Source organism: Bufo gargarizans, chromosome 7 (genome assembly GCF_014858855.1).
Source record: "Bufo gargarizans isolate SCDJY-AF-19 chromosome 7, ASM1485885v1, whole genome shotgun sequence".
Taxonomy (NCBI): domain Eukaryota; kingdom Metazoa; phylum Chordata; class Amphibia; order Anura; family Bufonidae; genus Bufo; species Bufo gargarizans.
In genome coordinates, this window is record NC_058086.1 from 145,299,455 (window position 1) to 145,400,419 (window position 100,965).

The window sequence follows — 100,965 nt, forward strand, 5'->3', positions numbered from 1 at the left end:
GGGTACGCCTGGTGCTATCAGGGACCTCAGCCTCCTCGTCCGAACTTTGGGTCAGAGAGCCACTGCTTTCTACAGGTTCATATTCTGACCCGCTAGATTCGTCAGATGAGGGTTCCCATTCCTCATCCGACTGGGTCAGAAGCCTGTAGGCCTCTTCAGAAGAATACCCCCTGTTTGACATTTGGGCAACTAAATTTAGGGGTATTCCCTGAGACTACCCAAGAAAAAAAGCAAGCCTGTCTTGCAAATGGGAGGCTAGCGAAGTACCGGAGGCCGCTGAGATTGATAAAAAAAATCAAAACGGATTTTTTTTTATCGCCGCAGTGCGTGTAAAGTGAATGTGAAGTGATAAAAAAATATTTATTTTTTTATCACTGCGGCGGGGCGGGCGTGGGTGAACGCACGTGTGGGCGACCGATCAGGCCTGATAGGGCAAACACTGCGTTTTGGGTGGAGGGCGAGCTAAGGTGACACTAATACCATTATAGATCTGACTGTGATCAGTTTTGATCACTTACAGATACTATAAAAGTGCAAATGCTGATTAGCGATACGCTAATCAGCGAATCAGTGACTGCGGTGCGGTGGGCTGGGCGCTAACCGATTGCTAACTACCTAACCAAGGGGCCTAAACTATCCTAAAACCTAACAGTCAATACCAGTGAAAATAAAAAGTGACAGTTTACACTGATCACTTTTTTCCCTTTCACTAAGTGATTGACAGGGGCGATCAAGGAGTTAATTGGGGTGATGGGGGTGATCTGGGGGCTAAGTGAAGTGTTTGGTGTACTCACTGTGTACTGTGCTCCTCTGCTGAGACCAACCGACGAAAAGAATCAGCAGAGGAGCACAGCAGCCATTTAACACCTTAAATTTATAAATATAAGGTGTTAAATGGCCTGTGATTAGTTTTTTTTAAATCATCAGCCTGCCAGCGATGATCATTGGCTGGCAGGCTGATGATGCAACCCCCCTCGAACTTTTGCGCAGGCCGGCTGTGAGCGTCTTTTCGCGTCTCGCGAGATGAGCATCCCTGCGTGACTCTGCCTGAGACTGCCACCTCCGGACTGCGATCCTGCGTTAGGCGGTCCGAGGCGGTTAATACTGAAAAAAAAAAAAAAAACACTTTGGAAAAAAGAATTGTTCTCTTTTTATCATCATATTCGGACCCCTAATAAGTTTATAGTTGTGTCTACGGAGCTGTGAGAAGGCTCAGTTTTGTATGACTTTTTGGATTCCTTTTTATTCAGTTCAACTATTGGGGGAGGTAAAGCGCTGAAAATTTTTTAAATTAACAGGTTTTTTTTCTGTTACATCATTCCCTGTCATCCTAGGTGACTATAACAAATAATCATTACACTTCTTCTGCAATAGATTGCATTCAATTGGTAAAGCAATTCAATGCTCAACCTGTGGCCCTCCAGCTGTCGTAAAACTACAACTCCCACAATGCCCTGCTGTAGTCTGTCCAGGCATGCTGGGAGTTGAAGATTTGCAACAGCTGGAGGGCCACAGGTTGAGCATGCCTGAGTCTATTGCTATGTTCTTATGGAGCCCTGCCACCTGCAGGGCTCCATAGGAACTACAGTTCTGAAAGCCCTGGTTTCTTCAGCTGACCAGGGCTTTCAATTTCAACCAACAGCTCCCCCCATCTCTGCATGGAGGAGCCAACTAACCCTGGGAGCGAGCGCTCCTGGTTTTTCACCTCTCAGACGCCGTGGTCACGTTTGAACACAGCACTAAAGGGTTAAAAGTCTGATCGGCGTTGTTGGCCGATTGCAGACATTATCCCTAGGTGCCTGCTGTGTGAAACAGCAGGCAACCAGCAGTGATGGCACCGGATCCGCTCTGGTGTGGACACCATCTTTAAACTCCGTACTTTCAATATATATAGTCATGCGGCGGTAGGAAAAATATGCTACATTTTGTTACTTTTGTAACTGAGTGTAATTAAACATTTTATTATAATAACAATCTTTCTTTATATAGCGCCAACATATTCCGCAGCGCTTTACAAACCAGGGGTTCATGTACAAACAGTCTCATAAATGACATAGCAATAGACAAGTCAATAATTATAACAAGAGGAATGAGGGCCCTGCTCGCAAGAGCTTACAATCTGGGGAGATAGGGGTGGCACAAAAAGGTAAAAGAGCTCGTTTTGTACAATGGTCCGGCCATCTTGGGAAAATGGGGAAGTCAATATAAAGCTGTATGAGCCAGACACCAGCCGATACTTGTAGTGCTTTTGGGTGCATGGTTGTGGTGGAGCGTTTGAATTGGATTCTATACTGTATGGGCTACAAGTGCAATGACTGGCACAGGGTGAAGGCATTGGAGTAGGGGTTAGACTCTGGCTGCTGCATTAAAAGGGGTTATCCCATGATTAATGTAAAAAAAAAAAAAAAAAAAATCAGACATATACAGTCATGGCCAAAAGTTTTGAGAATGACACAAATATTAGTTTTCACAAAGTTTGCTGCTAAACTGCTTTTAGATCTTTGTTTCAGTGATGTAGTGAAATATAATTACACGCACTTCATACGTTTCAAAGGCAATTACATGACATTTATGCAAAGAGTCAGTATTTGCAGTGCTGGCCCTTCTTTTTCAGAACCTCTGCAATTCGACTGGGCATGCTCTCAATCAACTTCTGGGCCAATTCCTGACTGATAGCAACCCATTCTTTCATAATCACTTCTTGGAGTTTGTCAGAATTAGTGGGTTTTTGTTTGTCCACCCGCCTCTTGAGGATTGACCACAAGTTCTCAATGGGATTAAGATCTGGGGAGTTTCCAGGCCATGGACCCAAAAGGTCAACGTTTTGGTCCCCGAACCACTTAGTTATCACTTTTGCCTTATGGCACGCTGCTCCATAGTGCTGGAAAATGCATTGTTCTTCACCAAACTGTTGGATGAGCCCACTCTCTTGGATGAGAAGCAACCCCACACATGAATGGTCTCAGGATGCTTTACTGTTGGCATAACACAGGACTGATGGTAGCATTCACCTTTTCTTCTCCGGACAAGCCTTTTTCCTGATGCCCCAAAAAATCGGAAAGAGGCTTCATTTGAGAATATGACTTTGCCCCAGTCCTCAGCAGTCCATTCACCATATTTTCTGCAGAAGATCAATCTGTCCTTGATGTTTTTTTTGGAGAGAAGTGGCTTCTTTGCTACCCTTCTTGACACCAGGCCATCTTCCAAAAGTCTTTGCCTCACTGTGCGTGCAGATGCGCTCACACCTGCCTGCTGCCATTCCCGAGCAAGCTCTGCACTGGTGGCACTCCGATCGCGCAGCTGAATCCTCTTTAGGATACGATCCTGGAGCTTGCTGGACTTTCTTGGACGCCCTGAAGCCTTCTTAACAAGAATTGAACCCCTTTCCTTGAAGTTCTTGATGATCCTATAAATTGTTGATTGAGGTGCAATCTTAGTAGCCACAATATCCTTGCCTGTGAAGCCATTTTTATGCAACGCAATGATGGCTGCACGTATTTTTCTTTGCAGGTCACCATGATTAACAATGGAAGAACAATGATTTCAAGCATCACCCTCCTTTTAACAGGTCAAGTCTGCCATTTTAACCCAATCAGCCTGACATAATGATCTCCAGCCTTGTGCTCGTCAACATTCTCACCTGAGTTAACAAGACGGTTACTGAAATGATCTCAGCAGGTCCTTTAATGACAGCAATGAAATGCAGTGGAAAGGGTTTTGGGATTAAGTTAATTTTCATGGCAAAGAAGGACTATGCAATTCATCTGATCACTCTTCATAACATTCTGGAGTATATGCAAATTGCTATTATAAAAACTTAAGCAGCAACTTTTCCAATTTCCAGTATTTTTGTAATTCTCAAAACTTTTGGCCACGACTGTACAATTAAGAATTGTTGACTTGCATAAAGCTGGAAAGGGTTATAAAAGCATCTCCAAAAGCCTTGCTGTTCAGTCCACGGTAAGACAAATGGTCTATAAATGGAGAGAGTTCAGCACTGCTGCTACTCTTACTTGGAGTGGTTGTCCTGTAAAGATGACTGCAAGAGGACAGCGCAGAATTCTCAATGAGGTGAAGAAGAATGCTAGAGTGTCAGCCAAAGACTTACAAAAGTCTCTGGCATATGCTAACATCTCTGTTAGTGAATCTACGATACGTAAAAAACACTAAACAAGAATGGGCTTCATGGGAGGATACCACAGAGGAAGCCACTGCTGTCCAAAAAAAAACATTGCTGCATGTTTACAGTTTGCACAAGATCACCTGGATGTTCCACAGCAGTACTGGCAAAATATTCTGTGGACAGATGAAACCAAAGTTGAGTTTTTTGGAAGAAACACACACCACTATGTGTGGAGAAAAAGAGGCACAGCACACCAACATCAAAACCTCATCCCAACTGTGAAGTATGGTGGTGGGGGCATCATGGTTTGGGGCTGCTTTGCTGCGTCAGGGCCTGGACGGATTGCTATCAAAGGAAATATACATTCCCAAGTTTATCAAGACATTTTGCATGAGAACTTAAGGCCATCTGTCCACAAGCTGAAGCTCAACAGAAGATGGGTGTTGCAACAAGACAACGACCCAAAGCATAGAAGCAAATCAACAACAGAATGGCTTAAACAGAAGAAAATACGCCTTCTGGAGTGGCCCAGTGGGAGTCCTGACCTCAACCCAATTGACCTCAAGAAAGTGATTCACACCAGACATCCCAAGAATATTGCTGAACTGAAACAGTTCTGTAAAGAGGAATGGTCAAGAATTACTCCTGACCGTTGTGCACGTCTGATCTGCAACTACAGGAAACGTTTGGTTGAAGTTATTGCTGCCAAAGGAGGTTCAACCAGTTATTAAATCCAAGGGTTCGCATACTTTTTCCACCTGCACTGTGAATGTTTACATGGTGTGTTCAATAAAAACATGGTAATATTAAATTCTTTGTGTGTTATTAGTTTAAGCAGCAGACTGTGATTGTTGTCACTTAGATGAAGATCAGATCACGTTTTATGACCAATTTCTGCAGAAATCCATATCATTCCAAAGGATTCACATACTTTTTATTGCAACTGTACTTATCCAAGCCATTCTGAGATGGTTTTCTCGTGACACATTGTACTTCATGATAGTCATACATTTGAGTCAATACATTTCACCTTTATTTGTGAAAAAAATCCCAAATTTTAAAATGTAAATTTCTCTACTTTTATAATAGATAGTGATACCTCATATAGTTATTACCGGTACTTTGCATTTCCCATATGTCTACTTCATGTCAGGTCCATTTTGAAAATTACATTTTATTTTTCGGGGACGTTAGAAGGCTTAGAATTTTTCAGAAAATTTCAAAAAGCCACTTTTTAAAAGGAGCAGTTCAGGTCTGAAGTCACTTTGTAGGGCTTACATAATAGAAACCACCCAAAAATGACCCCATTTTAGAAACTACACCTCTCACGGTATTGAAAACTGATTTTTACAAACGTTGTTAACCCTTTAGGTATTCCATAAGAATTAATGGAAAATGGAGATGAAATTTCAGAATTTCACTTTTTTGGCAGATTTTATATTTTAAACCCGTTTTTCCAGTAGCAAAGCAGGGGTTAACAGCCAAAGAAAACTCAATATTTATTACCCTGATTCTGCGGTTTATAGAAACTCCCCACATGTGGTCGTAAACTGCTGTATGGCCACACGGCAGGGTACAGAATGAAAGTAACGCCATATGGTTTTTGGAAGGCAGATTTACCTGAACTGTTTTTTAGATGCCATGTCCCATTTGAAGCCCCCGTGATGCACCCCTACAGTAGAAACTCAAAAAAGTGACCACATTTTGGAAACTACAGGCTATGGAGCCAGTTTTATTGGTACTATTTTGAGGTACATATGATTTTTAATTGCTCTATATTACATTTTTTTGAGGCAGTGTAACAAAAAAAATGGATGTTTTGGCACAGGTTTTTATTTAAGTTACATTATGCGGTATTTTTATAGAGCAGGTTGTTATGGATGCAAGGATATTAAATATGCCTACTTTCTATGTTTGTTTCAGATTTACATAATAAAGATTTTTTGTTTTTCTGCCAATCATCTTGTGCAGGGACTTGTTTTTTGCAGGAAGAGTTAACGTTTTTTGCATTTTTGGGCACATATGATTTTTTTTTTATCATTCATAATTACACTTTATGGGGCAAGGTGAACCCAAAATTGGTTGTTTTGGCGCAGTTTTTATTTATTTATTTTTACAGCGTTTACCTAAAGGATTAGGTCATGTGACTTTTATAGAGAAAATTGTTGCGGATGTGGCGATACCTAATATGTCAACTTTTTCTTATTTATTTAAGTTTTACACAATAATAGAATTTTTGAAACCAAAATAATGATGTTTTAGTGTATTTTTCTTTATTTTTTGACCGGATGAGGTGACGGTTTGATTGGTACTATTTTGGGGGTATATGCCTTTTTGATCACTTGATGTTGCCTTTTTTGTGATGTAAGGTGACAAAAATGTTATTTCTTTTTTTACAAAGTTTTTTTTTTACGGTGTTCACATGATAGGTTAGGTCATGTGATATTTTTATAGAGCAGGTTGTTACGGACACGGCGATAGCTAATGTCAATTTTTTTATTTATTATTTCACTTTAACACAATAGCAGTTTTGAAGCAAAAAAAAAAAAAAAAAAATCATATTTTATTGTCTCCATTGTCTAAGAGTGATAGCTTTTTAATTTTTTTGACCGATTGTCTTAGGTAGGGTATAATTTTTTACGGGATGTGGTAACAATTTGATTGGTACTATTTTGGGGGGCAAAGGCCTTTTTGATTGCTTGCAGTTGCAATTTTTTTATGTAAGGTGACAAAAATTGCTTTTTTTTTTACACTTTATCTGTTCGTGTACTACAGTGAGTAGTACACTAACAGGTTGCCTAGGAGACCCAGCCTGAGGCCAAATCTCCTAGGCACCCGTAGAAGGCAGGTCCCGATGCCTTACAAGGCATCGGGCTGCTTTCTGACACAGAGTCCCCGCCACAGCAGCGCGGGGACTTGATGCGCTCCCTCACTCGACACAAACCCCTTCTATGTTGCGGTCAGCACGGACCACGGCATAGAAGGGGTTAATCCGCCAGCATTGCCTTTTACAGCTATGCCGGCGGATACAGCAGGGGCCTGGCTACTAGGGACTGCTGGGCCCCTGCAGTGATCGGGCGTGCACCGCTCCGATGCCTGCCCGATCACCATGACGTACTATTACGTCAAATTGCGGGAACGCAGTGGCTTCCATGACGTAATAGTATGCCATGTGTCGGGAAGGGGTTAATGCATTCTGAATGGATAAGGATCCGCGCAGAATGCATCAGTTTGCCTCCGATCAGTCTCAATTCAGCTTTGCAGGCAGACACCAAAACTCTGCTTGCAGAGTTTTGGTGTCCATCTGACGAAACTGAGCCAAACGGGGACGGATCCGTTTTCACTGACACAATATGGCAGAGAAATGTAATAGCTCCTTACAGCATAACTTAGCCCGGTACTAGTAAACCAATGAGGTATTTCCACACGTGAACACACCCACACTGTCACTTGAAGATACAGAAACCGATAACCAAATAAAGAACTCAAACACAAGATTAGATAAAAAATTTATTTACCGTAATTTCCCTCGTTTTAGTCTATACAATATAAGATGTTCCCTCTCGCAAAGACAGCGAGTCCTTCAAATATATACAAAACGCATCCAATGGTATTCTTCGGTCTCTTCAGTATAAAATGGTCATGGAGCTGCACCAATGTACTAATCTGAGGTCAGACGCAGGTGGGTAGACCAGCCCAGAAACCACCATATTACGTATCTCCAATAGAAGATACACAATATTATATACCTGATGAGGTGAGTTCTGTGCAGCATCCTGAAAACAAAACCCAATGCCTCCAAGTTCAAGTATTAGCAAAAAAAATATATAGCACTTTTCTGTTAAAATAAAATAAGAGTCCATCACTAGAAAGAGCAGCAGTGCTGTGACCTGCCGTCTCTTTGCTTTCAGCAGCATATGTGGCTAGATGTCTTTGCACAGCCCTGCTCGTTGCGGAAGCCGCAAGGGGGCGCTCCGCACAATAAATCACTGCATCCATTGCAGACTTCATGCTTTAATCGGGTTTACAGATGGTTTGGGGTCATAGCCGTAGAGGAAGGTGGCAGAAATAACAAATACTGCTCCCATGAAGAACACACTGATAAGAGAAGAAAGTTTTTTTTTTTTTTAAGTTATCTTGTAATAAAACAGACTGAAAATCTACATTCAACAGCAGTTTCCCCACTGTAGTGACATGGCAGCCATCTTGGTGCTCTCTGGTCCTTTTTACATCATATCCCTTCTCTCTGGTGTCAGACCCCCACCGATCAGATACTGATGATGTTACTTGAGGACAGGACATCAGTATAAAAAGTCTGGGAAAACCCCTTTAAGTAATTTATACATTTAAATCTCTGCTCTTCCCGAGCTTACTTGCCCAAGTTGGCCATTTTATCAGTGATTGTCAGCCTTCCTTGGATAAGTATGTATACATAGGTAAATGTAACTGTCAATCACTGATATGACCAACCACTTCATCAACTCAACAGAAATGAGCGAATCTATTTGTCGCACCAGCAAGAGTTCTTTGTGAGCTCAGTCGTAGAGATGAGCAAACCGGTTTGTAGGAATTGAATCATCTCATCAAGAGTTCTTCAGCTGTGAGTGGCTATTCCTGCTGCTGAAGAAATGCCCTCAAATCGCTTGACTGACGAGGCTGGACATCTCATCCAGCACTGACAATCTCGAATAGCAGTGCAAGTGCAAAGGCTCTGTTCCTGTTCTAGAGCCGAGAATGTGCACGCGCCGCTAACCTGTCACAGCTGAAGAACTCTTGCAGACGTGAGATAAATCAATTCGTACAAATGCTCATCTCTACAACTGAGCTCACAAAAAGATTTAAAGGTGTAAAATACAATTTTGGCTAAATTTCCCCCCCCCACAATATTAGATATTAATCTGCTCAGCTCCTCCTGCTCTATAACATGCTGCCTGCAGTTTGCACCATATTTCTTGGTGATAGGGTCTCTTTAAAAGGGATGGCCAGGAATTTTATAATGGTGGCCTATCCTCAGGACAAGCTATACATATCTGATCGGTGGGGATCCTACATCTTTCAACCTCACAGATCAGCTGTTCCCAAAATAGCCTGGGTGCCAGAACTACACATTCTATTCTGAGGATAGGCCATCAATATAAAAATCCTGGCCAACCACTTTAAATAAGATAATTTTTTTAATGTGAATATACAAGAAATGTCACTATACCTTGTAGGAACAAAGTCTTGCAGCCAAAAGTAGGAGATAAATGTTGACAGAATGATTGAAAGAGAAGTTGCAAATCCTTTCAAGATATTATCAGCATATTTGATCACAGCAGCAATCACCAATCCACCTAGAGCCTAAAAAAAAATAAAAAAATAAAAATAACCAGGGTGAAGTTCAAATGTTAAAAAGGGGCAGTAAGAGTACACGTAGAAGCTGCGGGGAGCAGCTGATTGTCGGGAAGGAAACGGTCATACATGGTTTTTAAAATATTTAATAAATAAAAGTTTGGAAAGTGTGGCATGCATTTGTAGGCAGCCCCCTGTACTCTGATATCCTTAATTAAAATACAGTGTAATTAACTGCCTTCAGAAGTTACCCAATTAGTAAATGTGTATAATTTATTCTCAGCATAATTACAGCAGTTCTGCCTCACAGGTTTGTCAGAGAACATTAGTGATCAAACAGCATCATGAAAACCAAGGAACACACCAGGCAGGTCAGGGATAAAGTTGTGTAAAGCAGGGCTAAGTTTAAAAAAAAAATAATATCTGAACATCTCACAGAGCACTGTTCAATGCATCATCTGAAAATGGAAGGAGTATGGCACAACTGCAAACCTACCAAGACATGGCCGTCCACCTTAACTGACAGCCCAGGGAAGGAGAGCACTAATTAGAGAAGCAGCCAAAAGCCCATGGTCACTCTGGAGGAGCTGCAGAAATCCACAGCTCAGGTGGGAGAATCTGTCCACAGGACAACTATTAGTCATGTATTCCACATATCTGTCCTTGATGGAAGAGTGGCAAGAAGAAAGTCATTTTTGAAAGCAAGCCATAAGAAGTCCTGTTTTCAGTTTGCCACAAGCCATGTAGGGGGCACAGCAAACGTGGAAGGTGTTCTGGTCAGATAAAAGTTAAAATGTTTGGCCTAAATGCAAAATGCCATGTGTGGCACATCACCCTGAACACACCACCCCCAACGTAAAACATGGTGGTGGTAGCATGATGCTGTAGGGGTGCTTTTCTTCAGCAGGGACAGTGAAGCTGTTCAGAGTTGATGGGAAGATGGATGGAGCTAAATACAGGGCAGTCCGAGAAGAAAAACCTGGTAGAGACTGTAAAAGACTTGAGACTGGGGCGGAGGTTCACCTTCCAGCAGGACAACTCTAAACATACAGCCAGAGCTACAATGGAATGGTTTATACTGACAAAATATGGTGCATTTGATAACGGATCCGTCCCCTATTGACTTTCAATGTAAGTCAGGACGGATCCGTTTTGCCTTTGCAAATACCAGACGGATCCGCATCAAGCGCAGGTGTGAAAGTAGCTTTATTTATTAAAAATTTGGAAAACCATGTATCATTTTCTCTTCACTTCACACATACTTGCTACCTTGAGTTGGTCTATCACATAAAATCCCAGTAAAATACATTTAGGTTTGTGGGTGTAATGTGAAAAAAAAAAACATGGAAAAGTTCAAGGGGTATGAATACTTTTTCAAGGCACTGTACATGCAACAATCACATCTACTAGTTCAAAAATATTAATGTATTGAAATATTTTCTCACCTCCATGCTGACCCCCACCAATAAACTAGAATCAGCAAAAACCTTTTGGTAAACAGTATGAATGTGCCTCAAAAACACTCCTGTGGTCTGCTGCCATTTCCCAAACACAACCACCGATAAAGGCTGTAGTAGTTATGTGCGGTCTTGTAGCACTATAGCCATTCAAAAATACTGTCAGGCCAAAGCTGGCATAAATTGACATGCTGAGGATTTAAAAATCTGTACCACAGGTCAAGATATGTATGGATTCAGTTCACCCAAACAGAAGATTCGGCACTTGCTAAAATCTCTCTCCTTTATTAAGATTTGGGACACATAAAAAAAAGTTTGAAGTCATCTAGTAACCCTAATATGGGGTATGAGGTTACCGGAAGGTTTTAAACTTTTGTATCGATCTCATGGCCTAGGTGCAGCTCAGTCCCATTCAAGTAAATAGGCCTGAGCTGCAATACAGAGAACGGCCGCTATCCATAGGATGGTGCTATGCTTGGTAAGCTTTGGGGAGGCCGCAGCACTCACCTGAGCGGGGATGCCAGGAACCAGATCCCAGCCGTATCCTGAGGAGAGGTCATCAATATCAAAATCCTGGATAACCCCGTTAATGATAACTAGTACCAATTCAGGAGTATGTGAAACTTCCATATTACCTGAAGAGCCACAACCGTCCAGGTCAGATTATTGTACCCTTGAAAGAATCCCTCTTTTGAGACCTGATCTCCATCATAAATAAAAACGCCCATCAAACCAAATATACCCCCGAAGAATCCTGCAAAGAAGACACAGAGACTGTCATTGGTTCTCAATTAGCAAGTAGTCACCACTACAGATTATTACATATGATAAGTTCAGAGCTCCTAATGTATCGCCATGGTTATAAATGTATTAGCAGTACATGTAATACATTTCAGAGCTATGCCGACGATGGTGAAGAAGTCTCCCAAAAAAGATTCATACTTAACTACGCCATACCACTCTGGTCCTCGGCAATGCCTCCGCTGTGTCCATGTCCCAGTCCCCAGCTTGTTTTCTTCTGGTGCTACATGGACATGGTCACAAGCTGCACTGCAGCCAAAGACAGGCTTCAGAGATGACATGGTCAGAAGCAGTATGTCACTGCTGGAGGCAGTCATTGGCAGCAGTGGAGCATATGACCATGCCCATTAAGTGCCCGAAGAAAACAAGCTGGGGACTGGAAGATAGACACAACAGAGGCATCGCAGAGGACCTGAGTGACGGGGAGTGGGTAAGTATAAATCTTCTGTTTACAGAAGAAAAAAAAAAAAAAGAGAGACACAAAAAACAAATAGCTTTATTTTTTGCCCTATAAGGCAGTACGTCTTATGGAGCGAATACTAATGAGCTTTTGGATTATGTGACCTCACGCTGTGCAACGTCAGGTCACAGCACACTGGATCTCAGGAGAGGCGGCGGCCGAAACAGGAGAGGTAAGAGGATTTTCTCATCTGAGGTTTGATTAACAATGGGGGTCTGGGCTGCAGTCAAATTCGCATTGGGAGCCTGATCTGAGGTCTGATTAATATTGGGGGTCTGTGAAATGAGGTCTAATGTAAAAAATTATAATTCTTTTTCTAGTTTTTCCTCCTCCAATACCTATGTATGAGCAAAAAATACTGTAGCCATTTTTATAATTTTTTCCCTTTATGATGCAATACAGATAAAGTCCGGGTGCAATGCGTTTTTCACAGATGGTTGCTAGATGTTTGTAAACCCAAAGCGTGAAAAACCCATTAAAACGGATTGCACCCGCGTAGAAAAAATTTATCTCAATCGCAGACAAAAATGACTTGCTTGCAAAATGATGCAAGTTTCACTGAAAACATCCTGACACAATCCGTATCGTTCGTGTGAAAGGGGCCTAAGAGGCATATGAACAACTCAAGCAGTGGTAAAGTATACCTCTATGTACATCTATAGGTATCAAAGACGTTAATTTTTAGGAACTGCTTCCACAGCATCTTGCTATTAGCCTTAAAGGGGTTATCCGAGTTATTTTTTTTGTTCTTTCTATGTTCCTAACTAGGCAAATGTAACATCTTTCCAATTCACTCACTTTATCTCCAGTGGCTGGTTTCTCCGATTTCACTGAGGGTCACATGACCTGTGATGTCAGCTTCTCTCCCTGCTCTGATAAAGGTCATTTACAAGCCTGTAAACGAGACGTCACTGTGCTGGCCACGCCCCCCTTCACTGCCGTCTACTCTCTGCTAGGATTCTTAACCCCTTCAGCTGCACAGCTCTGCAGGCAGTGAGGAGACAATGCTGGGCACTGGAGCTGACATACTTGAGAGAACATTGCACAAGAAGGTAGGGGGAAGATCCTGTGTGTATTAGCAGTGTCATTATACAGGTGGGACATTTAGTTATACACTTACAAGTTGCTGTTGATTCTCCCAGCACTCAGGGCAGCTCTTGTATCCACTCCCTTAGCAGTGTCATTATACAGCTGGGACTTGTAGTCCTACACATACAACATGCTGCAGAGTCTCCCAGCAGGCAGACATGATAGGTTTGTTCATGAGCAGCAACACAAACGGCTTGTAGAGAGCAAAAAATGGTGAATACGCAGCAGCTGGGCAGGGGATCGCAGATCCAAAGCGGTCCAATGGCATGTAGAAAGAATGGAGGGCCACAGCAGCGTCTCGCCAGAAAACTTCTTTATTCAGGAACACTCCTCATAACATGGCATATAAAATAGTTTGCAGCAACGTTTCGGCTAGAAGTAGCCTTTGTCAAGCATGTTAACAAGTTAAAATCACAGCCTATAAATAGCACATGATAAGCCCACCCACACCGCTAAGCAGCCAATGAGATTAAGATTTACGTATAACACACCTGTGTGGAAAATCAATGGGGACCAACATGCTGAAACAAATTAGCCAGCCGACACAAAAACTTCTTGCACCGCGCAAAAACGGGACTTATCCATGTTTATCTTGTTGTAATTGTGGTAACGTTCTCAAAAGGTGAATATTTCTCCCACCCTTATAGTGGGAAAAAATATAAAATCAAGGGCTATTACACCTGCAGGTCACGGGATGTGATTTATGCCATCCAGTGCCCCTGCAGCCTTATTTATGTGGGAGAGACCACCATGGAGATTAGAGAACGTATTAACAAACACAAGAGTACCATACGCAAGATGAACATGGATAAGCCCGTTGCGAAACATTTCGTGGAGGCGGGGCATTCTGTTAACCAGCTTCGTTTTAGAGTCATTGACAGTGTGGGCCCGTTACGGAGAGGGGGTGACAGGGATGCGATATTAAGGAAGAAGGAACTCAAATGGATCTACACACTGAAATCCTTACAGCCATTCGGTTTAAATCTAGAGTTTAATGTGGCTGGTATCAGCTAAATTCTGGATTTAATCAAGAAATATTCTCTATATGGCTGATTTCATATTTCTCTTCTGTTACAGTATTTTTTGCTTAGTTTTTTTTAATTATGTGCCCTAATCACACCGCTTCATAGCATCATGATGATTATTGTGGTTTTTTCCACACACACCTGTATATGGTATATCATTTATCAATGGGAACTTGTGCTTAGTGAGAACACTATCTGTTATTAACATCTAGTGATTCTTGTTCTTTCATTATGCCTGCTGTACCTATGTGATGCCTATACGTTTTTGCATATCTCCTTGTTCTTTCCTTGCGCTAGTAGTAAGGGCAGTGCGCTTCTTTATGCCTTATTGTTGTTATCTTTGGCGAGCGTTTTTGCACACTGTTCATTTGTCACAGTGGTGCGATCGCCCTCCATGTACAGCCCCATTTGCATCCTCATGCATATGCCAATCTGGAGCGCCAGGTGGGAGTGGCCTTGTGACGTTAGTCGGCCGCCGCCTGATGACGTAAGTGGTCCGGCGTGGACTATGCATCCGGATTCACTTGGGCACGTCATACGCACGCCGCCGTGTGGTGGCGCATGCGATGACGTATGCAGACATGCGCATTGCCGACTATGGGACGCTGGACGGACGGAGGAGCTCTGTACATGATGGCCCCACATAGGTATGTCTTGTTACAGCTGGCTAATTTGTTTCAGCATGTTGGTCCCCATTGATTTTCCACACAGGTGTGTTATACGTAAATCTTAATCTCATTGGCTGCTTAGCGGTGTGGGTGGGCTTATCATGTGCTATTTATAGGCTGTGATTTTAACTTGTTAACATGCTTGACAAAGGCTACTTCTAGCCGAAACGTTGCTGCAAACTATTTTATATGCCATGTTATGAGGAGTGTTCCTGAATAAAGAAGTTTTCTGGCGAGACGCTGCTGTGGCCCTCCATTCTTTCTACCAGCAGGCAGACATGTCACTCAGGGCAGCTCTTTCATTCACTCCCTTAGCAGTGTCATTATACAGCTGGGACTTGTAGTCCTACACATACAACATGCTGCAGAGTCTCCCAGCAGGCAGACATGTCACGCAGGGAAGCTCTTGTATTCACTCCCTTAGCAGTGTCATTATACAGCTGGGACTTGTAGTCCTACACATACAACATGCTGCAGAGTCTCCCAGCAGGCAGACATGTCACGCAGGGAAGCTCTTGTATTCACTCCCTTAGCAGTGTCATTATACAGCTGGGACTTGTAGTCCTACACATACAACATGCTGCAGAGTCTCCCAGCAGGCAGACATGTCACGCAGGGAAGCTCTTGTATTCACTCCCTTAGCAGTGTCATTATACAGCTGGGACTTGTAGTCCTACACATACAACATGCTGCAGAGTCTCCCAGCAGGCAGACATGTCACGCAGGGAAGCTCTTGTATTCACTCCCTTAGCAGTGTCATTATACAGCTGGGACTTGTAGTCCTACACATACAACATGCTGCAGAGTCTCCCAGCAGGCAGACATGTCACGCAGGGAAGCTCTTGTATTCACTCCCTTAGCAGTGTCATTATACAGCTGGGACTTGTAGTCCTACACATACAACATGCTGCAGAGTCTCCCAGCAGGCAGACATGTCACGCAGGGAAGCTCTTGTATTCACTCCCTTAGCAGTGCAGGGGGAGGGGCAGAGATGGTTTTTATTGCATGTAAATAAAAGGGCCAGAAAAGAACCAGGGAAATGAGGAAACATATATTTTTTTTGCATAAAACTTGCTTAGCTCAGTTATATATTAGATTTTCAGTGCTATATAATTTTTTTTCATAACTTGGACAACCCCTTTAAACCAGCAATAAAGAGTGGTGAGATGCCAGCTCTGAAAAGTTTATATACAAGCTAATACCTTGTGTCAAGCCTATCACAGAAATGTCAGCTCCTGCCATATAATGGATCATTAATATTTTTTATGTGTAGATAGCTGCTGGGCCTGCAACATTTACCATTCTGGACTATTTGTTATACTATTACCAACTATCTGGACAAGCATTAATTTTATATACTCCTGGATGTACTCACTATTTATAATTTACAGTCTTTCCTTTTGTTCTGTTGCCATCAGTTAAGCGAGTTCTCGGACTATATTTCATATATTGAACAACATCCAACATTTAACAAGTGAGCCATCTTTACTATATTTTTCATATATGATAATTGTGTAGTGCAGGTCCTGTCTGCACTGACATTGGTATCCCGCAATCTCATTTGTGGGGTGCTGATGGGTGACAGAGGGAGTCTGCTCCCTCTGTAACTGCTTACATGCCACCTGTGCTATTGCCCGCAGCATGTAAGGGGGTTAAACAGCCTGGATCGGCGCTCCTGCCGGTCCAGGCTGTTAGAGCAGGAGAACAGATAATATATGTTACATGGGAGGCAGTGGCCCAGTTGAAGGCCCCTTGGCGAGTGCTATAAAAAGGCGTACTGGTGGTCACTAAGAGTTACACGCACAAATGCTTCATATAATGGATGCTGCATCTGAAGGGTTAAATGACCGAGATAGCCGGATGTGCTCAGCTTGTAAGCCAGCTCTATACATTCCATGTGCACCAACGAAATACATCATGGTGTGCCTAAAGGTTAAGGTTGTGAAGGTAATGTTTATATTGCTGTGTACTCACCCAGCTGTATATTTCTAATCCACACAGACTGCTTGGTTTCTTTAAGAATTTTTTCAAAGTAGACACCAGCAAAGCCACTGGAGAAACACGCAGTGAGGACAGCCATGAGACCCACAAACCGGGAACTGACTGATACTTCCTTTGAAGGGGCACTGGGAGAGTCTGAGGGCCACTGCATGGGAGATATGGAGAAAGTTCACAATAAAGTATAGTGGCAAAGCAATAAACTAAGACATACAGGAATGATATATACACACACCATACACAAGCATGTCATATATACAGCACCCAACTAGGTTCCACCCCCTATGACACAACATACCACTGCCACTGGTTTAAGTGGACATTTGTTGAGAATGCAGGCAGATTTCTAGTTATGGAAATCTATGAGCAGGGATGAGAGAAGCTTTGGGTACCACTTGAGGACGGTCTACCTAAAGTCTGACACCTGGAAAAATTCGCTGTTAAACCAGGCACAGTCATCTTGTCCGGCCCTGTCCATCAAGAAGGAGAGGAAAGGGCTGGCAGAGGAAGCAGGTGCAAGGGTGCACAGAGTAGATTGGGCCTGCCCTCATTGCCTTTTACTGATCATTTGCATATGGATTAAAAGGGATTTTTCTCCAGATTAAAGCAACGGATCAGTAAATGAAAGGAATCTTTACATTCAGCTGAGCTCGTCCTACAAGTCGCTATGCCTGGTTTATCTGTGAATTTTCTGGGGACAAATGCTCTTGTGCATCAGATCTGGAGTATAGATTACTAAATGGATAACTTCTGCTAATAGGTGATGAGAGGAACTAAATAAAATCATGGACAAACAGGATTTCTATAGGGAAGTTACCTAACACACTGATGCCCAGGCCAAAAAAGACATTAAGGTCTCATGCACACGAACGTTCTTGTGGTCCGCATCAGAGCTGCATTTTTTGCAGCTCAGATGATGGGGGTGTAGCGTTTTACTACCCTACCTCGTGAGATTTCCCTACCTCCTGACTTCCTGTCGCATGGCTCATGACGTGAGGAGGCGTTCCTTGGTTTTGACGATCTGCGCATGCGCAGACCGACAGTTTATGGAAAATCAGCGGAGTTCAGCTTTACACCGGGACACTGCGCATGCGCAGGAGAGCCTCAGTAGGGAAATATTACGGCCCAGTGCGCAAGCGCGGCTAACTCCGGCCGGCGCATGCACAGTGTCCCGGTGTGAAGCTGAACTCCGTTGAGATTTTCCATAAACTGTCGGTCTGCGCATGCGCAGATCGTCAAAACTAAGGAACGCCTCCTCACGTCATTAGCCGTGCGACAGGAAGTCAGGAGATAGGGAAATCTCACGAGGTAGGGTAGTATAACGCTACAGGGGCAACAAAAGATGTGGACAGCACTCCGTGTGCTGTCCACATCTGTTGCTCTGTTCCGTGGCCCCGCAAAAAATAAATAAAATTAAAATAAATAGATCATGTCCTATTCTTGTCTGTTTTGCGGACAAGAATAGGCATTTCTATTATGGGTGCCCGTTCCGTTCTGCTATTTGCACATGGGCAGCATCCGGGTTTTGCAGAATGCAAAACACAGCACGGTCGTGTACATGAGGACTAAGGAGCATATATCAAAGCTATTACGCCACTACTACAAAAAAAACAAAAAAAAAAGGTCCCAAATTATGGTTATATTACGGCATATTGGTTACATAATCTGCATCTTTTTGAGCATTCTGAGGGGTGGGGCTTTGCAGGAGAGGCGGGGCTTCATCAGCCCATCGGATTTACTATAGCTTACGCTAGAAACTGGCGTAAGTTATAACAAAAGTCTCCTAGCTGACATAGATTTGAGTTTATGGCGCACGGAGGGTCAGAAATGCACTTCATTTTTGTGCCTCTTAATAAATTAGGCGCATCGTACTCCAGCACAGGGAGTATGGGAACGCCAGTCTTGTTAAATCTCCCCCTATATTCCTGGTAGTTTGGAATGGTGAAGGTGTCTAGAACAGTCACCACTAGTGGGCGCTAATTATGCAAGAACTTACACAAGCTTTCATTCATCATAAAAAAAAAAACAACAACAATATGGCAGAAATGGCCTCCTAGAGGCAGCAGAAATAATTTTATCATTTAAATGAAATGCATTATCAGAGAATGACCCATTGGGGTACATTCACATCAGTTTCCTTTATTTTGAGCATCTGTTATGAGAATATTGCATTCGTTTTAGGCCCCCTGCACACGAACGTGTGCGCCCCCTGGTCGTGGGACAGCCACAGCTGATCGCTGACCCATTCACTTGAACGGGTCTGCGATCCGGCCGGTCCGCAAAAAGATAGAACATGTTCTATCTTTTTGCGGAACGGAAGTACGGGACGAAACCCCACGGAAGCACTCCGTAGTGCTTCCGTAGAGTTCAGTTCCGTACCATTCCGCATCTCCAGATTTGCGGACCCATTCAAGTGAATCTGTCCGCAATACGGCACCGGGAAGCACACGTTCGTGTGCAGAGGGCCTTAGCCATTTCCGTCTGAGATCAATTATTTTAGACGGAAAAAAGTAATTCTGTCAGAAATAACATATCTCAGATAGAAATGGCTAAAACGGATGCAAAATGAGCATAATGGATGATCAAAATAAAGGATCTGTTTCTTTTTTTGTTTTATATTTTTCTGACAGATCACAAGAACGGTAAAAGTTTGGACACACCTTCTCACAAAGAGTTTTCTTTATTTTCATGACTATGTGGAATTATATACATAACAAAAAAGTGTGAAACAACTGAAAATATGTCATATTCTAGGTTCTTCAAAGTAGCCACCATTTGCTTAGATTACTGCTTTGCACACTCTTGGCATTCTCTTCATGAGCTTCAAGAGGTAGTCACCTGAAATGGTTTTCACTTCACAGGTGTGCCCTGTCAGGTTTAATAAGTGGGATTTCTTGCCTTATAAATGGGGTTGGGACCATCAGTTGCGTTGTGGAGAAGTCAGGTGGACACACAGCTGATAGTCCTACTGAATAGACTGTTAGAATTTGTATTATGGCAAGAAAAAAGCAGCTAAGTAAAGAAAAACGAGTCGCCATCCTTACTTTAAGAAATGAAGGTCAGTCAGTCCGAAAAATTGGGAAAACTTTGAAGGTGTCCCCATGTGCAGTCACAAAAACCATCAAGCGCTACAAAGAAACTGGCTCACATGCGGACCGCCCCAGGAAAGGAAGACCAAGAGTCACCTTTGCTGCGGAGGATAAGTTCATCCGAGTCACCAGCCTCAGAAATCGCAGGTTAACAGAAGCTCAGATTAGAGACCAGGTCAATGCCACACAGAGTTCTAGCAGCAGACACATCTCTAGAACAACTGTTAAGAGGAGACTGTGTGAATCAGGTCTTCATGGTAGAATATCTGCTAGGAAACCACTGCTAAGGACAGGCAACAAGCAGAAGAGACTTGTTTGGGCTAAAGAACACAAGGAATGGACATTAGACCAGTGGAAATAAAGAGAATGCCAAGAGTGTTCAAAGCAGTAATCAAAGCAGAAGGTGGCTACTTTGAAGAACCTAGAATATGACATTTTCAGTTGTTTCACAATTTTTGGTTATGTATATAATTCCACATGTGTTAATTCATAGTTTTGATGCCTTCAGTGTGAATCTACAATTTCCATACTCATGAAAATAAAGAAAACTCTTTGAATGAGAAGGTGTGTCCAAACATTTGGTCTGTACTGTGTGTATATATATATATATATATATATATATATATATATATATTGTGGAGGTTAGCTGTACAAATGGTAGGCAGTCGGCAGGATTGGATGCAACATAAGGGTTTTATTGGAAAAAACACAACTCAAATTTGTTCCAACAGGATGGCTTGGCTTCAGCCCATCAAAGTTCAGTCACATAAAGCACTTATCTTCAGCCCTCATGTGTCATATAACAGTTCAATTTTTACACAGGCAAAAATACAGGAGTCACCTTTCTGCAGAATCTTGTCTTTTCCCTTCTCAGGAACACTGTGGAGATGAATGCTCCTAAGTCCTCTGCAGACCAACACCAACCACACACTGACAGTGAGTCTTTTAAATTAGCTTTCAGCTGGGTGAGGTGGTAACACAGGAGATGGAGTATGGGAGTGACCTTCCCACCCAAACTCTTCAGTCACTCCTAAATCCCGGAACCAAATTCCAGCTACCACAAACTCAGCAATCTAACATCACTGGTTGCCATTTACCTCCGGGATTTACATCACTGAGAGCAGCAGCCTCAGTGACACATACTTACCATCAATAACCTCACCCTTTGGATGCTTACAAAATATATATATATATATATATATATATATATATATATATATATATATATATATATATATATATATATATATATATATATTTATTAATGGAAGCACTGGCAAAACAGGAATAGGTACATGCCCAAAGGGATCGGCATTTCCGGAGCGTCGCATTTACAATCATGAAATTTGGCACACAGGTACACCAGGTATCCGGGACGGTTTTAGATCCTTCTATCTTCATTCAGCAGGAACTGCACTGCCGTCACCGCGCTCACCACGTGGTAAGCGATTACGTCAAAGGTCCTTTTGCAGGTCCTCAAAGAAGATCAAGTGGATGAGGAGAGTTATTTTATTCCCTCAAGCATTTCCCCTTATAACCATGTTATAAGGGAAAATAACATCTACACAACACCGAACCCAAACCCGAACTTCAGTGAAGAAGTTTGGGTCTGGGTACCACATTTTGTTTTTTATCAGGTGCGTGCAAAATTGCGTGCCCACTCACGTGGGTTTTCTGCAATGCACCCGGGACGCATCCGGAGAAAATCCAGGATGCCCGTCTGAAAGGGGCCCAACAGTGTCATCCACACCTACAGCAGTGAAGAAAAATGGTTGGGTTGTTATGAAAACCTGGTGTAAAACTGTGTGTATGTGGAGACTAAGGGCCTGCAAGCTTCTTTTGGCTGATAAGAGACATGTGACCGTCTGTATGGCAGGCTTCTACTGGCTAGTGCATTTTTTGGGAATATCTCAGGAACGGTACGTGCTATAGAGCCATTTAGACCCAGTGTAAATCCTTCCCAGACACCTGATGTACCTGCGTGCCAAATTTCGTGATTGTAAATGCGACGGTGCGGATTCCTTTCAGCGGAAACACACACACATAGCTTTATATATTACGGTTGATAAATCCCAAAGTTTACCAAAAAATTTGAAAAATTCACAACTTTCCAAATTTTAATTCCTCAGCTTTTAAAACAGATAGTGATACCTCATATAATGGTTATTACTTTACATTCCCCATATATGTCTATTTTATGTTTAAATCATTTGGTAATTTTTTTTTTGGGGGGGGAGGGAGGGGGAAATTAGAAGGCTTAGAAGTTTAGAAGTAATTCTGTGAGCAAGATTTTCGATATAGAGCTGTTCATATCATCCTCTCCATTATCTAATAAAAAATACACTAGTTTTACCCCCACCTGTCTTTGCTTTTTGGTAAAAAACGGATTAATATGCCAATTACCTTCCTAATGTGCCAAAGGGGCTGTCCCTCTGGCCGTTTGTGCCCAGCTGCGCCCCTTATCTCGTAGCCCAGCGCCACCCCACTGCCAATTATTCACTCCTCTCATCGCCAATGGTGCGCCGTAATCTCGCGCATGCGCCCAGGATTGACAGGTCAGTGTCCGCGAGCGAAGTGCGCAGACAGCTGGCGCATGAGCGCTTTGTTTGCTGAGGCTGCCGCCAGGAAACCAGGCGGGCGCTGACCAGTGGATCCAGGGCGCATGTGCGAGATTCTGGCGCACCATCGGCAATGAAGAGAGTAATAATTAGCAATGGGGCGGTGCTGGGCTACAAGAGAAGGGGCACGGCTGGGCACAAATGGCCGGAGGGACAGCCCCGTGGGCACGTTAGGAAGGTAATTAGCATATAAATAAACAGGTGAGGGCAAAACGAGTATATTTTTAATTAGATAATGGAGAGGATGATATGAACAAGCTCTATATCGAAAAATCTTACTGACAGAATCCCTTTAAGAAAATTTCCAAAACCCACTTTTTTTAAAGGACCAGTTCTGGGCTACATAATAGAAACCACCCATAAATGGCCCCATTTTACAAACTACACCATTCAAGGTATTCAAAACTGATTTTAAAAACTTTGTTAACCCCACAAGAATTAAAGGCAACTATAGATGACATTTCAGAATTTCACTTTTTGTGCAGATTTTCCATTTTAATCCATTTTTTTCCGGTAACAAGGGTTAACAGCCAACCAAAACTCAATGATTATTACCCTGAATCTGTAGTTTACAGAAACACCCAATTTGTGACCGTTAAACCACTGTATGGGCACACGGTAGGGCGCAGAAGGAAAGTGACGCCATACGGTTTTTGGAGGGCAGATTTCACTGTGATAATTTTAAGTTGCCATGTCACATTTAAAAAACCCTAAATGCCCAAAAAGTGACCCCATTTTGGAAACTACAGGATAAGGTGGCAGTTCTGTTGGTACCATTTTAGGGTAGATATGATTTTTTTACTGCTCTACAGGGAGTGCAGAATTATTAGGCAAGTTGTATTTTTGAGGATTAATTTTATTATTGAACAACAACCATGTTCTCAATGAACCCAAAAAACTCATTAATATCAAAGCTGAATATTTTTGGAAGTAGTTTTTAGTTTGTTTTTAGTTTTAGCTATTTTAGGGGGATATCTGTGTGTGCAGGTGACTATTACTGTACATAACTATTAGGCAACTTAACAAAAAACAAATATATACCCATTTCAATTATTTATTTTTACCTGTGAAACCAATATAACATCTCAACATTCACAAATATACATTTCTGACATTCAAAAACAAAACAAAAACAAATCAGTGACCAATATAGCCACCTTTCTTTGCAAGGACACTCAAAAGCCTGCCATCCATGGATTCTGTCAGTGTTTTGATCTGTTCACCATCAACATTGCGTGCAGCAGCAACCACAGCCTCCCAGACACTGTTCAGAGAGGTGTACCGTTTTCCCTCCGTGTAAATCTCACATTTGATGATGGACCACAGGTTCTCAATGGGGTTCAGATCAGGTGAACAAGGAGGCCATGTCATTAGATTTTCTTCTTTTATACCCTTTCTTGCCAGCCACGCTGTGGAGTACTTGGACGCGTGTGATGGAGCATTGTCCTGCATGAAAATCATGTTTTTCTTACCTTGCAGACTTCTTCCTGTACCACTGCTTGAAGAAGGTGTCTTCCAGAAACTGGCAGTAGGACTGGGAGTTGAGCTTGACTCCATCCTCAACCCAAAAAGGCCCCACAAGCTCATCTTTGATGATACCAGCCCAAACCAGTACTCCACCTCCACCTTGCTGGCGTCTGAGTCGGACTGGAGCTCTCTGCCCTTTACCAATCCAGCCATCTGGCCCATCAAGACTCACTCTCATTTCATCAGTCCATAAAACCTTAGAAAAATCAGTCTTGAGATATTTCTTGGCCCAGTCTTGACGTTTCAGCTTGTGTGTCTTGTTCAGTGGTGGTCGTCTTTCAGCCTTTTTTACCTTGGCCATGTCTCTGAGTATTGTACACCTTGTGCTTTTGGGCACTCCAGTGATGTTGCAGCTCTGAAATATGGCCAAACTGGTGGCAAGTGGCATCTTGGCAGCTGCACGCTTGACTTTTCTCAGTTCATGGGCAGTTATTTTGCGCCTTGGTTTTTCCACACGCTTCTTGCGACCCTGTTGACTATTTTGAATGAAACGCTTGATTGTTCGATGATCACGCTTCAGAAGCTTTGCAATTTTAAGAGTGCTGCATCCCTCTGCAAGATATCTCACTATTTTTGACTTTTCTGAGCCTGTCAAGTCCTTCTTTTGGCCCATTTTGCCAAAGGAAAGGAAGTTGCCTAATAATTATGCACACCTGATATAGGGTGTTGATGTCATTAGACCACACCCCTTCTCATTACAGAGATGCACATCACCTAATATGCTTAATTGGTAGTAGGCTTTCGAGCCTTTACAGCTTGGAGTAAGACAACATGCATAAAGAGGATGATGTGGTCAAAATACTCATTTGCCTAATAATTCTGCACGTAGTGTATATTATACATTTTGTGAGGCAAGGTAACAAAAATATAGCTGTTTTTGCACAGTTTTTATTTTTTTTTACAATGTTTATCTGACAGGTTAGATCATGTGCTATTTTTATAGAGCAGGTTGTTAAGGACGAGATTATATCAAATATACCTACTTTTGTTTGTTTTAGTTTTACAAAATAAAGCATTTTCGAAAAGATTATAAAAAAATTATATTTTTTTTTGTGTCTCCATATTCTGAAAAGCCATATATATATTTTTTGGGCCGATTGTTTTATGTAGGGGCTTATTTTTTGCATCCTGTATTGTAATGCATTGCTGCCATCGGGTCCCCATCACTGCATCGCTGGGACCCGATGGGGAGGTGGAGGGCACCCGTACCCTCTGCAAACCCCCTGCATGCTGCGGTCAGCTTTGACCGCGGCATACAAGGGGTTAATGCAGCAGCACTCTGCAAACACAAATAAAAGTACAATAATGCCATAATTATAGAAAAAAAAAAACATTCTGGTGCTAATGCTACACTTATTTTGCAAATTTGAGATTCTTGGCAAATACATTTTGTACAAAATTGTTTGGGTCCGTCTGCCTAACGGCAAGGCGATCTCTACAAGACGGGAATCTAACACCAAACACTATGTGCCATAATGCCCGTCATAAAATTCAAAGAGTGCAGGTACCAACATGCATGCTGAGCCCACTCTACACTTCTGGTGCCAAATGGCCTTCAATGAATACAATGAGAGCAGGCTACAGCTCTACACTTACTCTAATTAAAATCAGCCTATGGGACACACAGGCCAGTCAGTGGTGTTTGAAGTGATACCTCATAAAATATTTATTACTTAACATTGCCCATATGTGTACTTTATGTTGGCATCATTTTGAAAAGGTCATTTTTTTTTGGGGGGGGGGGGGGGGGGGGGACTTTCGAAGTTCCATCATACCAAACAGGTGACACATCGTCTTCACGTTACCTGGACAAGTGTTACGCCGGCCATAAGAATTACCAGAGAAAGCCACTGATACTTGGTTAGCTTTTTTTGCAACATGGACACTGAGAATAAAGCAGTGGTGAGGATTTTGAGCTGATAGGTGACCTGGAAAAGAAGAATTTATATAAGCACGAGAAGTCATGTATATATACTCCTGTAGAAATTATACTTAACCTCTTCTACTCCAGGCCAGTTTTCACCTTCCTGCCCAGGCCATTTTTTTGAAAATCTGTAATGTGTCACTTTATGTGGTAATAACTTTGGAACACTTACTTATCCAAGCCATTTTGAGACAGTTTTTTCGTGACGCATTGTACTTCACGACAATCGTGAATTTGAGCTGAAATATTTCACCTTTATTTAGGAAAAATTCTAAAACTTACCCAAAATTTTGAAAAATTAGCAGTTTTCTACATTTCTGTTTCTCCGTTTTTAAAACAGAAAGTGATACCTCATAAAATATTTATTAAATTAACATTCCCCATATGTCTACTTTATGCTGGCATCATTTCATAAATGTATTTTTTTTTTGGGGGGGGGGGACGGGGGGGACTTTAGAAGGCTTAGAATTTTTGAAGCAATTCTTAAAAATATTTAAGATTTTAAGAAAATTTCCAAAACCCACTTTGAGGACCAGTTCAGGTCTGAAGTCACTTTGTTGGGCTTACAAAGTAGAAACCACCCATAAATAACCCCATTGTAGAAACTACACCCCTCAAGTTATTCAAAACTGATTTTACAAACTTCGTTAACCCTTCAGGCATTCCACAAGAATTAAAGGAACATGGAGATCAAATTTCATAATTTTCTATTTTAATCCATTTTTTCTGTAACACATCAAGGGTTAACAGCCAAAAAACCTCAATCTCTATTACACAGATTCTACAGTTTACAAAAACACCCCACATGTGGTCGTAAACTGATGTAACGGCACACGGCAGGGCGCAGAAGGAAAGTTATGCTGTATGGATGTTAGGAGGCAGATTTGGACTGGTTTTTAGACACTATGGGCCAGATTTATCATGACTGACAGCTCACTCCACTTTAACATATGGCTAAAGTCAGTTTTAGCCAAGTCAGATTTATGATCGGCCCTTTAAGACTGTAATAAATGTTGTTTGACGGTAGCAGTTTATCCATCAGTAAGCAGCTTTACAAAAGTCGCACATCTTTATGAAAAAGTTGCATGTTCTATTAAAAAGTCTCATAAGATAAGCATGGTCCTCACTGGAGTGAAATTGCCACTTTTTTGCGACTTTTTAAATAGTTCCAATAGTAAATCTATCTAGAGCTTCATTTACATAAGAAAACACGCCCACTTTCAGAAAACTGGCGAGCATAGTGCAGAGCAGAAAAAAAGTCGCAAATTTGTGCGCAGTTTTAGCGTTTGGGACTTTTTCACTCCATTATTCTGACCTGAGCTAATGATAAATCTGGCCCTATGTCCCATTTGAAGCACCCCTAGAGTAGAAACTACCCCAAAAAAGTGACCCCATTTTGGAAACTATGGCATAAAGCGAAGGTTTTATTGGCATTATTTTGGGGTACATATGATTTTTGATTGCTCTATATTATGCTTTTTGTGAGGAAAGGTAACCCAAAAAAAATGGCTGTTCTGGCACAGTTTTTATTTTTATTTTTTTACAATGTTCATCTGACAGGTTAAAACGTGCTATTTTTATAGAGCAGGTTGTTATGGATGCGACAATATCAAATAGGTCTACTTTTTTTGTTTGTTTCAGTTTTACATAATGATCCATTTTCTGAAAAGACTTTTTTTTTATTTTTCTACAGATTATCTTGTGCAGGGGCTCGTTTTTTGCAGGAAGAGTTGATGTTTTTATTGGTACCATTTTTGGGTACATGAGTAAAAAAAGGTACATGGTACAAAAAAAAAAAAAGAAGGTTGTTTTGGCACCAATTTTTTTTTTTTTTACAGCGATCACTTAAAATGTATTTAAGTTTTACACAATAAAGATTTTTGAAACAAAAAAAATAATGATTTTAGTGTCTCTATTTTCTGATAGAGATTATAATATATATATATATATATATATATATATATATATATATATATATATATATATATATATATATACACACACATATACATACACACACACACATACAGGACAGACCAAAAGTTTGGACACACCTTCTCATTCAAACAGTTTTCTTTATTTTCATGACTATGAAAATTGTAGATTCACACTGAAGGCATCAAAACTATGAATTAACACATGTGGAATTATATACATAACAAAAAAGTGTGAAACAACTGAAAATATGTCATATTCTAGGTTCTTCAAAGTAGCCACCTTTTGCTTTGATTACTGCTTTGCACACTCTTGGCATTCTCTTGATAAGCTTCAAGAGGTAGTCACCTGAAATCGTCTTCCAACAGTCTTGAAGGAGTTCCCAGAGATGCTTAGCACTTGTTGGCCCTTTTGCCTTCACTCTGCGGTCCAGCTCACCCCAAACCATCTCGATTGGGTTCAGGTCCGGTGACTGTGGAGCCCAGGTCATCTGGCGCAGCACCCCATCACTCTCCTTCATGGTCAAATAGCCCTTACACAGCCTGGAGGTGTGTTTGGGCTCATTGTCCTGTTGAAAAATAAATGATGGTCCAACTAAACGCAAACCAGATGGAATAGCATGCCGCTGCAAGATGCTGTGGTAGCCATGCTCGTTCAGTATGCCTTCAATTTTGAATAAATCCCCAACAGTGTCACCAGCAAAGCACCCCCACACCATCACACCTCCTCCTCCATGCTTCACGGTGGGAACCAGGCATGTAGAGTCCATCCGTTCACCTTTTCTGCATCGCACAAAGACACAGTGGTTGAAACCAAAGATCTCAAATTTGGACTCATCAGACCAAAGCACAGATTTCCACAGGTCTAATGTCCATTCATTGTGTTCTTTAGCCCAAACAAGTCTCTTCTGCTTGTTGCCTGTCCTTAGCAGTGGTTTCCTAGCAGATATTCTACCATGAAGACCTGATTCACACAGTCTCCTCTTAACAGTTGTTCTAGAGATGTGTCTGCTGCTAGAACTCTGTGTGGCATTGACCTGGTCTCTAATCTGAGCTGCTGTTAACCTGCGATTTCTGAGGCTGGTGACTCGGATGAACTTATCCTCCGCAGCAGAGGTGACTCTTGGTCTTCCTTTCCTGGGGCGGTCCGCATGTGAGCCAGTTTCTTTGTAGCACTTGATTGTTTTTGTGACTGCACTTGGGGACACTTTCAAAGTTTTCCCAATTTTTTGGACTGACTGACCTTCATTTCTTAAAGTAATGATGGCCACTCGTTTTTCTTTACTTAGCTGCTTTTTTCTTGCCATAATACAAATTCTAACAGTCTATTCAGTAGGACTATCAGCTGTGTATCCACCTGACTTCTCCACAACGCAACTGATGGTCCCAACCCCATTTATAAGGCAAGAAATCCCACTTATTAAATCTGACAGGGCACACCTGTGAAGTGAAAACCATTTCAGGTGACTACCTCTTGAAGCTCATCAAGAGAATGCCAAGAGTGTGCAAGCAGTAATCAAAGCAAAAGGTGGCTACTTTGAAGAACCTAGAATATGACATATTTTCTGTTGTTTCACACTTTTTTTGTTATGTATATAATTCCACATGTGTTAATTCATAGTTTTGATGCCTTCAGTGTGAATCTACAATTTTCATAGTCATGAAAATAAAGAAAACTCTTTGAATGAGAAGGTGTGTCCAAACTTTTGGTCTGTACTGTATATATATATATATATATATATATATATATATATATATATATATATCGATATCTCTCTATCTATTTTTTTTATTGGCCGATTGTCTTATGTAGGGGTTCAGGCAAAACTGTGCACATTTCAGAGTGGTCTCTCATTGTGGGCAGTGGGATGGATTATCTCAGCAAAGGAGAAGTACTCGCTAACACAGATTTAGAGACTGATTTGTGAACAATATTTGAGAGTAATGGGTCTTTTGTGTACGTAGAAAATCTTTCATGCAAAATGGGAGCAAAACCGAAAGTGTTGCGTTTATATTTTTGGTCAGTGTATTTATAGAGCCAGTCATTACGGACGCGTCTATACCTAATAGGTGTCTTTCTACTTGTGAGTTTTTTTTGTTTTTTTTTTTACTTGAAACTTTACTTTTATTATTAAAAACTCTTACTTTTGCTTTGTTTGTTTTTAACTTTATTTCTGTTCCGCTCTGGGATTTCAACTTTGGGGGGGTCTGATCCCCTCTGTAATGTATTATAATACATCTGTATTGTAATGCATTGCCTGTTAGTGTATTACACAGTGTAATACACTAACTGTTGCTTAGCAGACCCAGCCAGGAGCTGAATCTCCTAGGCTTCCGTAGAAGACAGGTCCCGCTGCCTCTGCAAGGCATCGGGCTGCCTTCTTACCCATTGGGTTCCCATCACCGCAGAGCTGGGACCTGATGGGAACCCTCACTCACCGCAAACACCTTCTATGCCGCGGTCAGCAGCATAGAAAGGGTTAATCAGCTGGCATCGGCTTTTACAGCGATGCTGGTGGATACAGCAGTGGCCTGGCTGTCAGTGACTGCTGGGCCCCTGCACTGATCGGGAGCGAACCACTCATGTGCCCGCCCGATCGGCATGACATAGTGGTACGTCAAATTGCGGGAAGTCACTTCCCACTATGACATGCTATTACGTCATATGTTGGGAAGGGGTTAAGGGAGTAGTACGGCCAGTACATATTGATGACCTATCTTCAGGATAGTTAATCAATATCTGATCGGTGGGGGTCCGACTCCCATTACCCCTGCTGATCTGCTGTTTGAAGAGGCAGTGCTCGTGTGAGTGCTACTTCCTCTTTAATACTACACTGCGTGTCATCTTGCTTGCAGCGGTGGTGCAGTGTAATTGTAAGTGCTTGTTCCATTCAATTACACTGTGCTGCCAAGACTTCCATGATGACACACAGTATAATCTTGCAGAGGCTTCAGCAGGGGTGCCGGAAGTCAGATCCCCACCGAACAGATATTGCTGACCCATCTGTAAATGGTGCCATTAGAAAGTACAACTTGTCCCGCAAAAAATAAGCCTGCAAAAGGCTATGTGAGCGTAAAAATAAAAGTTACGACTCTGGTAAAGCGGGGAGTGAAAACCAAAAATTGCAAGTTCCTCTAAGGGTTAAATATCCTAGATTATAGGAATTTTAGTCTTTATTGGTGCAAGACTATCAGATATTCTAGTGTATTGGACTTGGGTCACTGGCTAGTATACAAGTTCATTTTGTATTAGGTTCCCTCTGCACTAACCTGGTACGTGGCAGCATCAAGATTGGACAGTGCAAGATAGAGGAGGTTATTCTGCAGGGTGTAGATCCCAGAGGGTATGGCAAGCTTTAGAGTCTCCATTGGTTTATTGATTACCTCATCATGAAGGACTTTATTCAGAGCACGGAGACTACAGCCTATGAAAAGAAACAGAATGCAGAGATTTAGAAATTTAACAGGGCTCTCATACCAGATGGCGGTCATAAGATATATTACAATTGTATGCAATGTACAACATAAAGCTGTAAAACATAATGCTGTAAATACGGTGCAAAGTCACAGGCCCGTGTGTCACAGGTATTAATGGAGACTTTATGGGCTTACACATTTACTGCTTGTTTGTTGCACTGAACACTAAGCTTCACAATGCTTGTATTTAAAGGGCTTCTGCAATAAACACAGGCCATCGCTGGTGGTAACTTATGGTTTTACAAGGCTATGCCAGTGACAATGTACAGTGGATATAAAAAGTCTACACACCCCTGTTAAAATGTCAGTTTTCTGTGCTGTAAAAAAAAATAAGACAAATAACTTTTTCCACCTTTAACCACTTCAACCCCCCTAGCTGAAACTCCCTTCATGACCAGACCACTTTTTACACTTCTGCACTACACTACTTTCACCGTTTATTGCTCGGTCATGCAACTTACCACCCAAATGAATTTTACCTCCTTTTCTTCTCACTAATAGAGCTTTCATTTGGTGGTATTTCATTTTTTTACAAAAAAAATTAAATTTTTTTTACTTTCAGTTGTAAAATTTTGCAAAAAAACGACATCCATATATACATTTTTCGCTAAATTTATTGTTCTACATGTCTTTGATAAAAAAAATAAAATAAATGGGCAAAAAATAAATAAAAAATGGTTTGGGTAAAAGTTACAGCGTTTACAAACTAACCCCACAAATGACCCCATTTCGGAAAGTAGACACCCTAAGGTATTCGCTGATGGGCATAGTGAGTTCATAGAACTTTTTATTTTTTGTCACAAGTTAGCGGAAAATGATGATTTATTTATTTCTTACAAAGTCTCATATTCCACTAACTTGTGACAAAAAATAAAAACTTCCATGAACTCACTATGCCCATCACAAAATACCTTGGGGTGTCTTCTTTCCAAAATGGGGTCACTTGTGGGGTAGGTATACTGCCCTGGCATTTTAGGGGCCCAGATGCGTGAGAAGTTTGCAATCAAAATCTGTAAAAAATGGCCTGTGAAATCCGAAAGGTGCTCTTTGGAATGTGTGCCCCTTTGCCCACCTAGGCTGCCATAAAGTGTCACACATCTGGTATCACCGTACTCAGGAGAAGTTGGGGAATGTGTTTTGGGGTGTCATTTTACATATACCCATGCTGGGTGAGAGAAATATCTTGGCAAAAGACAACATTTCCCTTTTTTTTTTTTTTTATACAAAGGGAAATGTTGTCTTTTGCCAAGATATTTCTCTCACCCAGCATGGGTATATGTAAAATGACACCCCGAAACACATTGCCCTACTTCTCCTGAGTACGGCAATACCACATGTGTGACACTTTTTTGCAGCCTAGGTGGGCAAAGGGGCCCACATTCCAAAGAGCACCTTTCGGATTTCACAGGCCATTTTTTTTTTTACAGATTTTGATTTCAAACTACTTTGCACGCATTTGGGCCCCTAAAATGCCAGGGCAGTATAACTACCCCACAAGTGACCCCATTTTGGAAAGAAGACAGCCCAAGGTATTTAGTGATGGGCATAGTGAGTTCATGGAAGTTTTTATTTTTTGTCACAAGTTAGTGGAATATGAGACTAAATAAATAATAAAAAAAATCATCATTTTCCGCTAACTTGTGACAAAAAATAAAAAAATTCTAGGAACTCGCCATGCCCCTCACGAACTACCTTGGGGTGTCTTCTTTCCAAAATGAGGTCACTTGTGGGGTAGTTATACTGCCCTGGCATTTTAGGGGCCCTGATGCGTGAGAAGTAGTTTGAAATCAAAATCTGCAAAAAATGCCCTGTGAAATCCGAAAGGTGCTCTTTGGAATGTGGGCCTATTTGCCCACCTAGGCTGCAAAAAAGTGTCACACATGTGGTATCACCGTACTCAGAAGAAGTAGGGCAATGTGTTTTGGGGTGTCTTTTTTACATATACCCATGCTGGGTGAGAGAAATATCTCGGCAAAAGACAACTTTTCCCATTTCTTTATACAAAGTTGGCATTTGACCAAGATATTTATCTCACCCAGCATGGGTATATGTAAAATGACACCCCAAAACACATTCCCCAACTTCTCCCTTCTCCTGAGTACGGCGATACCACATGTGTGACACTTTTTTGCAGCCTAGATGCGCAAAGGGGCCCAAATGCCTTTTAGGAGGGCATTTTTAGACATTTGGATCCCAGACTTCTTCTCACGCTTTAGGGCCCCTAAAAAGCCAGGGCAGTATAAATACCCCACAAGTGACCCCATTTTGGAAAGAAGACACCCAAGGTATTCAATGAGGGGCATGGCGAGTTCATAGAATTTTTTTTTTTTTTGGGTACAAGTTAGCGGAAATTGATTTTTATTTTATTTTTTCTCACAAAGTCTCCCTTTCCGCTAACTTGGGACAAAAATTTAAATCTTTCATGGACTCAATATGCCCCTCAGCGAATACCTTGGGGTGTCTTCTTTCCAAAATGGGGTCATTTGTGGGGTGTTTGTACTGCCCTGGCATTTGTGGGTCTCCGCATTCATTACATGTATGGCCAGCATTAGGAGTTTCTGCTATTCTCCTTATATTGAGCATACAGGTAATGAGATTTTTTTTTTCCGTTCAGCCTCTGAGCTGAAAGAAAAAAATTAACGGCACAGATTTCTTCATTCGCATCGATCAATGTGGATGAATAAATCATTGCCGGGATTTATTTATTTTTTTTATATACAAAGTGTTTGCCAAAGCATATGAACACCGCCGCCTCCTCAGCTCATATGCCTCGGCAAACGTATCTTTTACTGAAGAGGAGAAATCTCGTCTTGCAGCGCTGCATACACCGACTTGTGTGTAATCTGACAGCAGCGCAATGCTTCTGTCAGAATGCACATCAGTGATGCAGCTAGTCGATTGGTTGGTCCACCTGGAAGGTTAAAAAAAAAAAAAAAAAAAAAAAAACAGGCCGCAACACAATAAATTTATTAACTTTATTAGGAAAATTGGAACGGAACATAAACTTTATTTAACTTTTTGAACACAACATTAACTTTTTTGCTTACTGGTGATTTTTTTTTTTTACCTTTATAGGACAAACCTCTCCTTCCCCATGGGACAATGTGCAAAGCGCCCAAAGATGTGGCGAAGTACATTATGCGCTTTGTCCCAGGTGAAAGGAGAGGTTTGCAGCAGCTCTGTGTGAAAGGGCCCTAATAGCCCTGTGTGGCTATCCTGTGAGATGCAATCCCTATGCTAAGTGTACCTGTGTGTGGTACTTCCGGAAACACTCCCCTAAGCATAGGGCAGGGTGGTCAGGGCAGTCAGGACAGAAATATTGGGTGTCACGCCTTATTCCACTCCTGCTACAGACACAACATCTTTTTCGGGGTGACGGTTGGGTTGAGGTACCAGCAACGACATTGGGGAAATGTCGCTCGTGTAGACGGCTCACTACACTGGTGGATGGGGCCACGGAACCTCCTGGATACAGGAGGTTCTCGATGATCTCTTCCTGAAATTTGAGGAAGGATCCTGTTCTCCCAGCCTTACTGTAGAGAACAAAACTATTATATACAGCCAATTGAATTAAATATACAGACACCTTCTTATACCAGCGTCTGGTGCGTCGGGAAACTAAATAGGGAGCCAACATCTGGTCATTGAAGTCCACCCCTCCCATGAGCGAATTATAGTAGTGGACACAGAGGGGCTTTTCAATGACACTGGTTGCTCGTTCAATTTGTATTGTAGTGTCTGCGTGAATGGAGGAGAGCATGTAAACGTCACGCTTGTCTCTCCATTTCACCGTGAGCAGTTCTTCATTACACAAGGCAGCCCTCCCCCCCCCTTGCAAGACGGGTGGTAACGAGCCATTGGGGGAAGCCCCGGCAACTAGGTCGGGCGGTGCCACAGCATCCAATCTGTTCTAGGAACAAATGCCTAAAGAGAGGCACACTTGTGTAGAAATTGTCCACATAAAGATGGTACCCCTTGCCAAATAAGGGTGACACCAAGTCCCAGACTGTCTTCCCATTGCTTCCCAGGTAGTCAGGGCAACCGACCGGCTCCAAGGTCTGATCTTTACCCTCATAGATCCGAAATTTGTGGGTATAGTCTGTGGCCCTTTCACAGAGCTTATACAATTTGACCCCATACCGGGCGCGCTTGCTTGGGATGTATTGTTTGAAGCCAAGGCGCCCGGTAAAATGTATAAGGGACTCGTCTATGCAGATGTTTTGCTCAGGGGTATACAAATCTGCAAATTTGGTGTTGAAGTGATCTATGAGGGGTCAAATTTTGTGGAGCCGGTCAAAAGCTGGGTGGCCTCTGGGACGGGAGGTGGTATTGTCGCTAAAGTGCAGGAAATGCAGGATTGCCTCAAATCGTGCCCTGGACATGGCAGCAGAGAACATGGGCATGTGATGAATTGGGTTCGTCGACCAATATGACCGCAATTCATTCTTTTTGGTTAGACCCATGTTGAGGAGACGGCCCAGAAAAAATTTAAATTCGGAAACTTGGATGGGTTTTCACCGGAAAGGCTGGGCATAATAGCTTCCCGGGTTGTCGGCTATAAATTGAGTGGTATACCGATTTGTTTCACCCACGACTATGTCCAAGAGCTCCGCAGTCAAGAACTGCTAAAAAAAAAATCCCAGGGCCGAATCGATCTGAGCTGTCTCAACCCGAACTCCAGACTGGGCGGTGAAAGGGGGAACTAATGGTGCGGCTGAAGTTGGGGACTGCCAATCAGGGTTTGCCAGCACCTCAGGGACTCTAGGGGGTCTACGGGCCTGTGTGTACGGTGGCTGCGACGGGGTAACTATTGCACGTGCCACCGTACCAGCTTTAACTGCCCTTCTGGTGCTCGCTACTTCACCATGTTGTACGGCAGTGCTGGTACTAGGTACAGGGTGGGCTGCGCTGCTGGTGTATGCCTCACCACGTAATCAGACAGCGCCAGCCCCACTCTGCTGCCTTTGAAGCGGATCCTGCGCAACCTGTGGTCTAGCAACACGTGGCCGGGTACGCCTGGTGGTATCAGGGACCTCAACCGCCTCATCCGAACTTTGGGTCAGACTGACACTGCTTTCTACAGGTTCGTTTTCTGACCCGCTGGATTCGTCAGATGAGGGTTCCCATTCCTCATCCGACTGGGTCAGAAGCCTGTAGGCCTCTTCAGAAGAATACCCTTTATTTGCCATTTGGACTACTAAATTTAGGGGGTATTCCCTGAGAGTACCTAAGAAAAAAAAGCAAGCCTGTCTTACAAATGGGAGGCTAGCGAAGTACCGGAGGCCGCTGAGATTGATAAAAAATATCAAAACTGATTTTTTTTTATCGCCGCAGCGCTTGTAAAGGGATTGTGCAGTGATAAAAAAAATATATAATTTTTTGTCACTGCGGCGGGGCGGGCGTGGGTGAACGCACGTGTGAGCGACCGATCAGGCCTGATCGGGCAAACACTGCGTTTTGGGTGGAGGGCGAGCTAAGGTGACACTAATACTATTATAGATCTGACTGATCAGTTTTGATCACTTACAGATACTATAAAAGTACAAATGCTGATTAGCGATACGCGAATCAGCGAAATCGGTGACTGCGGTGCGGTGGGCTGGGCGCTAAACGATCGCTAACTACCTAACCAAGGGGCCTAAACTATCCTAAAACCTAACAGTCAATACCAGTGAAAAAAAAAGTGACAGTTTACACTGATCACTTTTTTCCCTTTCACTAGGTGATTGACAGGGGCGATCAAGGGGTTAATTGGGGTGATGGGGGTGATCTGGGGGCTAAGTGAAGTGTTTGGTGTACTCTTGGTGAAACTGTGCTCCTATGCCGAGACCAACCGACGAAAAGAATCAGCAGAGGAGCACAGCAGCCATTTAACACCTTATATTTATAAATATAAAGTGTTAAATGGCCTGTGATTTGTTTGTTTTTTTAAAAACCCATCAGCCTGGCTGGCAGGCTGATGATGCACCCCCCCCCCCCTCTCGAACTTTTGCCGGCCCACGATGCGCACCGCGATCCTGCGTTAGGCGGTTAAAGTGTCCCAGGACTCCAGGGATTTTTTTTTAGGTCAGGGATCAGCACTCCAGCTGCTGTGAAACTAAAGCATGCACACTTAGAAGTAAAAAGGTGGATTCTGGGAGTTATAGTTTCAAAACGGGTGGAGTGCTGGAGGTTGCTGATCCCTGCGAGATGCTTGATAAAGGCTACTGTGTAAACGTCGTATTCTGCTTTTGTACGCACTCAAGGCTTTCGAATAAACATACAGCGGACATGCTGCTGTGATCCCCTTTTTTTCTCTACTGTGAGATTGGCTATGTCGCTATGACCTAAGTTTTGATCTCCTGCAGTTAGGAGACTTTCTATTGAGGAAAAAGAAAAGCAGACATAGCATGCTCTCTCCCCTCACTGCAGGAGACTGAAGAAAGACGGACTCCATAGAAAGTCCATGGACCTGTCTCGATTCCGCCTCTTAGGCTTAAAGTATAACTGTCGTATTTTTATATTTTTTTTGGGAGTATTGGATTGTGGTGATTAATATCTCCGTGGTGGCCCTATTTTAACTTTTCACTGTGTACTCAATTACCCCTTAATTCCACATTTTTGTTCCCTGTACTGCCTACTTTTACCTCTGCTTAAAATAGGGTTGCTAGGCATGGTCCGTCTATGTGTTGAAGGACGGAGCATGTAGCGTGCAGGCTCACATTACTGACAGCCAGGGACTGTAGGTAAATTATTAAAGCCAGGTCCTCCCCAGCAGCTGATAACAGTGCCTGGGCTGTGTGCACTTCTCCCTGTCCCTGTGCTTGGCAGACTCTCCCTCACTCAGCAGCTGGAGAATGCAGAGTTGGATGTCCTATTATTGTCCGCATTACAGACAAGGATAGTACTGTTCTATCAGAGGCCAGCTGCTCCGCTATGCAAAATACGGAACGCACATGGACGTCACCCGTGTTTTTTGCAGACCGCAAAATACATACAGTCGTGTGCATGAGGTCTTACAGTCAGCAGAGAGAGTGCTATGCAAGAGCTTCTCTCTCCTTATTCTAGCGATTGGCAGGGGTCTCAGCACTCGGACCCCTCCAAGTTTTGATGTGTTACTATGACATATCAAAAGTTTTCCCAAGGCACAGTGCCCCTTTAAAAATGAGGCACCTGACACTCAAGATCCTGGGTAGTGGCAATGTATGGGCTGTGTTACCAGAAGCCTGGCTATTAGCAATTGTTGTACTGACACTAAAATGTAAGCAAGCATAAAAGAGGACTATGGGGCTTTTAACAACTGGTGTTAAGGTTTTTTCCCTACCGAGTCCTACGCAGGGTCAAATAGCCAACTAAAACGCGCTGGCTAAAAATATGACAAACTAGCTCCCCTAGAAAAGAAAGAAAACGACCTCAAAGAAGTCAAACTAGAGACACCTTAAAAAAGGAAGAGACACCCACTTTTGGGCACCTGTTTTAAGGTATTTGCCCAGGATACTGGTGGGCTGGATGAGATGCCTTTATCTTGCTCTGTCCCGAAGAGGGGAAAAAAGCCTGACCATTTGTTTACAGGTGGCCGTCTTGTCTTTTGGGGAAAGTCTCCTGGTTTGGCTGGTATGAGGTAGTTTTCTTCCTTCTGGATGAGAGCACAGTTACACCCTTTTTTCCGCCCCATAGAGCATTTCTACAGTTACTAGTAAAAGGATTCCTATAAACCACTAAACAAAAGCAAGTCATACAGCATACATCAGATAGTTACGTATCCTGCCAATAAACTCCTCCAGCTCCTTCCTTCCAGAAGGCGCTACAGGACCCTTCAGACTAAAACCAGCAGGTTTAGGAACAGTTTCTTCCCCACAACGGTCACCCTTCTGAACCCAGTCCCCCGCTGAACCTTTTCATCCTCACTCACTTAACCCTCTACACTCCTCCTCCCCTCCATCCCTCTCAATGACCATTATCATGACTGCCATTCAGGTCAACATTCACAGTATGTTCATATTGGTTACTGCTATATAGTTGGGACACTGTCATAGCAGAAGTCTCTACTATAGTACGTATCTACACTACATTGTTCACTATGACAGTCTGTCCATAGCGTTACGCTTTCACTTCTGGAGCTATATTTAAAGCATTCTGCAGATCAGTTTACTAAACATCTGTAAATTTGTATATATGTAGCACATCTGTATAACTTCTTGATAGTACATCTGTATATTCGTCGCCTGTATAGCAATATAGAACAGTTTGTGTGTGTATATATATATATATATATATATATATATACACACATACACACACACACACACACACACATACATATACACACACACCAGCACATGTGTATATCTGTAATTATGTATACATCAGTACATCTGTATATTGGCCATAGTACATCTGTATATTTGCTCTCTATATAGCAATATAAACACCTGTATACTTAATTTGTACATAATCTGTACATAACTATTCCTACACTATCCCTATCTGTATATAACTTTTTTCTTGCACTTGCTGCCCTTTGCACTTGCGATTACATGCAAACTGTGTTTCGTTACCCTGTATTTTACATGTGTAATGACAAATCAAATCCTCACAATTCAAGACCTCTGCTTGCTAACAGAGGTTCATATATTTTATGTTTGCAGAGTGCAGTTGCGTGGTTTGCTTTTACTTTTGTAGTTTCTGCTATGGCGTTGGGCACCTGCACATTCACTTCAGATTACATAATGTGCTAACTAACTCTGTCTTGTTTTTGTAATGAATGGAATAATTAATTTACCCTTAGTGACCACAAATACGCCTTTTTACGGTGGTTACTAAAGGTGCTTTAGGCTAGCCGTCAGCCTAGTCCAAGTGCTGCATGGGTCTTCCATGCTGTGAACAGAAGGAGCATGACTCTCTAATGACAAGCCAGGCTTGTGCTCTAATGGGCCGGGTCTGCAGAAGCAATGATCGCAGCTCTTTAACCCCTTAGTAGTTTAGAGAGGGGCATCCCTCTCTCAGGCATTGACACTCCCACGAAATAGATCAAGAGGTGCTTATGTCTGCCTGTAATGTATGCCTACCTATGCTGCGGATAGTGCCCGTCAGTATCCCACTGACTGTATAATACTCCGTACCGCATAAGGGCTCACGCACCCGACAATATGTTTAATCCGCATTTTTTGCAGATCGGATACGGACCCATTCATTTCACCTTGTGCTGTCCGCATCCGCACATCTGTTCCTCAGCCCCACAAAAAAGATATGTCCTATTCTTGTCTGTTTTGTGGACAAAGATCAGATATTTCTACAGAAGTAAAAAAAAAAAAAAAAAAAAAAAAAAAAAAATGATGGTGGCATGCACTCGGCCAGGATCAGTGTTGTGCATGAGCCCTAAGCAGTACAGTGTAGTATGGAAGCAATCAGAAGATTGCCTGTCAAATTCCCCTTGTGGGACTAATACATTGTAAAAATAAGAGTTAAATAAAGGTTTATCAAATAAATAAAATCTCCAAGTTAAAAATGCACCTTTTTCCATTAAAAATGCTTTTCAATAGAAGAACTTGCAAACATACAGTACACTAAAAACCCTCATTTGCATAAAGAATAAAAGCAAATTTGTCCCGGGAAAATCACAACCGATTTTCACATGACAGGTATCGTTTCAATCAACAGGATCCACCTTACCAGGCAGTGTGCCTGGTTGAAAGGGGTTCACCGGGAATTAAGAAAATAAAAATACTTAATTACTTTAGTATAAATATATTCCCAAATACTTTTCATTAGATATAATGGTTCGTGTTGTCTGGGGAGCAATCATTAGGAGAAATAAAATGGCTGCTGTCCTATTAGTACACACAAAGCCGGTTCTAATCACACAGGAGGACCAGTTACATCACCACAATGAGCTCTCTCAAAAGCTGCCTCATCCTCCTCTCTGCTTGTCAGGGATTATGATCCTGAATACAGATTATAAGAACTTCAGCACTGCGCCACCAATGATAATTAACCTTTAATAGCATTAAAATCAAAGCTGTAATTGTAGAACACTTCACTAAAGTATATCGGTCGGACCTCGGGGTGGATGACGGGGCCCAGGCTCTTTTCTTTGAAGGTATGGCACTCCCTTGCCTCTCCAGGCAAGATAGTGCCAAACTAAATTTGCCACTCTCTCTTGAAGAGGTGGAGAAAGCTGTTGACAGCATAAAGGGCAATACGGCTCCGGGAAGGGATGGCATACCCTTTGAATTTTACAGAGCATATCGTAAAACCGTATTGCCTCTTCTTTTGGAAATGTTTAATGAATCTTGGAGGAGTGGTTCACTTCCCCCCTCCTTGAGGGAAGCTTCCATTTCCTTAATCCTGAAGAAAGATAAAGATAAGACAGAGGTGGGGGCGTATCGCCCTATTTCGCTACTCAATACCGATTACAAGATACTAGCGAAAGTGCTTGCAAATAGACTAAGGGGGGTTGTTCACCGTCTGATCCATTCGGATCAGACGGGTTTTATCCCAAAACGAGACATACAATCTAACATCCGCAGGGCCTTTCTAAATGTATATGTTGGGGAGGGGGGAGGATCGCTCCATCCTGTCTTTGGATGCCGAGAAGGCCTTTGACAGGGTGGAGTGGCCCTTCCTGTGGGCGACTTTGGATAAAATGAACTTGGGCGAACATTTCATTAAATGGATACAGTTACTTTATTCAGATTCTAGGGCCAGGGTTAAGATAAATGGGATTGACTCAGAACAGCTCCCCCTACAGCGAGGTACTCGACAGGGTTGTCCCCTTTCACCTCTGATATTTGCCCTAGCTCTGGAACCTCTCGCCTGTAAAATCCGGCAGTCTAGTCAGATTGTAGGATTTGGAGGGAGAGGAGAGGAAGATAGGATTAGTCTATACGCGGATGACATTCTCGTATTTCTGAGGCAGGGATGGAAGGCCGTTACACCTGTAATGAATATCTTGAAAGAATATGGGGCGATATCGGGGTATAAAGTAAACTGGGATAAATCTGAACTTCTCCCTCTGGTTCGAGTGCCCCCTGATAGCTCCTTAGGCATTAAGGTCCTTGGATTAAATGACTCCATCCGATACCTGGGTATCAGCATAAGCGCGGACCTGTCCCGATATAACTCCTTAAATATAACTCCTATGATTAATAAGATCAGGGAGAAGATCCGGTCCTGGCAGAAGCTGCCTTTGTCACAGGAGGAAAGGATTGCATTGATTAAGATGGTGGTCCTCCCTATTGCATTATATCCTCTGACAGCATGCCCGATATGGATTGATGACTCCACTTTTGGATTAGTGGACAAATTGATGAACGACTTAATCTGGGGGAGGGGAAGGGTTAGGATTAAGCAAAAATATCTTTGTATATCAGAGAGAAGGGGTGGCCTTTCCCTTCCATTCCTCCAGGGATATTATATTGCAGCACAGATAAAGTGGTGTTTGGGAGGGGGGAGGGAAGATAGTCAGGCCGCTTTGCTGTTGGGTATTCTCTCAAGGAATTTCCAGGGGCCATGTGGGGACATTTTCTGTTTTTTTTCTGTCTTGGAGACTGGTCATTTGGACATGAGGAAAAAACAATGTTTGATTAGTGATACACTAAACAAGGTTTGGAATAAGATAAAAGTACTGGGTGAGACATTCCCTACTCACTTTACTCCCCTTTGGCACAATTATAATTTAAAAGAATTTAAGTCAATTGTAGACTATAAATATTGGAATTCACGCGGAATTAACCGCTTAACTCATATAATATCACACGGTAATATTATCCCTTTAGATGCACTAATAAAAAGGTACACCGTCTTTCTTAGATAGATATAGGTATGCACAAATTAGTCACGCATATATGAGCACTCAGGACAAATATTTATTGGCCATTAGGACAAGCCCCTTTTTGGATTATTGTTTTAGATTTAAGGTTACTCAACTTACACTCTCTCAAATATATCATAAACTCCGGGACTGTTTGGGGGAAATAACCACATTTAAAAGTGAGGGAGGCTGGGAAGCTGAATTGGGCGAGGGGGAACAGCTTGGAATGGGATATCGTATATCAAAACATAAAAAAAAGTATCGATCTCTCAGAAATACAGACTGATACAGTTCAACATTGTTCACCGCCTATACTACTCCCCCTCCTTCCTCGCCAAGATATACAAGGAAAGGAAGGACCTGTGTTGGAAATGTTCGTCAGAAAACGCGGAGTTAAGTCACCTACTATGGGATTGTCCGGAAGTGTGGGGGTATTGGACTAGCATTTATGAGGAACTATATAAAAGATATAAGATCAAATTGAAGCAAAGTTTTACGCAGGCAATATTGGGTCTCATCCCCCGCTCTGAACTGACCCCCTACAAATTACGAGTTAGCATGGAAAGTTTTATGGTCGCAAAGGCCTTGATAATTAAATATTGGGGTACGAAGAATAGTCCTAGCTTTAATGAATGGAGGGCTCGGTTAGACACCATTGAGGCCTATAGAAGAATGGCAAGGAAATTGGAGTGATGGCTCCCTGCGGGGGCAGGCTCCCTTACTCGCTTCGGGCCCCCAGGATCCCTTATATTGGGAATTTCTGGATACAGAAGTTAAGGTAGATATTAAAATGCGGATGGACCCCGCAGCAGGGAAGCAAAAGGGATGGGGTGAGTTAAAAGGAACAAGTGTATTAACTTGTATAAAGTATATTTGTAAATTTTAACTGGTTGATATAAGAATTTCTATATTTGTTCCAGAAAATAATAAAGGATTAAAAAAAAAAAAAAACACTTTAATACAGGAGGTGGGTACTGGCAGCAAATCAGCGGCAGTTAACCCCTCAGGTGCCACACCTGAGGGGTTAACTGCCGCTGATCGCAGCTCCCTGTGAAAGGCAGGGTGCCGGCAATGTGATTCTGCTGCCGGCACCTGTCTCCTGTATTAAAAATTTAAGCCTACTTTTTGTGGGTTCGGACTTAGTTAAGTTACCAGGCTACATAGAGCGGCGCCCGGGGATCTCCCTGCACCTACTATTATTCCTGGGTGATGCTCCGTTCGCCCACTGTGCACCAGTTACAGTCTCCTGCTCCATATGCCAATTACTACTGTCGGAGCGATGGGCAGGAGACATCAGCTTCTCTAGTGGGCGTTCCGAGAAGCGGGCAAACGGAGCAGCGCCCAGGAATAATAGTAGGTGCAGGGAGATCCCTGGGCGCCGCTCTATGTAGCCTGGTAACTTTACTAAGTCTGAACCCATAAAAAAGGTCGTCCTATCATTGGTGGCGCAGTGCGCCCGCCCCTCTCTCCCCATTGGTGGCAGCGGCACAGGGGGAGGGAGAGATTGCTTCCTTCTCCCCTGTGCTGCTGAGGGAACATGAGCGCTCTCACAGCAGAGCGCTCATGTTCAGAGATACTAGGCTACGCAGCAGTGCAGCCCAGTATCGAAAAAATAAAAATTTCGATACCCGCAACAACCCTAGATGGTGCGAGTGGAGAAGGGGCGATGGTAAAAGGGTATTCCAAGAAAAGATAGTAAACCATAAAATGTCTCATCCTCTGGGGTCCCACTGACGATGACTGAACAGTCTGCTCACCAGCAGTGATCATTAGGACATTGTGATGAATGCCATCAGCTAAAAGGTAAACCACAGCATGATCACAGGAATGATAAATGGAAAAGATTTTGTGTTTGTGCTGCATAGTATACAGGATTACAATAAAGAGAAAATCTTTGCTCTTGGTTTTAACTGGTTTTATGAGAAACTGAATATACACAGCATAGTATCATGGTTATGGCATTTCTGGCAATCAAACTTTTACTTACTGTTGTCTTTATACACTAAAAAAATGCAGGCTACAATTTTCAGCACCTCTGCAGCCACTACAGCAGTGGAAGACAGGTACCGGGGGCCTTCCTCCTTGAGTGTTCGAGAGTAGCGCATAGTCAGGACTAAGCTGGTGGTCTGAAACACTAGGATCCCCAAGGAGATATACTTCAGGTGAGACGCCATTGTGAATTCTGGATACTTCTGCAAGAGAGAACAAAAAGGTTCACATGCTATTATGAAACCGTCTAAGGTATTAAAGGGACCAGTCTGATTATAGCTGGCACTTTTTTAGTGCAGGTTCTAAAATAGAAACACAGAGCTCCGATGCTCAAGTCAGGGGGGCTGCCTGGGTGAAAATGGTGATAAGTCCGGGTTCAGCTCTGAACCCGGACGACCCCTTTAAGAGGCTTAAAGGGTACCTGGCCTTTCAATAACCTTTGCGATAATCAATAGTACAGTGTGTGGAATATGAGGAAGAACACCATTTCTTGACATTAATGCCACTTGCATCTGGCATTTTTTTAAGCAGTATTCCTGCCTAGTTTGCAGTTCTGTCAGACATGGTGGGTGGAGACTAGAGGCTATCCTCTGCAAGCAGAAAGTAAAGGAGAATCTGCTTCCCAACCTTCTCTTATGTACTAAGAAGCAGCCCTAGGATCACGGAGGACATTACAGAGTACTGACCTGTATGGTTGTGAATAAAGCACTTAGCCCATGTAGTTCAAGCTGTCTGTTTGTCGGTGTTTGCTCCTGCTCACTACCCCTCCCCCCTCCACAAACTTTTATTGATTTGTGTAACATGATCTTCCTGTGGTGCTGCTCCCATCTTGGACGAGGTTAAAGGTGCATTTAGATGATGCGAGAAGCAGCATATTGTTAGGAAGGAACATATCCTTCCCAACAATTGGCTGCTTGTTAAGTGCAGGTAAAGCACAGCATTTTCATGCAGGGATCACCTCCACAAGATTAGGACAGCTATAGCTACTGCTATTGCTCGTCCCCTTACAAAATCATTGTTCCTGGGCGGCAGAGAGCTGGTTATATAGCATGATCTGCTGCCCAGGAATGATGATTGAGGTGTCTGCACCGCAGAACATTTCACCCGATGAACGGCACCTTTAGACAGGCAGAATATCAGGAACGAGCATTTGTAGGAACGTTCCCTCCCAATAATCAGCCCATATATCAGGCCATGTAATTCCACCTTAAAGGGGATTTCCCATGAATAATGTAAAAAATTTAAAATCAGACACCATATAGTACATGACAAAACCTTTTTTTTTTAAACAAAGCTAGAACCAGCCCTGTACCTCATATGGATCCAGAGATCTCCCCATTCATTGCTCTGCTAGATTTATATCAAGCTGACAGCTCAAGTGGAGTGTCCATTCTGCTGCAGCTCAGGGGGCGTGTCCATGCTTTCCCCATCACAGCTCAGGAGGCGGTTGAAAGGTGAAAATGAGAATGTGCGGCCTTCGTAGGGTACTTTCACACTTGCGTTTTTCTTTTCCGGCATAGAGTTCCGTCACAGGGGCTCTATACCGGAAAATAACTGATCAGGCATATCCCCATGCATTCTGAATGGAGAGTAATCCGTTCAGTTTGCATCAGGATGTCTTCAGTTCAGTCGTTTTGACTGATCAGGCAAAAGAGAAAACAGTAGCATGCGAAAGAAACTGAAGACTTGCCTGAATGCCGGATCCGGCATTTTTTTCCATAGGAATGTATTAGTGCCGGATCCGTCCTTCCGGTCTGCACATGCGCAGACCTTTAAAAAAAAAAACAAAAAAAAAAAACTGATCAGTTTTGCCTGATGACACCGGAAAAACGGATCCGGTATTGCAATGCATTTTTCTGACTGATCAGGCATTTTTCTGACTGATCAGGATCCTGATCAGTCTGAAAAATGCCTGATCAGTCAGAAAAAATGACATCCGTTTGCATACAGTTTGCCTGATCAGGCAGTCAGTTCAGGCAACGGAACTGCCTGCCGGAATCAAACAACACAAGTGTGAAAGTACCCTTAAAGGGTAACTTTTTTTTATATAATTGGATTGGTCTGACTAAGTTTATCTTAGTTCCCTTGGTAATACTTTTGTATAGGTATTGAATTACCTAGTATTCAGTGGTGAGGCTAAAACCAGTGTCCTCCGTCTCCTATATACAAAAGACGGAGGACGTAGTAGTGGGCAGTCCCGAAAGCTGCGTGCGCACTCCTGTCGGACTGGGATAGTGCCGATATTCGCGATAAAAATTTGCGATCAGCTACTCAGGAGGAAGAGGGCGTGTTTAAGTCTGGAGAAAGCCGATTGGTTGGGGTGAGGCTGCGCGTTCCCGAGAAAAGTCGAATGAATTCTGGGTAGTTAGGGAGGGAGGTCTTAGCTTCATGGTAAGGGCATCGGCGGCCATCTTGGAAGTCAGAAAGAAGTCTTGTGAGGAGCGGTTGCTATGGACGGAATCTTATTAAACAAGTGGCATGTGAACACAAGAATTAGTGATTATGGATCATCACCACAGCAGCAGCAACAACATATATGAAAATTTAATTTTGAGTTAAAATATGAGTTATCCTTTAATGAGCCGGTCAAAGAAATAAAAAATTAAGTGGCAACGTACAGGCATATTTTATTGAATAACTTAGTAGCTCTACAAAAATTTGTATTACATGCAATTACAAAAGTAATCAGATCCAGGTGCTGGTTTGTAAACTGTAAAATATTTTTTGTCAGACAACCTCTTTAAGGCATTTTTAAGTGAAAAGGAGTTAGCAAGGGGGGGGGGGGTGGCAGAGAGAAACATCTGATAAAATGAGAACTAGATATTTCTTGTGGTATTATTGATTTATGCAGTTGTATGAAAAGTTATGGAGAAAATCTAGTAAGGCTACTTTCACATTTGCATTCGGGGTTCCACTTGTGAGCTCCGTTTGAAGGCTCTCACAAGCGGCCCCGAACGCATCCGTCCAGCCCTAATGCATTCTGAGTGGATGCGGATCCGCTCAGAATGCATCAGTCTGGCACCGTTTGGCCTCCGCTCCGCTCAGCAGCTGCTTGCAGCGTTCGGGTGTCCGCCTGACCGTGCGGAGCCAAACGGATCCGTCCAGACTTACAATGTAAGTCAATGGGGACGGATCCGTTTGAATTTGACACAATATGGCTCAATTTTCAAAATGATCCGTCCCCCATTGACTTTCAATGTAAAGTCTGGACGGATCCGTCTGCGGCTACTTTTACACTTAGAATTTATTTTACAATATAATGCAGACGGATCCGCTCTGACCGCAAGTGTGAAAGTAGCCTAAGCCATGCATCATTTAATACATTTGGCACAAATCACTCCAGCTACCTTCTTTACTTATTCTGATGTAGGCTTAGTAACTATGGGATCTTTACCGCCGACAAAATAACGACGACTCTCCTAACCATTTTATTTGCTCAGTGAAAACCCAACCATTATACGGATTATTCTTCATGACTTTCCCAGTAACTATATCAAGGTTTGCTCAGTAATTTTAATACAGAAACTATTTCCTATTTGTACATCTGAACGTGTAATATTTGTCCTGTAATTAACAGCAAATTTACCTGAAACCCAGGCCAGCGAGGACGTGGCTAATGCTGTTGGTACGCCAAATACTAAGAATATTTATTCTGCATATCATACATAAAACCACAGTCTATACACACACAGCTTGGTAACACATTAAAATGGAAAAGGCATTTATCCCACGTTACGGTCCTATTACACCTGAAGATTATTGCCAACAATCATTCGTATGAACGCTCGTTAGCAGTAATCTGGCAGTGCAATACTGCCGCCGATCACCTCGTTCATCGGAATCTATTAGCAGGTTTAAAGATCCTCATTTGTCAGCGGCAGATCGTGGTGTGTAATCACCATCTGCTGCAGGCAAACAGTGATTCAGTATGGGGACGAGCGATGGCATTAGTGATCGCTCCTCCCTATACCGAGGAGGAGGAGATGGCTGCATGTAAATGCACCTTTCTCATCCACCAGCAGGAACGCTTCCTTCTCGACAATCTGCTGTAATACCGTCCTGTGTATAGGGACTTTTGATCCTGTTCATTAAAAGATCCGATACACAGCCCACCACGGTTGTTCTACATGGTCAGTTGACACGCAAGGGTGCAATCTAAGATGTCACAAAAGAGTAGGCTGCCATGCCAATACATAGGCACTCTGCCATCTCATTTGTGACATGCCAATGGGAGACAGAGGGAGTCACCTCACTCTAAACCACTTAGATGCCAGGATCACTATCAACCACTATATCTTAGAGGTTAAATGGCCCAGTTAGGGCAGGAGACCAGCTCCCATGTGAGAGCCGAGACCCCACTCTCCTCTGCACGGGAGAACTGTGCAATGCTTAGGGTACTTTCACACTAGCGGCAGGACGGATCTGACAGGCTGTTCACACTGTCGGATAGGTCTTGCAGCTATTTCGCCGTGCCGCTGCTCCGTCCCTATTGAGCTCTGGCGCAGCACGGCAGTGCGCGGTGTTAGGCCGCCGGACTAAAAAGTCGGAGCTCTGCCCACCCCCATCCCCATTATAGTCAATGAGGACGGAGCGGCAGTCCGGCGAAATAGCGGCAGGACGGATCCGACAGGGTAAACAGCCTGTCAGATCCGTCCTGCTGCTAGTGTGAAAGTAGCCTTAGGCTAGGCCTCCATAAAATGGTGTATTGGTGGTCACTAAAAGGTTAAAGACCCAGCCATTTTCTTTTTTTTTTTACTCCCTGCCTTTCCAAAACCATAACTTTTTTTTCCCCACCCGCATAGCCATATGAAGACTTGTTTTTTGAGGGACTACAGGGAGTGCAGAATTATTAGGCAAGTTGTATTTTTGAGGATTAATTTTATTATTGAACAACAACCATGTTCTCAATGAACCCAAAAAACTCATTAATATCAAAGCTGAATATTTTTGGAAGTAGTTTTTAGTTTGTTTTTAGTTTTAGCTATTTTAGGGGGATATCTGTGTGTGCAGGTGACTATTACTGTACATAATTATTAGGCAACTTAACAAAAAACAAATATATACCCATTTCAATTATTTTTTTTTACCAGTGAAACCAATATAACATCTCAACATTCACAAATATACATTTCTGACATTCAAAAACAAAACAAAAACAAATCAGTGACCAATATAGCCACCTTTCTTTGCAAGGACACTCAAAAGCCTGCCATCCATGGATTCTGTCAGTGTTTTGATCTGTTCACCATCAACATTGCGTGCAGCAGCAACCACAGCCTCCCAGACACTGTTCAGAGAGGTGTACTGTTTTCCCTCCTTGTAAATCTCACATTTGATGATGGACCACAGGTTCTCAATGGGGTTCAGATCAGGTGAACAAGGAGGCCATGTCATTAGATTTTCTTCTTTTATACCCTTTCTTGCCAGCCACGTTGTGGAGTACTTGGACGCGTGTGATGGAGCATTGTCCTGCATGAAAATCATGTTTTTCTTACCTTGCAGACTTCTTCCTGTACCACTGCTTGAAGAAGGTGTCTTCCAGAAACTGGCAGTAGGACTGGGAGTTGAGCTTGACTCCATCCTCAACCCAAAAAGGCCCCACAAGCTCATCTTTGATGATACCAGCCCAAACCAGTACTCCACCTCCACCTTGCTGGCGTCTGAGTCGGACTGGAGCTCTCTGCCCTTTACCAATCCAGCCATCTGGCCCATCAAGACTCACTCTCATTTCATCAGTCCATAAAACCTTAGAAAAATCAGTCTTGAGATATTTCTTGGCCCAGTCTTGACGTTTCAGCTTGTGTGTCTTGTTCAGTGGTGGTCGTCTTTCAGCCTTTCTTACCTTGGCCATGTCTCTGAGTATTGCACACCTTGTGCTTTTGGGCACTCCAGTGATGTTGCAGCTCTGAAATATGGCCAAACTGGTGGCAAGTGGCATCTTGGCAGCTGCACGCTTGACTTTTCTCAGTTCATGGGCAGTTATTTTGCGCCTTGGTTTTTCCACACGCTTCTTGCGACCCTGTTGACTATTTTGAATGAAACGCTTGATTGTTCGATGATCACGCTTCAGAAGCTTTGCAATTTTAAGAGTGCTGCATCCCTCTGCAAGATATCTCACTATTTTTGACTTTTCTGAGCCTGTCAAGTCCTTCTTTTGGCCCATTTTGCCAAAGGAAAGGAAGTTGCGTAATAATTATGCACACCTGATATAGGGTGTTGATGTCATTAGACCACACCCCTTCTCATTACAGAGATGCACATCACCTAATATGCTTAATTGGTAGTAGGCTTTCGAGCCTATACAGCTTGGAGTAAGACAACATGCATAAAGAGGATGATGTGGTCAAAATACTCATTTGCCTAATAATTCTGCACGTAGTGTAGTTGTACTTTCTAACGGCACCATTTTATATTGCATGCGATGTAGTGGGAAGCTGGAAAAAAAAAATTTAAAACTCAATTTTGCTATAGCTTTACAAAGTTTCATTTTTACTGTTACTGTGGTACCTTGGAACCGAACCAGAGTACGGGAAATATTTTTTTACAGTAGAAATCAATTTATCAAGTTATTACGCAAAGTCTCGCGAGACTTCACAAAGTAATAACTTCAGCTCATTGGAGCCAAGACATTCTAATACTGTACATGGCGCTTGCTCCGTAAAGTATTGAAACAAAGTTTTATGCGAAAGAGAGAGAAAGAGAGAGAAAGAGAGAGAAAGAGAGAAAGAGAGAAAGAGAGAAAGAGAGAAAGAGAGAAAGAGAGAGAATGAGAGAAAGAGAGAAAGAGAGAGAAAGAGAGAAAGAGAGAAAGAGAGAGAGAAAGAGAGAAAGAGAGAGAGAAAGAGAGAGAGAAAAAAAAAAAAACACCCTGTCACGACTACAGGTGTTCGTATTTCAACGTCCGTCACGTCCACAGACTCGCAATAAAGTCCTGTCACGACCACAGGCAGTCTTGTCATACACAACTTTCACATCCACAGGCTGGTCAAAGTCCTGTCACGCCTACAGGCACACCACCGCTCATCCACACATCAGCACGAAGTCCTGTCACGACCACCGGGACGTCTCCTCAGCCATGGTCACTCCACAGGTGCCACCTGGACATCCCAACACGGGCCAGGGCCGGTCCCGTCTTCAGGCCTCACAGCCCGGGAGACCACGGGGTGCGATCACGCAGGTGGCGGTAGCACGCTGGTCCGCCCCGGCACTCGCAGGGCGGCCAGGCCCCCGTAATGGCCAGGCATTCGAGCACAAGGTCATACTCGCAGCTAGGGAAAGGGGGGTTCTAATGGCTCTCAATTAACAACCAATAGGAAGATGTCACAAGAATTCACTCCTGGAGGCTCTTCTGCGTCGCGAGATAATGGGGACACCCAGTCGGAGCGAAGCGTGGGACCCTCGTTACGTTCCTGGACCATCCCAAAGTTGTCCGCCGAGCTGCGCCGAAGAGGCATCCCCTTCCCAGCATCAGCAAGGAAAGCCGAGTTGTATCGTCTTCTGATGTCAGATGGACCACCAGTGAGTCAAGACGAGGTTTCCATGGGTACCATTCAGACGTCGCTAACCCAACTACACGCCGTGATCAACAATATGGCGTCATCCATGTCAGACCTTCAAGCCAGAATGGATTCGGTGGAAGCCAGGTCTGCGGCGGCAGCATTAGCGACACCAACACCTGCGGAACGGCCAACCGGTGCTTCGGGTGGGTCATCCCACTTTCCCTCAATCGCCCCGTCCCACTTCATTCCAGCCAGTATAAGGCAGGACATATTGGAGGGCAAAGACGTCAACCTGGCGTCCCTGCTTATTGCGACACATGAGGCCCCGGACAATAGAACCATTGCGTGTGGGGAGGTCTCGGTAATCCTGAAGTCTAAGGACGCTAGGCTTAACAGGAAATTGAACGTCACAGAATTCGTTCTAGCGTTCAGCTTATATCGGGACATGATTTGCTCAGTCAACCCACATAGGAGGGCCGAACTAGATCTATACATGTACAAGGTGGTCGAATTAGGTTACAAATATGGTGGCACAGCATTCTTCGACTATCACCGGTCTTTCTCAGCCAAAGCAGCAGCTGCACTCATCCAGTGTCAGCACGTGCTGGATTGGTCGGACATAGATACAGAATTGTTCTGCCGCCCTTTTGCAGACCTGCACGGTCTGCAACTCGTACTCCCACACCACGGGTTGGTGCTCAGACGGGCGACGTAGCAGATCCAGCACCACCTTATTCAGCCCCACGTCCATCCAACACCAAGCCAGCATCCGGGGTAGACAAGTTAGGTCGTTCCATTAAATACCTTGGCAGGAGCCAGATATGTAACAATTATAACTACGCCATTTGTCACTACAACCACGCGCGGCATGCCCTCAAAGGAATCAAGGCCCAGCGTGACTAAGCGTGGTCAACGTGGGTCTGCTGGCGGTATTCTTGGCTGAACATCCACACCCGGCCTGGGTCCAGTTTGTCATCCACGGATTGACACACGGTTTTCATACAGGGCTTCTCGCACTCCCTCAAACTACGTTAGAGTGTGACAATTTGCAGTCCGCAGCCAGGGACCCTGAGGCGGTAACCCAGTTGATCCACACTGAGCTAGACCGGGGATACTTGATAGGTCCATTTAGCCAACCTCCCTTCGCATGATGGAGAGTCAATCCAGTAGGCATCGTGACCGGCAAATTTAATAATAAAAACGCCTAATCTATGACTTGTCCGCCCCACATTCTTTACACATACCAAGCTTGAACTCTCTGATTCCATCCGAAGAATTCACTATGAGATACGCATCAATAGACAAAGCCATACAGGTAATAATCAGATTAGGCAGAGGCACCTGGCTGTCAAAAGCAGACATTACCGATGCTTTCAAACTACTTCCCATCCATCCTGAGTTATGGCAGTGGCATGGCATGAAATGGCAGGGTGCTTATTATTTCGCCAGTAAACTGACCTTCGGGTCAAAGTCCAGCCCCTGGTTGTTCGACCAGCTGGCCAGCGCGCTGCATTGGATCTTGACCAACACCTTCAGGCCAAACCACGTCATCCACTACTTAGATGATTTTCTCCTGATAGAATCCCCAGATCAAGTACCTCAAGACCTACAAGTCCTGCTCACTGTGTTTTCAGACCTGAGAATTCCATTGGCCCCGCACAAAGTGGAGGGTCCCAGCACAGAGATCACCTTTCTAGGCATCCACTTGAACACAGTGGACATGAAGGCCAGTCTTCCTCAGGACAAGCTGGCCAGAATCAAGATGGTTGTTCACAGACTAGCACAGGTGAGGGTAACCACCAGGGCAGATCTTCAGTCACTCCTTGGAATGTTGAATTTCGCCATGCGCATAATGCCGCAGGGCAGGTCCTTCATTTCAAGGCTCCTGGCACTCCTCCCGCTAGCACCCTGCCAAGACAGCCCAGTCCAGCTGGACCAAGACGCCATCGCTGACTTGTTGATGTGGGACAACTTTCTCTCCCAATGGAATGGGGTTTCCCTGTTCATCCCGGTGGCGTTCAGTGATTCCCCAGTGATCCACACAGATGCCTCGCCTGCAGCCGGCTTTGCAGCCATCCATGGCACTCACTGGTTCGCCCAATCATGGCCGGCAGAGGTCACCAGCATCTCAGGGTTTTCAAGGAGTTCCTCACTCTTTGAGATTTATCCCATAGTAGCAGCGGCTGTCACGTGGGGGGCTCAGTGGAGCAACCAGACAGTCCTGTTCCTGACCGACAATGAGGCTCTCGCCAACATTCTAATGAAGGGCAGGTCAGCCTCCAGGCACATCATGGCATTCGTGCGAAAGCTTGTGTGGTTGGCTCTGCAAAACAATTTCAACTTCATATGCACACACATAAGTGGCCAACGCAATGTCGCAGCCGATGCTCTATCTCGGTTTAACTTTCCCCTCTTCTTTCAGGTCCTTCCAGAGGCAGATCTCTGCCAAACACCAACCCCGCCTCATGGCCAGCTATTGTTGAAGTAGCACCTTTTCTCCAGATGGCTAGGAACCTCATGTCCGATTCTCTATCCAGCAATACACGAAAGGCGTACAGGACAGCAACAGGTTTTGTTCAACAGGTTCAAAACCTCTTACCCTCCGGCCGGGGAGGGTCCTATCACTTACCCGCTTGCGTTTATAGCTTTTTGCCACTCTCAGCTAAATCTATCTTATAGCACCATTAAGCTGTACCTTGCGGGCATACAGCATCATTGGTATGTACAGGGCTCCAGACTAAAAAAAATATCAAGGAGCCATTGGCTCCTAACCTGAAAAATTTAGGAGCCAAATTACATTTTTAGTCGCCAAATTTAAAATACATGTAATTACTGTATAACAGATACTGGAGATCCTGACAGACCGATGAACATGAACAGATCCCTAACGTCAGAACCTGATCAGAAAGGGAATAATTAGAGTATTCAGCTACTTTCACACTTGCGGCAGTGTGACGGCAAGCAGTTCGGTCGTCGGAACTGCCCGCCGGATCCGCCGCTGACTGAAAGCATTTGTGAGACGGATCCGTATCACAAATGCATTGCAAGGATGGGTCCGTCTCTACGCATGTCATGCGGACAGACGGATCGGTCTTGTATTTTTACCGGTCTGCGCATGCCGGAAGGACAGATCCGGCATTCCGGTATTTTGAATGCCGGATCCGGCACTAATACATTCCTATGGGAAAAAATGCCAAGTCTTCAGTTTTTTTGGCCGGAGATAAAACTGTAGCATGCTACGGTTTTATCTTTTGCCTGATCAGTCAAAATGACTGAACTGAAGACATCCTGATGCATCCTGAACGGATCGCTCTCCATTCAGAATGCATGGGGAAATGCCTGATCAGTTATTTTCCGGTATAGAGCCCCTGTGACGGAACTCTATGCCGGAAAAGAAAAACGCTAATGTGAAAGTACCCTATGTGAGGCTGGTCACCCTGATGCCTCAGATACAGCCCTCCATTCACAGCAGCCTGTATTCTGCTGCATGAGGGGGCACTTCTGATACCACCCGAGAAGGACCTGAGGGCCCAGAGCAGAGCTCCTGCAGTCAGCCTGCTTTGTCCTCAGGTGACTCCCGCTGGCCGCAGGTAAGTCGTCCTCAGTGAGCCCACAGCAGGCAGCTCCCCCTCACCCGCCGGGCACAGAAGGCACCACTGACAGTGTTTTTCTTCTGCACCATCCGCTCCATCTTCTTAGCGATACGGATGATCTCCCGATCGGCTGCGCTCATTTTGGCTCTGCCCTGCTCCCCGAACACCAGTGCCACTCACACAGCAGCCCCGAGAACAACAGAGTTTCCCGCTAAGAGCGCCTACCTCACACACCCCGGCTGAAAGCTGCTCCCGACACTGCCAAAAAGCGAGGCCGCCGCTAAGTTGTCATGACTGTGGGCTCTGCCTCTTCCTGTTACAGCACCATGGACACTTACTTCAGCTCCGCTCCATTCCTGTCTGTTTCTCTAGGAGTCTGAGATGACAGCGCGTCACTTATGCCCGTGCCCCGCCACAATATCCAGCTACAGCGCGGCAGCCAGGTCGCAAATGGCGACAAGGCTAAAAAGTCTTGTCGCCATCTGCAAATTTTAAGGCGCATTGGCGACCATTTTAGTCGCCATCTGGAGCGCTGATGTACAGTTCCCGGATCAACCATCTCTGTTCACAGCCCATCCGGTCAAGTCCTTGCTGAGGGGCATCCAGAAACAGGCCATCAAAAGAAGACCAGCCAGGCAACCTTTCACCGGCAACATGGTTAGGACAGTCTCTGACGCACTGGCCAATGACCCCTTCGGACACTACATCAGCTCACTCGTCAGGGCAGCATTGTATCTGGCATTCTACGGCTTCCTCAGGCCAGGTGAGTTCACTTGTGTAAAATCATCCAAAAAATTATTGCGGAGAAACCAACTGGTTTGGGACGGTACTCATCTCATCCTCAGCTTGGACTCCAGCAAGACGGGCCGACCTGGGGAATCCATGCCAGTTAGGTACTTCATCACCAACAACAGGTGGTGCCCAGTAACGATCTTACGCGAGTGGTTGCAGTACACCGGGGACATGCCCGCGGAGGCCCCCCTCTTCCAGCTAGATGGGTTCCCCTTGAACATTCAGTCTTTCCTCAGATACGTTCGGTTATTGAGCTCCTCGTCAGGGGGCAACCCGTTAGCCATCACCGGGCATTCATTTCGCATAGGTGCCGCCTCCGCAGCCTCCAAAAATAATGTACCGGCACACGTCATTCAGAAGTTGGGCAGGTGGAAATCGGCATGCTACGCTCGGTATGTTACTGATCCTCAACAGGAAATGTCACTTGCTTTCAATCATTTGTTGTTGTAATTTCACTTAGAATACACAGATCCTAACCTTTCCTGCATCCATGTGGTTTTTGGCCCCTTCAGGCTACCCTCAAAATACAGCAGTTCCGGCATAACTCCACTGCTTCAGGTAGGTACAGGCACGTACTTCTCAGCCAGCCGATCCTGGCACAAACATACCTTTTGTGGAGCTTTTAGTATCAATCTGCTGTAATACCGTTCTGTGTATAGTTGTACACAAACATAGAAGAGGATTCTTTACGGTAAGAGCAGTGAGACTATGGAACTCTCTGCCTGAGGAGGTGGTGATGGTGAGTACAATAGAGAAATTCACGAGGGGCCTGGATGTATTTCTGGAGCGTAATATTATAGCTACTAGAGAGGGGTCGTTGATCCAGGGAGTTATTCTGATTGCCTGATTGGAGTTGGGAAGGAATTTTTTTTATTTCCCTAAAGTGGGGAAAATTGGCTTCTACCTCAGTTTTTTTTTTTTTTGCCTTCCTCTAGATTAACTTGCAGGATGACAGGCCGAACTGGATGGACAAATGTCTTTTTTCGGCCTTATGTTACTAGCAGTGTGAATATGAAGTTGGATTCTGCTTTTCAAAAGGCATTTTCCCGTAATATTTATTTTATGTAATGCCCACAGCCCGCTTCCTTAAAACAGATAATTTACACTTGCCTGCTCCCGCTGCTTTGGTCCTCCGCGTTGTCTCTGCTTTGTCCATATTCTGGTTCCCAGAGTGTTCATCTGGCGCTGCAGGGCACTTCATCTCTGAAGCCGATCACTGGCTACAGTGGAACATGCCACCATGCCCTGCAGTGCTGGATGTAAACAATCCGGGGATCGGAACATGGACACGGCAGAGGCAATGCGGAGGACCACAGCTGTGGTGAGCAGGTTAGTGTGTTTCAAAAGGTGGCTGTGGGCATTACATACATTAAAAAAAAAAAATTTAACCAGAAAAAACCTTTACGTGGACTGCGATGTGCCCTCTACATTAGGCTGCTTCACAGCCCCTCCTTCCACAGACTGCAGATGGGCAAAATACAGATGCGGTCTGTGTGCCATCCTCATTTGTTTGTATGGCCACCTTTTATGGACATATGGATGCACAAGATACATGCATGAGCTGTTCTGCAAACAGATATAACATGTCTGCAAAATGCTGACCACGGATACATAGAAGTCAATATAATGTAATGGAAGTGGCTCCCTGTGAGTTCAAATTTGGCTTTCAAACAAGTCTTAGGATTTGGCAACTGAATATAGCAATACCAGATATCCATCCATAGATAGATTTAATCGGGGTGCTTGCCCCTCATAGGTTTGTGTCATACCTGCGTTAGACATTTCCGGCAGGGAGCAGCCTGCTGTAAACGTCTGGATTCTGCACTGCCGGACGCTACCCGATACCTGCCAGCCACATTAACTTTAACTGGGACTGGCGGAGATCTGGCCACAACCTGGCAAACATGCAGAGCATCAGCCTGACTTAGGCTGGGTTCACACCTGAGCGTTTTACAGCGCGTTCCTACGCACTGTAAAACGCTCAACAAGGAGAAACCAATGCTTCCCTATGGGAATGGTCCTCACCTGGGCGTTTTACAGCGCGTACGATCGTGCTGTAAAATGCCCGACGCCCCAAGAAGTACATGAGCTTCTTTGGGGCGTCTTGTCGCGCGTTCCCGTCCATAGACTTTCGGGAACGCGCGACAATGGGCGTTAGCTTGTCTCTGTATGCGCGATTGCGAACGCTCGCGAACGCTCAGGTCTGAACCCAGAGTAAAACAGCTGCGCGTTTGCTGGTTGTGTCCGGACCTCCGCCAGTTTCAATTACGCTGGGTTCAGACCTAAGCGTTCTGAAAGGAGCGTTCTGTATGCGCGATTGTACCGGCGTTTGCAATCGCGCATACAGAGACAAGCGAACGCCCATTGTCACGCGTTCCCGAAAGTCTATGTACGGGAACACGCGACAAGACGCCCCAAAGAAGCTCATGTACTTCTTGGGGCATCGGGCGTTTTACAGCGCGATCGTACGCGCTGTAAAACGCCCAGGTGAGAACCATGCCGATAAGGAAGCATTGGTTTCTCCTTGTTGAGCGTTTTACAGCGCGTAGGAACGCGCTGTAAAATGCTCAGGTGTGAACCCAGCCTTATAGATAATGTGGCAGGACAGAATTTCGACGGCGAAGGATCCGGAAATCTGTTCCTGGCCAGAACAGCCTTCCGGATCTGTCAAACACAGATGGAAACACGCTTTACGCAGGGTGCTAAATCTCCGTAACACCTTAAGGACCGGGCTCATTTTCACCTCAACGACCAGTGCAAATCTGACCACTTTATGTAGTGATAACTTTGAAACGCTTTGACTTTTCTGAGCCATTCTGAGATAGTTTTTTCGTCACATATTGTACTTCATGACACTCGTAAAATGGAGTAAAAAAAAAAAAAAAAAAAAATTCATTTTTAATTTATAAAAAAATACCAAATTTACAAAAAAAATTAGCAAATTTACAAGTTTCAATTTCTCTACTTCTATAATACATAGTAATACCTACAAAAATAGTTATTACTTTACATTCCCCATATGTCTACTTCATGTTTGGATAATTTTGGGAATTACATTTTTGGGGGATGTTACAAGGACCAGTTCAGGTCTGAAGTTACTTTGTAAAGCTTACATAATAGAAACCACCCAAATATTACCCGATTCTAGAAACTACACCACTCAAGGTATTCAAAACTGATTTTTACAAATGTTGTTAACCTTTAGGTGTTCCACAAGAGTTAATGGCAAATGGAGATAACATTTCAGAATTTCGATTTTTTGGGCAAAGTTTTAATCTATTTTTTTTTCCAGTAACAAAGCAAGGGTTAACAGCCACACAAAACTCAATAGATAGTTTACAGAAACATCCCATATGTGGTTGTAAACTGCTGTATGGCCACACGGCAGGGCGCACAACGAAAGGAACGCCATATTGTTTCTGGAAGGCAGATTTAGATTTTTTATTTATTTTTTTGACACCATGTCCCATTTGAAGCCCCCCTGATGCACCCCTAGAGTAGAAATTCCATAAAAGTGACCACATCTAAGAAACTACACCCCTCAAGGTATTCAAAACTGATTTTACAAGTTTTATTAACCCTTTAGGCGTTCCATAAGATTTAATGGAAAAATGGAGATAACATTTCAGCAAAATGCTTTTTTTTTTTTTTTAGCAAGGCTTATGGTGAGACTATCAATGTCCAGTATACAGATATGGTGCTACAAAGATACGCAACTATTCATTCAACATGGGCTGGAGGCGAGACACAGAAACACTTGTATAATCATAGTGCCTCAGAGAAAATCCAGGTCACCTCACAATCCACACCCCCGTATACGGAAGGTGCCAGTAAATTGCTCTTGAAGAAAATAGAAGAAAATAGTTGCCCGAAATATACAGGTTTTTCAAGATGTGGCAGTCACCTGTGTAAAACATGCAAATACACTGTAACTATTAAAAGCTTTCATGACTCGAACTCTGGAGTTTCCCATTAAAAGCTACATCAATTTGTAATACAACGGGTATAGTTTATATTATACGATGTGTGGACTGTGATTTGGAAATGTAAAACTAGAATATTAGAACATCAATTATATAACTAATCCTTCCTGCCTAGGTCCATCAAACTGGTATGATCTATACGAGTGTATTACTGTAGTGCAACGGCGGCATGAAGCGCATGGCGTCATAGCAACCAATGACGCCGTGCACTCCTGCTCCCAGCAGGATGCCAGGCCGGGATACCACAGACCGCTCACGGCCTAAATCATCAGCATCTGATCGGTGGTGGTCCAACACCCGGGACCCCCGCCGATCAGCTGAGAAGGCAGCGGCCACCGCCGATCAGATGCTGGTGATTTATCCAGAGGATAGATCATCAGTTTAAACAAACTGCAGAACCCCAAACAATTTGCTTTTTTGAATGTGGAGTCTCCGGTTACACCCATCATCCATTCTTTACCTAAAGTACACAAAGGTACTAATCCCCCACGACCTATAGTTTTGGGTTAGGCTCACTAACTGAAAAGGTACATAAAAAGACACTTCTGATGTTTTGAGATGTTTTTAGAATGTTAAATGGAGTACCGAGTTCACATGGATAGCCAACGACGTTGTTTCATTATACCCATCGATTCCACACAATGTAGCCATTTTAGAACTGGAGTACCATCTGCACAGATACAGTATATATTATATAGGTTTGATACATTACATTTTTGAAGTAACTGGATTTTTACTAACTCACAACCCTACTGTGGAGGTCACTGTTTTTAAAGGGGCGGGCACACTGGAGGTCACTGTTATTAAATGGGTGGCCACTGTGAAGGTCACTGTTAAAGGGGTGGTCAATGCTAAAGGGGCAGGCAGGTCAATGTTAAAGGTGCGGATGAAATATATCCATGCAAAGCCGGGTCCTTCTGCTAGAGTGTGTGTGTGTGTATAATATATATATTTCAGTAGCGTCCTGGCTACCATGGTAACCGATCGGAGCCCCAGCATTACACTGCTGGGACTCCGATCGTAACTGCCCACTGCCACCAATGATGAGGGGGGGGGGGGGGGGGGAATGACCCTGTGGCCTCCAATGATTAATACTGGGGAGGGAGGGCCCACTGCCACCAATGATGGGAGGGGGACCCTGTGGCCACTGCCACCAATGATTAATACTGGGGGGGGGGGGGGGGGAGTTGAGTTACCAGAGGGGGCTGATAAGAGGGAGAGGCTGGGCGGCTCATGAGGGGCTGATCAGAGGCTGGGGGCTGTTTTTTGGACTTTTGGTTGGTCAGTGGTCACAAAATAAATGTGTTATTTATTTTATTGTTATAATTTGTATCGGTGAGTACTTAAATAAGAATATCGGTACTCGGTCTAAAAAGATAAATAAAAATGGTATTGGGACATCTCTACTATAAACCACTCGTTCTGGTACAGAATTAACAGTGTAATGTTTTTGTTATTACTAGAAGTCAATTGAGTAGTTACAGATACCCGAAATGGTGAAAAATGACATATAAAAGTATAACAATTAACGTCTCCTTGTGGCTTCCTGGCTGTCCCCATACAGTATAAAGTCTCCTTGTGGCTGTCCCATACAGTGTAACATCTCCTTGTGGCTGCCCCCATACAGTATAATGTCTCCTTGTGGCCCCAAGTGTTTTTTTTCTTCTAAATGGGCATTTATTGCGATATATATCGTTATCGCGATAAATTTAATTTAATATCGTTATCGTGGGAATATTTTTGATATCGCCCAACCCTACTCCACAGTACCCGCCCCTTTAAGCAGTAAAGAAAAATGGCTGGGTTGTCATTTTTTGGGAATATGTCAGGAACGGTCTAAAACCTTCCCGGACACCTGATCAGTCCAGTCGTTTGGTCGCGCATAAAGAACGTCCAGACAGAAATATATACAGTACAGACCAAAAGTTTGGACACACCTTCTCATTCAAAGAGTTTTCTTTATTTTCATGAGTATGAAAATTGTAGATTCACACTGAAGGCATCAAAACTGAATTAACACATGTGGAATTATATACATAACAAAAAAGTGTGAGACAACTGAAAATATGTAATATTCTAGGTTCTTCAAAGTAGCCACTTTGATTACTGCTTTGCACACTCTTGGCATTCTCTTGATGAGCTTCAAGAGGTAGTCACCTGAAATGGTTTTCACTTCACAGGTGTGCCCTGTCAGGTTTAATAAGTGGGATTTCTTGCCTTATAAATGGGGTGGGACCATCAGTTGCGTTGTGGAGAAGTCATGTTATAAGGGAAAATAATAATGATCGGGTCCCCATCCCGATCATCTAGCAACCATGTGTGAAAAATCGCACCACATCCGCACTTGCTTGCGATTTTCACGCTGCCCCATTCACTTCTATGGGGCCTGCCTTGAGTGAAAAAAAAAAACAAAAAAAAACAAAAAAAAAAAAACACAAAATAGAGCATGCTGTGATTTTCACGCAACGCACAAGTGATGCGTGAAAATCACCGCTCATGTGCACAGCCCCATAGAAATGAATGGGTCCGGATTCAGCGCGGGTGCAATGCATTCATAAAAAATAAAAATATACCAAATTTACCCCAAATTTTGAAATATTAGCAAATTTCAATTTCTCTACTTTTATAATAGATAGCAATACCTCCAAAAATAATAATTACCTTACATTCCCCATATGTGTACTTCAGGTTTGGATCATTTTGAAAATTACATTTTATTTTTTTGGGGACGTTAGAAGGCTTAAAAAGGTTGGAAGCAAATCTTTAAATTTTTGGGAAAATTTCCAAAACCCACTTTTTAAAAGGACCAGTTCAGGTCTGAAGTCACTTTGTGAGGCTTACATAATAGAAACCACCCATTTTAGAAACTACACCCCTTTAGGTGTTCCACAAGAATTAATGGAAAATGGAGATTAATTTTAATCCATTTTTCCAATAGCAAAGCAAGGGTTAACAGCCAAATAAAACTCAATATTTATTACCGTGATTCTGCGGTTTACAGAAACACCCCACATGTGACCGTAAAGTGCTGTACGGGCACACGGCAGGGCGCAGTAGGAAAGGAACGCCATATGTTTTTTTTAAGGCAAATTAAGCTGAACTGGTTTTTAGATGCCATGTCCCATTTAAAGCTCCCGACGCACCCCTACAGTAGAAACTCAATAAAGTGACCACATTTTGGAAACTACGGGATAAGGTGACAGTTTTATTGGTACTATTTTGGTGTACATATGATTTTTAATTGCTCTATAATGTTTTTTGTGAAGCAAGGTAACCCACAAAAGTGATGTTTTGGCACAGTTTTTATTTTTACAGCGTTTACCTGAGGGATTAGGTCATGTGACTTTTTTTATAGAGCAGATTGTTACGCACGTGGCAATACCTAATATGTCTACTTTTTCTTATTTATTTAAGTTTTACACAATAATAGCATTTTTGAAACCGAAATAATGATATTTTAGTGTCTCTGAGAGCCATAGCCTTTTTCTTTTTTGACCGATTCTCTTAGGTAGGGTCTCATTTTTTTTGCGGGATGAGGTGATGGTCTGATTGGTACTATTTTTGGGGGGCATACGCCTTTTTAATCACTTGCTGTTGCAATTTTTGTGATATAATGTGACAAAAATGTATTATTTTTTTCGTTAGGTCATGTGATATTTTTATAGAGCTGGTTGTAACGGACATGGCGATACCGAACATGTGTACTTTTTTTATTTTATTTTTCACTTTAGCACAATAGCAGTTTTGAAACAAAAATTAATCATATTTTAGGGTCTCCATGATCTGAGAGCTATATTTTTTTGGGGGGCTCATTTTTTGCGGGATGAGTTGACTGTTTTATTGATACCATTTTGTGGGACATACGCCTTTTTGATTGCTTGGTGTTGCACTTTTTGTGAAGTAAGGTGACAAAAATGGCTTTTTTTTTTTTTACACTTTTTTTATGGTGTTTATCGGACAGAAATTATAAAGTAAGTGATCAATTATTAAAACTTAACATTTAATATGATATACATAGAAAATTGGCTCCACGATGATTAGATACAATAAATACAAAAGAATCAAAAGAAACATATCAGGAGCGGCGCTATCCGACAGTGTCAGGGAATAGCGTCCCGATTGCCTGGCAACTGCCGCGTGATCTCGCGTCAAACGAGATTGGACGCGGTGACGTCATCTCATCACCAGCGTCCGCTTAGTGACCTCCCCCTTTCTCTATGCGATCCGTCTTCTCGCGCATGCGCGGACGCACCGCATCTTCTGGATTAGGTAGGAGTGTCTTAGCCAAGCCTCGCTCTGAGGCTGGCTTCTTCTTTAAAAGGTGGCGGTTTTCTGTGCTACCTCAGGCTACATCAGCCCATGCGCCAAGAGTTTTGTTAGTAGGAGAGGGGTTTAGCATCAGTTTTTCCCCCCTTTCATCCTACAGTTTGTTTGGCCACTTGTATCCACATCAGGATCGTGGCCACACTTTGCCTCTGTGCAGAGCACACACCAGATACATGGTTATAAGGGAAAATAATAGCATTCTGAATACAGAATGCAAAGTAAAATAGTGATGGAGGGGTTAAAAAAAAATATATAATAATAATAATTAACTCACCGAGTCCACTTGATCGCGTAGTTGCGGATCTCTGTCTTCTTCTGTAATGTTGAGCTGCCAGCTAAGGACCTGAGGTGATGTCACATCACATGATCCAGTCACATGGTCCCTCCCCATGGTGATGAACCATGTGATGAGCACAGTGACGTCATCAAAGGTCCTATTCCTGTGCACAGCAAAGAAGAAGACAGAAGAGATGCCGGCTGCGCGAGCAAGTGGATTAAGGGGAGTTAAATTATTATTTATTTATTTTTTAACCCCTCCAGCCCTATTTTACTAAGCATTCTGTATTAAGAATGCTATTATTTTCCCTTATAACCATGTTATAAGGGAAAATAATACAATCTACAGAACACCTAACCCAAACCCGAACTTCTGTGATGGAGTTCGGGTTTGGGTACCAAACATGCAATGTTTTGCACCCTCACGAAAAAAAAAAAAAAAAAAAAAAAAAAACACACACACATTTTCCCGCAGTGCACCCGCATCTTATCCGGGCAAAAAACATGACGCTCGTGTGAAAGAGGCCTTAAAGGTGGTGTGCCCCTGAGGAGGTCACTGTAAAGGGAGTGGGGTGCTGTGAAACTCACCCTTAAAGAGCGGGCTGCTGTGAAGGTCAAAGTCCCAAAAATTGACCTGCATTAGGCAATACAAGCTCCCAACTGCCGTACACACGGTGTCACCACCAGACATCTGAGAAGCTCTGACAGACGTTCTGCAGAACCTCCTGCTTGAGGTTCTTTTGTTTTGCTTTCGTTTTCTCATCTCGTTAGCCTCTCTCAGCTGTCATGTAGTTGCACTGATTGCATCTCTTTTAATCCCTTCCCATACTGCATCACTTTGCGGTTTATACAACTTCCTGGAGTGTGTACATACTGGATGCTACAACTGATCCTTCTACAGATAAGTCTGTTCATTGATTTATGTTTTCCTGTTTGCTTGATCCTAGGTGACCCTGACTCCCTCCGTATTAAGTGTAGGGAGACGGTGGTCGTGTCCCCTCACTATTATAGAATGTTCAGCTGTCATACAGTACAGGCACGAGGGCATGCAACTTTCTATCATAGAGATCTTTGCATGGGCTGAGAAGACAGGGAGAGTTTCAGGGCTTAAATAGGGGTCACCCTTTTGTTCCTTAGTTTCGGATCAAGCCAGTCGGACCCTTATTTGTAACTTCTTGTTTTCTGTTACACCATCCGTGACACATGGTCAAATGTCCCTCGTCAGCCAATAGAAGCTCGCAGGTCCTACTCCAGGTTTCCATAACAACTGATCACAGGTTTTAGCAGCTTGCAGGTCCTTAAATATTCAGTTATATGATGCGTCAGGATTAGATACACAGCTCAGCAGGCAGTATCTCACAGGATAGGATATTAGATACACAGCTCAGCGGGGCGGGGTGCTGTAGAGGTCACTATCGCTATCTTTAACGACATACAGAAACATTACATGAAATAGATGAAATATACCCGTGTGAAGCCGGGTCCTTCTGCTAGTATTAGTATAATTATAGAAAAATCATTTTATTTTTTTCTTTCCTCAGGTCTTCTCCATATAAACAAACACCAATGCAGGTGGTCAAGAAACAGTATTGTGTTTTTGACAACACAAACTAAGGAAAATGATTGAATGTTCTTTTTTATCCTGTTCACATTGTGCGTTTTTTCATGCTGTGGATTTAATGTTTGGTAATGATTATATATCAATTGTTATTTTGCAGCATGTCATGTCGCATTTGATGTAATTTTATGCGGATTATATGTGTTATGTGTGTCAAGATAATGAGCATCCCTTGGCAAAAGGTGTGTATATTCCGACCCCCAATTTGATTGGGAGTGGGAAATGTATTTAAAGCCCTGCAGGGATAGTGTGTTCGAAACGCGTCATCCATGGTGGGGTGAAAGTTTTGAGTTACATGCTACAAGAAGAAATAAAGTGCAACTGAGTTTTACTTCAAGCGCTGGAACCATTTTCTATTCTCAGCAGGGGGAGATGTCAGAAGGTGAGATGGTTGGTGGGCAGGGGCTGTTAGGTCAGGGGGGCACTGAACTACACTTGAACACAGGTGATGGGCAGCAACTTCAGGGCTGAGTTAACTTGCCCCCTACAGTAACTTACCCCCCCCTGCTGCTGTGTGTAGGAGTGAAGCAGGGACCAGTGAGGGGTCTTCATACTTCCAGCATGGCACATGAGGCACACTAAGGCTACTTTCACACTTGCGGCAGAGGATTCCGGCAGGTAGTTCCGTCGCCAGAACTGCTGGCCGGATCCGGCAATCTGGACACAAATTGATGCATTCGTGAGAGGGATCCGGATCGGTCTGACAAATGCATTGCAATACCGGATCCGTCTTTCCGATTGTCAAAACTGATCCAGTATTATTATTTTTTTTCTCATCTTTAAAGGTCTGTGCATGCGCAGATCGGGAAACCGGATCCGGTTTTCTGGAACACTTAGTACCGGATCCGGCATTAATACATTTCAATGGAAATAAATACCGGATCCGGCAAGTGTTCAGGATTTTTGGGCCGGAGAGAAAACTGCAGCATGCTGCGGTATTTTCTCCAGCCAAGAAACATAAAAGGGACTGAACGGATGCATCCTGAATGGATTGCTCTCCATTCAGAATGCATTAGGATAAAACTGATCTTTTTTTTTCCCCGGTATTGAGCCCCGAGGACGGAACTCAATACCGGAAAACAAAAACTCTAGTGTGAAAGTACCCTAACATTACCTGAGGTGAAGGCTCAGACTCATCTTCTTGCGCAGCCACTTCTGGACTGGGAGGAGCTGCCTCCTCTTGGGGTCAGTAAACCTTAATAAAGGCTGCCCGGTGGGGGCAGCTGTGAGTGGCCCCTATTTTGCTGCAGGGCCCCTGACAGCGCTCAGTACCAGTAGTACTGCCCTGATGGTGACCCTGTGGCGCTGACACACACACTTGTATGATAATCTGGACCTGCAGCCTGCGCAATGGAACTACACAGACATCGCAAGCCGCCTGCCCCACTGCACTTTCTCATTATCATGGTGAGAGCGCAGCAGGAAGCTTGTGATGTCACATCGCGCAGGCTGCAGGCCCATACTATAATTATATACAAGTGTGTATCAGCTAGGGCTGCAACGATTAATCGATGTAAATCGATTATATTCGATAACTGGATTCGTTGTCGACGAATCCAGTTATCGAATAATCGCCGATTCGTTGCCGGGCGGGCGGTGCATCTTTATTTTACCTTTTTACAATGACGCTCCTGTAACAGCCAGGCAGAGCGGACGGCGGCGTAACGTCACTCACTCACGTGACACGCCTGCTCCGCCTCCTTCATTCATGAGGTGGGCGGAGCAGGTGCGTTACGTGAGTGAGTGACGTTACGCCGCCGTCCGCTCTGCCTGGCTGTTACAGGAGCGTCATTGTAAAAAGGTAAAATAAAGATGCAGACGTGATTAGTCCGACTTATAAGCATCGGGGCCGGGGCTGTTATGGGGAGGGGGGAGGATCTGTCTATGGCACTGCTATGGGAAGGGGGATCTGTGCACTGTTATGAGGAAAGGGATCTGTGCACGGTTATGCCCATAACAGTGCACAGATCCCCCTCTCCATAACAGCGCCACCCACAGATCCCCCTCTCCATAACTGCGCCACCCACAGATCCCTCTCCATAACAGCGCCATCCACAGATCCCCCTCTCCATAACAGCGCCATCCACAGATCCCCCTCTCCATAACAGCGCCACCCACAGATCCCCCTCTCCATAACTGCGCCACCCACAGATCCCCCTCTCCATAACAGCGCCATCCACAGATCCCCCTCTCCATAACTGCGCCACCCACAGATCCCCCTCTCCATAACTGCACCGCCCACAGATCCCCCTCTCCATAACTGCGCCACCCACAGATCCCTCTCCATAACTGCTCCGTCCACAGATCCCCCATAATAGTGTCGTCCACAGATCCCCCATAATAGTGTCGTCCACAGATCCCCCCATAATAGTGTCGTCCACAATTTGTTTTAATATGGCCTTTGAACATATTTTTTCAAGTAAGATCATATAAACCTCTCTGTTTTGTAATTTTGTCGTTTTTGCCGATTAATCGTAGAAATTAATCGGCAACTAATCGATTGTTCAAATAATCGTTAGCTGCAGCCCTAGTATCAGCGCAGCAGTACAATAACTTTTTTCAATGAATCAAAAAAATAATAATAAAACAATTGTGTCTACATGTTGCTATTTACACTTGATATGGAGCCGCCACTCTGAAGGTCCACCTTATGTGTCCAGTGGCAGTGGCCACACATGCTCAGTAGTTCAGTCAGACCGCCTTCTAAATAGGTAGCGGAGCGATTCCAGTTATTGTACAGGCTAGCCAAGAATCCGTGCACTAGAAAGCAGCGTCTTCTCCCTGGAAATAAACACATTAGGTGGATGTTCTGAGAGAGAATCAAATGACCACCAGGGGGAGCTTTAACAGGCCCGTAATAGCAATATTTAGACATGAGCACATGATTCCAATTCATGAATAGCTATATTTTTGCATGATCTAACCAAGAAATAAAATTGGCAATTGTGGAACAACGCCTTTAAGCTACTTTAGTGCTGCTGGTTGATGAATAGGCAGGACATACTATTTCAGGGATGACCAACCTGCGGCTCTCCAGCTGTTGTAAAACTACAACTCCCACCAATCCCTGCTGTAGACTGATATGTATAGGCAGTCTCAGCATGATGGGAGTTGTAGTTTTGCAACAGCTGGAAAGCTGCAGGTTGGTCATCCCTGCTCTTTGGATAAAGATCCTGAAACTGCAGTTAAGTGATCATAAGGACAAGATGTTAAACTGCCTAGAGAAACAATACCAAGCACCAGGGTAATGGTCACATCCTGGCACACAGCCATCACAGCACGCTCCCTGACTTACCCATACTCACACATAGCAGATCTGGCCAGTTACCGAACAAGCTCGCCCCACAACGTAACCAAATGTAAAATTATCTGAATACATTTTAACTAAGAATTTTTTGTAGTCAAGTGCAAATGACGGGCTCAAATAATTTTGTACAAAATGCCAAGCATCTCTAATTTATAAGTATAGCACTAGCAATTATCATGCCTTTTTGTACTTTATTTGGTTTGCAGAGAGCTGTTGCATTGCATGTTTTGTTTTACAACAATGAAATGTATGTAATGCTTACGCCAAAACTACAACTCCCAGAATCCTCCTTTCACTTCTAGCGGAGTTAGGCCTCATGCACACGGCCGTTGTTTTGGTCCGCATCCAAGCCGCCATTTTTGCGGCTCGGATGCGGATCTATTCACTTCAATGGGGCCGCAAAAGATGCGGACAGCACTCCATGTGCTGTCCACATCCGTTGCTCCGTTCCGTGGCCCGCTAAAAAAAAAAAATAATAATAATAATAATATAACATGTCCTATTCTTGTCCTCGCTTTATGGATAAGAATAGGCATTTATATTGAAGGCTGTCCGTGCCAACCACACACCATCAGTGTTTTGCGGATCCATGATTTGTGGAGCGCAAAACACACTACGGTTGTGTGCAGGAGGCCTTATAAGAATAGTTGAGTAAGTGTGCATGCTGGAAGTTGTAGTTTCACAGCTGCTGGAGTGCAGAAGGTTTCTGATCCCTGACTTGCACCAGAAGGCAGATGCGGCACGGGGTGTGATATGTACTCTCCCAGTATTTTCCTTAAAGGGAACCTGTCACCAGGATTTTGTGTATAGAGCTGAGGACATGGGTTGCTAGATGGCCGCTAGCACATCCGCAATACCCAGTCCCCATAGCTCTGTGTGCTTTTATTGCGTAAAAAAACGATTTGATACATATGCAAATTAACCTGAGAGGAGCCAGGGACTCATCTCAGGTTAATTTGCATATGTATCAAATCGTTTTTTTTTTACACTGGGGACTGGGTATTGCGGATGGGTTAGCGGCCATCTAGCAACCCATGTCCTCGGCTCTATACACAAAATCCCGGTGACAGGTTCCCTTTAAAGGGGTTCTGTAGTTCTTTTTTTTTTCCTGAAGACCTATCCTACAGATAGATAATCAGAATCTGATTGGCGGGGGTCAGACACCCAGAAACTGCATCAATCAGCTGTTTGAGAAAGCAGTAGCGCCGCGGCCTTCAGGCCTAGTGACGTCACTACTAGTATCAATGCCCTGGGCGCGGCTAATCCCTGTTCACTTGAATGGATTTTAGCCGCACCCAGGCCAGTGATATGAGTACGTCACTGGCCTAAGGGAAACAGAGATAAGGCTGCGGCGCTTCTGGGGTAGTGCTGTCTTCTCAAACCAGTTGTACCCATAGAGATGAATGAAGAAGCAGCACATCTTCTCGACCGCCACTCCATTCATTCACCACTGTGCGAGGATCCCAGCAGTCAGACACCCAGCGATCAGATAAAGGCTCTCTGCAAGAGGCAATTTTAAACGCTTAAGGATGACCGCCATACATGTACAAGACAGAAGTCCGGGGTTTAAACACAGCGCCTACTCAGTTTCTGGGCGGGCCCCATAGCCACTAGGTTTCTGACGTTTTTTTTTTCTCAATTTTGCTTTTATTAAACAAATACTAATGAAATCATGAACAACAAAGTTGTGGACACACAAGTGGTACGTAGAGGCGACACTGCATGTAACAGGTACACAGCTACTGCACTTTAGTGAGTAGTCCATGCTAGGGCTGAAACAATTACTCGATTGAATCGAGTATTGCAACACAAAAAAAAAATCCTTAATGCAAATTTTTAGCATCGAGGATTCGGGTGTGTCATGTGACCACGTAGCGGGAGTGAAGCGCTTGCTATTACTTACAACTGCGTTGTTACCCGCCGACCCATACCGCGCTGCACTGGATCCTGACATATCGTCAGGTCATAGTGCACGTAAGCGCTAACTATGACCCGAAGTTGTGTCGTGTCCGGATCTAGTGCAGAGCGCGGAGAAGAGGAAGGAGCTGTGGAGCCGCGCCCCTACAGGAAAGGTAAGTATTTTATTTCACTGGCGCTGGGGACATGGCACTGAAGGAGGACACCCGGCAATGGATGGCATGGAGAGGCAGATGGGAGAGGGGGACATGGAGGGGTTGATCTGATGGCACTGGCGGAGTGGGGGACATGGCAATGGATTGCATGGAGGGGCTGATGGCACTGATGCACTTGGGCTGATCAAACGGGGAGGGGGGGGGCGAAGGGTGTTGGGGACTGATGGCAGGGGATCTGATGAATTTTTATAAAGGAAAACAGTCTTATTTAATTTTTTCTTATTAGATTACTAATACTCGATTAATTGTAAAAAACAAACAATAGAATACTTAATTACTGAAATAATCGTTTACTGCAGCCCTAGTCCATGCAAAGAAGTTCACTCAGGTGCCTCGATGATAATCATCCAGGGTAGAGATATAAATTTCCATCCGGGTGACCACAATATATAACTATTAACTAAGAGGTGGGAGTGGAAAATAAGAGGAAGGAAGGAAGGGGGGGGGGGGGGGTAAATAACGATCTGTGAAAGAAGCAACCACCTACATTACAACAAAGCTGAAATTCAGTCAAATTAAGTAAAGATGAGGAGTAGTCAAGTTGAACTCCTAGTTGGGGTTTGCGGGGGCACAAGATCATCCACGGAAATGGGAGCAGCTAAACAAGAATGACGGCCCATCTCCCCTTGAAGCTATGCTGTAACCAAATTTGCCCAAATTTGTTATCGGCATGCTCTTGCTAGATAGTTAACTCCTCTAGTTGACAAATTTGGCTGACCATGTCCAACCATGTGCAATAGAAGGTGGGTACCAGACAGTAAGGGCTCATGCACACAACCGTATGCATTTTGTAGTCTGCAAAACAAAGATATTAGGGCTGCAACGATTAATCAAAGTTATCGATTTTATTCGATAACGAATCCCATTATCGAATAAATCAGCCAATTCGTTGCTATGCGGGCGGTCAGGGTGCTTAACCAGCAGTAACTTTTACTTCAACTTTAAATCAGCGCATCTTTACTAACTTACAATGAAGCTCCGGTAACAGGCAGAGCAGGCGGCGGCATTACGTCACTTACTCACGTGACACGTCTGCTCTGCCTGCTTCATTCATAAAGTGGGCGAAGCAGGCGCGTCATGTGAGCGAGTGACGTTACGCTGCCGCCTGCTCCGCCTGTTACTGGAGCTTCATTGTATTTGTAAGATAATAAAGATCATAGAGCTGATTTAAAGTTCAAGTAAAAGTTACTGCCAGTTAAGGAATAGTCTGAATACTGATGTGGCCGGTGTATTGGGAGATCTGTGGACGGCACTGTTATGGGGAGGGGGAATCTGTGGACGGCAATGTTATGGGGAGGGGATCTGTGGATGGTACTGTTATGGGGGAAGGGGATCTGTGGATGACACATATAGCATACGATGCTATATAGCAGTGATGGCTAACCTTGGTACTCCAGCTGTGGAAAAACTACAGCTCCCAAGATGCCCCTCTTGCTTGGTTGCTCTCAGAACTCTATAGAAATAAATGGAGCATGCTGGGAGTCGTAGTTTCACCACAGCTGGAGTGCCAAGGTTAGCCATCACTGCTATATAGTGTCATCCACAGGTCACCCTCCCCATACCACTGCCATCCACAGATCCCTCTCCCCATAACAGTACCACTGCCAGCCACAGATCCCCCTCCCCATAACAGTACCACTGCCAGCCACAGATCCCCCTCCCCATAGCAGTGCCATCCACAGATCCCCCATAACTTGTCTTTTTTACATTGTAATGCAAAATTTTTATAAATTATGTAACTCCTAAATTTGTTTTAATATGTCCTTTGAACATAATTTTTCAGGTAAAATCATATAAACCCTTTTTTTTTGTCATTTTGGTGTTTTTTTCCCCGATTAATCGATGAAATTATCGACAACTAATCGATTATTCAAATAATCGTTAGCTGCAGCCCTAAAAGATATGAATGCGGATCCATTGTAACAATGCCTGGACAAGAATAAGACATGTTCTTTTTTTTTGTCTAACGGACATACGGAAACAGAATGCAAACAGAGTATTTTCCTTTTTTTTTCCCCCCCAAGCTCCACTGAATTGAATGGTTCCGTAAACAGACCTGTAAGGCTCCTTTCACGCGAGGAAATTTTCAATGCGGGTACAATGGGTGACGTGAACGCATGGCACTCCCAGTGAATCCGGACCCATTCATTTCAATGGGTCTGTGTACATGAGCGTTTAGTTCTGAGTTGCGTGCAAAAAAGGCATGTTCTGCATTCTGCGTTTTTCACGCAGCCCTGGCCCCATAGAAGTGAATGGGGCTTCAGTGAAAAACGCATTGCATCCGCATCGTCCAACATCCAGTACTCTTACTGAACAGCTTGTTGAAGAGAAGGCCGCACTCCAAGCGAGCGCTTCCTTCCCTTCATTGCTTACCTGCTCGCCGTTGACATAGCGGTGAGCAGGTGCAATTACAAGACGTTCCATTCCCTTCAATGAGACGTCTCCTTCCTATACACTTGAATAGAAAGGAGCCGTCCCATCGAAGTGAATAGGACGACTTGTAATTACACCTGCTCACAATGTTGATGGCGAGCAGGTAAACAATCAAGGGATAGGTCATCAATATAAGAAACAACAAAAAACACACAACAACACCTTTAAGGTAGGTGAACAGACTGCTTTTATACAAGATTCTACTTCTTTCCAGTACATAGTAATACGCTTACAATGACACCATATAAGCGACAAGGAACCCATTTCCATACCAGATTTCCAACATAATTAACCATCAGAAAATCCTAATTGATGCACCACCCAAAGAGTTTGGAATGATTCTCCTTAATCTTTCCATATCTTGATAAGCCAAGTGACTTCTTAAACACAAAGGTTTCCTCATCTGATAAGCTATCCCCAGAGTAAAGCTGGAGCAGAAGGACCGTCCTGTAGCAACAGCTAAGAATACAGAAGAGATATCCTATGCTCAGATGAATTGTGTGTGAATATCAGTTTCTCAAACCATTGTAGGTCCCTGAGAATAGGTTGTCGAGAAAAAAAGGATAGAAATTTTGCAAGTGTGTGGAGTGGCTCGGCAGTGGGAACACTAATCGAAGTTAGAAGGTCTGCAATCGTATGATGAGAGAGGAGGTTCCAAAGATCACTCATCCATGTAGTGTCTATATTCGCTAGATGCAGTAGCTTCAAACCTGGGGTCAAGGGTGAAGAAGACCGGAACAGCTGCTGTGACCTAGTCAAGAGAGACCAACCAGAGAGGGTACGGCTTAAGGCGAGCTACCTCCAGGTCCACGTCCCACACAGTTGTGCTATATGAAACAATATCCAACCACCTTCTACATCTGGGAGGTCCAGATCCCGGCTCACTTTTTTTCTGTTGCAGGAGGTGGAGGGAAGGCCTAGGCCTGCTCCGTTTCCAAAGAACAGAGAACAAATCGCCTTATGGTTAGGAAGACATGTTTTGGTATGTGGATGGCTACCATCTGCCTGATGTATAGGAGGTAGAGCATAACAGAAGTTAACATATGTTTTAAACCGCAGACACCCGGCAAAAATTAGTTTTTAGTGAGCAAATAAGGCCAGCCAAAATTGCCCCAAATTAGTTTCCAGGTGATATAAAAACTACTACACTAAATCAACCCTAGTCAGATATTTGCCTTCTGACCATGCGACAAAGAACCGGGAACTTTACTACACATTTGGTTGACCTTTCTTACAATTTGGCATCCTGGAACAAGTTTCAAGAAATTATTAACTTTACCTTGCGAACAAAAACCACCTCACACCAAAGGCAATATTGCTTAACCTGCATACTGTACACAAACTATTAAGTCACACCTCAAGTATTCCTCCTACCTCAAATGCACCCAACACTTTAGTAGCCGAGACATTGGACAGACTGATGCACCTGCAATCTCTGGCTATGTACGTGTCACGTGTCAGCGTGGCCCTTTGGTCTCTGTAAGGACAGCATATGTCGGTTTATCTTTTCAGTTTTTAAAGTAAACTGCGTGTTTAGGCAGCATGAACATGACCGCAAGCATTTCGTGGTACGCTAACCGCAGATCCGTAAAATACGAATGCGGTCCTTGTGCAGTCTGAATTTTATTTGTGGACCCACTGTTTTCAACAGGTCCGTAAAACAGACATTTGGATGTGGAAAGCACATGGATGATCCACGTGCTTTCTAAATCCGTATGTCCGTTCTGCAAAAAGATAGAACATGTCCTATACTTGTCCACAAAATAGAGACTGCGGACCCATTAGAGTCAACAAGTCAGCAAAAAATGATGATGCAACATGATCCGTGATCTGCGGACCGCAGAACATATATGACCTTGTGAATGGGGCCTTCCAGCCTACTGTTCTGGCATAGTATTTTTGTGACGTTTAGGCTACATGCATATACACGACCGTATGTGTTTTGTGGTCCACAAAATGGATGACATCCGTATGCCATCCTTTTTTTTGCGGATTCATTGTAACAATGCCTAAAACGGACAAGAATAGGACAGGTTATATTTTTTTTGCGGGGCTACGGAACGGACATACGCATAGCACACAGTGTGCTGTCCGCATTTTTTGCAGGCCCATTGAAATGAATGGGTCTGCATCCTATCCGCAAAAAACAAACAAACCAAAAAAAACTAAAACTGAAAGGACACAGAAACAAAATACACACAAAGTTTGTGTGCACGGGGCCTAATGATCAAACATTTTATTTTTCGTGGGATAGCTATATGTCTATACCTATAACAGAAGGATCTTAGGGCTCATGCACATGACTGTATGCATTTTGCGGTCCGCAAAACACGGTTCGTGTTTGCGGAACGAACAGCTGGCCCCTAATAGAACAGTCCTTGTCCATTATGCGGACAATACAAGGGCATGTTCTATTTTTTTGTGGAACGGAAATACGGACACGGAATCCACACGAAGTAACTTTTGTTTTTTTTGGACACCCATTGAAATGAATGGTTCCGCATACAGTCCGCAAAAAAACGGAACAGACACGGAAATAAAATATGTTCGTGTGCATGAGCCCAAGATGTGAACAGATATTGAATAAAAGAACTGCAATTGAATGGTTTAAAGAAAAAAAAAAATATATATATAAAATAATAAAAGACTGGTTGATCCGAGTCTCCAGGTGGCATATCACCACTTAGCCTCTGTAGGCTGGAATGGAGTGGGGGTCAGTAGGGGAGTGCCTGTTTTTTTTTTTTTTTACTTTATTTAATTTCAAATTATTATAATATTTTGGGGCTCATATCTCGCTGCACCATCCATCAAAAAAAAAAAAGTTAAAGAATTTGTAAATAAATATCTAAAATAATAAAGTAGTACAAAATTGGAAGAACACAGACAACTGAGACTTCTGCAACATAAATTACTTCAAGTTATAAACCCAGAATCCCTGCACTGAACGGCTATGTTAGAGATCAGAAATGTAAGTGTAAAAAGCACACGTTACACAGGCTCCCTCTAAAAGACAGACGCTTATACATACGGTTTTAGTGATTTTAGGGTCCGCTGCTTCCTCTTCCCCTCGATCACCCATGGTAACTTCTCTGTCATAGGAAAGGCTTCATACAAATAACTGTTTTTCCAATTTAGCAGGCCGTCTCAAGACTGCACCATCATCTAGGCAGAGGATTTTAAAAAATTTCAACTCATATGAAAAAAAAAAAAAAAAAAAAAAAGTGTGCAATAGGAGGCGTAACGCTGCAGCTCTGCTATGTCACTGAAGCAGTGTTTAAAGGATCAATGTAAGTAGGAGAATGACATCACGAGTCTTCTAGTCCCCAGTGGATGGAGCAGTAATCCTAGGATCAGTTCCCGGCAGTACACACCGTTCCAGGATGCTTCATCCGGCGAGCGACAAGCTGGCAGAGGGAAAGGCAGTGCAAACAGCAGCTCTTTGTACACAGAGTCCACGCAGAGAGTCAACAGGACACCGATAGGAATCTCTCCTAGGCATGTAGTAACTGCGAGCAACGATCAGGCCCTAAACATGCCTTCATAGACTGGTGTGTGTAGACAATACTGCCCACAAAGTCTTGCAACACCTTGAGGAAGGAGCAACTTTCCTTTTAGAACTAGTATGCAAGGTGGGGCAGTGTGTGGCAAAGTAACCATAAGCAGCATGGATCTGCTGTCGGACAAAGGAGTGGACCAGACCGGCTTTTCCTGCACATCCTGCCAAATCTGGGGGATTTGGCAGGCAAGACAGCACCTTAAGTGATACGTGTCCAAATACCATTCAAATTAGAGGAACGCCACCAAACTAGTTTATTTGTTAAAACAAGCTGACTCTTTAAAAGGCACAATGCCACCCATGTAAATGAGCTGAATGCATTGGAGGGTTTTTACAAAATCTGAGATAAAAATGAAAACTATCTTCACAAAAAAATAAAAATAAAAAATATTCGAGAAATGTACTAATACTGTCTGCAAACTCAAGACTAGCTTGCCTTTCAGTTTGCAGACTGTTAGTAAGTTTTTCAATTTTTATTTTTATTTCAGAATATGTTTGAAATGAGCGAGTTGTGCTGGACGCGAGGCAGCCATTGTATGGACATGCACACAATGCGGATTATTACGCAGGGTTTTTCAGTGCGGACGTCATGTATAAAAACCACAGTGTAAGGCTGCATGCACACGACCTTGACTTTTTTTGCGGTCCGCAAAAACGGAAGCCGTCCGTGTGCCTTCCGCAATTTGCTGAACGGAACGGGCGGCCCGTCCATTGTAGACATGCCTATTCTTGTCCGTAAAAGGACAAGAATAGGACATGCTATATTTTTTGGCGGGGCCTCGGAACGGAGCAACGGATGCGGACAGCACACAGAGTGCTGTCCGCATCTTTTGCAGACCACATTGAAGTGAATGGGTCTGCACCCGAGCTGCAAAAAAATGCGGCTCAGATGCAGACCCGAAAAACGGTCCTGTGCATGAGGCCTGATACAGTACCAGAAAAATGTATGAGATTAGACAAGTTGACCTGCTGTACAGATTTTGAAATCTGCACCGCAGTGAATTGTTGTTGCGTTTTTTTTTTTTGTGTGTGCAGATTTCACCCTTTTTTAATGGAGCAATGAGATCTGCGGAAAATGTGTGTCAAAGCCGCACCAAAAACTGCAGGTCCATAATATACGGGCACTGGCCATGTGCACTCTGTGCTGCGGATGTGGATCCATTATCTGCAAGATATGGCCAAAGATAGGACATGTCCTGTCTTTTGCGGAGCGGAGGCACAAATCGGAAGTCCACAGAAACACTATGAAGTCCTTCTATGGACTTTCAGGTCCGTGCCTCCGCACCGCAAAAGATAAGACATGTCCTTTCTTTTGCCATATCTTGCGGATCGCAGACTCATTCCAGTCAATGAGCCCACATCCGCAGCTATTTGCGGTCCACAGAACAGGCACGGAGCCCTTTACGTTTGTGGGCATGAGCCCTTATACTGACATATTGCCGGATACAGGTCAGGCAGAGACATGCAACATTATAAATCAGTAAAATGCCATGTGAAGTGTCCATAACAGGGAATCACGCTCACACACAAAGCGTTATTTCCGCAGAAGACACGCTCATTTAAAATTAAGGCCACGTGCACATGTTGCAAAACATGCTTAGTCTTTCCGCGCAGAAAAACCACTGTGTAGTACAGTACCAGCAAAGTGTATGAGATTACACAAATCATATGTACATTTTGTGCATCAAAATTTGCACTGAAAGTTGTGGAGTTCTTATGTGCGATCATCTGCATCGTGTGTAGGCAGCATTAGGATACCCGCACATTGTGCGATTAGTATGCTGAAAATCTGCACCAAAACTGCGCATAAATCTTCCCCATTTGTTCCATTTTTTATTAAAAAAAATTGTTGTGGCTTTTCTGTATATGTTAACAAGCCCATTGAAGTCTATGGGGGAAAACCACCCTGCATAAGGTGCAGAATCACACAAACAATTGGTATGCTGCAGGTTTCATAATCCGCAGGGTAGGTCAATTTACAAATATTTTTACTCCAGTTTCTGGACTAAAAAATTATGCACAACCCCCTTTTCTGTGGCTTTTTGAATACCTGTGGAACACTTACCTGAAAACTGGCGTAAGGCCTCATGCACACGACAGTTTTTTTTCACTGTCCGCAAAAACGGGGTCCGTGATCCGTGACCGTTTTTTCGTCCGTGGGTCTTCCTTGATTTTTGGAGGATCCACGGACATGAAAAAAAAAGTCGTTTTGGCGTCCGCCTGGCCGTGCGGAGCCAAACGGATCCGTCCTGAATTACAATGCAAGTCAATGGGGACGGATCCGTTTGACGTTGACACAATATGGTGCAATTGCAAACGGATCCGTCCTCATTGACTTTCAATGTAAAGTCAGGAGTCCCTTTACTTTCACACTTGTGTTCATAATGCAGACGGTGGCTCCGTTCAGAGCGGATCCGTCTGCATTATATTGTTAAAACATTTCTAAAGTGTGAAAATAGCCTCAGACGGATCCGTCCAGACTTTACATTGAAAGTCAATGGGGGACGGATCCGTTTGAAAATTGAGCCACAGTGTGTCATCTTCAAACCGATCCGTCCCCATTGACTTACATTAAAAGTCTGGACGGATCCGCTTGCCTCCGCACGGCCAGACGGACACCCGAACATAACTTGAAGCGTCCCCATCACCATGGGAACTCCTCTATGTTAGAATATACTGTCGGATATGAGCTACATCGTGAAACTCATTTCCGACAGTATATTCTAACACAGAGGCGTTCCCATGGTGATGGGGACGCTTCAGGTTAGAATACACTGAAAAACTGTGTACATGACTGCCCCCTGCTGCCTGGCAGCACCCGATCTTAGGGCCGTGATCAGCACAATTAACTCCTCAGGTGCCGCACCTGAAAGGGTTAATTGTACTATCATATCCCCCAGAGATCAGGGCTGCCAGGCAGCAGGGGGCAGACTCCCCCCCCCCCCCCCCTCCCCAGTTTGAATATCGTTGGTGGCACAGTGTGCGCCCACCATCGCCCCCCCCCCCTTCCTCCCTCTATAGTTAAAAATCGTTGGTGGCACAGTGTGCACCCACCATCGGCCCCCCCTCTCTCTATAGTAGTAACAACCATTGGTGGCAGTGTGCGGCCTCCCATTCCCCCCCCCCATCATTGGTGGCAGCGGAGTTCCGATCGGAGTCCCAGTTTAATCGCTGGGGCTCCGATCGGTAACCATGGCAACCAGGAAGCTACTGCATCCCTGGTTGCCATGGTTACTTAGCAATAGTACAATTGTAGAAGATTCATACTTACCTGCTTGCTGCTGCGATGTCTGTGACCGGCCGGGAGCTCCACCTACTGGTAAGTGAAAGGTCTGTGCGGCGCATTGCTAAAGAACTGTCACTTACCAGTAGGAGGAGCTCCCGGCCGGTCACAGACATCGCAGCAGCAAGCAGGTAAGTATGAATCTTCTACTGTGGTGGGGGGGGGGGGGGGGGGGGAATGGGAGGCCGCACACTGCCACCAATGGTTGTTACTACTATAGAGAGAGGGGGGGGGCGATGGTGGGCGCACACTGTGCCACCAACGATTTTTAACTATAGAGGGAGGAAGGGGGGGGGGGATGGTGGGCGCACACTGTGCCACCAACGATATTCAAACTGGGGAGGGGGGGGTCTGCCCCCTGCTGCCGGGCATCCCTGATCTCTTACAGGGGAATATGATAGTACAATTAACCCCTTTAGGTGCCGCACCTGAAGGGGTTAATTGTGCTATCATATCCCCCTGTAAGAGATCGGGTGCTGCCAGGCAGCAGGGGGCAGTCTTGTACAAAGTTTGCAGTGTATTCTAACTAGAAGCGTCCCCATCTTCGGATCCGTCTGTATGAAAGCAACCTACGGCCACGGATCACGGACACGGATGCCAATCTTGTGTGCATCCGTGTTCTTTCACGGACCCATTGACTTGAATGGGTCCGTGAACCGTTGTCCGTCAAAAAAATAGGACAGGTCATATTTTTTTGACGGACAGGATACACGGATCACGGCCTCGGCTGCAAAACGGTGCATTTTCCGATTTTTCCACGGACCCATTGAAAGTCAATGGGTCCGCGAAAAAAAACGGAAAACGGCACAACGGCCACGGATGCACACAACGGTCGTGTGCATGAGGCCTAAAAGAGGAGCAAAAACTACTCTAGTCACGGCCTGCAGTCGTTTTTACTCCAGGCGCATGGACTGCAGGTGCAACTAATTTAGGAGGAGGTGAATCCTCCAGCATGAAAAGCCTGATCCTCAGACGGCATGTAAATGACCCCCAAAGTTTTTTCCACGCGTACATTGTGTGCAGGCAGCCTTAAGCCACCTGCACATGTTGCAAAATATGTGCAACATTTCTGCACGGATTCCCATGGGGAAAAACTGCAGCGTATTACAGAAAAGTGTATGAGATTACACAAATCATATGTACACTTTGCAGATTTTTTCCATACGGAAATTGACCTGCCTCGCGGATTTCAAAATCTGTAGCGTTTTTAGTTGTTAGCATTTTTAGACTTTGTAATTTTGGTGTGGGCATGCTGCAGAAACGCACATAAATCTGTGTGGATCTTATGTGCGTTCACTCGCGCCCGTGTGCAGGTTCCTTTAACCTATGGGATCTCTCACTAGGTCACCGATCAGGAGACGTTCCAGGGTTTTTGACGCCGTGCTCTTTGTCTTACAGAGGCGCACGGCCAGTTAATGATAGTTCACATAAACTGGCACAGAAGTGAGGCTACGTATCCGGGCAGTGGACATTGCACCCAGCATGAGAGGGGCGGCCTGGGATACTTCCTACTACTAAGGGCTCATGCACACGAACGTGTGTTGCCTATGCCGTGCATTGGGAACCGCAAATTGCGGTCCCCAGTGTACACGCACTGTCCATGTGGCCTGCGCTGATGGATGCAGACCTATTCAACTTGAACGGGTCCACAATCCATTCACGCTGCAAAAAAATAGAGCACGTTCTATTTTTTTTGCTGTGCGGAGGCACGGACTGAAATGCCACAAAAGCACTCCGTAGTGCTTCCCTGGCCTTCCACTCCATATCTCCCAGATTGCAGACCCATTCAAGTGAGCCATTTGTGGGCCGCAATATGGGCACGGCCGGCACACGTTCGTGTGCATGAGCCTTAAACTACACTAATGAGACAGACATGCAATTATACATGCACATGTAATGTGTGTCAAACATGGGGACACTGTGCTTTTAATGTGCACGTTAAAAGCCATATAGCCCTGCAGCAGTCATCTCATACTCTTATTAGGTGATGGCAGAAATATTATGACCACGACATCGTGCCGGATCTGCAAAAAACAGAGGCTGCTCGTGTGTCTTCCGCAATTTGCGGAACGGAACGGACGACCCTTTGTAGACATGCCTATTCTTGTCCGCAAAACGGACAAGAATAGGACATGCTATATTTTTTTTGCGGGGACCACGGAACGGTGCAACGAATGCGGACAGCACACTGAGTGCTGTCCGCATCTTTTGCAGCCCCATTGAAGTGAATGGGTCCGCACCTTAGCCGCAAAAAACGCGGCTCGGATGCGGACCCGAAAAACGGTCGCGTGCATGAGCCCAACTGTTTTGCCTGAGTCCAGCTCAGGCAGTGGGAAAAGTAGCTAACTGGAGGGGGAGGGCTGCTTTAGATGCGGCTATCTCCTGAATGGAAGCAGCTAGAAACATGCTGGTCTTGTTTGAAAGACGACATTCCAGGCATTCATACAAGACAAAAAAGATTGTTAGAAATCGAGTCGAGAATAATCGCTGATAAAAAAAAAGAGCTTATGGAAGCGCTCACTAGTATGCATCAGGTGCTGGGAGCAGGAGAGAAGCGCAGCAAGCGCTTCAGATACTCACCCTCCCTGGTCTTCTTTGATGGGGCCTGCGCTGTACTATCCTTACCCCGTAAAGCGTCACGACGTAGTGTGCGCATTATGACCTGGCGCTCCACGCTGTCAGGTGACAGTGCAGCGCGGGCTGGAGAACACAGGGGAGTGCGACACCGGACCCGGAGATGAAGAAAAGCCGAGGCGCAGGAGAGGTGAGGAGTTTTTTATTTTATTCATCTGAGGTCTGAGGGGTTAAATAAAGTCTGATCTGAGGTCTAATAGGGATTAAAGGGCTTCTGTCAACCCACTAAACTCTTTTTTTGGGGGTACTTATAATCCCTATACTGCGATATATCTATACATTATGTTATTAATCATTTTCGTTCAGTAGATAATGCTAAAAACGTACTTTTATAATATGCAAATTACCTGTCTACCAGCAAGTAGGGCGGCTACTTGCTGGTAGCAGCCGCAAAAAAATGCCCCCTCCTCCTGTTGATTGACAGGGCCAGCCTCGATCTCCTCCTCCGGCTGGCCCTGTCTGCATTTCAAAAATCGCGCGCCTGTCTACCAACTTGCTGGTAGACAGGTAATTTGCATATTATAAAAGTACGTTTTTAGCATTATCTACTAAACGAAAATGATTAATAACATAATGTATAGATATATCGCAGGATAGGGATTATAAGTACCCCAAAAAAAAAAAAAAAAGTTTAGTGGGGTGACAGAAGCCCTTTAAATAAAGTCTGATCTGAGGTCTGATAGGGGTTAATAAAGTCAGTGAGAAGTGGGGGGGGGGGGGGGGGATGTTGTGGAAATTGGCATTTGGCACTAGTATATTATAAATGTAAATTATAGATTAACCAACTAAGGGTTTTATTAATTTACCGTACATTTATAATATAATAGTGCCAAATGCAAATTTCCACCACTTCAGTGACTACCAACTAATATAATACATATTATAATACATAAAATATCGGTATAAATTATCAGCTATCGGCCTGAAAGTTCACAGATTATCGGTTCTAAAATATTATTATTATTATTATTATTATAGTCTATCCCTAGATTTTACCCTTTGCAGTGCAGTGGGTGAATTCTGCAGCATCAACGCTATGACTTTCACAACAAAACCTGCGCAATTTGGTGCAGTTTTTCCAATGCAGAAAAAAATGCAGCAGACCCACCACAGAGACTTTTCCATTTGGATGTGATGTGTGTAGTAAACGCATAGCCTCCGGACTGAATCCTAGCCCATTTCTTTCAAAGGGTTGTGCATCATTTCTGCATTCAGTAGAAAAGGCAGCATATTCTACAGGGTGGGCCATTTATATGGCTACACCTTAATAAAATGGGAATGGTTGGCGATATTAACTTCCTGTTTGTGGCACATTAGTATATGTGAGGAGGGAAACTTTTCAAGATGGGTGGTGACCATGGCGGCCATTTTGAATCAAACTTTTGTTTTTTCAAAAGGAAGAGGGTCATGTGACACATCAAACTTATTGGGAATTTCACAAGAAAAACAATGGTGTGCTTGGTTTTAACGTAACTTTATTCTTTCATGAGTTATTTACAAATTTCTGACCACTTATAAAATGTGCTGCCCATTGTGTTGGATTGTCAATGCAACCCTTTTCTCCCACTCTTCACACACCGCAGGAGAAATGCTAGCACAGGCTTCCAGTATCCATAGTTTCAGGTGCTGCACATCTCGTATCTTCACAGCATAGACAATTGCCTTCAGATGACCCCAAAAATAAAAGTCTAAGGGGGTCAGATCGGCCACCGGATATGCGAAATTGCTACATGATTATGTGTTTCCCTCTTTATGCACTGAAGCTGGCACGTTCCCTGAGTTTTTCTAGCAAGATGGTGCACCACCACATTATGGGTGTCAGGTCTGAGCATTCCTAGATTAACAGTTTCCTGGAAAGTGGATTGGTCGTCGTGGGCCAGTTGAATGGCCCCCAAGGTCTCCCAATCTGACCCCCTTAGACTTTTATCTTTGGGGTCATCTGAAGGCAATTGTCTATGCTGTGAAGATACGAGATGTGCAGCAGCTGAAACTACGGATACTGGAAGCCTGTGCTAGCATTTCTCCTGCAGTGTTGCTATCGGTGTGTGAAGAGGGTTGCATTGACAATCCAACACAATGGGCAGCACATTTTATAAGTGGTCAGAAACTTGTAAATAACTCGTGAAAGAATAAAGTTACGTTAAAACCAAGCACACCATTGTTTTTCTTGTGAAATTCCCAATAAGTTTGATGTGTCACATGACCCTCTTCCTATTGAAAAAACAAAAGTTGGATTCAAAATGGCCGACTTCAAAATGGCCGCCATGGTCACCACCCATCTTGAAAAGTTTCCCCCCTCACATATACTAATGTGCCACAAACAGGAAGTTAATATTACCAGCCATTCCCATTTTATTAAGGTGTATCCATATAAATGGCCCACCCTGTATACTGTGCTTTATTCACGCAGCTCTTGCTCCATAGAAATGAATGGGGCTTGTGTGATACAATGGGGGAAATGTATCAAAACTGGATCAAAGGAAAAGTGGTTTAGTTGCTCACAGCATTTCACCTTACATTTTTCAATGCAAAAATTAAAGGTAGAATCTGATTGGTGGCAACTAATCCAGTTTTCCTTTGCACCTGTCTTGATAAATCTCCCCCAATATGTTTTTCACAAACGTTGTGTGTTTTGCCGTCCGCAAATTGCAGCTCAGCAAAACACAGGTGGCGTCCGTGTGCATTACGCAATTTGCGGAACCAAACGGACAGCCATTGATATAACTACCTATTCTTGTCCACAAAACGGACAAGAATAGGACAGGTTCCATTTTTTTTGCGGACCACGGAACGGAGCAACGGATGCTGACAGCACACGGAGTGCTGTCCACATCTTCTGCGGCCCCATTGAAGTGAATGGGTCCGCATCCAAGCCGCAAAAACTGCGGCTCCGATGCAGACCAAAACGGTCGTGTGCATGAGGCCTTACTTGGAGTTTTAGTGGAAATGTTCTGCAGATCTCACCCTTGCTTTGAAAAGGTTGAAATTCACACACAAAAAAAATTCTCACAAATAAATGACGTGTTGCGGTTCTCTAAATGCACATGGCAGGTTAATTTCCAAGCAAAGTGTACATGAGAATTGTAAATTCTCATACGCTTCGATGATACTGTATTACACTGCAGTTTTTCCACATGGGAAAAAAATATAAAAAATCATGTGTAATCTGCAACGTGTTCAGATACCCTTAAAGCCACCCGCACATGTTGCAGATTACGTGCAGTTTTTCTGCACGGATTTTCAAAGGAAAAATAAAACACATCGTTATACAGTACCATCAAAGTGAGGGCTAATGCACACAAACATATTTTCTTCCCGTAGACCATATGCGGAACCATTCATTTCAATGGGTCCACAAAAAAAAAAAGTTACTCAGTGTGCAATCCGTATGTCCGTTCCGCATAGAAATAGAACATATCCTATTACTGTCCACATTACGGACAAGGATAGTACTGTTCTATCAGGGGCCAGCTGTTCCGTTCCGCAAAATACGGAATTCACACGGATGTCATTTGTATTTTTTGCGGACCGTAAAATACATACAGCTGCGTGCATGTGGCCCTGAATGTGAGCTGAGAAATCTCATGTACACAGTGCGGAAAATCTGTTTGTAAGGGCTCGTGCACATGAACATATTTTTTGTCCGTGTCCGTTCTGGTTTTTTTTGTGGCCCGAATGCAGAAGCATTTATTGGGGTCAAAGACGGAAATAACCCCATGTGTACGCCGTATCCATATGTCCGCAAGTCCGTTCTGCAAAGAAATAGAACACGTCCTATTCTTGTCCATTTTGCGGACAAGGACAGGCATTGTTAAAATGGATCCGCTGAGAAAAAAAAAAAAAAGAAAAAAAAAAAAAAAAGGATGTAACACGGATGTCATTCTTTTTTTTGCTGATCTGTGTTTTTCGGACTGCTAAATAAATACAGTCGCGTGCATGAGCTCTAAAGCTGCATCCGTTGTGGAATACGTGTAGTTTTTTTGTGCGGATCTCCGTGCAGAAAAACCGCAGCGTAATACAGTACCAACAAAGTGTGTGAGATTCGACACAAAAAATTCCTTGATGCAAATTTTTTGCATCGAGGATTCGTTTGTCACGTGAACACGGGCGGGAGTGAATCGCTTGCCATTACTCCCGCTCCGTGGTCTCCCGATGGCCCGCAATGCGCTCCGAATACTCATCTTTCCAGCAGGGGGCCTCCGGACACTCCACAGCACGTGCATGGTCCCACACTGCGCTGACCTCCTGACATACGCACGCCGTGACAGGACGCGCTGTGTGACGTCAGGCCCAGAGCAGCGCAGAAATGTAAGTTGGTGACACCGAGAGGGTGGGGGCGGGACTAAGGGCACAGCATCATAGCAACCAATGACGCTGTGCATTCCGGGTGTCAGGAGGGCAGGCTGGGTTCTCACCGACCGGGTGTCCGTGGTTTAACTAAAGTGTGGCCTGGCCTTAGGGGAGAGATGGCACAAGGGGGAGGGAACTGAGCCGATGGCACTGAGGGGAACTCGTGCACTTAGGCTGATCGTATAGGGGGTGAACGAATGGTGTTGGGAACTGATGGCAGGGGGTCTGATGAGTTTTTAAAAAGAAAAACAAACAGTCTATGAATTCATTTCTTTTATTAGACTACTCAATTAATCATAAAAGTTATCGGTAGAATACTCGATTGCTATAATAATTGTTAGCTGCTCACGTCAATTATATCCATTTTCAATGGAAGTGTGAGATCTGCAGCAAAACCGCATCAAGTCTGCACCAAAAATCACAATTAGACTTTGTGGATATGCTGCAGAAACGCACCTAAATCCACACAGAAATGTGTGCGCATCTTATGTGCGTTCACCCACCATTTGTATGCAGAAAATCTGCTGGAAAACAGCATAAATAATTATTTTATTTTTTTTAAATGCACATAATCTTTTACTATATGCACTATTTATTGTAGTTTTGGTGCATTTTAACAATCACAGTACATCAGCCCTGGATCCACATGAAAAAAAAGACATGCTACAGTAAGTTCAAACGTTTAATCCGAGTAAATGTATCATTTTAAAGGAAAAATACATTGATTAAAATTTTCACGGTGTCAATAAATCCCCAAAAAGTTGGGACAAGTAGCAATAACAGGCTGGAAAAAGTAAATTTGAGCATAACAAAGAGCTGGAAGACCAATTAAGGCTACTTTCACACTTGCGGCAGTGTGATCCGGCGGGCAGTTCCGTCGTCGGAACTGGCCGCCGGATCCGCCGATCTGCTGCTGACTGAAAGCATTTGTGAGACGGATCCGGATGCGGATCTGTCTCACAAATGCATTGCAAGGACGGATCCGTCTCTCCGCTTGTCATGCGGACCGACGGATCCGTCTTGTACATTTTTCTCATCTTTACCGATCTGCGCATGCGCATGCCGGAACGACGGATCCGGTATTCTGAATGCCGTATCCGGCGCTAATACATTCCCTTGGGAAAAAATGCCGGATCTGGCATTCAGGCATGTCTTCAGTTTTTTCCGCCGGAGATAAAACCGTAGCATGCTACGGTTTTCTCTTTTGCCTGATCAGTCAAAACGACTGAACTGAAGACATCCTGATGCAAACTGAAAGGATTACTCTCTATTCAGAATGCATGGGGATAAAACTGATCAGTTCTTTTCCGGTATAGAGCCCCTGCGACGGAACTCTATGCCGGAAAAGAAAAACACAAGTGTGAAAGTACCCTAACACTAATTAGGTCAATTGGCAACATGATTGGGCGTTGAGCGAAAAATTGCAAAGACTTTGCATCTATCATCATCAACTGTGCATAACATGATCCGAAGATTCAGAGAATCTGGAACAATCTCTGTGCGTAAGGGTCAAGGCCGTAAAACCATACTGGATGCCCGCGATCTCCGGGCCCTTAAACGACACTGCACCACAAACAGGAATGCTACTGTAAGGCTGGTTTCACACGGGCGTGACGGATTTGATCCGGATGCGTTCAGTGAAAATGTTGCGATTTTGGCACTAAAACAAGTCAGTTTTGTCTGCGATTGCGTTTAGTTGTTCAGTTTTTTTCAGCGCGGGTGCAATGCGTTTTGATGCGTTTTTCACGCGCGTGATAAAAACTGAATGTTTACAAACAACGTCTCTTAGCAACCATCAGTGAAAAACGCATCGCACCCGCACTTGCTTGCGGATGCAATGCGTTTTTCACGCAGCCCCATTCACTTCTATGGGGCCTGTCCTGCGTTACAAACGCAGAATATAGAACATGCTGCGATTTCAAAGCATTGCAGAAGTGATGCGTGAAAAAAAACGCTCATGTACACAGCCCCATTGAAATGAATGGTGCCAGATTCAGTGCGGGTGCTATGCGTTCACGTCAAGCATGGCACCCGCGCGGAAATCACGCTCGTGTGAAAGGGACCTAAAGGAAATCACAGAATGGGCTCAGGAATACTTCCAGAAACCATTGTCAGTGAACACAATCCACCGTGCCATCCGCCGTTGCCAGCTGAAACTCTACAGTGCAAAGAAGAAGCCATTTCTAAGCAAGATCCACAAGCTCAGGCGTTTTCACTGGACCAGGGATCATTTAAAATGGAGTGTGGCAAAATGGAAGACTGTTCTGTGGTCAGACGAGTCACGATTCGAAGTTCTTTTGGAAATCTGGGACGCCATGTGATCCGGACCAAAGAGGACAAGGACAACCCAAGTTGTTATCAACGCTCAGTTCAGAAGCCTGCATCTCTGATGGTATGGGGTTGCATGAGTGCATGTGGCATGGGCAGCTTGCATGTCTGGAAAGGCACCATCAATGCAGAAAAATATATTCAGGTTCTAGAACAACATATGCTCCCATCCAGACGTCATCTCTTTCAGGGAAGACCCTGCATTTTTCAACAAGATAATGCCAGACCACATTCTGCATCAATCACAACATCATGGCTGCGTAGGAGAAGGATCCGGGTACTGAAATGGCCAGTCTGCAGTCCAGATCTTTCACCTATAGAGAACATGTGGCGCATCATAAAGAGGAAGGTGCAACAAAGAAGGCCCAAGACGATTGAACAGTTAGGCCCCTTTCACACGGGCGAGTTTTCCGTGCGGGTGCGATGCGTGCGGTGAACGTATTGCACCCGCACTGAATCCTGACCCATTCATTTCTATGGGGCTGTGCACATGAGCGTTGATTTTCACGCATCACTTGTGCGTTGAGTGAAAAATCGCAGCATGCTCTATATAGTGCGATTTTCACGCGACGCAGGCCCCATAGAAGTGAATGGGGTGCGTGAAAATCGCATAGCATCCGTAAGCAAGTGCGGATGCGGTGCGATTTTCACGCATGGTTGCTAGGTGACAGTCTATTCACTGTATTATTTTCCCTTATAACATGGTTATAAGGGAAAATAATAGCATTCTGAATACGGAATGCATAGTATAATAGGGCTGGAGGGGTTAAAAAATAATAAAAAACAGTTAACTCACCTTCTCCTCTTGATCGCGTAGTTCCCGGTCTCTTTACTTCTTGAATGAGCTGTGGGCTAAAGGACCTGTGGTGACGTCAGATCACATGCTCCATCACCACGGTGATGGACCATGTGATTGGAGCATGTGATCTGACATCACCACAGGTCATTTAGCCCACAGCTCATCATTCAAGAAGTAGAGACCGGGAACTACGCGATCAAGAGGAGAAGGTGAGTTAACTTTTTTTAATTTTTTTTTTTTAACCCCTCCAGTGCTATTGTACTATGCATTCGGTATTCAGAATGCTATTATTTTCCCTTATAACCATGTTATAAGGGACAATAATACAATCTTCAGAACATCAATCCCAAGCCCGAACTTCTGTGAAGAAGTTCGGGTACCAAACATGTGCGATTTTTCTCACGCGAGTGCAAAACGCATTACAATGTTTTGCACTTGCGCGGAAAAATCGCAAATTTTTCCGCAACGCACCTGCCTCTTATCCGGGCCAAAAATAAGATGCCCGTGTGAAAGAGGCCTTAGAGGCCTGTATTAGACAAGAATGGGAGAGCATTCCGATTTCTAAACTTGAGAAACTGGTCTCCTCGGTCCCCAGACGTCTGTTGAGTGTTGTAAGAAGAAGGGGAGATGCCACACAGTGGTGAAAATGGGCTTGTCCCAACTTTTTGGGGATTTGTTGACACCATGAAATTCTGATTCAACATATTTTTCCCTTAAAATGGTACATTTTCTCAGTTTAAACTTTTGTTCCGTGATTTATGTTCTATTCTGAATAAAATATTAGAAGTTGGCACCTCCACATCATTGCATTCAGTTTTTATTCACGATTTGTATAGTGTCCCAACTTTTTTGGAATTTGTACAAGGTGTCCCTATACGAATGATATTATCATAATTCTTAAGCACAGAAGTCAAATTCAGCTCTGGTACATTAGTATGTACAGCCACACCAAAATTATAAATACACAGCGCCTAACTAATCAAGGTATTATTTATTAATTCCTCACCAAACAGTACTGTACAGTTTTTTTTTTTTTTTTAAGTCAGCAGTGGCGGCGTATACAAAGAAAAGGGCCACAATGCATGTCCTATATCAGTAAATAGAAATCCCAATAATGAGCCTTCTATTATAGTGCGATACCCACCCTAGACCGGGATTAGAAAACCATAATATTCATTCCTGCAGTGCGAACCCGTCTAGAGTAGATGACTTCTGGGGTCACTTTGCACTGCGGTAAATATAATATCAGGTCACAACACAATTTTTCGGGCAGGAAATTTCCACGTCTTTGAAGTCTTTTCCCATAAATGAAAGGACAATCGGTTTTCTTTCCTGCACAGAGGTTAGTGGATAGGAAAGAGTGGTGAAAACCTCACTCAGGTGCCACTGACACTGGACCCCCTAGGTCACCTGAATTACTGCAAACAGCCATAAAGCAGACCCCACAGATGACCTGCCTGTGTGACAGAGAGGGAGTGCTAAGTGACACTGCACTCTCATCACGGCTATTCCAATGGTCAGTGAAAACACATCAGGATAGAAACAGAATCGTAAACACATAAAAAAGGCTTAAGAATGAAAGGCTGCAATAAAGCAGAGGTGTCAGGGCAGCACAGCAGAGCTGTGTGTGTAATCTGCAGGCATGCCATGAATGTACTCACTCAGTTCAGCCACTCAGCTCCGTGTCCTGACTTTAGCCTGACACATACACGTAACACTTCCGGGATCCGGCCCCGCCCCCCAGTGGCTACAACCAGAACTGCACGTCACTACGGCCAGACCCCCTCCCTCACGGATGTAGCCCGCCTTTTTATTTGATATGGTAGAGAGTGCAGGACTGTGGTGTCTTTAGTGATACCAGTCACTACCATTGTGTTACACAGGGCGGGCCGCCGAAACCCGCATATCAAGTTCTACCTCACAAATGTCTTTATCTTTCTGTAGGATAAGACTGTCCTGACGTGCGGGGCAGATTATAGCTGAGGCCTAGCCATTGTTATATGACAATTATCTTAGAGGGAGTGTCCACTCCAGTCTGTTCCTGGTGCATTTTGGCTGCTGCAGTAAAATCCTGCATGTTAGGCAGGTTTCACGGGAGCATAATTAATATATCTGTGTTTTTGCACACGTATTGTGGGCGATTTATTGAACTGGCTTAGTTGCCCATAGCAACTAATCAGATTCCACCTTTCATTTTCTAAAGGAGCGCTGAAAAATGAAAGCTGCAGTCTGATTGGTTGCTATGGGCAGCTAAGCCGGTTTTCTTTTACACCAATTTTGCTAAGTCTGCCTCATCATGTCCCCAAATCCCTGTCGGTACTGGCAGTCTAATGACTTTTACAGCGTCATATGGGTCAGTAGAGCATCAGTCATGACAGCATTTGTGTCTACAGGTGCAAAAATGTGTGAGCCTGGTTATACGTTGTAGTCAGTGGGATTTAAAGGGGTATTCCCATCACAGACAATGGGCGATCTGCCCCCATTTTCTGATAGGTGCGGGCCCCACTTCTGGAACCCGCACCTACGAGAACGGAGCGGCGAGAGGTGTGGCTGGAGGATCCCAGATTTTCCAGGGTCCATCCACCGCACACGCACGGCCCCTGCTCCCATTCATTTCTATAGGGCAGACAGAAATAGCCGAGCCAGCTTTGGCTATTTTCAGGTGACCCATAGAAATGAACAGAGGGTGGCTTCGCAGTGCGCCCTCCGTTCATTTCCCTGCTCCGTTCTCATTGTAGGTGTGGGACCTGCACGTATCAAATAATGGGGGCATATCCTAGCAATATGCCCCCATTGTTTGTGATGAGAATACCCCTTTAAAGGGTGTTTCCAACAGTTTCAAAAGCTGCAATATAATCTATGTATTGATAAAAAAAATGACTATAAATTCCTCAATCCTCCAGTGTACTAAGCCAAAAAGCCATGACGTACTGTACCGTACTGGACACAGAGCTGTAGAGATGGTGTCATTGAGAATGGCGTCTAATGGCTGTTACTAGGGAAAGAAAGGGGACCATGAACCTAGGGGAGCCAAGTTGTCTCATCTGGGACATTTCTGACATATTGCTAGGATATGCTGCTCCTGTCTCCAGAATGGGGCTGTGAAGTGAAGGGGAGCACAAGGTTCATGCATAGCACCTGTTCCATTCACTGCGCTGGGACTTCTGAAAATAGCCATGATGGGATCACCCTTTTAGAGGGAGTCTTGTCAGAGCTGTGGACAGCAGTAAAGGTGTTGTATCAGCGCTCTCTCTCTTCTTCCTGATCCTCGGCTGTGAAGGCTGCGCACAGCTTGAGGTGACTGCACAGCCGTCGGCCGAGGACCAGGAAGCGGTGAGTTCAGAGCTTTCACCGCTTCCAGGTCCTCCGGTACTAATCTGCACTTCCATAATGGAAGCGCTGATTAGTATTCACCCCATAAAAAATGTGTCTTGTGGGACGAAAAATAATTTGTGGGCAGTGACCAGCGGGGCTCAAGAAGCAGCTGCCTAACCCTAAGCAGCAGGGAAAAGGGAAGAGGCAACCTGCTTCTTCAAACCAGGAGGAAGGAAGCGTCTCTCTAGAGGCCTAGATAAAACACACAAAGGTATAAGAAGGAGGACTTATCTTGAGCAGAACTGGAGCAGACGATCCACCACAAATCAAGAACTCCCAGGAAAAACTATAACCTGCACAGGCCACTGGGGGAAGGAGGGATAAATAGCCTCACTAACAATGAAAGCCAGTACACCTGAGGGAAGGTAGATCCAGCTCAAACCCAAATCAAAACAAAGAAGTCAGACATGTGCAGCCAATCTGACAGACCTCCGCACATTCACAGGGCAAGGCGTGACAGTACCCCCCCCCCTACGGGTGACCTCCGGACACCCTGGACCAACTTTATCCGGGTGTGCCCTGTGAAAGGACCTCACCAGGCAGCTACCACTGACATCAGCAGCCGGAACCCACATTCTTTCCTCGGGACCATATTCCTTCCAGTGCACCAGGTACTGGAGGGAACCCCGAAGTCAAGAATCTTAGAGATTTCAAACTCCAAATTGCCATCCACCAGGACAGGGGGAGGTAGCAATGGAGATGGTTCCACAGGTTCCACATATTTCTTTAATAAAGACCTGTGAAACACAATATGGATCTTCCAGGTCTGTGGAAGATCCAGACGAAACGCCACTGGGTTGACAATCGCAGAGATTTTGTAAGGGCCAATAAATCTTGGACCCAATTTCCAAGATGGTACCTTCAGCTTAATGTTTCTAGTGGACAACTACACCGAATCACCCACACACAGGTCCGGACCAGTCATACGTCTTCTGTCAGCCACCCGTTTATATCTTTCACTCATCTTTTCCAAATTAACTTGGATCTTCCGCCAGATAGAGAACAAGGCAGAAGAGAATCTCTCCTCTTCTGGCATCCCAGAAGATCCAGTCCCAGAAAAAGTACCAATCTCTGGGTTAAAACCAAATGTGCCAAAAAATGGCGACTTATCAGTGGACTCCTGTCTACGGTTATTCAAGGCAAATTCGGCTTGAGACAAGAACGAGGACCAGTCATGCTGGTTCTCGGCAACAAAACACCTCAAATAGGTCTCCAGGTTTTAGTTAGTGCGCTCTGTCTGACCATTTGACTGGGGATGAAAAGCCGAAGAAAAAGACAGTTGAATTCCCAGACGAGAGCAGAACACCCTCCAAAACCTGAAAAGAAATTGCGCCCCCCTATTAAACACCACATCAGAGGGAATGCCATGTAGTTTCACAATGTTATCGATAAAAACCTGAGCGAGAGCATTGGGCAAGCTAGGCAACGGTACAAAGTGGGCCATCTTACTGAAGCGGTCCACTACCACCAAAATCACAGTTTTCCCAGAGGAACTCGGTAAATCGGTAATAAAGTCCATGGACAAATGCATCCAATGACGAGACGGGATGGATAAAGAAGGGATCCTGAAGGCCGAGTGTGAGCCACCTTCGCGAGTGCACAGGTCTCACAAGCTGTCACATAACCCTCCACACCCTTGCACAACCCTGGCCACCAGAATCTCCGGGAAATAAGATCTATGGTGGATTTGCTTCCAGGATGTCCCGCAAGGACCGTATCATGATGTTCCTTGAACACCATTTTACCGCAGCTGAACAGGAACAAACAATTTGCCATTCTTCAAAGGCCAATTTAATGGCCAGCTACTCTCTATCTCCTACATCATAATTTCTTTCAGCGGCCGAGAGTTTCTTGGAGAAAAAAAGCACACAGGCGTAATTTGCTAGGGGATGGACCCTGCGACAGAACTGCTCCGACCCCCACTTCTGATGCATCAACCTCCACGATGAGCGGTTGAGACACATCAGGTTGCATAAGAATGGGAGCAGATGCAAAACATTTCTTAATAGCAGAAAAGGCCTGTAATGCCTCATCTGACCAGACAGAAAAGTCGGCGCTTTTTTTTTGTCATATCTGTCAAAGGTTTAAAATGGTGGAATAATTCAAGATGAATTTTCTGTAGTAATTGGTAAAACCCAAAAACCGCATCAGAACTTTCTGATTCTCAGGTCGGTCCCATTCCAGTACTGCCCGGACCTTTTTGGAGTCCATACGAAAACGAGAGTCAGAAAGCAGGTATCCTAAAAACGGTAGCTCCTGGACAGAAAATGCACATTTTTCAAATTTTGCATACAATTTATTCTCCCGAAGGATCGACAACACATGTCTCACGTGATCCTGATGGGTCTCCAAATCGGGTGAGTAAATTAGTATATCAAGGTAAATAACAATGAACCTTCCCACTAAATGATGAAAACTATCATTGACAAATCGTTAAAAGACCGCAGGCGCATTAGTTAAACCAAAGGGCATGACAAGATTCTTGAAATGACCTTGGATGTATTGAAGGCCATTTTCCACTCATCTCCTTCCTTAATTCTGATCAAATGATAAGCTCCTCTTATATCCAATTTGGAGAACACCTTGGCTCCGACAATTTGATCAAATAGATCAGAAATCAAAGGAAGGGGATACGGATTACGGACCGTAATGAGATTTAATTCCCGGAAATCAAAACACGGTATAAATGATCCATCTTTCTTTTTTACGAAAAAGAAGCCAGCGGCCACAGGGGACTTAGATGGCCCAATATGTCCCTTTGCCAAACTCTCTGCAATATAATTCCGCATAGCTTCTCTTTCGGGTTGGGAAAGGTTGTATAGTCGAGATTTTGGCAGTTTAGCTTCAGGTATGAGATTGACCGGACAATCATATTCTCGATGGGGAGGCAGCTCCTGAGCTCCACCCTCCGAGAATACATCCGCAAAATCAGAGAGAAACTGAGGTAGGACCGTAGTTGACACCCTTGACATAGAAGCACAAAGACAGTTGAGGGGAGGAATCAATAGCAAACACTGGTATCTCTTTATCTAAAGTGCTAGTTCTAAAACCAAGATTTTGGAGGAACTGAAAATCAATAAAGTTTACCCCCGCACCACTGTCAACAAATACCTCAAAATTTGAGGGAAGGTGGATCCAGCTCAAACCCAAATTAAAACAAACAAAGAAGTCAAACATGTGCAGCCAATCTGACAGACCTCCGCACATTCACCGGGCAAGGCGTGACAGTAAACACGATGGGTTGCACCAGGTAAGCCCTCACAAGGGTCACTCAACTCCCTGAGTCCAGCAGAGCCACAACAGGAGTGACTCCCACCTCCACCTGACACAAAGGTTTGTTATTGAGAGTTTCTGGAGTGTCTGACGCAACTACCCTTCTGGCATACCATGACTGTCGATACCCAAAGTTTACGTCCATGGGCTCGACCAGGTGGAGACAGTCGGCCCGTATATGGCCGGGCTCATGACACCGCCAGCAGATTATCGGGTTCCGATCCCCAAAGGGCAGTGCCATCTTGGGGATCGCCGTGCGGACTGCTTTCCAGGCATCGTGGACTCCCTGAGATACTCCTGTCTTCTCTAAGGCCATCACGTGTTGCAGCAGCCACTGATTTGTTTCTTGCTTTCGCTGATTAGCCTCTAGCAGTTGTCTGTTAGTCTCCTGCTGCTGCTCCATGGCCTATTGTTGCCTTAGGTTGGCCTGCACCAGCTACTTCATCATCTCCTCCATCTTGTCCCGTGATCCTGGTTGCAACTTAGCAGGGTTAATCCAGGACATACAACAGAGCCCGAAAAAAATGCAACAAAAATATTTCGGCTTTACACCAGCCTCACTGCGATTGTCCTCATCCTCCACCAATTGTAGGGATTCGCTCTGGTAGGCAGGGTAAACGGACGCAGTACAGAGGCAAAAAACAGTTTTTAAAGCAAAACTTCAGTGTTTATTCACACATAGAGTTGTGTTAAAAAATATAGCAGTCAGACATCACTAACCTGATCAATCACTGTTTTTGGTAGATATAATATTTCTACATGGCAAATAATTTACTAGCAGGTGTAGTAGAGTAATTGAAATCCAACAGACCCAACAGTCATGACATGCATGCTGCTGATTCTGTGTAATTGAATCACTAATTGAAAGGGGCATGTTCAAAATAATAGCAGTGTGGAGTTCAATTAGTGAGGTCATTCATTCTTTGAAAAACAGGTGGCAATTATTGCCCTTATTTAAGGAAGGAAGGCAGCAACTGTTGTACATGCTGGTTACAGTGCATTTCTCTCTGAAATTCTGAGGAAAATGGGTAGTTTCAGACATCGTTCAGAAGAACAGCGTACCTTTATTAAAAAGTTGATTTGAGAGGGAAAAACATATAAAGAAGTGCAGAAAATTATAGCCTGTTCAGCTAGAATGATCGCAAATGCTTTAAAATGGCAACCAAAACCTGAAAGACATGGAAGAAAGCGAAAAACTACCATTTGAATGGATAGAAGAATAGCCAAAATGGCAAGGACTCAGCCAACAATCAGCTCCAGGAATATCAAAGAAGGTCTAAAGTTACCTGTGAGTACTGTTACAATTAGAAGACGCCTATGTGAAGCCAAGCTATCTGCAAGAAGCCCCCGCAAAGTCCCACTGTTGAAAAAAAGACATGTGCTGAAGAGGTTACAATTTGCCAAAGAGCACATTGACTGGCCTAAAGAGACATTTTGTGGACTGATAAAAGTAAGATTGTTCTTTTGGGGTCTAGTGGCCGGAGACAGTTTGTCAGATGACCCCCAAACACTGAATTAAAGCCACAGTACACTTTGAAGACAGTGAAGCATGGTGGCGCAAGCATCATGATATGGGGATGTTTCTCATACTAAGGTGTTGGGCCTATTTATCGCATACCAGGGATCATGGATCAGTTTGACTACATCAAAATACTTGAAGAGGTCATGCTGCCTTATCCTGAAGAGGAAATGCCCTTGAAATGGGTGTTCCAACAAGACAACGACTCCAAACACACCAGTAAACGTGCAACATCTTGGTTCCAGACCAACAAGATTGACGTTATGGAGTGGCCAGCCCAATCCCTGGATCTTAATCCAATAGAAAACTTGTGGAGTGACATAAAAAATGCAGTTTCTGAGGCAAAACCAAGAAATAGAGAAAAACTGTGGAATGTAGTCCAATCATCCTGGGCTGGAATACCTGTTCACAGGTGCCAGAAGTTGGTTGACTCCATGCAACACAGATGTACAGCAGTTCTCAGAAACAGAGGTTATACAACTAAATATTAGTTAGTGATTCAAAGGAAAGCAAAATCTTCAAACATTTTTCAGTTTATATAGTGAATGATTGAGTTTGTAAGAAGAATACAAACACTGCTATTTTTCA

General features: G+C 44.0%; 1 protein-coding gene across 3 annotated transcripts; it reads right to left on the reverse strand.

The window, feature by feature from the left end:
• Positions 1-7,620: 7,620 nt before the first annotated feature.
• On the reverse strand, positions 7,621-93,974 carry SLC35A3 (solute carrier family 35 member A3). 3 transcript variants are annotated; one of them, XM_044301811.1, is made up of 8 exons: positions 93,872-93,974; positions 45,300-45,504; positions 31,315-31,469; positions 25,992-26,114; positions 16,929-17,100; positions 11,547-11,665; positions 9,330-9,463; positions 7,621-8,221 (listed from the first exon to the last, which is right to left on the reverse strand). In XM_044301811.1, exons 2-8 carry the CDS (start codon positions 45,484-45,486, stop codon positions 8,131-8,133), a joined length of 981 nt encoding a protein of 326 aa, XP_044157746.1. In that variant the 5' UTR covers positions 45,487-45,504; positions 93,872-93,974; the 3' UTR covers positions 7,621-8,130. The 3 variants fall into 3 exon arrangements, with proteins under 3 accessions (XP_044157746.1, XP_044157745.1, XP_044157744.1); XM_044301810.1 differs by lacking the exon at positions 93,872-93,974 and adding an exon at positions 78,289-78,422; XM_044301809.1 differs by lacking the exon at positions 93,872-93,974 and adding an exon at positions 70,003-70,150.
• Positions 93,975-100,965: the final 6,991 nt, after the last annotated feature.

Excerpts from the sequence above, each read along its gene's own strand:
- SLC35A3 (XM_044301809.1), bottom strand. The coding sequence starts at position 70,065 with ATGTGTGGCCACTGCCACTGGACACATAAGGTGGACCTTCAGAGTGGC. Across the intron at positions 26,115-31,314 it reads TTGATGCTGCCACGTACCAG|GTCACCTATCAGCTCAAAAT; the intron begins GTTAGTGCAGAG and ends CTTCTTTTCCAG. Across the intron at positions 9,464-11,546 it reads GGACGGTTGTGGCTCTTCAG|GCTCTAGGTGGATTGGTGAT; the intron begins GTAATATGGAAG and ends ATTTTTTTTTAG.